General features: G+C 37.7%; 6 protein-coding genes and 2 long non-coding RNA genes across 10 annotated transcripts; 3 read left to right on the top strand and 5 right to left on the bottom strand.

The window, feature by feature from the left end:
* Positions 1-16,537: 16,537 nt before the first annotated feature.
* On the bottom strand, positions 16,538-21,545 carry LOC117408350 (uncharacterized). The gene is made up of 2 exons (XM_059001546.1): positions 20,575-21,545; positions 16,538-19,145 (listed from the first exon to the last, which is right to left on the bottom strand). The coding sequence occupies exons 1-2, from the start codon at positions 20,656-20,658 to the stop codon at positions 16,830-16,832; spliced, it is 2,400 nt and encodes a 799-aa protein (XP_058857529.1). The 5' UTR covers positions 20,659-21,545; the 3' UTR covers positions 16,538-16,829.
* A 21,891-nt stretch (positions 21,546-43,436) lies between these two features.
* LOC117409583 (cyclin-dependent kinase inhibitor 2A-like) lies at positions 43,437-46,451 on the top strand. The gene is made up of 2 exons (XM_034015854.2): positions 43,437-43,902; positions 46,062-46,451. The coding sequence occupies exons 1-2, from the start codon at positions 43,783-43,785 to the stop codon at positions 46,317-46,319; spliced, it is 378 nt and encodes a 125-aa protein (XP_033871745.1). The 5' UTR covers positions 43,437-43,782; the 3' UTR covers positions 46,320-46,451.
* A 1,732-nt stretch (positions 46,452-48,183) lies between these two features.
* mtap (methylthioadenosine phosphorylase) lies at positions 48,184-84,917 on the bottom strand. Its single transcript, XM_034015027.3, has 8 exons — positions 84,727-84,917; positions 75,688-75,774; positions 74,367-74,425; positions 72,327-72,494; positions 59,743-59,845; positions 58,424-58,663; positions 49,882-50,004; positions 48,184-49,406 (listed from the first exon to the last, which is right to left on the bottom strand). Exons 1-8 carry the CDS (start codon positions 84,748-84,750, stop codon positions 49,368-49,370), a joined length of 843 nt encoding a protein of 280 aa, XP_033870918.1. The 5' UTR covers positions 84,751-84,917; the 3' UTR covers positions 48,184-49,367.
* Positions 84,918-85,010: 93 nt separating this feature from the next.
* On the top strand, positions 85,011-87,189 carry LOC117970485 (uncharacterized). Its single transcript, XR_004662871.2, has 2 exons — positions 85,011-85,891; positions 86,155-87,189. It is a non-coding gene; the product is annotated as an uncharacterized LOC117970485 (long non-coding RNA).
* A 1,416-nt stretch (positions 87,190-88,605) lies between these two features.
* Positions 88,606-109,621, bottom strand: rigi (RNA sensor RIG-I). Its single transcript, XM_034015560.3, has 18 exons — positions 109,207-109,621; positions 105,040-105,171; positions 103,665-103,846; positions 103,095-103,236; positions 102,504-102,620; positions 101,944-102,060; positions 101,332-101,491; positions 100,817-101,069; positions 100,392-100,554; positions 99,613-99,714; positions 99,185-99,342; positions 96,934-97,069; positions 96,499-96,647; positions 96,054-96,144; positions 94,476-94,646; positions 93,652-93,800; positions 93,120-93,266; positions 88,606-92,796 (listed from the first exon to the last, which is right to left on the bottom strand). Exons 1-18 carry the CDS (start codon positions 109,310-109,312, stop codon positions 92,482-92,484), a joined length of 2,790 nt encoding a protein of 929 aa, XP_033871451.1. The 5' UTR covers positions 109,313-109,621; the 3' UTR covers positions 88,606-92,481.
* A 3,404-nt stretch (positions 109,622-113,025) lies between these two features.
* LOC117970482 (E3 ubiquitin-protein ligase Topors-like) lies at positions 113,026-120,410 on the bottom strand. Of its 2 annotated transcripts, none has more exons than XM_034918266.2 (2): positions 120,322-120,410; positions 113,026-118,837 (listed from the first exon to the last, which is right to left on the bottom strand). In XM_034918266.2, exon 2 carries the CDS (start codon positions 118,832-118,834, stop codon positions 115,925-115,927), a length of 2,910 nt encoding a protein of 969 aa, XP_034774157.1. In that variant the 5' UTR covers positions 118,835-118,837; positions 120,322-120,410; the 3' UTR covers positions 113,026-115,924. The 2 variants fall into 2 exon arrangements, with proteins under 2 accessions (XP_034774157.1, XP_034774158.1); XM_034918267.2 differs by lacking the exon at positions 120,322-120,410 and adding an exon at positions 120,156-120,278.
* Positions 120,394-121,920, top strand: LOC117408404 (uncharacterized). 2 transcript variants are annotated; one of them, XR_004545375.3, is made up of 3 exons: positions 120,394-120,482; positions 120,761-120,899; positions 121,599-121,920. It is a non-coding gene; the product is annotated as an uncharacterized LOC117408404 (long non-coding RNA). The 2 variants fall into 2 exon arrangements; XR_004545376.3 differs by having other exon boundaries at positions 120,401-120,482; positions 120,733-120,899.
* Positions 121,921-122,954: 1,034 nt separating this feature from the next.
* On the bottom strand, positions 122,955-124,835 carry ndufb6 (NADH:ubiquinone oxidoreductase subunit B). The gene is made up of 4 exons (XM_034918270.2): positions 124,534-124,835; positions 124,061-124,153; positions 123,475-123,519; positions 122,955-123,132 (listed from the first exon to the last, which is right to left on the bottom strand). Exons 1-4 carry the CDS (start codon positions 124,711-124,713, stop codon positions 123,061-123,063), a joined length of 390 nt encoding a protein of 129 aa, XP_034774161.1. The 5' UTR covers positions 124,714-124,835; the 3' UTR covers positions 122,955-123,060.
* Between the last annotated feature and the right edge of the window lie 19,344 nt (positions 124,836-144,179).

The following is a 144,179-nucleotide window of genomic DNA, read 5'->3' as shown; positions in this document are numbered from 1 at the left end:
ATTTAATTTTATCAACTTGAATTCAGTTGACTGATGCAGCTGAGATGTATGTTATGCTCAACTCATGCCTCTATTCCTGTTTTGTTTTTGTTCCCATGTAAGCTCAAAGGGAAGAATTAACATTCACTTTTATTCACTGTATGAGAGCTTTTTAAATTTAAGCTCGCTTTGGGAAGTCGAAACACGTGTGAGAGCTTTTGTCAGACGCTAACGTTATGGATTTTGTGCTCCTATGCCTGTTGGTAGTAAATCGGATTTCCGACTGTCAAAGTGTTTTGGTAGAGTGTGCACTCTTGCAGAATATGGTGCTATTTCTGACAGTATGGAGTCAAAGATCTTCTAGTTACTATAAAGATCTTTGATAAGAGTGTCCTCAGTACGCATATTAGTAATTACGTTATTACGTTTACGTCATTAAGTCATAAACGGCCCGTCCGTGAAAATTTGGGGCCCAGCCAGGAATTAAATCCTGCAGCCACTACTGTGGTCAGTCATGAGTTTGTCTTGTGAATGGCAGTCATTGTGTACAACTTGATAGTTGTTTGCAATCTGAGTGAAGTATCCATTAAGAAAATAAATATTTATACCTATCAACACTAGTAAATTGCTGTTTCCCGCGTTCTAAATATCTCTATGTTCTTACGAGAATAATGTGATTGTGGGTGGGGGTTAGCTCGGACCATCACACCGTTACACACCATAACATTAAGTCCAAATAATCAATATATATATATATGTTTTTAAAATATATACTATAAAATTGCTCTGTGCTGCATAGAACAAAAAATATATATATAGTAACAAACATCTGTTACAAAAGGATTACTGTATATCCCGGTAGCTCTTCCATTCTGAGTGCAGGCTATCGTTCCATAAAAGTAAAAAAAAAAGCAGTTCGCCACATTTTAGGCCTGCTTTTCAGTAACATATGTGAATGCGCAAGTGCCTTAAAAACACAAATTGTGAACGGGGTTGCAGACCTAAGTATGTGGCTGCCTTGGGCCAGCCCAGGGCCGACCCCTTGTGTGAACAGGGTCTAAGAGACTGTGCTGTCTAATTTTTGCTTTATTATCCTGACTATATATTTTGGTTTTGCTTTCCAGAAACGAAAGCACAGCCTACAATTCATATTCATACCTCCTGTCACTGAGTGTAGTAGCCTGAGGATCGCTGTTTAGTTCAGAATACAGGGTGTCAAACTAATGTCTTATATAAACATATTCAAGTTATATTAGACACGTAAGAGGCATGTATAATAGTGGTGTTTTATGTGAAGCTATTTGATATGTTTGGAAACAAATGTAACCAAATACAAATAAAAAATAGTAACTACTGCTTTACTGCAACGTCTGACTTTGCCCGTCCATATAGACTATAGAAAGGTAATTGCTGAAGTGTTACAAAGTGACTCATTAGTCAGAAAGATGCACTTATACAATAAAGACAACCTGCTCTCCAGGTTTTTCCCCCATTCATTAAAATAAACTTTCCCATGACAGTTGCAGTAAAGCACAAGTATTGCTAGACTAGAAGCTCATTATCTTCTTTGTCCATCATTTCTGCATATGTGATGCAATATTAAATACTGGAATACATCCTCAAAAAATCTTTATTTTTTATTTTTTTAATGAAATCTCCTAACTAAGCTTACATTATGCATTTTCCATTGGCATACTTACCATGTGTTTTACCGTTGTTTTGTTGGACAAGGGACCAACAAAATGTGACTAACAGAGGAGTGTCTTTACTTACTTAAGGAACGTAATATTTATTGTAACAAATTCATATCAAGGATTTTGATTATTTAAAAAGTTGTTTGTTTATCCAGTTTGATAACTGGTTATCACATAATTGAACAGTTTGACCATTCCAGAGTTTATTTTAGTTTCCTTACACTGTTTAAAAAAAAAACAATCTAAATCAAATGGACACCTGAGTTGCATTATATTGCATTCAAGTTTCAAGTTGTTAGTTTATAGTGTGTTTGTCTTATTAGAGAGGTATTTGAGCAAAGCAAGATCTAATTTGGACAGCAGATGGTGGCTACAGGGGTGGGCTTGTCATTAGGCATCAATGGGGTCTGTAAGCAAGGTTATACTGTACTTGTACAACAGGTATATTATAAAGTAGGTCTCATACCAATACAATATAATAATAATAATAATAATAATAATAATAATAATAATAATAATAATAATAATAATAATAATAATAGTAATAATACAATTATTAGTAAATATTTGTTTATAAATAGAAAATAAATATAAACATCAACACAGGAATCATATAGGAGTGTAAAATGTAACATGGTTGTGGGATACTGAATATTAAAAATTAAATGTTTGCATAAGTTTGTGAAGTCTGAACATAAATACAGTAATTTGGGATTTTTTATTTGAACATAATAATAATAAAAAGATAATTATACAAGGATTTAATATAAGTAGGAATTTATTCCCTCACAAGGTTAGCAAAACAAGTTGTGTCCTGCTATAAATCTTTGAGTTATGGGAGGATGTGTATTTATTTTAATTGCTAAAAATAACAAATATTGAAGGACATAAGGAGGCTATTGTGAGTAAAGGATTTTTCTTATCTCCATTTATTTTTAACTTCCTTTATCAAGGGACTTGTTTTTCTGCTAAACCATTATGACAGCTAACAGTAATAAAGGCCCCAGTTCTCTTGTCAGGATACTGCTAAACCACAGAATTCGATGACTCACCCTCTATGAGCTGTAATATATATTACCAGCGGAAGGGGCAAAATGATTTCAACACAAAGCTTCCTGCCACATCCCAATGCATGTAAATATTATTGACACAGTTTATAGGTAGAGGGAAAGATTAACCTTACTTGAACCCAAGCAGAGAGTCACTTTTCAAAGAAAGATAAAGTATTGAAGCATGAAACCAATTGAAACTGTGTACCGGAAGGATGAAACCTGCCAGGTAAATCATCTTGGCACAGCACTTGTTTACAAATAAGTCTGAAGTAATTCCTAAACCTGTAAAGTTGTTTTTGGCAAATTGTATGTATCCCCAATCAACATGTCCTGTTTTACTCCTGCTTCCTGACAAAATGATAGCTTCGGAAATTCCTTTCTAGTCGGATTTTTGGGGGATTTCGGTACATCTGGCCAATATATAAATCCAGGAGCTTCTTACATACCATTATACAGGCAATCGTTACTTAAAAAATGCCTTTTCCTCATGTTGATTTTTTTTTTTTTTTGTAAGTTATTGTGTGTGTCTTGGGGTTTTGTAAATGATCACATTGGAATTCTGACAATGGCTGCATAATTATGCTGATAGGCACTTCACTGGATGCATCTGATCTGTTAAAATTGAATTTAATTATTTTTGTTGTACAATTAAAAAAATGTTATTTTATATTTATATTCTGTCTAGATATTGACCCTTAAAAATAATTCAAAATTCTGCTATTTAAAGTCTGAGGTTAATAAAAAATCTGTCCTTGTATGCAATTGGAGAGTGACCCGCTAGTGCTCATTTTATGAGCTCCCCTGAATGTACATTGTGAAATGGACAAACTCATAAGGGGGTTTCTTGTAATGGCTAGAAAATGCATCCTGACAAATTGGATTTCAGAGAGTTCACCTACAATTCTGCAGTGGTATAAAGCCATCTACAGTATGCTGCCAGTTGAAAGGTTATGCTTTGTCGAGGCTAACAAGATAGAACAATTCCATAGTATTTGGGATCCTTTTTTGAAATATATTGGACCTGCTCTCACAGACTTAATATTGAAGGGATGTCTGTGATATTGAATGCAAAGTACTGCATAAGGCTACCATGATCACAATTGCTGTTTTATTTTTAAAAAATATATATTATTATTTATTGTTTCTCCTGCCTTATTTTTATATATGTATATATCTCGTATCATTGTATGACAAAGAATGTATACTGTTTGCCACATTGTAAATATGTAAAAGCAAAAAAAAATATTAAAATTAAAAAAAAAAAAAAATCTGCCCTTAAAAGCAATGGCAGTCCTGACTTATTTTATACTTCATAACACCTTGAGCCTGATATACATTTGTTGGACTGCAACAACTTAAGCAAAACTACAAATAATAATCAATGTATTAAACAAAACAATCAAATGTAAAATACAGGAAGCGTTTCATGAAATCTTTCTTGGAGCTGGGAATAGTAACCTAGAAGCGTTAGTTACTGAGCAATATATAATCAGTGGGAAGTTCAATTGTGGGGAAATTGGATTACTGTCACTCATTATGTGAAGGGTCTGAAACAATAAAATGGAAGAGGGATATCACTTTTCTAACACAGGTGTAGTTTAATAGGTTAAGTTTGTATTTTTTGCTTTTTAATATTAGTATTTTAATCTGGTTTTAGCTCTTTGAGGGTTACACTTTCAGTGTAATTATTCATCACAGCTATCATTCAATTTCCCTAGCTTCCTGCGGTGTATAAGAGGCTGTTTCTTGCCCAAAAGCCTGCATATAATTCTTTGGAAAGGAAACCAACCCACGCCCAATGATGTGGCCAAATTGGCAATTCTGTAAGAAGCTGAATGAGATAATTGTATACATCAATAAACCACATTATCCTTGTTGTTTGTCTGTTAAAAAAAAAAAAAAAAAAAAAAGGAACAAGAAATGCCTGCTCTACGTGGGTATAACTTTGTACTGAAAGTATTTACAATCTTAGCAAACTTTGTATTCTCATTTAGAGGTGTTAACCATGTCTCCCACTGCTCTCTATTCACACATTTCATACTTCAGTACTGAGGGGAAAGGAAATCGACCCACGCTCACTGATGTGGCCAACTGGAAATGAATTACACCATTGCTGTATATCCTTCTTGTTTTACTGCAAAATAGTACATCATCTAAATGGTGTAAGTAATTTATTTATGGAGAGCAACATTCCCATTAAAAACCTGCCAATGTCTTGGTTTAGGGTGGTGTCAGCAAATGGAATTTAAATTTGTGAGTGTAATGTTTAAAGTAGTGGGTTTGAAGTGTTAGGTCTCAGCATGGTGGTGATGCAGAAACTGGGTCGAAAATGAAAATATGGATCTATCTATTGTAAACAATTGTGTTACATTATCTCAAAGCATATATAAGTATATGGAAAATATTACATTTATTTGTCTCCTGGGATGCATTTCATAAAATGTGTCAATTATGACTTTTAAACTTTTATATACATATTTGCTTTTACTTATTTTGCAGCCAACAAGCCAACAACTAACTGGTCTAAGGGATCAATTTAATCTATGGGAATCAACCTTAACCTACCACCTCTATTTCAGGGTAATCTCTTGATAACTAAAGTGGTTGAAGAAATCCAGGGGGATTCTCCAGTGCTGTAAAATGCTCCAATAAAATCAAACTGTGGCATTTCTTGGCAGTTATAAGTTGATCAAAGAATAAAAGCCTGTGTGGCAGGGTACACCCAGCCCCTGTGTGTATTTTGTTTATTTTGTATCATTGAAGCTGTCAGAGTTGAAAAGTCGCATTGTCACATAATTTGAATGAAATGAGGAAGACTGTTCAGTGATGACGCTTCGCTCCAGTTCAAGGCCAGTTCAAAGCCAAATAAGGCAGATTAAGAGAAAAGTTAAGATTACCCAATATTGGAGCAACACAACCTAGCACCACAGAGAATGACTGCAAGCACTATAACAGTAAGATGAATGTAAAACAATCAATTTAATGACATCCTTACTCTTCAACTTAGAAAGATATTATGTGAGGCTCAATATGACATACAGACACCCTTACCCATAAAGTGTGTTATATACACCTGCCTATCACCTGCATTATTACAAAACAAAATTAAGCTGTCCAGACCCTTCTAGAGCACACAACCAACTTCAGTGGCCAGGTTAAATTGGTTCTTAATTAACCAATTCAAGCTGACCTACATGGAGTTCGAGAAGAGGTTTTGATCCCTGGCAAATTAACAAAACCAATTTACATTTTCATGTGCAGGGAGTCTGCCCTGTCACATCATGCTTCAAGACTTCATAAATCACCTTTAACTGTTTTATTTAATCTGTAACATACAGTCCCCAAAGTTTAAAAGTTAATAAATAAACATCTGTATATAATAATTCGAATCTTTCAGCATATTGTTTATTTCTTAGCAGACACCCTTATCCAGGGCAACTTACAATTGTTACAAGATATCACATTATTTTTACATACAATTAAATTTGTTTTAATTTTTTTTTTTTAACACATTATTTTTACGTGCAATTACTCATTTTTACAGTTGGGTCTTTTATTGGAACAATCTAGGTAAAGTACCTTGCTCAAGGGTACAGCAGCAGTGTCCCCCACCTGGGATTGAACCCACGACCCTCCGATCAAGAGTCCAGAGCCCTAACCACTACTCCACACTGCTGCCCTTTGCAAGGGAAATTGTGGTGGCTGTCAGTTATATAAATTGTATCATGTTTTGTTTTGCTTTTCAAAATAAACTTGGTTTTATTATATGGCATCAACAAAGTTGTGCTGGCAGAGCCCAAAGGCAACATTATAGTTTACAAAGAGAAGGACAGGAAGGGGGAAAACCAGAGATCTTTTTAGTCATTTTCTTTGCCAGTCAGTTGAAGCTTGCTTTTTTCTTGTTTAAAAAAGTATGTTGCACCCCTGATTCTGAAGGGATGACTTTTTAGATTAAACCAGATATATGTAAAGGTGATAACGTGACATACATAAAAATTACATCCTCCACTATGTCCCTGTGGGGGATAATAACAGACTCATTTGCATGTTTTTGTTCATTATTAAAGACTTTTGTAATCTCAACTCCTAACTGGACTGCACCATAAATAACAAGTTTGTTTTGTTTTTAGTTTTTTTTTATGGGGGGGGGGGGGGGGGGGGGAATGTTACTTTTTATCTTTCCACTTTTGTAATAGTAACACATTAACTGGTGCCTATTCCATTTACCATTGTACAGTTGAAGCTAACTAAGAGTAGGAAAACTATAATCTGTTAAAGAATTACACTGTTGTGAAGAGCACTAGTTTTCTGATGTTGTTTTTGTGGGTTTGTAATACAACATAGCATTACAGTACACTTTTATCATTTTGTCATTCAATTCATGGAACAGGGAAGTGTTTTTTTTATTGTACAAAAGGCATCTGGGATCTGGGGTGATCTGGCACAAATGAAACCCTGGTTATAACAGTTAGGTCTGTGTGTTGACTGTCCAAATCTATTGTAGCGGCGGGTGCAGGCGGACCTACTTTTCTGTGGCTGTATTGCATTCCAGAACTGTTAACTTGTAGGACTTGATTGTTTGCACCATGCTGCATTGTGATGGAACTTGACGCTTGATCAGGCAGCTTACACAGGGGTCACCAGGTGCTGTTCACATGAAATTCAAGCGGCTGTACAGGACTCCGACTGGGTGAGGAACGTGACAATTTATTACATTGTTATTAGTCAAAGGTCAATAGGCGCTGATTGGCTAAACCAAATAACTTGTAACTTTGTGTTTCTGTGTCTGAGGGGGGAATTAAAGAGGGTGTGTGAGTGTGTGTGGATTCAGAGAGTGGAGAATCCTGTGCTGTGAGCTGTGTTACTTGCTGCCGGCTATTGAACCATGCTCTGAACCATGCTCTGCTCTGGAGAATACATGGCTCTCGCGTGCCGCTGCAGGAGACTGGTCAATCCAGAGGGGATCAAGTTGAGGCTGCGATGCCATCAGCGGTGGCTAAAAGTGAGCCTGGCAAATCTTGCGTCGTAGGTGGAGAGCGAGAGCCGGCAGGCAAACGCAGAGTGCAACGCCCTCAGACCCTGCAGGCTGCACTCTAATTGGCACAGGAATGGGAGGAAGTGACGGAAGAGGAGAAATCACCAAGGTGCCAACCAGCAGTGCAGCAAACCCAGCTCAGCAAAGGGGAACCCAACAGCGGCATGCCTACACCCCCTGGCTCCACCAAGTTGGCGCCCTTGTGCAGGCGCTTACCACCAGTGGCCCCCAGCGATCCAACTCTCAGGTACAGCTGTGCTGGAACTGCGGCCAGCATGGTCACCTGCAAGCGCGGTGCCCGGCAGCAGCCTCCTAGCCTCGGGTCCCCAAGCCCCGCCAGCCATCAAGAAACAACTCCAGGTCTGCATAGATGGGGGACTGCAGACCCAGGTACAGCACACCGCGTCCAGACACCGCAACCAGGAGGGGACAGCAGTAGCTGACAGTGCGCCCACAGCCGACACCAACCAGCCGTAGTCGTGGGGAGGACGACTGTGGGGGACTGTGGACAAGATGACTTGATGGTAAACGTCAGACCAGGAAGTAAACAGACACAAGTACCACGGGATGAAGTGTTGAGTGTGTATTTATTAATTATAAATAAATCAAAAGGACACTCACAAAACGCAGCTCACAGAGCCAAAATAAAAAGTTCAAAGAAAAACAAATCTCAACACAAAATAATATCCCAAAACAAATACGGTGCTGGAGTGCACGACAATGGGCTCCCAGTGCTGAGTGCTGGGCAGGGGTAGTGGTGCTTCCGGGTGTGTGTGATGGCTCAGTGGCAGCAGCTCCCAAGTCTCCACTATTCTGCATCCAGCTGGACAGCAGTTGTTTTGCTTTCTTAATCTTTCTCCTTCACTCTCTCTCTCTCTCACATTCCTCCTCTGAACACTCACCCCAGTCAGTAAAAGCTGCTCGTTTTTATATCGTGGTTGAGGGATTAACTGGCTATCAATTACCTAGTTTATCCCTGTACCACATTCTGCACGTGCTTTCTCATACGCGTGGTCGACAGCCAATTTGTCAATAAATCATTAGCTGCTGACCACGCATTCTCACAAGTTTATTTTTTGGCCGAGACAAAACACAAACCTCATCCCTGCCAACCTACATTAAAATAAACACAATGAATGACAACAGTAAATAATAATAATACAAGATAAACACAGAGACGGGGATACCCCGTCACAGGGACCTTTGCCACATCCCCGTGTCGATCGAAGGGGTCCCCTGCACCGTGCTGCTGGACACCGGGTTGAGCGTGACACTGGTGAGGCTCGATGTTTAACAGAAAACCACCGGAAGTCAGCAGCACTGCTTGGAGCCTACTGTGCAGTTGTGCACAGTGACCGGGGGGCTGTCATCGATGAGAGGGAAGCGGGCCATGAAGAGCCAGTGTGAGTCACAAGGTCTGGGTTGTGGCAGTCCAGGACCTTTGTATCCTGGGGTTAGACTTTCTCCGTCAGACCAGCAGCCATCTGGACCTACAAAAAGGGGTTATTCGGTTCCAGGGAGGCCCGAGCCTTGCGGGCTATCCTGGGGAGTGGTGCAGTTAGGTATGTGTAACTGTTTGTAACTGTGTGTTTGGATTGTAAACTTTATAGTGAAGGTGAATGCCCAGCCTGTATTGTTTTGTTTTGTGTGAACCTTTTATTTTGGCCCTCGTGCCAGTTGATTGGTTCCTGTGTTTGTTTTGTTTATTTTGTTAATAAATGTGCACGTGTGTGCTTTCTCATTCATGCCGGTAACAGCTTGGGCTGTGACTCACTTTCTGTGTAATTATAGATTATGAATTATGGATTATTGTTACTTCTTAGGGGAATGGGTGATGTTACTGTTTATTAGGGGTGTAACAATACACTGATGTCATGATACGCTATGCATCACGACATGCAGGTTGGGTACATATGCATGGCGAGACTTCAGGCTTTAGAAATACTAAAAGAAACTAAATAATTCAATGACAAACAAAATCTTTTTCAGTGTCTTTTGGAAAGAAAAAAATGTTTGTCATTGAATTATTTTCGTATCTTTTAGTATTTCTAAATTCAGGGCTATTGGAGTGTTAGGGATGGCTTTAATGTTTACAGACCTTAATTACTAAGACCACCCCACTGGGTTTAACAGAGTGGTTTCACTGTGTAACATTATTTCAATAGACTTAACTATAGACATTGAAACTACTGGGGAACAGTTTGAATTCTGTTTGACTCACACAAGTGACAGTCGCTTTGGGTCGGAAGATTTAAGTTTAATATAAAGCACACAACAGGCACTTTGTTGCAATTTTTTTGTTTTATTTCAAAAGAATCGTATAGTCACCCCGATCTGCAACAATGACCTGCATTTCCATTGATACACGAATGTGTGTGCTCAGCAAGGAAAGAATGCTCAACATTTTAGGTGGCGAAAGAACACACGTCAGGGAATATTAACCAGGTAGGAAAGTAAATATTAGCAAAGTGTAAATGATATATAAAGTGGCCCTTTTGAATACAATCTTTAAAATATTAAATATTTATATTAGAAAAACCACACAATTCATAGAAACTATATATATATATATATATAAAAATAAACTGTACATAATAAAAATCTATATTTATTGAAGAAGCGATATCCTTCTTCCATTTGATGTATCTCCCACCCCACTGGGCTTAAAGAGTAAGCAGCGGGGTTCTAAAAAAATATAACGTAACACATCCCCATGTGTTGCTACAACTGTTTAAATAACGTACCTGTATTTTTTCTTTTCCTTGTTAATATCTTGACAACTTTTTACACTTATAAAAAGTCTTTCAAAGCTCTTTTCAAAATGTCCACTCTAGTGCACGAGGTTTGAGATCTGTCCTCTGAGTCACTGCAGGAAGAGCTATTAAAAAAAATAAATGACTATAAGTGCTTTGACTTTTCTGTTCGGTACCACATCATGGTTCGTCATTGCTGTGTGGGCAACAATCCTTACACTATCAGTGCAATAGAGCAGACATTTTGAAAATAGCTTTAAAACAGTTTAAAGTTGTAACTGTAAAATGTTGTCAGATGTTAACAAGGAAAATAAAAATTGCAGGTATGTTATTTAAACAGTTGTAGCAACAGGTGGGGATGTACAAAGCTATATTTTTCTCTTTAATTAAAGACTGTAAAACATAGGGCACAAATACAAAATGCAAGTACAGTATTTCCAATAACTCACCGTCATAGCCTCTGTTAAAACGGCAAAAGACCGTGTAAACGGCCATGAATAGACAAACAGTGGCTACTGAAGAACGGAATAAGGTAAGATTATTAGGCTTTCAAGCTGGCTTGGGAAGCCTATTGTCATTGTTAGGATTTTTCTTATTAAAAAAAAAAAAACTGTTAAAAAAATGGTGTTGACCTGAACCAAAATGGCTGTCTGACGCATTTTTTTTAAAAACCTTTTGAAATCTTCTTGGGAAGTGGTGAAGTGATTGACCTGACACTTGGCAGATATCATCAGCAACCAAACCTGCTTCAAGTTTGCGAAGCAGAAGTTGTTGCGATAAAGTTTACTATCAAAATGGCTACCACAAATTTTACTGAAATGCGCCCCTAACAGCAAACTGCTTTTATTTGAAAGCCGTTTGACCAACAAACTTTTTATTCAAAAGGGAATAAACTGGTGTGCCATTTAGTTCAGGGTACTCTGTTCCCTTTACACAGCGGCCTCATAGGTCGGGAGGAAGATCTAACACCAAGAATCATTCAATCTCTGTCACACCACCCAAGACATTTTTTGAAAAAACTTTCAAAATCCTCTTCTGGAGAACTGGTGAAGTTACTGATTTCAAACTTGTCAAATATCAAGAACTAAACCCCCTTCTTCCAGTAATTGCTTAAGTGTTTGGTACTGGTACTGGGGCTTGGGATACGTAAAACTGCCTAGCAGTTCTAGTTATTATTATTATTATTATTATTCCATCAAATTCAAACTACTCCTGTTCACACGCGGTGTAACCAATCAACATGAAACTTGGTAGGTATCATCCCATATAAATTACAGTTAAGATGCAAAACTAATTGCACTCCTGTATCAACCAAGATGGTGGCCTGACACATTTTTTGGAAAAACCTTTCAAAATCTTCTTCTTGGGAACTGGTGAACCAATTGATCTCAAACTTTGCATATGTCATCAGCAACCAAACCCGCTTCAAGTTTGCGAAGCAGGAGTTGGTGTGATAAAGTTTATTATTAAAATGGCTGCCACAAATTTTACTGGTTTTCAAACTTGTCAAATATCAAGAACTGAACCCGCTTCTTCCAGTAATTGTTTATGTGTTTGATACCGGTACTGGGGCTTGGGAGCTGTAAAACTGCCTGGCTAGTTGTTATTATTATTATTATTATTATTATTATTATTATTATTATTATTATTATTATTATTTTACAAAAGGATTTCATAGTTTACTCTCAAGTTCAAAGTGAAGCGTTGCTCTGTTACTCCTATGTGAAAGGTCAGAGAAAAACAATTAGGACCTTGCTTGTCCTGAAAGATGTCAGTCTTATTATATATGGAAATACACATGTTTTTGTACATGGTGTAGTAACATGAATGCTCAAAAAGGAAGGCGGCGAACTATATTTTTTTTTATTATTTTTTAAATCGTTACTTTCCTGTTTGTTTTGTGGTATGTGATGGTAGCACTTTCATTCACATTGTGTTCTTGGTCAAAGAAACAAAAATGTTTATCAGCATTTCAGTATTAATTTATACTCATTAACACTGTTTTTCATTAAAAAGTCATTGCCACAGAATTTGCAGAAAACATTCTTTTCTTGTTACAGATTTTAGGAAATTTTACAATGGATTTATGTGGGGACTATTTAGGTAAGGACCTTTTTTTAATTTGCACAGCAGTTTTTCAAATAATAGCTATTTACACTTCATCGGTGGTCTAAATAGACATCAGTTCTTATTGTGCTTCTACCTGTCAGTTAAGCACTACACAAAAGTGTTTATACATAAACACACTCTTGTCTGGTACAGAACTGGGAGATAAGCCGTTTATCTTTTGAATACAGATATTTCAATTCAAGTCTTACAACCTCCTTTCACATAGGGTTCTTGTCTGGCTCCATAAGCTCTGTACACTTTAAGACAGCCCAGTTTTTTCAATTCACCTCTAAGTCAAATTAATTGATTTTATTCAACATGTATAGTGAGTGTGAATTGTGTGAAATGTTGCAAAATTAATGTAATTGTTTTACTTATTAGTTACCAAAAGCACACACCTGCACGGGGGCAAGATTTATTTAATGCAAGGATCGTTTCCATCAATCAGACCGATACAGCATGCTGATTTGCTTTTTTTGTCTGATTGGGCAGGACTGTGTGAAGCAGGAGAAATATGAAATAAATAGAAACTTAGCTGCAAGTTTAAACAAAAAAGAGTGTGGATGAGTGCAAAGTTCTCTAAAATGGTGGAACTGTACTATTTTGATATCGTTTATCATATAAACATGATTTTAATCCATGTTGTTATGATGTTGTCTGCATAGAATCACCACCACAATTAAACAATTGAGCAGACAGTCAACACTGCATGCATTCCTGTGGGTGTCTTAATTTTTTTTTTCATTTATTTTAGAGAGCTATGGCAAGTATGCACTAAATTTCTTTTTGTTCGGTAATCTGGAAGTTTTTCATTGTTAAAATGTTTCCTTATCTAATACTTCCTGTTACTATGCAATCAGGGTCATTTAAAGTTAATTGAATTTTTGTGCGAGTATGATTAGTATGGAATTATCTGCACATAAAACAAAAACACAAAACACAATTTTTGCTGTGCCACGTAGCAGTATGGCTGAGGTCATTTTACAGCCGTACCTCTCCACTCTGTCGGCCTTTAAATGATTACCTTCTAAAAGAGATCCAGGAAAGTATGAAGGGAAAACAGTTCAAATGATTTTTCCGAACATTGTATTTCTTACTTGTCATATTATGTATGTTCTTTATCAATTATCTGTCGTAGTTTCTGCTCAGATATGTATGTATCATGCTGTGGCAGTGTGGCAGGGTGAAAGACCTGCCGGTATACATGTGTATGTGTTGATGTGGGGAATATTGGGTTGGCAGGAAAGGGGTTAAATTTCTCCCTGTCAAAATACGTGGGAATGTGGCTGGAACCACAGGTGTATAAATAGGTTGATCATGGGTGTCAGTGAGGATTGGTAGGATTAATGTTGATGTTAGAAGTGAAGGTGTGTTCCATTCTGTGCTGTGTTGTGCTGTGTGCTGTGCTGTGCTGTACTGTACTGTGTTTACGTCCATGTCCCTATCCTGTTTATGTCTGTGAGTGCTTTGTCTAGACCTTTTGTTTTGGCCTTTGTCCCGTTTTAATTTGTTAATGTGTTTTGTTGAGTGTATTTGTTATTATTAAACGTGCGCGTTAGCGCTTTGAACTGCAGATTCTGTGTCTGAGTCTCACTTCCTGGTCGAAGCAGCTTGCCAGTGACACTACCCTGTCACACATGCCTAGTAACTATTCCTGTAAAAATGTTTTTATCAACCACGTCTAAAAGCTGAATTTCCGATTTTGCTTTTAGAAATGATCTCTAGGGATATGCAACTGTTTTTCCTGCCCCCCTGCAACTGTGTCAATGTCAAATTGCTATACAAAATCCAAAAGTGGACAGAAACCCTTTTTATTTTTATTTGTTTGTTTTATTCATTTTTGTTACAAGGAACAAACTATCTTAAAATCTTAGAAAATTAACCGTTTGGCGCCCTCTACTGTTTTACTCGTGCTGTTAACAGTCATAAGATATGGGCTTGGTCAATCTAATATTCAAATGTATTTATTTAATTTTTTTTATCAGTTTAACTATTTAAAATATGATATTGCACATATTCTTTGCAGATACACTCTCCATAAAATTAAAAACAATATTAAGTTTATCGATTAGTGTTTTTTTTTTTTTGTTTCGGACTCAGATTTGAGCCAAATAGGGACACTTTATCTGAGCATGGTTTATAAACTTTAAGCAGCCTTTCTGAACACTTTTTGTGTCCCATTATTTATCCTCATTGGGGTGGCTGAACCCATATACAGTAGTACTAAAAGTAATCTTAATAAAATCAGGTAAACATTTCGATGAAAAGTGTTGTCGAACACAAAAAGGAAATGTTCTTGTTGAAACATTTTTCATATGCATTTAAGTTTTTTTTTTTTTTTTAATGACACAGATGTACAGATGTATACAGCACTCTTTCACACTGCTTGACAATCAGCATTTCTAGGTACCAATACTCACAGTGATCATTATTTCTTCAAAGGGTATGGTCTGGTATTTTCACTTCACTGGGCAGCCTTAGTCTTCTTTCAAAGTAACATATCAATGAACTGCAGTCCTAAAATACAGTTAATAGTATTAGACAGAAGCTTAACTTGCTGATATTCTGGTATATAATTAATTTAGTAGGATATTGAAGATGGAGGAGATGTACAATTTCTGATTTTAATATTGGAAGCTTGCATTTTTTTTTTGCACACTTATACCTTAGTTTTTTTGACAACTTCATTAAAGTCTCGTTTAAAGATCGTTGTGGGTACATGACATCCTGAAGAAAAGAAAACAGTACGGCGAATACCATCGGCTGCTCCAGGTGAAGTGGCAGCAGAGCACTGTTTAAATAAATAAATACAGCGGGTCTTTTTAAGTTTACTATCCAATTTTTTTACATTTTTACTTATGGGTCATTCCGTGTCAATACATCATTGTCACCCATACGTCTCAGATTTGGATGAAAATCTGTACAAAGTTAGTAAAAACATTTTTACAAAATCTGAAATCTGAACACTCAACTAATAGTTTATTTGATATGACTGTTTATGACTGGCTGAATTGACACGGAATGACAGATAAGTAAAAAAAAAATACTGGAAAGTAAACTTAAAACGCCCTGCTGTATACTGTACTGAATGTTTTGTTTGCCTGCTGTATTTGCATTTGTTTGGTATGTTTGAAAATGTAAATCATTGGGTAGGTTTCATTAGATTTTTCCAGAGCTGTTTAGCTTCCTGTTCTGAAGTGAGTTTGCCAGCAGTGTACTCCATATTCCCTTGCAATTGCTTCCCAATCCACCAATATGGCCTTGCATACTGTACTTGATTAAAACTGTGCCAGCTACTGTCGAAATCTCTTGTCGCCAAAAACTTTGTATGAGGCCAAATCAAATGAATTTCTTCCAAATTAATTAATTTAGAATTATAATAATCCCATGGTTTCCCCAAATTAAAAATACAATGTACATTTTTATTAATTTTGTTAAAATATAACACATGTACACCAAATAAAACGTTTTGCTTTATCTTTTAAAAGTTTGTCTGCAGTTAATTTATCAAAAAAAATGATTACGTTATAGTAGCAGACCTGTGCATAATTATTTTCAATGTGGAGTTTAGCACAAAAAATATATATTACCTCATTTACGTAATTACGTATATTTAATATTCACTCGGTAATCCCATTTGTACACCCACAGACCTCAATGCTGCAGCTTTTTTTGTATTAATATCGCGGTAACTATTAATTGTTGTATTATACAACGCCGGGATATCTGCAATTAACTCTAACAGCTTTTCTTCCATTTTATTTTTTTATTTCTTCCTCGCAAAGGAACCTCCTGCTTTTCTCTGATTGGCTATTGGTAGGTTACGTCACGACGCGGCGCGGCAAAAGTTGAAAATATTTTATCTCTTATTCAAAATCACTTTTATTTTTATAAACCTGCATGTAAATGGTTAACAGTAAGTGCTAGTATCAAAAGGCAAGTCATCTACCTTTAAAAATACATTTCAAAACCAACACATTGACAAAAACAATTTTAATTTCTCCAGAAATAATCCCAATGTAGTATAGCAAACAGTGCAAAGAGTGTGAATGGCTCTTTTTAGTGCCCCTGAACATTGCAAAATACAAACTTACATAAACCTCATAAAAAAAGGAGTATTTTTGCCCCACCTCACATTCGCTTATGCAACACAAAGATCCTTAGATGTGCTTGCTAGTAGGGTTTTCATTTCAACATGAAATGACAGTCAAATGATATCCATTCTATGGCAGTCACCATCCACAATGTTCTGAAACTCACTTCTAAATTCAGTATATGTATTGTAAGTACATGGCACCTCTAGAAGTGGTCCACAAGTGTGTGCAACAGGTCTTCGCTGCAGACCCCTGAGATCTGTAAATTGAATGTCAATTTTCTCAACACAAAGCATATCGGCTCCTGTGACAAAACGCAAAAATTTCTGCAGTCTTCCATCATCTAAAGATCGAATAAACTGCTTCAAGAAATTCATTGTTTTGTTTTGTGCTGCATTTTGAACTTCAGCATTAATCATGTTTAGTACATGTTTTACAGTTGGCTTCTTCGCTTCATATAGCGCTTCTAAGTTGGACACTTCTGGTAGTAACTTTTGTAGAGTGCTGCGTGTTACGTCGGCCATAACCTCTAAGGCATACTTTGGCTCCTGTATGAGTTGTTTATGAGCTACTTGGAGAATTGTGCCCTTCATGCTGTCATGTGATGGCACAGTGTGACAGCCCATTCTGGAAAGGATATCAAGCAACTCATCCTGATCATCTGCTCCAATACTTCCATCCAATGCAGAAGTGATGATGTCTTTCTCAAATGGTGCAATGTACCTTAAAAAAGAAGCCATCAGTATTCCGGGTGTAATTTCAGACTCTCCATATACCAACCCAACTGCAAAAGCCAGTGAAAGCTGAATTGGAAAGTATGACTGGTCCAGGTAACCCTTCAGTAGTATTCTTCCCACTGCCTCCCACTCTTCCTTCCCATATTCAGGATACAGTGCTGGCACACGCTCATACTCCCCTTCGGCACAGTTTTGAAAGAAAGCTTCCCAGAATGCAGAATAAGCATCTCGAGAGATACCTGATACATCAGAACCTGCTTCATCTACAAACTCTATGGTCAAGGAAGCATTCAAAATGTTAGAATCCTTAAACTCTCCCAACATATCTTGCAGTATGATGACTCTGCGTAAAGTCAAAATGCGTACATCTGCATTTTGCTGTGTTGGAGAGAGTTGCGCTGACTGAGGAGAGTTTGCTAACTGCTGTAGTGGAGACGAAGAGGGAGAAAGACTGTGGTCTGGGGACAGCTGTAATGTTAGAGAGCCTGGCATTGGCGGAGGCAACTGTAGTACCTGCTGTAGTGGAGACGAAGAGGGAGCAAGATTGTGTTGTGGCGGCAGCTGCACTGTTGAACAGTCTGGTGCAGGGAGTGGGAAGAGCAATGATGGTAAGATAGTTATGTCTCCTTTTGGTGTTTGTGTTGAACATGATGGTAGCATTGCCGCGCTTTTTTCAGATATTGAAGAAACAAACGTAATTGCACCCTGAGGCATTGGCTTATTGGAAGACACTACCTGTTCGTTTAAATTAGAAATAAAATGTACTTCCCAAGGAAGTGTGTCATCACAGGTTTCAATTTCATAATTTAGTGGACCAAATTCTATTTCCGAGTCAGAAGAGTGCATGGCACTTAAAAAAGCAGATGACTGTAGAATGTTTCTAGATGCCCCATGGCAAAGCTCACCTTCTGTCAATGTACAGCAGTCAAATTCAGAAGTTTCTTTCAATGGAGAGCTAGGAAAGTTCTTTAATAAATGAGCTGCAGTATCTGGTCCTGATTCAGAGTGGAGGCTGACCTTTGGCGGAACACAGAATTGTGCCAATCCAGATTTTTCACAACAGACAGTTACTTCTGGGACTTTGTCTTCCACCTGCACAACAGTTTCAACTGCTCCATGATCCAAAGATGCCAAATAGAAACGCACTATTCCCATTTTTACTTTTTCATAGGCAGCCCCAACGGTCATATCAAGTGGCAGCACGTTTTCTTTAAAATCCCATATTTCAAATGTGAATTGATTTTCATTACCTTTCTTTGACTGACCATCTGGGAAGAATAGATCCTTACCAATCTTTAAAAGGTCATCACAGTCAATATTTTTTGACACAGAAATTCTTCTAGTGCCACCCCCACCACGAGCACGGACTTGTTTACCATTATGTATCCACCCAATCTCGATTTTTCTGGTGCTTTTTGCAGCATGCTTGTTTCCCAATTTCCTGTCATTGCACTGACTATGCTTGTCATCATCACTTGAATCCTCAGTAGCAGTCAATGAAGGCTTTAATTTCATTTTCTTTCTCAGTTTTTCAAGGAGAACGTTTTTCCTGGAAGGTATGATCTTGCTATCACTTGATGTTTTCTCAGCATGGTTATCACAATAACTTCGCAAAGCTACTCTATCACCAAGAGCCGGCAAGTACTTCTCTAAAGATGTATCTTCTATGAGCAAAACAGTTGAAGAGTCAATCTGTAAAGACAAAAAAATGCTGTAGTACAACTAAACTAATCTATATTCATTCCTTAAAGAATTTTTTTTTATTCTGAAATCCCTTTACTGAAGAACATGTCAAACTGTGTACGCAATTTATTCAAGTTCCTGTAATGCACATCATTTTTGCACCTGTTGAATGTTACTGTATAACACCAAAAGCATGCAAATGGAGAATTCAACAACAGAAATAAAAAAAAAAAATGTATACAGCAAAACGTTTGTGACGCTCCAACATTATACATAAAAATACCTGACAAAGACATACTGATAAAGGGAATGGCATAGTTATGCTATACTGTGGTTGTTGGAAAAATCCACAAATTACATTTTCAATTAAAAGGAATTAAGCCCCCCACAAAAAATATTATTAGTAAGTGCATGCAAAATTCATGTGTAAATTCAAACAACCTGACTGCCTGGTTTCTGATCCCAAACATCAAGCTGTCAATAAAGTCACTCTAATGAAGCAGATCTTACAGAACAATTAAGTACTCAACACATCAACTACTGGCTAATTGTAAAATATCCCCCAAAATAACAAAGGATATTTTTTTTCCATTCTACAATTGATGTGTTTAAAGGTAAAAAAAAAAGACTGAAAAGGTGTAGCAGTGTCTCTCATTAGTACATAATTGAACAAACTGAGGGTAAAGAAAAAAAAAACTGGAATACAGTTACCTTCAATTTGATATTCATGTGCAAATGTCTCAGTGAAATAAATACATATATAAAAATGTTGATGAACTTTACAGCTGTATCAGATCCAGGAGTCACTTACAGTGCATTTCAACCGGTCAGTTGATACACACAGAACATGACAACAACCCTCAAAGAATGTTATTTATGTATTCCATGATGTCAGACACAAAACCAATGACATTATTAAAATACACCTCAAATTAATTTAAACATTTAACAGTGTTCTGCTCAAGTGATTTGTGGAGAAATTCCCCCCATTTACTACATATTTTTTAGGAGGAATTCACATAGCTTCATACAGTCATTTTTTTTCAATTAGTTATTTGCACAGACAAATGCCTCTGTCAATTCGCAAATCAGACTACTGTACTATGAGCTTCTTGGTTTATCTCCATCCATTTTTTTTTATCTGAGTAGATGTCAAATAACCTTCAGTTTTCATATAGATTTCATATAGAAAATATATATCTGTTGTAGTTAAGATAAATGTATCAATTACAGAATGGTTAGAATTGTCCCTCATTATTTAGCTAGTAGCTGATATGTTAATGACTTAATTGTTCATTAGATCCCTTTCATTGGAGTGGCATAATTGACAATGTGAGGTTACGGACTGACAACCTAGTAGCCAGGCTGTTCAAATTCACCCTTGAATTTCGCAGTGCCTTAATTATACATTCCATATAATTTACATTCCAAAATTTACCTTCTGGGTTTTCATCTCCTGGATTACCTCATCAACAATCCCACGGTCACGAAGAAATGCATACATATCCTTTTGAAGTGCCATTGCTGAAGTTAATCTGGGGCAAAATAAACAGAGCTACATTTGTATTGTATAAATACATGGATGGAGGTTATAGTTGCATCCTGAGCCATACTAAAAAATAACGGCACAGTTCTGACATCAAAATGGCAATCGTTTTGAACTCACCACGAAAAAGCACATATTTTATACGATTGTCAACTCTCGCGTTTATTTAGAAAGCGCAGATATTCAATTAAAAATAATAACAATAATAATTTCCATTGCTGCCTTGTCAATTTAATATAACAGCTTTTCAACTTCCATGCTTTTCAACTTACTCTTTCAATGTTACGTTGTGTATTTTTGGTGCATTATTAAACATGTTAGTTGCGAACAATGTTATATGCGAACAATGTGCAGAGGGCACTGAATTATATGAGGAACAGAATTCGATACTATACTAGCACAGGCCACAATATTTTAAGCGATAGTAACATCCATGTATTATAAAAAATGTAATAAAATATATGTTAGGCTTTACTGGGTTACAAGAAAATAATCCCATTTCGGTGTTCTGTGACATTTTACAAACCACTGGAGCTGACACTCTCTTACAATTTAGCCATGCGTTTAAAATAACTTTGCTTTCTGATTACGGCTACTCCGTTCATAGTTTTTTTTTTTTTATTGCCTTACTTACAACAAATCATATCTCTATTTATTAACTATCATTTGTACTGTTACTTAGGTTTTCCTAGTGCAAGGCCTACTCCACAATTCGGATATTTTCATATAAATTTGCCTCTGCACCAAAAATACATTTAGCTAATAACTGCTTTTTTTAACAATTTGTTTTGAACAAAAAATGCTGTAACGCTGCTGGGGAATTACAGTCTAGGCCGGGGATCGGCAGGCAAGGCGGTAATCGACTGCTAAGTGCATCCCATAGAGCTGACACGCCACGATTATAAATAAATAATTAAATAAATAATTAAATAAATAAATAAATAAATAAATAAATAAATAAAATACACAAATGTGCAGTAAACTTAATTCACATGAAGCCTTCACATACATTTTAATCATAAATATCTAACGGAATGTTGCAAACACACAATTAGGTTAAAAAAGTTTACTTTTGATTTCAATGCCTCAGCTAGTATAAGAGGTTTCAGAAACGTTGCTAGCAAATAGGGATAATTACTTAGCTAAATGAAATGATGCAACATAATAATAATAATAATAATAATAATAATAATAATAATAATAATAATAATAATAATAATAAGTAGAGAGCATAATATGCAATTAGAAAAACGTTTAAACACATGATCCAAGGTTGTCGTTTTTTAGGTTTTTTAGCAACGACATCTAATGGAAAAATATGTGAATTCTAGCCAAAATTAAGCTGGGCCTATCTGGGCTAGCTACACAATGCACAATTTACCCACATAATGTAATCGAGTAACGTTATTACTTAACTAAATTACATGCTGCTACATTAATAAATAGACATACGTATTTAAATACATAATTAACAACTTTGTTATGCTTTAATAACTAAACCAATTTTAATTTAGATTAGTACTCACCTGAAAGCTTTAGGATGTGTGCAGAGTAGCTTCACACTATCCTCCTCAGCTGCTCTAAAATGCGCGGTTGAGTTGAGGGAGGGAGGTGCCAGTCACGGTAGTGGTGACACAAAAGGGATGCCTCTTCCACTGTGATATTATCTCGTACGTACGAGATAGTTTTCTCGTACGTACGAGATAGTTTCTCGTACGTACGAGATAGTTTTCTCGTACGTACGAGATAGTTTCTCGTATGTACGAGATAGTATTTTGTACGTACGAGATAATCCCATTCATTTTTTTTTCTTCACCTTGCGGTTCAGGGCTTCCGTACTGCTGTGCCGCGTCTCTCTGCCGCTGCGCGTAACCGCCTTGAGATACAGATGCAATCAACAAAACTTGTTCAACAACAACCAGAAAAGGCTTCAAAGTATTTAGCGTTAAGTGTTCTGATAAAAGATGGTCCGGAACAGTTGCCGTGACTGTGTTATGCAAAAATCTCTTTTGAAGTAAGAAACTAAACAAAAATGAATGTTTACACAGTAAAATGAGTTACAATTCCTACAGCAGCAGTGGCGTTTTAGTGCAGACATCTACGACTACTACTACACAACAAGCTTCCAAACCTCTGGGATATGAAATTAAAGAAATACCTGCTTCTTCCAATTTGTAATGTGTGTTTGGTGGGTAACAAGTATGTAAGAATCCCTATTAAAACAGAAAGAATACAATTATTTGGTGAATATGTAATGTTTAAAGTTAAATGTTAAAAACAAACTACACTTAGGTATGTTACACTTACCTTTTTATAAAGAGAGGGAGGGAGAGGCGGTCATAATAATTGTGATATGATATGGGCATTCATTACGTTTTGAGGGTGTAAGATTTGTGCATCTGCAGACTTGGGAACCAGTTGACTCAGATAGGCTGATCCTCTTGAAGAAGGAATTAAGCTGGGAGCAACCAATGACAAGCCTCACTTGCAAACATCAGACAAAACGTGGGGAGGAGAGGTGGTGTGCAGCAGGAGTACATTTTTCACTATGTGTTAGTTGGATTTAATTGTAGAATATTAAAATTCCACAGGGAGGAGGCACATCTATATGGATTTATTGGCATGGAGCACAATAGTAATATAAAGAGGCCACGACAACAAAGTACTTCCATACCAATAAGTATAGTAAATGAAATATAAGCTACAACTGGTCAGGAGGACACAGCAATAAGTGATAGTTGCCACACTTCACCCAGTTCAAATCATGAGTGGTCCTAATCGTATTTACTGTGCCATGGCAAAAAACATACAAACAGCACAAAGCAAAATATACAGACAACATTGTTGGTACTACAGACTTTTTAAAGGAGGTGGGGGTTGTCATGAAAAGTTTATTTATATCAATTTTGTTTCATGTTAACGGCACAAAAATTATTTGTACAACAAATATGGTCTTCTGTCCAAAGATTGCATTACAGGCACTTATGGAGATGCGGTATTTCTCTGATGCAACTAAATATCTTTGCCTTGTTTCTCTCACAGGCCAGTCTCTGCTTATTTATTTTGACATAGAGTATGACAAATAACTAAAAAGTAGAAATTCAATCTGTTATAAATGTGATATGGAAAAAGCTCACTCAGATTGCATTACCACATTTCTATTCAATTTACAAACCCTCTCTGTTAGAAACTGCAAAGTCTGTTGTCAAGATATGACATCATGTTTTGAAGAGCCAGTGACTTTACACAGGCAGCAAGCCAAACCACTATTTGAGCAGTAAGGGAGTTTCCAAATAAAACCAACCAGAAAAGACTTCAAAGTATATAGCGTTAAATGTTCTGATAAAAGACAGTATGACTGTGTTGTGAAGCAACCCGTATGGTCCAGAACAGTTGCTGTGAAAATCTCTTTTGAAGTAAGAAACTAAATAAAAATGAATGTTTACACAGTAAAATGAGTTACAATTCCTTTTTGGGATCTACATCTACAGCAGCAGTGGCGTTCTAGTGCAGACAGACCTCATCTACTACAACACAACAAGCTTCTAAACCTCTGGGATATGAAATTAAAGAAATACCTGCTTCTTCCAATTTGTAATGTGTGTTTGGTGGGTAACATTGATGCAAGGAAGGCCGTGTTTACCACCATGTAGAATATATTACAAAAAAGATATGGTTTGGTCTGCATGTCACTGTTCAAAGCAGAAAAAAAAATATGTCCCTTCAGAGTCCCTTCATTTTATGACTACAGTGAGATCTTATGATTTAAATGTATAATAACCAATGAATCTATTATTCCTGTTGCACAAATTTAAATGTCTTTTAAACGTGAATTATCTTTAATGTTATGTACTTGTATCTTTTTTAGGATATTCCAGTTCAGGACCTTGTTCCAAATGGGGCAGATTAAATATAGTGTAACAACCCTGGTGATGGCAGCATCCTGGACGTTGTGTTTGTTATTATTATTATTATTTATTTTTTAGCTGACGCCCTTATCCAGGGCAACTTACAATTGTTACAAGATATTACATTATTTTTACATACAATTACCCATTTATACAGTTGGGTTTTTACTGGAACAATCTAGGTAAAGTACCTTGCTCAAGGGTACAGTAGCAGTGTCCCCCCACCTGGGATTGAACCCACAACCCTTCGGTCAAGAGTCCAGAGCCCTAACCACTACTCCACACTGCTGCCCTAACAGGACGTCTTGTTTGTTACGTCCTGTTAAGGTTTCCTTGTATTGTGAGGGTACGGGGCACGCCGTTAGTGTGTGTCTGCGTGAGTGAGTGTGTGTGTGTGTGTGTGTGTAGTGGGCGGTTCCCACGGAGGCTATAAGTAAGGGGGGGGGGGAGCCCCGAGCGGGAGAACGCGTGTGAATGTCTGACTGGAGAGAGACTGCGAGGGACAGAGTACCAGCTGAGAGAGTGCTTGTCGGTGAAGCAGTGTGTGAATCCCCCAGTGAGTCTGCGGTATAAAAGAGAGAGACAGATATTTATTATTTTGGCGTGAACTCCAGCCCAAACAGGGTTTCGTTGTGTTATTAAAAAATTAAACATAAAAGTACTTGGAACCTCATCTGGTCTCCCCCAAGTCTGTCTCACCCCCATAGCACAGAACGCTACATTGGTGTTTCAGGAGTGGGATTTGTACAGCGCCTGCCACGAGGGGTGAAACAGAAGCAAGAGGGAGGAGATGGCGGACGCGAGATAGATGAGAGGAGATGAGCTGCGAGCCAGACTGGAGGAGCTGGTCGCTGCGCTGAGGGTCAGGAGTGACCCGAGAATGGGCGCTGCATGGGGAGGAGAGAACATGGAGCGAGGGAGGAGCAAGAACCCTTGGGCGAAAGAGGAAAGAGGGATCAAGATGGCGGAGCTGGGAGACAGACAGACTGCCCCACAGGCTGAGGGGCACTGCGCCATCGTCATCGAGGGAGAAGGAGATTCTTCGGCCGCCACAAGGACGTCATCGGCCACAGAGATAGGAGGAGCACGAGTGTGCATCAAGGAGGAGGCAGCGTCACCATCGGACACGCCCGCCCTGCAGCAGAATGTCAACAAGGGGGTTTATTACAGCCGCCTGCAGTACAACGGTAAGGCCGATTGGCGAGACTTTGTAAAGCAGTTTGAAATGATGCCAATGGTAAACAATTGGACAGACAGAGAGAAAGCCAGTAATTTAATTGCTTGTTTAGAAGAAGAGGCTTTACCTTGTTTAACCACCGTCGTTCTAAATGGCTGGAGACGTACCACGTCAAATTCAGGATAGCAGCGCTCACTAATGACTGGGGGCCGACGGAGAAAGCAGGACAGTTGGCGGCTGCATTAGAGGGAGAAGCGCTGCAGGTTCTGCTGGACTTGGGCCCAGACGAGGTGGCCCAATACAAGGTGCTAACCGCAGTTCTCGAACGCCGTTTTGGGGGAGTGGAGCCCGCAGTCGGGTTGCGCCTGCAGCTGGCCAACCGCACTAGAGCTCCCGGAGAGAAACTGGGCGTACTGGCTGCTCATGTCCTGTACCTGGCCCGGAGGGGGTACCCAACGTTCCCGCCAGCCACCCAGGAGGACCTGGCTGTCGAGGCCTTTGTTCGCGGACTGACCCCGACCGCTCTACATCAGCAGGTCCGGTTTGCTGCCCCAACCTCCCTAGAGGCAGTGCTCGAGGAGGGGGAGTGGGACCATGCCCCTGGGAGCGAGAATGGTCAGCAGAAGAGGCGGTCTGACCACACACCACCTAGAGCTCGCATGGCCCAAGCAGAAGAAGAGGAGGCCCCGTACCACACCATTGACCCCACCTGGCCCCCGGAGCTTACCACCCTCATCAGGGCGGCGATCACCCAGCCAGCTCGGACTCCTGAGACCCCCCCACAGCTGTGCTGGGGCTGTGGACAGCCTGGCCACCTACTGCGCCACTGCCCAGCAGCAGCTGCTGCACCACCACACCTGACACAGCAACCGCAGGGAAACGCCAAGGGGCCCGCATAGACGGGACGACGCGTGCCCCCAGTCCAGTCCCCTTAATCGCGGACCACCCAGCTGCAGCGGCCGCCACCAGTACTAACCCATGTAGCCGACAGAGAAGGGCGTCAACCCCCCACGGAAACAGCCGACCACAGACAGTGCCAGCCAGCTATAGTGGTAGGAAGGACCACTGCCGGGGACTTCTGCCATGTCCCCGTCCGCATTGAGGGGGTCCCGTGCACTGCTCTCGTGGACACTGGCTCCACGGTGACTCTCATCCGCCCCGATGTGCTCCCTGCAGGGGTCCGGCTGGAGCCCACCACCGTGTAGTTGCGCACTGTGACTGGAGAGCTAGCCCCCATGCAAGGAAAATGCAACCTTGCTATTGAAGTGGCTGGACGGACAGTACACCACCCTGTCTGGGTAGCAGCTGTACAGCACCCCTGCATACTGGGCCTGGACTTCCTGCGCTACACAGGTGGACAGCTAAACCTCCGGACCAGGACACTGCACATACAGGGGAGCCCGGCTTTACCTTTAGCCTCACCCCTTGGACCGCTGGGTCGGAGTTGGGACCCCTTCGCACGACAGTTTTGGGATCTGCCGAGGACACAACGGACCACTGCCGTGAGACGGGAGACCTCAGCACACCCCCGGGCTCCAAAATGCGCCAGTCTCATCAGGGACAATACAGCGTCTCGACAGCCCCCACTCCGGAAGGAGCTACTGCTTGCACAGCCGCCTTCAGGTGCCAACGCTCGCCAGCCAACATGGCCACCGTCAGGCCGCAACGCTCACCAGCCAACACAGCCACTCTCAGGCCGCAACGCTCGCCAGCCAACACGCCCACCCTCAGGCCGCAATGCTCGCCAGCGTGTACAGCCGCCCTCCTGCAGTTCTAGCGTGGCCCAGGGGAATGCAGCTCTCCCCCAGGCAGCCCCGCCACCCTGCCCGGCGCCGCCAACCGCTACCCAAGGGCTGCGGGAGGATACCGCCATGCCACGCCCTACTGTCAGGAGTAATTCAGCATCCCCAGCAATCTCCCCTCCGCCACCAGTCTCCACTGAAGACCCGGCTCTCAGCACAGTGCACGCAGTCTGGCTCAGGAGCTGCGAAGGGCTTTGCACAGAAGAGCGTCGCCAGCTGTGGGAACTAGTGTCTGAGTATCGCCACAGTTTCGCTACCGCCTCGGATGACGTGGGGCGGACACACCTGGTGCAGCACCAGATCGAGACGGGAGCCGCCCGCCCCATTAAGCAGCGCCCTCGCCGCCAACCACTCGCCCTCCAGGAAGCCACAGAGCAGGTGCTGGAGGAGATGAAGGTGGCGGGGATCATTGAGCCGTCCGACAGCCCCTGGACCTCGCCGGTAGTCATGGTGCGGAAGAAGGATGGCAAGTGGCGCTTCTGCGTCGATTACCGGTGAGTGAACGATGTGACGGAGAAGGACTCCTAGCCCCTTCCCCGCATCGAGTCCCTGGACTTGGTGGCCGGCTCTAGATGGTTCTCTTCGCTGGACCTCCGCAGCGGCTACTGGCAGGTTGCGCTGGATCCCTCTGCACGACCGAAGACTGCCTTCTCCATTGGACGGGGTCTGTGGCAGTTTACTGTGATGCCGTTCGGACTTTGCAACATTCGAGCGGCTCATGGAAAAGGTGCTGGCAGGAATACCCCCCTCGGAGTGCCTGGTCTACCTGGACGACCTGCTGGTCCACGGAGGGACCTTCCAGGACGCCCTGGCCTCCCTGAATGAGGTGCTCCGGCAAGTGAGGAAAGCGGGGCTAAAACTGCACTCTGAAAAGTGCCAGCTAATGCGCCAGGAGGTCTCATTCCTCGGGCACCGAGTGGGAGCAGAGGGGATCCAGACAGAGGTGGACAAGGTCACCGCAGTGAGGGACTGGCCTATTCCCGTCAACCCCCGGCAGGTTAGAAGCTTCCTAGGGCTTGCGTCCTACTACCTCAGGTTTGTGCAGGGCTTTGCCACCATCGCTGCCCCCCTGCACTGCCTCCTGAGGAAAGACGAGCCCTCTGAGTGGACACCCAGCACCGTCCGACCCAGCAGCTCCTGACAATCCTCCCCTGCCCCCTCCTGATCCACCCCGCCCTAACAGTCCTCCCACCCCCAGGGCTGGGGGTTCTTCCCCTGACGGTTCAGTTTCCCTGTCCTCTGTGGCTGACAGGAGCCCTTCCTCCACACAGGGCTCCCGCCCGCAAAGACATCATCGCCTCCCGGGTCGTTTCCGAGACTTTGTTCTTCCCTCGGGGACGACCCTGGTGATGGCAGCATCCTGGACATTGTGTTTGTCTTGTTTGTTACGTCCTGTTAAGGTTCTGTGTATTGTGAGGGTATGGGGCACGCCGTTAGTGTGTGTCTGCGTGAGTAAGTGTGTGTGTGTGTGTGCAGTGGGCGGTTCCCCCAGAGGCTATAAGTAGGAGGGGTGGGGGGGGGGGAGCCGCGAGCGGGAGAACGCGTGTGAATGTCTGACTGGAGAGAGACTGCGAGGGACAGAGTACCGGCTGAGAGAGTGCTTGTCGGTGAGGCAGTGTGTGAACCCCCAGTGAGTCTGCGGTGTAAAAGAGAGACAGCTATTTGTTATTTTGGCGTGAACCACGGCCCAAACAGGGTTTTGTTGTGTTATTAAAAAATTAAACATAAAAGTATGTGGAACCTCATCTGGTCTCCCCCGAGTCTGTCTCACCCCCATAGCACAGAACGCTACAATAGATAAGGGGGCTGTGTGAGAATTCCAGTTTGCAGTTTGTCTTATGCAGCATCAAACCAAACAAATTCCTGAAGGAGAGATACACAGCTGGGATGTTTTACCTTTTGGGAGGGAACTGAAGTTACAATTTCCACAAATCACACACTTTTACTGCCTGTATGTTTTTTGCTTATAAAAGAAGGCGCTGGACTGCACAATGACCTGCATATGAAGCAGGGAAACAACAGAAGTGAAGAAAACATGCAATTTATAATATGTTAGTTGAAGCATCTTGCCCAGATATTTATGTAGTAAAAGCATATAGAAGTATACAAGCCCTTTGTTATTGTTGTGGGTAAGCTATAGTTTTGTTTGCTTTTACATTTTATAATAATAATAATAATAATAATAATAATAATAATAATAATAATAATAATAAATAATAATAATAATAATAATAATAATAATAATAATAAATGTGTAGCAGTGTGGAGTAGTGGTTAGGGCTCTGGACTCTTGACTGGAAGGTCATGGGTTCAATCCCAGGTGGGGGACACTGCTGCTGTACCCTTGAGCAAGGTACTTTACCTACATTGCTCCAGTAAAAACCCAACTCTACAAATGGGTAATTGTATGTAAAAATAATGTGATATCTTGTAATAATTGTAAGTCGCCCTGGATAAGGCCATCTGCTAAGAAATAAATAATAATAATAGGTTGTGTTAAGAGCATAAAAAAGATGAATAACAATTGCTAGAAATTTTTTTTATTTTTTGGCAGGGTGGGAGCAAAAATGTGATGCGTGATTCTTAATTCATTCTGTCATAAGATAGGCTACATTATGTTTGCCTTGTTGACCCTGGAATATTGACTATTGCTTAGGACCAGAAAATTGTGCTGGATAATAGTTTGCTGGTTTACAGAGGTACTTAAATCTAATACAGTGCCTGTTTCTCATTTATAAAAGGCATTTCAACACTGAAACACTTTGCGTGTTTGATAAACTCAATTACAGTACATACAGTAGGTCAGGTATACCCTGTAATTCAAGGATTGTATTAATTTTAGTTTTGCTTTCTCCATTATGTATACACATATTTTTACAGCATATGTACTATACTCACAGGACATGTATATATTTACACATTATACTCAATTATAAACTTAGAAAATGCAGGACTTGGTGCCAGACTGTATAGTCATATTTACATTGATTTTATGCAGACAAGACTTACAAATCATGTTGGAATCCAGAATAGACAGGCTTCAGGTGGTAGAGGGTATTACACCATTCATTTCAATAGAGATTTGGACAGGAACCCAAAATGATGTCGATACACAATGCTGGTATGCAGAGGGCCTGGATCAGACAGGTTTCACTGTATTTTATTAAAAGTTATCTGCAGTTTAAACGTGGATAGTCTACAGTTGTGTTTGGTGTATCTTTAAGCACGCTTTTTTTAAAAAAGGACCTGTGTTACCTAATGTCTAAATGTAAATATTACCTCTAAAGCTGCCTCATTGGAATTACACTTGTTTTCAACAGTGACTCAAAAGTTAGAGTGACTCAATTACTGTAAACTCTGAGTGTTATAAACCACATAATAAATCTGATTATCAAAAGTCTAGAACATTTTATGGAGACTGAAGATATGAAACCTTTCAGGTGGGCTGTGGAGGCTTAGATGCTGGTGAGGGGCATGGCGATAGTGGTGAATCACAGCATTAAAATGTCAATGTCAAAACAAACAACAAAGACAGCCACAGTAACTTCAGTTTTCAGACTCAATGCATTACATGAAAAATGCAAGAGGAGAAATATAAGGGTGACATGTTAAATCGATGATACCTAAGTCTTTAAACATGGTACTGTAACCCCCCGTGAAATATAATCCCTTTAAATGGCTTTATCCCCTGTACTTGTCTCATATTATAGGCCCATTATTATTAGTGTTTACACCCACATGTATAATTATTTTATGTTATTGTCAGCAGTTCTTTAATGGGTTGCTACTGAAGAAAATCTTCGACTATGTGAAAGCATAGTGCTTGGAGTGTTCCTTGAAACGTAGAAAAAACATGAATTAGAAAAGTTTTCTAAAAGCCTTTCTCAAACCTTTACACAGAGACGATGCGAAAACTGCCAGATCTATACAACTGTTAAAAATTGCCATTGACAAAAATATGATCAAGACTGGTACATATTTGACAACATGATGTGTCTTCTCTGACGGTATTTCAACATATATGGCAATAAATCATACACACCAGGCTTATCCAGTTCCTTCGAAATGGACGCCCATATATTGTCTTTCAAATCTGTGTCTTTATAGTTGTGATGACCTTTGTCATAAAGCTGAGGGTATTTTGCCACGGCAAGTATTATTGCTTCCGCCGTCATTTTGGATTCTGCTTCACCCTGCTGGGCCACGTGCATTAAAGCGGTTCTCTGATTGGTCAGGATTCAATCCTATTTATTTTGCATCACTTTAGTGCCGCTCCCACATCGCCTGTCGTGTCAGTGGTGTGAAAGATACTCAAAAGTATAGGTTCTATTCATTTTGTCGCAGCACTGCTGTTGGGTAGCAGCCTTAAGGGTTAAGATCATACTTTTTTTTTTCTTTTTTTTAACGTCAGGGAGAAAACCGTTTTAAGTAATGAGTGGCAACAATAAAATTCATGTTTTCTGAAAAGCTTCAGGCCACCACAGTACCCAGACATAACCCCCGTGCCTAGGCATGTTCAAACACTAAAGTTGCACTTGCACTAATAGAAGTGTCTTTTAAGCCATTTAAGCTGGGAACTTCATATTTTATCTGCCAGATATCTTATGACACCCTTTACTTTAACCCATGACCTAAAATCATACTGAGGTCATGTGACTTTTTATTTTAGGTATGATAAAGACCTCACAATTTAATATATTGACTTTATACTTGTTACACAACTGTATTCTGTGATCGTGGGTATCGTACAAGAAAAATGTATCCTTTTGTGCCAGTTATTGTACAAAGCTGACACTGCTACAGCGTCAAAGGCTCATTTCTCATGTATACCCTTAAATTAGATACTTCACCTTGAAGAAAGCCAATCTTATACCAAGGCAGGTGGCTCCTGTGTGTATAAACATTACATCTGTACCATTCTCTATACTACACCTATCAGAGATGTTGACTCAAACTTTGAATGAGTCATTCTCGTGGGAATCAGAACAGTTATTTACCCTAGCAATGAAAACTAAAACTCAACTCACTTTTGACAAAAAGTGTGTGTGCCTTAGTAAATGGATGTGTGACGGTTCCAAGAAATTAAAAAGATGGTATTTTACAATATGTTGTACTATGGATCCACTTTTTAAGCCCTGCCACTGGGCAGCTCAATAATTAGTTTAATCAAAAAATGTAGGTTTGTTTCCATAGGTTAGTTTACTGACATATAAAATCATGTTATTCAGTTGTATCAGCATCTCTGAATGGGCTTTTAGTAAATTGGAAGAATTCAGTTGATTTAATGTGAGTGAGGCTTGTTTTATATAATTGGATAAAGTGGCAAATAAAGGCCTTATAAGTGGGATCACAGGCTTAAGCTGTACTCTGGTTTTCCAGCTGGATTTTTGTTTAAACAGAAATAGTAGTTCAGTAACTATTTTGTTTATAGCAATTTGGCATCAAATAAAAAGAGCAAGCAACATTGTGTTGAACATCAAGGAACATTTTTGTGACTTTTTTTCTGTGATCTAATTTTGGTACATAAATTAAATGCCTATATGTTTACAAATCATAGGGTTGGAGGCTGCCCGAGACTTTGAGTGCTGCTGGAAACCTTATTTCATTTAAACTGAGATATTCTGATACCTATTATTTAACTCTTCACACAAGAAAATGAATAATAAGTGCATGGCAAACATGTACTTGGTTGCAATCTTTTCCTCACAGTACCTCTTGCATGAGAGGAACCATGATGTATTCTGGGTCCATAAAGGTTTTTGTCATCCTCACCTTGGTTAGTGTTCTCTGTTAAAAACATTCCACCATGCCCAGTTTCAACTTGAAACAAATCTGAAGTGTCAGAAAAAAGATACTGAGTGGTAACCATTCCACCAATTTTGAATTAATCCACAAAGTGTGTTCTCTAGATAAAGAAAAGGCCATGGTCTCCCCTATATACATAGTGGGTTTGGACCTCATAGGCCTCAAGTACAGTAGTTGCATAGTACATAAATTCAGGTATAGTAAAACCTGTCTAGTGCTTGAGGCTGAAAAATTGTACTGGATTTACAGTGTGCTGGTACGGTAAAATCTAATACTGTACCTAAAACAAAAAAGGTATAAATGGCAAACAGTATATACAGTAGAAGGGCTATCCAGGTATTCTCTGTAATTCAAGGATTGTATTAATTTAAATGGTACCTACTCCATTATGTAAACAAGGATTTTACTATACGTAGATGTACTATGTCTGTCTGATTTACAACTCCAAAACCATCTAAAAGGTACTTTGTGTGTTTATGTTTTATTTAGTGATGCAAATAAAGTAGCTATAGCTCACTCCAGGGGAAAACACAGTGAGTTCTTTTTGCCAAACTACAACCATTGTAAAAAAAAAAAAAAAAAGCATAATAATTGTGCAGTTTTAGCATGCTTGCACTTCACTTTGATGTTTTACAATTGTATACTTTTAAAGGGTACTGAATGAAAAAGGTATAATTTTAACTATGATTTAACTAGAGCAAAAAAAGCGGTCTTTGGCTTGGCATTTCTTTAGACCCATCTCTTTGGGAAAGTAAAGAGAAATGCTTTGATGTCTGGGTGCATGAATGTTCTTGGCACAATGGCAGGGTTGGGCTGTTTCTTGGGGTTTTTGCAAGTATGTGATGCATTTTGCTGTCGTCTTGCAGTATAATTAAGAAATTTAAATACACCAAAGAGAGGAGGCTGTGTGGTCCAGTGGATAAAAAAAAGGGCTTGTAACCAGGAGGTCCCCAGTTCAAATCCCACCTCAGCAACTGACTCATTGTGTGACCCTGAGCAAGTCACTTAACCTCCTTGTGCTCCGTCTTTCGGGTGAGATGTAATTGTAAGTGACTCTGCAGCTGATGCATAGTTCACACACCCTAGTCTCTGTAAGTCGCCTTGGATAAAGGCATCTGCTAAATAAACAAATAAAAATAATAAAAAGAACAGCAAGGATGGTATTTTCACACAATGCACGGATTGTCACAATACAAACAGTCTATACATTACAGTTTAGTACAGATGGGTGTACACCTTGAAAACACTATATGATGAGCTTAATTGCAGGAGAACACGGGGCTTTCCACATTCTTGACTAACCAATACACCCACGCTAGCCTGCTGCATTCTCCAACCCCTGTAGTCAGCAGCTTCTGGTTTACTACAGTAATTTCTGGGGTAAAGGGACTTTGCAGAGCTCCTGTGCCTGTTGTTATCAAAAATAGATGTTAGGCACTATAAGAATTGGTTGAAATCTGACAGTCAGAAGGGTCTAAAAATGAAAAGAGCAACTTCTTTTCTTTGTTGTTTTCCTGTTTCAACAAATGTGCTAGAGGTGAGGAAATATATGGTAAGTAGGCTGTGCTTTCACTTCATGAAAAACTGTTTTTGAAACCTGGTGGGCATTACAAGTATATCAAGTACAGTACATAAGTAAATTGGAAGAACTTAAGCCAATGTTACTGGTGGCAAAAGAAATGTACAGAGAGAGAATACAACTAATTTGTATCAGTAATAGTTGGCCAGCTCATCCACATCTTAAATCTTCATTTCTCAAGTGAGGTGGTTTTATATTTTTGACCCCTCTTCAGCTGTGGCGAACGTTAGTGAATTTAATAGCTCTGTACATTGTGCTCATTTTTTAAACCAACCCACTTCAGAAATTCAGCTACCAATGGTTAGCTTGACTTACTGCGCCAACCCTCACTCAGATGAAGACCTCCGGCCTACACTCTGTCCTCCATGGATCTCTAGCACGGCAACATCCGCCACTTAGGTTCTCTGGGTGAAAAGAGGCGATTGACTAGACAGCAGGACAGTCTGTAAATCTTGTCCAGAAATGACATGTTAACATGTCAATAAACAAAAACTAAACAATATGTTCTAAGTTAGCTCTAATATTTGTGTTAGAAGACATTAATTAAAAAAGGATAATATTTTAATTGCACAGCTTTACCATGCTATAGATGTACACTGATGAGAAAATATTTCTCCAGACCAAAGATGCACATTTCTACTGTCGGGGTAATGCTTCTCGACAGGTGAGAATGTACAGTTTGCTGACAGAAGGGGAAAAATCCCCCTTGTGGTAAGGATGTACAGTGTTCCTTGGGTTGAGATAGCAGTGGCTGAGGAAACCAGGTTTCAGTCAATATTTTAAAAATATGCAAGCAGTTTTCCTATTTATATTAAAATTGAGGGGAAAAAAAGTTGCCTACCTCTTGCTATCTTGCTGCAGTATACCACCACCTGACGTCAGAATATTGTTTAGTTCGAGGTTTATGTGAGACAAATGGTGGTGGGGCCCTGGTGTTTACCTTTTCACTGCTCTCTTGTAAGAACCAGAGCAAAGGGCCACTGACAATGATTAGTTTCCCCCCAAATGAGCTTTTTTTCACAGTATAGAAATTACACAATAGTGAAAAGTGGGATATCCCACACCACTTCGTTGTTTGGTTATGACTCACTGAAAACAAAGCTTTGAAAACAACTAGAAATGTCAACAAGAATAACAGGAATAACAAGTACATATGTTTTGTATGAAAGTAAGTCTTTAAAATCTAAGGGGTTGACGTGATCAATTTATACTCTGCTGGGATAAGCCACAGCTGGATTTCATTGGAGCATTTTAAAGCACTAGGGAATCACCATATCCCGGGATTAAAAATAAGTGAAATCCAGGTCTGTTACTGTAAAATGAATTAAAAAGGTCAAATCAGCCCCTTAGTAGGCTACCTAACTTGCTTTACAAAACATTGTAGTATACCAAAAATAATTATTTGTACACACTTTGAATTTTGAATTTTAAATATGGGGTACAAGATGTGAATGTGTTGTGTGGTCAAAGGAAAAACTGATTTTACCGGAGTCAATGTGAAAATAAAGAAAGAAAAAAAATGATCAAACATTAATAAAGTGAGTTTAAACAAATTGCATTCACAACATCATGACAGGCATGAATGCTATTTCCCTATCTCTCTACTTATATGTACAAACATAGGATGTGCATATAGGACTGGCTTATACTACACAAGGATGTGGCTGCAAACTGCATATAGTGAGAAACAATTCAAACATTTTGGGTGCAGCAACAAGACATGTGGCAGCTCACATGAACAGTATTTAACAAATGTTAATTATTATGAACTGTGGAAGAGCAACTCATACTGTTTTGCATTTACATTCTAGCAACAAAAAATGTATAGGATGTATTTAGAGTTTCCAATCTAACCAATGTACCTGTGTTTGAATGCATGTATTTACAAGCCTTGTTGCTGTTCATTTGGCTTATGTTTGATATCAGCTAAACAAAACTAGTTCCTGTTTTATTTGGACTGGTCACGAGTTACCAACCATCATTTTGAATGTTTTATTTGAATTAAGGCTTTCACTGCAGTGAAAGCATGTCCTGTAGCCAACACAGAGAATTGACCACTGACAATACTCTAAGGTAAAACATACCATTTATTATTTCAACTACACACTTTATATTTGTTTAACTGCAATGTAATTTAATAATTTACTCAAGCTTACATGTGTTAGCAGAGTGCTAGCTTCAAAGTGTATGTTGCTATTCCCCAATATAAGTATGGGTGTAGATTTCACAGCAGTAACCACATATTTATCTGTCATGCTTTTTGCTACATGAAACAAGTTCTATGAAGTGCTAGGTTGAAATGATAGAAATGTAGTGATGTCAGGGAACATGGGACAAATAATTCTGACAGTCATTTGAATAATGAATTGCCTAAACTGACTAATCTGCCTTTAATATTATAAAAAAATAAACACCAAGCAAAACAAAGTATTTATTATGTATCCTAATTTTGTGAGGGCATTGAAAATTATTTCTCATAAATTGTGTTGCTAATTTTGTGACGTGGATACCTATAGGCTGAGCTGTGACCACAAAAAACTAATTACACATATATCCCTTCAAATAAGGTCACTACTGACTTCAGTTGGGATCAAATGTGTCACCTTAGCCTCTCCACTTAAAATGATTAGCTTGGAAATCCCCTTGAAAACATGGCTGTTACCCATTTACAATTTTAGGAGCTCTGTTAAGAAAAATGCATTGGAACACTGTCAGTGGAATATTATGGAATCTATACCTCCTTATGATTACCTTTACAGAATGAAAAAAAAAAGTTCCAAATACAACATGAAGCTTGAGATACCATGCCAAAAAGAATGTTGCTCTCTGAAAAATGATGAGTATTTATTCCACAAGCAGACGCAGACTACTCCGCCCAGCCTAATCGCTGTTGGTAAGCATTGATATATGCCCTCCCCTGTTTGGTTAAAGTTTTTAAGCAAGTTTGCTCTTGCCTATTCTCAAACGTTCTGAAGTTACACAGTTCAATTTCTGTTACACAGCCGTTATCCCGTGACGCGTTTTAATGGCTTGTGCTATGTTTAAGTTTCAGCATTTATATTTTTGAACGCTGTATTTGTGTGGGCTCGTTTCTATATTGCAAGCTCTTAAGTTCAAATACGATAGTATTTAAAATAATTCATAATGAAGGAATATTGAACAACTGTAATAAGAATAATATAACTACCGGAAAAACGGTTTTCCATATTTATTTATCTGTTTGTTTACGTATGTATTTATTTGCAGATGCATGTAATTGATAAATATAATAAACGTATTGCCTGCTAAATAGTAAGCTTTTGTTTTCACTTGCACCGTTTCCCTTTGTTTTCTCCTAATTGCAATTATTATTGTGTAAAGAAAATGTAGTAATTTATGTAATCCATATTACTTTGTGTAATATCATGTGTATAAATATGTGAAGCATTTCTAATCCATATATCAGTCTGTTTAACTACCAACTGTATGGTACAAAAGTGTCTATACTACATGTATATCAGAATATTATTATTTATTGCTTAGGATACGCCCTTATCCAGGGAGACTTACAGATGTTACAAGATATCACATTATTTTTTACATACAATTACCCATTCATAAAGTTGGGTTTTTACTGGAGCAACCTAGGTAAAGTACCTTGCTCAAGGGTACAGCAGCAGTGTCCCCCACCTGGGATTGATCCTACGACCCTCCGGTCAAGAGTCCAGAGTCCTAACCACTACTCCACACTGCTGCCCACATAAAATAGTACGTGTTCTATCTAAATATAAATTAACTACGCATTTTTACGTAGCAAGCGAAATGTAAATAAGATGAGCAAAATAATCCTTTTGCTTCTCAATTTATATTAAAATAGTTTAATATCCGCCTATCCTTTACGATGAACAACAACATAGCATTACAAAAACGAATGTAGAGTCATGGATCGTGAGCATCTTTATACTAAAAATAAATGTGCCCACCCACTTTTAACAGCGAGGGCGAGAAGATATAATACCTTGAATATCATTGTTCTTCCAAAAAACAGTGACACAAATAAGACAAATAAATCCACAAAGACGACACCGGAACTGTGTTGATAGACAATACTGCGAGCGTTTCGCTAGCTGTGCCGCCAGCACAGAGGTACATTGAAGCTTTTAACAAATCATAAAGGAAAAAATGAGCGCAGAGAAGTTTGTGTGGTAGCGAATGTTGCTACATTCGTCATCTTGTAACACTAGAACTGCTGAAACATGTTGAAACATTTATTACCATTTCATGTAAGTTGTGTCCGAAGTAGTAAATAACTTGTAGAACTTAAAATAAGAAGCGGCACTGAACTGTCTGTGTGAGGCGTGAAACATGATCTGTGTGAGCACTGCGTACATTGGGAAGTTTAAGTATTGATTTTAAACAGTATGCTTTTAACTTTACATCATGGTTTCATTTTGATAACAATTTGTACACTGGCAAAGCATGACTGGTTTTCTAACCTAGAAACACAAATATTGTTGTTTGTAAAATAAAAAAAAAATAAAAAAAACGATAGCTCACTAAAAAAAAAAAGTGCTGCAGAAAAGTGTAACTTTTGACTGTAAACATTTTTTACAGTCGTAAATTGAATACGGCACACGTGTAATATAGCCTAAACAACTGTTTGCTTCTGTTGCTTCTCTATTTTTAAACTACAGTAAAGCCATTAGTAGGCTACTCTAAGTTACGGCAGCCTATGCACCGCATGGGTAAATATAAGCAGGTGCTATATATACTGTATATATGCGTGTGTGCGTGCGTGTGTGCGTGTGCGTGCGTGTGTGCGTGGCGTTGCTATTGTAAAAAAGGGTAGTTGCATAACTAGAAGAAAGTTACCATAACTTTTAATGGAAGGATAGGCTGTTTATTTTATTAAACTGCCTGCATAGAAGCAGCGATATGTTGTTCCTATCAGTATGTTCAGTATGTTCCTAATAGTATGTTTAAAAAAAAAAAAAAAGAAAGAAAACGAGTTTGTTTCTCTTGGCAGACTCGCCACACAAGTAAACAAATGCTTCCAGGTTGTGTTAGCAATTTTGTTTCGTTATATTAATACATTTGGTGGCACTTTCTTTTATGAAAGTAAACGTTCTCGAAAATGTTTAAAGAAGAAAAACATATGTATTATTTTAAAGGAAAAATACATAATTTATTAATATACAAATTACAATAGCTGTATATGTATACTCACATTTGTTCTGGGCACCCACCAGAAATTTAAAAACTCGGAGCATATACTGTCTATTTTTATTTTATTTTTCTTCTAAACTGAGTGACTTAGACTTGTGGTTGTCATGCTGCTCAAGTATACATTTGATCAATTACAATAATTTTTAATATTTAATTTATTCAGCCGATAATCGCGATTATCATTTACAGATATCGTCCAACCCTAGCTACTCACTACCCAACATTCAGATAACAAGCTCAGTATTAGTAGTAGTCGTCCACACACCACAGTAATACTGCATTGATAAGCTGCTGTTTCCAAAATATAGCAATAATAACTTTTTTGAGAATACATTTACTCCTTTATTTTGAATATATAGCATACAGGAAAAAATAAAACCATTTTAAAAAGCTCAGTCAATGTTGCTGAATAAACGAGACAGAGATGCCATTTAAAACGTTAATGTTTTATTGTTCAAAGACAGGTTTCAACGGTGTCAGTAGTGCTCAACAGAAAAGAATGCAATACAGAAAAATATTGTATACTGGCCATGGGCTTTAGTTTTGCCCAGAGCCGTAACTAAGCATTTAGCTACCGTGGCATGCAAATATATATATATATATATATATATATATATATATATATATATATATATATATATATATATATATATATATATATATATATATAAATTGCATGATCCTCCGGTTGAAGCAAACGGAGGTGGATGGAAAGACTCCATATCGCAGCTACAGGGGCATGCAAGACTCCATATCGCAGCTACAGGGGCATAAAATGTATTTTTTTTTTTCTTTTTGTGAAAATTGATTTTATTAAATAAAACATTCAGTTCTTGAGTTAAATTAAACGTGTTGCTATTTATTTAATTATTCTTCACAGAATGTTACATTGATTATTTTACTCCTGATGTAGTATTCTCATCAGTTATATGTAGTAAAAATACTACATTTGTCACTAACGGAATTTTAATATTTTATCGAAATTTTGAACTGAATGCATTTAATGAAGAGTATTAGCATAACCAAATGCGTCTAATGAAGACTTTATTAGCATAATTATCCAAGTACTCTGAGAAATTCGATGTGATAATTATGGTTAAATAACACGAGGAAAGGCATCTTCTATTAACGATTCCCTGTAAGGTCTGTAAGAAGCTGCAGTATCTTTGACATGGTTATTTTTTATGATGATGTATTATTGTGTGTGTGTGTGTGTGTGTGTGTGTGTGTGTGTGTGTGTGTGTGTGTGTGTGTGTATAATCAACCAATAAAAGACCGACGGGGTACTGCCACTCACAAATTATCCACGTTATTTCAATTTTTTTTATCCGTGTATCCATGAATTGTAATAGATTTGAAATTATTTATTTAAACCGTAAGGTAGATGTACAGAAATGTTACCTCAAGTCACGGTGCCTTCCATGTTCAGGTTCATTTACACCTGATTGAGTATTCTATAGGAAGCAATTTATCACTAACGAGTTTTGTATTTTCCCCCAGAAATGCATACTTTTTTTTTTTTCAATATCCTAACGAACCGTGCAAATGCATGGAATTAATAAGTAATAAATAAATAAATACATAAATAAATAACGAATGGGTTTCAGGTTTGCTCGACTATATTTAGATTAGCAAGACAACCTGTTTTATGATACCTTTTTCTGTTTAATATTTTAAACTCAATCGCCTTTCCTTTCATATCAGACAAAGACAGACAGACAGACACACACACACACACACAAACGGTATTCCATTGGTTTGTATATAATGTCCGATATTTATATTCCTGTATTTGTGGGGACTTCTCATTGACTCTCACTATATTTATATTTACTATTTCTAACTCCAGTCAGACAAAACATGGTGAAAGTCGACAACAAACAATATTTTGGCACTTTTTAAAAGGCATACTGTGATTATCTATGTATTCCTATTCTCTACAAAAAACAATTCTTGTCCTAAGCAAAAATCATCATGGCATTTTCAAAATTCAAGAATGTATACGATACTTACAAATAATAGTAATGAAGGTCCTGCCGTCAAAAATGGAAACAAATGACACGTTTTCTCTTTTCCTGAAATCCACCAGCCTGAAATAATCCGATAAAATGTCCAAGATATTCCACAAACTCATCTAGCTCAATATTATTTCCTTGATACATGTATGTGTATTAACGTTGGTGTTTTATCTAAGCAAATTTCACAATCATAATCATGTATTTTTATGAAAGAGTTCCTCTTTTTGTCATTTCTATAACCGCTGTGTTACTATTATATTAAGCAAGAAATAACCCTTCGATTCATCTATTGTAATGTTTATTTTTGCGTTTGTATCGATTTTAAATTACAGCCCACATTTAATAATACTAATATCTACTGTGACAGGCTATAGCCTATGTTCTTCACTTTAGTTCCAAATGTCCTCATGTAATAATCTCTCACTGTTCTATTGTTTACGATATTCTTCATTCCTTAATATGTGGAGTTTAGGATAGGGAATAGTGGTGACCTCATTTTCTTTTTTAGATTATTAGATCAGGTATTTTGCACATCGTTGTGCACAATACTCTAGCCTGACGGTAAACAATCTGTTTCATTAGCATTTATGAGAGTTATATTTGGAAACGCAATCAGCTTGGTTTCTGTGAACAGGTCCGTTATCAGTGTTTTACGATATGCTTGAAAATGGTGAGAGAAATGAAACCACCGATGATGATGCCGCAGGTTCTTGGCTGAACAAAATGAGATATCATTTGGAAAACAGAGATAATATGTCTTTCGATTTTGTTCCTAAATGACAACAGGGAAAGGCACAATAAAACTATAGCCAACATAATGTTGGCGCATTGGCGCAGATTATAACGAGAAAAACAATTATTGGAACGTCGGCCCTACTTCAGTAACGGTTGTCTAACAGGTGGCATTGACTATAATTAGCCTACAAGTGGCAAGCAGATTGTTGATCGAATAATGTGGGGGGAAACTTTAAAATACCAGTAGGCTAATCTGAAGGCAAAGCATTGTGATACGAGGAGAAATCGGCAGATGGCATTGTGCCTCTCATGAAATGTGAAAGATACAAATGGAAAAGCAATTACATGGTTGAAGGGTAAACAGAAGGGTAATATATGTAATTTACAAGAGAACCAAAAAAAAAAAAAACCCGCATTAGGCCAATAATTTGTATAATTCCTAGCTAATGTGTACCGATATAAATGCATCTATTGTTATTGTTCAACAACACCTCCGCTTGAGATACTTTCCTCTCCCTTCTCCCCTTCCTGGTTTCAGTGTTCGTGTGTGTGGTGCGCGTGCGCAGATCGCGTTGTGGCGTCATAATTTCTACTCGCCAGACAAGTCAGAACACATTGAGCGGCTGCTCGGATACACAGCTATCAACAAGGACTGAAACTTGAGAAAAACGGTCGCCAGTCCGAGTCTAGATGATGTCCAGTTAACACTTCAAGATATCCGACTCATAAAAGAAGACTGGAAGCGATGGGCAATGTTCTGACTTTATAGGTTACTCACGAGGTAGCCTATACTGTCGAAGTACCTGCTGGAAATAACACTAGGGACCAGCTGTGGACTATACAACAAGAACAAGCAACATCTTTGTTCACCATGAACGCCGATAAACTTACAGAAGCCGCTGCTAAGGGAAACACTGAAAGAGTACAATTTTTACTAGAAAATGGTATCGCTCCGAATGCTGTCAACTGTTTTGGCAGGACAGCTATCCAGGTACAGTGAATATTTTACTATTCGGGTTCAAGGAAAGTGTTATTTGTTACACAGGATGAAAAGCAAAATATTATTTAGCATAACTACAGTTTTTTTTTTGTATACATATAAGTGAAATATGTAGGCTACATTACATATCTTTCTGACAGTATTCTAATTCTGTATTATGATGGTAAAGTGAAAGCATTCTTCAATCATGAATAAAATGAGGAAGGAGAGTGCGAACATATTTTCTGAATGACTAAAAGTTTTAAAAAATAAAATGTCCAGCTTCAAAACATAACTGTTTTGCTAGCAATAAATATCTTTAATATGCTAGAATAGTATAACATGTATTATTTAAACAAATACAAACTCATATTCTCTATTTTCTTAGCCAAAGTCCACTATTGTGTTTTCTAACAGCAAAATATAGTACAGCAGTCTAATAATCTTACTGCTAAGTAAGAACCAACTTGCGGTATATGTTGGGGTCTTAATTTTAATAATGTAATTATTTTTTGTAGACGGTTTGGTGCATCGGTTGCTTTGGAGCGAGAATTTGTAAAAATGATCCAAGGTGTGATATCTATATTGTATAACAATTGTACATGTAAAAATGCAATTTTACATATAACAATAGGCCTATTTAAAATATTCATATTGTACTGAAATTGTAGAATTCATATAATGTTTTATAATTTCTGATAGATTATCCACTCCCACAGCCTATTTCTAATGTAGCGTTTTTCCTTATGTAAGTGGTACTAAAAATATCAGAACCACATAACGGGGACAACAACCCTATCATATAACACTTAAAATGTGGTCAATTTATTAACAGGCATCACATGTTTACTAAAAAAAAAAAAAAAGGATATATAGGACAAAATATAAATATATAATTTCGCTGTATATTTTCATTTTTTATTGTATATTATATTTCAACTATCAATATAGTTTAAAAGGTGCGTAGATAGATATTTTTATTAAAGCGCATACATAACATCTTTAACTTGCAGGTTGAATTTAAAACAGTGAGATAACTGATGACAGTGATCATTTGAAACGGAAAAAAAAAACATTGTATTGAGCGTAGTGAAAAATATGGATTTACACGATCTTCTTTTTGAAGTCGATTTCTGCAGCAATATCAAAAAACGTTGTAATTGCTATATACTGTTCACACAGAGATCTTGAGTTTGCTTTTTTTTTCAGAAAATTGTTATTATTCACAAGGTATATAACAGGATAACAGGGCCCACGCTTTATTTTGCACACACACTTTATTGTTCATTTCTTTTAGGCACCATTTGATGAAGCAAACTGTTGAGCTATGTTAATAATTGTGTTTTTTCTCAAGTCAATTTAAACCGCTTGTATATAGGCGGAGACTGTTGTTTACTTAAATTTATCACAACTAATAGCTGACGTAGGGAAGCAATTACAATAACAACAACGTGTTAGCCTATATAAGTAATCTTTACGGTTACCGTATATATTGCTGATCAAGGGGTAAGTCTTGGATATCTCGATTAAGAACAGTTATTGGTTTATATATATATATATATCGTTTTTCCTCAGTCGAAATTCTTAAAAGCATTTTATTTTTTATTTATTTATTTTTTAATATGTGAGAGAAACTCAGTTTTAACAAAATAATCATCTTATTCAAGAGGGGAACCCCAGGCAAACTGGAGATGACGAGCAAAGAGAAAAAAAAAAAAGTTCGCTCAGTAACATAAATCGTGCTGTTGTTAAAATCATAATTAGCCTATATTTAACATCAACAATGATCATAATTATATGACGAAACATTTATTGAAAGTTCAATATTAGACAGAGGCACGTGATATACAAGTACAATGAATAATCTCAAGAGCGGTATTTTGGACCCAATTACGAATACTTCTACACACTGTAACGGTTAACACAGCGTTTGCCAGCTTCTCTTAGATCTCCAGTGAAGGACAGCACATTTCTGGATTAAATGTTCTGCCATTCATGCACACAAACTGTATTATCAAACACATAGTTTAAACACGCCTTATACAAATAATGTATTTTTGCCCATGTAGCTAATACATCGTTAATAATAATAACTGTATGCATCATCAACTACAGTTTTGTCGGGTACCAACGTTTATTTATCGATTTTTTTTTCCTGTTTTGTTTCACAGGTAATGATGATGGGAAATACAAGAATAGCTCAGCTTTTGCTGTTGTATGGTGCAAATCCGAACATTAGTGACTCCAGCACCGGCCTGACGCCAGTGCACGACGCAGCCAGAGAGGGGTTTCTAGACACTGTCAAGATGCTGGTTCAAAATTATGCAAATACCAATGTGCGGGATGGAAGGGACCTACTTCCCATTGACCTGGCCAGAGAAAATGGACACAAGGACGTAATTGCGTACCTAGAATCTAATAACGTCTAGACTTCATTTGATTTTTTTAGTGATAATAATAACAATAGCGTATTCATTGTGGTATGTGCTTGCACTATGTACAATAATCTTAAATAACAGATAATATATGAAATGATGTGAATTAAAAAGAAACCCTCGTTATATATTTATTTTAATATTTTATTAATTTCCAAGTTGTTTAAAAATAACTGGCAACTGCTACTAACATTTACTGATTAAAACACACACACACATATATATAAAAAATTATTTATTTCTTAGCAGACACCCTTATCCAGGGTGACTGTATATATATTATATATATATATATATATATATATATATATATATATATATATATATATATACACACACACACACTTTTGTTTATTAGTAATAGGCTAATGTGCATTATATATATATATATATATATATATATATATATAAAGAAAAAAGAGAAAAGGATATTTCAGGTACTTAAAAAGGTAGAATAATTGATTAGAATAATTGATTATGTAATTGTATGTAAAAAGTATGTGATATCTTGTAACAAGATAAGAAATAGATAATAATATGCTTCCCCACAATCAACCTTGGGGAGTCTTTTGTTGGAATAGTTAGCAATGCAAACAGTGATTTGATACAAAAATATACATTTTTAAACAAAACACACACAATATGTTAGACAGGTAAGAAATTAAATATAAAAAATATGCAGATCCCTTTAAATTGATAGGAAAGATACGTTTGGACTCAAATCTGGGAAACATTATTTCTATACAGAGACCCACATCTGTGTTGCTTATAGATGTCAAAATCTTTTACAAGCTTATTTTTAGCTAGTTATATTAATGTATCTATTGCTTAATTAACCAATGGACCGCTGGCATGTGTCATTTACACGTCTATACCAAGTGAACAGTACTGATGGAAACTGATCAGTGCATATTTTAATGTGGGTACAAAACAGTAAATTGAGCTCTTAGCAAGACAGAAGGAATTCTGTTGCAGATTTAAAAAAAAGGTGCATTTAGGAATCCAGTTTCACTTTTTAAATGCTGTCACTTCACCTAACTGCCCAGTTTAACCATGTTAAAAAAAAGAAAATAAAAGCAAGGAACTAATATAATTACCATTAAAAATCTGAAATAATAAATTTTTTGCCAACCTCCAAAGCCAGTTTGTGTGCACGCTTTTTTTGTTTATATATTGGGTTATAAACCAAGGTGCTAAAAAGCCCCCCCCCCCCCCCAAAAAAAAAAAACACTTAGGAAGTTTAATTGGATTTAGCAGACTGCTACCTAGAATTGCTTTGTGAAACAATTAAACTAGTACCTGGGTTTTAGATTACAAAGTTACTGACCCTTCATATGTTGTGTTAGAAGCTACCATGCTGCCAATGTCTGATGTCTGAACAAGTTAAAGAACATTTTCTACATGTACCTGCCCCAGCTGATAAACAATGCTATTGTTCGTCTATTTAAACCCCCCATGGCTCTCGAAGGCATTTCAAAAGCATGCAGCTGCACTTGATAATACCCATGCAAAAAAATTAATATCTTTTTCTCTCCACAGCAAAGGCATTCAGAATGTGTTAACTGTTGTATACTGTGTAATGTTCTATTACATTGGGAGAACATTTTGTTCATTTTGTAAATGTTGTTATTGATATGATTTTGTTACTCAGTCACTATAAAAGGGGTGCTACTCAGGCTGGTTTGCAAAATCAATAGCTGTGATTGCAACAGTCGGTGGAAAAACGTCTTGTAACAAATGCATAGGGCAATACAATGGGAAGTCACCATGACTTACATTATATTACCTTAAAAGAACTTGACCAAAAGCCCAAATAAAGTTATACAACACGTTAATGAGTGGTTGACAAGACACATAGTTAAGTGTGTGGCAAATATATCCCAGAGGGCATTTATTAATCAACAGGACAATAGTTTCTCGTTATTCCCGTGTGACCTTGGTAAGCAAGGTAGGTGGTTGTTCAAGCCTATTTGTGCAAGAGTAAAAATGTGATAATGAACATATAAAATAAAATAATAAATGCAGTATTCCACAAGTTTATTTTAAAATCCTCAGTTCGTGGAAAGGGAGTGCTGGTTTTTGTCATGGCAAGGTCAAGTTGTCTTTCTTGGACAGGGATCCCACAAGGAGAGGGGGCCACAGGCTTGTTTACTGGTTGTTAAATTTGCCCTAAAGTGGCCCCTACTGGCCAGGCATCCATTGCGCTTGCGCAGACATCTTCCTTTGTCCTGCAGGGGTTGGTATTTTGTGGCATTCTAAAGTTTGTGGCTGAAAGAGTCGACTGATTTGGAGATGGGATTGGAGAGCTCCAACTGATCTTCAATTCTCCTAAGCTGTTGTGGGGAGTTGTCGTGGCGATAACTGGGAGAAACACGGGAGTAAAGTAATTGGAAATACCAGTTTGATAATGTTTACTAGGTTAACTGACATATACAAACACTTACAAACTTAAAGTGTTTTTCAGTTGATGTGCAAACTTAAAAAGAAACAGATGTTATTGTTTACATTTGCATATCAGAAGAATTTTAAGATGTTTGGAACAATACAATTCTAGTAGTATAAAGAAAACTGAAAATGGTAACTGAAAATAATGAAAAAGCAGCAGGACATGGAGTAACTGGAGTATTAACAGCAATATAAAAAGAAAATCCCAGTAATACTAGTTGCAATACACTTGTAAGGTAGGAACATTTGGCCTCTTTAGTCCATGGTTAATGGAATCAAACCAGTCGATTACTTTTAAGTTCCCAGGTTTTTCTGTCCTTGATACATTTGAAAATCTCCTTGAGGGCTATATCAGTGTAATACTCGAAAAACGTGATCTAATTGATACTTTATATATCTGTCTCAATTAGATCAATATAAAAAATAAGAACATGCAATATCCTTGCGATTTATTGTAACACAAATAAAGCAAAAACAAAGCAATGCATGTTTTTGCAGTTATATTCTTTAAGGTTATACAAGTTTGATGGTCCAGCAGCCTTTGGTTTTTGTGGCAATTATGGATTTGAATGTTTCCCTTCAGCTGGTTCCTTCATTTCAGTGTTTTGGTAACATGACTGAACACTGCACTACAGTCTGAAAAATACAAATAAAACACCATACAAATGACTGATTCCATGTTCTAAACAGAATAACATGGAGTTAGTTCCATTACAGGCTGCTTGATACATTTAAAATATAACCTTTAAAAACATACAACTTAAATACACCTACATAAAAATTAGGTCATTCAAAGTTTGAGAGATTTATTTTAAAAAAAAAAATACTTAAATTGTCAATTATACTAAAAACAGAAACCTGGCCCTTACAATTGGAAAACCTCAAAAAACGAAAACAAAAATAACCCAAACTGGAAGTGTCCCAAATAGTGAACAGATCCTGCAAATATGAAATGTATGCTTAAATATTTAATATACTGTAATAGAATGTTTGCACAGCAGAAAGTACAGCTGATTATCCGATGTCATAGCTCTTAACTTGAAGACTCATGAAGCCACAATGCTACAGTGCTGGAGGGAGTGCTAACTATTGAAACACTTCTTATACTTACTTTCATGTTCTTTACAGTTTCTGTCCAATCCATTTTGCTAATATATGGTATAGCAGTGAGAAGAATACTGGCAGCTTTGTTTGCATTTTCCTTCATTGTTTTTAACACATTGTCCACACAAACCTAGGTTGGGGAACATAAAACAAATTAAAAAATCAACAAAATGTTTAAATCAATACATTCTATCTATACACATCTGAATCAAATATACAATTATTGTTCAAGTTCCAGTACATACTGTATATTTGTGCTTTACTACCATACAAGGAATGCACTGGAGGGAAGACTGTTGGTCAGTAGAGACTGACTAGTACTTGGCAGCACTTCGTGAAGGGGTGGCAGAGATTAACATCAGGAACCTAGTGACTTGGTGCAAGCTTTCTCTTGACCTTGACACTGATTGTGGATCTTTATAGTACTTTACAAGCTTCCCAAATGCCTGCAGTCATCAAGGACATCTTCATAGATCATACTCTTTCAGCGCTTGTAACTTTACAGAAAAAATATATATATCCTAGGATAATTGAATTGTTTTTTGTACGACCTTATACTGAACTTTCCCATTTTATCTTTGAAAAAGATTGAATCTACAGTTACAATAAAATTAAAATTACAACTGCAGGACCTGCAAATGTTAACAGTGAACCATATAAAAAGCATAGAAAAGTGTAGTAAATCCAAGTAAAAACCATAGTAAAGCATGGTAAAGAATTTTAAAACAATGGTTATTCCCTATAGCACTCATGCATAGTGTAAAGCTTATTGAAGTTCAAAATTTCACTTTGCACTAGTCTCTGCTTTTCAAGGAGAACATATGTTATGTATTAGGTTGGTTTCCAATGCAAGCTGGAGCTATTAGAAATGGATGACTTTAGGAGGTAAGGAGTAAAACACAAAAACACTAAAGCAGTTTACAATTGAATCCATCAATGCAAGTACTTAAGTTCCACTTTTCTGAAACCAAGAAAACACACACTAGAAGTTTGACTGATTGAAATAGGAGTTAAAAGGTTCTCCTCAGACTAGGTATCATAAATACTTCTTGAAGGAGTTTGATCTCAAGATAACAAGTTCGTGCACTGGTGGCTTCATTTATTCTATATTTAGATGTGTTTACTGTGTAATACAAAGTACACATGCCATATAAAAAAATTGTTAATTAACTTATTCATAGTGAAAGTAGAAATGATTATCTGAAATCGATTGTCCTGCTTGAAGTCCAATATATTTATTTCCAATCAGGGTCTTTAAGTACGTTTTCATCTACTCAGTGAAATCATTTGTAAAGCACAGCTTCCACTTGTGTCAGGGTGCAGCAGTACCCTATCAAACTATCAGGTAAAAGATTAAAATGAAAATGCACCATTTTTGAGTGCTGCCCCACAACAGTGTTGGCAATTGCTTTATTGATTAGTAACTATATATGAATAAAATGTAATCAAAATAACATTATTGTTTCAGAATTATGCCATGCGGATATTGTTTAATTACATTTACTAGTGAATAAATGCCACCACCAGGACTGTATTAGCCACCTGAACACTATAGGTAAGAAAAAACAAAATATATATATCTTTTCCAGTCACCCTTCTGAGCCTGAGAACATGTTTGTCCATGTTGGCATTTGTATCCAAGTCCAGTCAAATAAAATGAAACAAATTCTGCCCGTAGACAGACGGCTCACCGGGTCACATTTAAAAAAGCTCTGTGCTCTGCGAGATGCCTTCTCGGATCAGCTGATTTCCGCATACCTGACAGGTGCTTGCAAGGCTCGGGGGGGGGGGGGGGGGGGGACGGGACGGGACGGGACGGGACTCAGTCTCAGTTGGCAGGCAGGCAGTTCACAGGCAGTTGGTAAGGGGGTAAAGTACAGAAGGTAAAGGAAGGATGTGGTATTTTTTTGAGTGGAACTCAGGGATCGGCAACTGGGTCAGCTGCAGGAACTAGGAAAGGGATCCGATAGCAACCTAGGAAGACAGATTCTAAGCACTAAAACCCCTTTCCTTCTTTATAAGGCTATGCTATTGCACGTGTCACGAATGCCTCACAATTTTGTATATTCAATTTCAGATACCTTTATTTTAAAATGTTGTTCTATTAGAATTAGTTTCTTGTTTATTGTAACAATTTTGTTTTATAATACAACTGTGGCTATGTACAGGTTTTATACTGAATAATATATCCATTTGTTTAAAAAGACAAATCTTCCTTTCTCAAGATATATCCTTCTCCATTACGGATTACAATCTTTTGCATCTTGATGCAGCAGGGATGGAAATACCTGTTGCATAGCAGTTAGATCCATTCCTGTGGCTAATTAGGCCCATTTTAAAACATGGAAAGGGTAGAAACTGCTATGCAACAGGAGTCTTATTTCCATCCCTGTGCAGTACTAAGGAGTAGCACCGAACAGTTGACGATTTGAATCCAATACAAACCTGAGAGTCGATTTTAGAAACTGGTAGTAAACTAATTGCACATCGGGCAATCATGAAGTTATTGTAAAGTATAGCATTTTGTTTATACGGATCCATTCCAACATAAAAGATTTTAGAAGATTAATAAATAGTTTTAAAACTACAGTGTACAGACAGCAAAGTGTTACAAAAGCAGTACGTTCACAAATAGAGCACCAGACAATACATACAGTTCGTGATTTATTCATGTTTTTATTGGCTATTGCTGGTATACCCGACACTTTCCTTCTACACAGTGTGGCAGTGTAGGGGGAAGAGCAAGGAAAGGTGTAGTCCTGGAGGATAATGGGACTACCATGGGGGTGAGCCAGGATGAACTACACCTGGCACTAATTTAATTAGAAACACCTGCCTGTAATTAAGCAGGCAGGTGTATATATATAGCAGGTCAGAACAGCTTGATTGCTGTCTGTATGAAGGCTAAGGCCTGGGTGAAAGGCCTACAGAAAAAAACAAAAAAAGGTATTATGTTTTGTCACTGATAAATGGCGTAGCTGTCTGGTTTCATAGTTAAAACTGATAAAAGTTTAATTAAGCACTCCTTGGTGGAGTTAGGCTTTCATTTGGTTTGTAAATTAATAAAAATACACAGGTGCCACCCTATCTGTTGTTGGAGTACTTCTTTTAAACCAGAAGACAGTGCAAAAAGGTTTACTAATTTTTTTCAATTCACACAAAATTAGTTTCAAATTAGCACGGTGCACACTCAAACACTGGTTTAGGTATTCCATCTAGCCATCTGATTTTGATTTTAATTATATTATGTACATTTATTTTAATTTATTTTATTTAGGCAGTTACAGTAGAACCTCAGAGTTACAATCACCAAAATTATGAACTGACCCATCTACCGAACACCCCACTTTCAGCCGGAAGTATGCAATCACTCAACCATGTGTACAATGCAACCAGATAAGCACTCAGATAAGCAGGGTGCTGATCACAGAAAAAGGAAAGTTGATGGACCAACAAATTTATATACGTGAGGCAGATTCAAAAGAAAGTAGGGGCAATTTTACTTGGAACATTTTAGTTTTAAAACAAAGCAGGTTTTTTTTCCCACGCTAAAGGGAGGCTGAATGACCGAGCAAGCTGCACGAATGCATTTTGTTTAAAATAAAAAAAAAAAAAACAAGCACTACGTTAACTCATGTTTTCCTGGACATTTAAATCTGTTTGCTACAGATTTCAATGGTATCTTAATGTAGCCTTTTTCCATTTATAGTACCGTTTTAAAGACTTTAGAACCATAACAATGAGTATTGCATTACTGTGCTGTATCCTTTTAGTATTCGCCAGCAGGTGCTCATTTATTAAAATCACTGAAAATGAATGTAACCCTGGTTCCCTGAAAGAGAAGACGACCACCAGCAATACTTTTGGGATATGCCTGCCACAAATCAGGTATTTACAGAGCATTGTCAAAGTTGCTGATAGGCCCCTCCGGGGAGTGACGTCCTCGGTCCCGCCTACCGAGGGATTAAGTAGTCACTCCGCGGACGCCGCATTGTCTTTTGCATCGAAGCCGTGAATGCGAGTGATGCGACCTCGCAAGGCTTGTTGGTCGTTACATCCGTAACCTATCGTTCCCTTTCAATTTGAATACGACCAACAACAATACTTTTCGGAAAGTATATCAAAGGGATATACAAAGGGAGCATAAGTGGACAGCAGATGAGGGATGTCTCGCTATCACTGAACTAATTTCCGTGGTGTGAGCGTGCAACCTCAAGGACCCTTGTGCCTACTAATGAAGGCATGTATTGATCTACCACATTGAGTCGGTTGAACCTGGTTAATGTATAGAGTAGCCCAGCTAGCCGCAGTACAGATGTCAGTCAATGAGGCACCTCTAAAGCCGGCCCATGACGTAGCCACTCCTCTAGTCGAATGCGCGGCCACTCTCCCAGGAGGGGATAGGTTGGCAGCAGTATATGCAGACAAAACTGAGTCCACAATCCAGTGGGACAGTTGCTGGTTCGAGAGGGCTTGACCCTGGGTCCTTTCACCATGACAGACGAAGAACTGGTCGGACTGATGCAGCGCTCTCGTCCTGTCCACATAGCTTCTCAATGCCCGAACCGGCAGAGGAAATTCAATCTCCGATCCTCCCTCGAAGCAAAAGGAGGGGGGTGGAAAGCCTTTAGTTTCACCAATTAGTTCAAGTGGAAAGCCGTAACCACCACAGGGAGGAAAGCGGGGTCATGCACAATGATACCCTGTAGCTCACTAACCCGCTTAGTGGAGGTGATGGCTAACAAAAGGCTGTCTTCATAGAGAGATATTTCAACTCTACGGAATGTATAGGCTCAAACAGGGCCTTAGCGAGAGCCTCCAATACCACATCCAGACTCCACTCGGGGAGGGCGTCCTTTCTAGGAGGACGTAGCAGCTGAGCACCCTTTAGAAAACGGGTCGCCAGAATATGAGTGCCTGGGGAAACTGAGTCAATGGGGACATGGCATGCAGATATAGCTGCCAGGTACACTTTCAGCTTAGAGGGGGACCTGCCCTCCTCTAACAGATCTTGCAGAAACTGTAGGATAGTTTCTATAGGGCAATAAATGGGGTCATGACCTCTGGTCATACACCAATTCTGAAAATATCTCCACTTAGGCATACAGTGCCCTCGTGGAGGATGCCCTAGGATTCAGCAGTGTACTGACTACCACGTCTGAGAGCCCTAAGGCAGACAGACGGTCCTGTTCAGGCGCCAGAACCATAGTTGGGGTTTGGCTGGTTCTGGGTGCCAGAGTGCCTCTCACCTGACTGAGGACATCCATACACAGTGGGATCTCCCAGGGCTGGCCTTGCAGTAGCTGGCAAAGGTTAGCGAACCAGATTCTCCTGAGGCCACTAAGAGAACTGTTGCCTCTTCTCTCCGAACTTTCTCTAGGAAACCGGGAGCAGCGGTATTGGTGGGAATGTGTATAACAGCGTTCTGGGCCACTCATGCACTAGGGCGTTGACACCTAGTGGACCGCCACAGTGGTGGAGGGAGAACCATAGAAGGCAGCGAGTTGTCTCCGCTGTGGCAAAGAGACTCCAGCCCTCCAGGACTGTTCCCAAATGCGCTCTACCACCCGAGTCACCATTCTGACAGAGGAGGACCCTCCCTGGAGAGAAGGTCTGCCGCCCAATTCACCACTCCTGGGAGATAAACAGCCCGGAGGGACAGCAAGTGCCTCTTTGCCCAGGTCAACAGCTGAAACGCTATGCGGTGCAACCCCAGGGACCATAGCCCTCCCTGGTGGTTGACATATGCTACCACAGACATGTTGTCCATGTGGACAAGGACATGTCTCCTCTGGAGCACTGGGAGGAAGTGCTGGAGAGCAAGATGGACCGCTCATTTATGTGCAGGGATGTCCAGTGGCCCGACCAGGATCCGTGGACTCCTCTGCCTGCCCAGACTGCACCCCAACCCGCGTCTGTTGTCACCACCTGATGGTTGTGGATTAATCCCATCCTTACGTCTTCTCGCAGGTGAAGGGCTTGCCTCCACCAGCGTAGGGCTTCCCAGCATATGCGAGACATGATCAGTCGACAGTGTCTGTTGCGTTTGGGATGTAGCTGGAAGGCATTGAGTCACATTTGGGCTGGGCACATGTGGAGAAACCCCAGTGGGATGGCTGATGAAGCTGCGGCCATCAGACCCAATAGTTTCTGACACAACACCAACTGTACTGTGGATCCCTGTTGAAACAGGGCTACAGTTCTGAATGGCGGCCACTCTGTCGTCCGACAGGTAGGCTCGCATTGTAAGGGAATCTAGCCGGAGACCCAAGTAAACCGTACTTTGCACCAGTGTTAATTGGCTTTTGGCATCGTTCATGCTCTGTCATGATTGACATGTGGATCACTGCTCTCTCCTGCGACAGAGAGCAAATCAACCAGTCATCCAGGTAGTTCAGCACCCTGATCCCCTGCAGCCGCAGGGGAGCTAGGATGGCATCCACACACTTTGAAAACGTGCAAGGGGCTAAGGAGAGGCCGAATAGCAGGCTGTGTGGTCCAGTGGTTAAAGAAAAGGGCTTGTAACCAGGAGGTCCCCGGTTCAACTGAAGGCACCAAGCACCAGGGGCGTAAACACAGAGGTTGCTGCCTACAAATAGTATAAGCCTGGCCTGTGAGTCACACAGCCAAGGCAGCGCAAAGCTTATAGCGGCGTGGAGCACAGCTACAGGCCTATAAACAAGAGAGACAGAAGCAAGGTAATTTATTTTTTTTTGTTTACAAAAAACGACAGACACACACAGCAGAGCTGAAGGTAGGGTAAACAAAAACATTTGTATTGTTTTTTGGCAGCACACACCGAGTGGGAGGGCAAGGTATGCCCAGCAGCGTCAACTTGACAAGGGTATGGCAGCGCTGGGCCCCGGTGGAGGAAGCGACACTCTCTTTTTTTTTGGTTTGTTTGTTTTTTGCTGCAAGAGCAGGAAAAAACAAACAGCAGCGTTTCTGCTGAAATAAAGAGTGTTTTTTATATATTTATTTTAAAACGGAGCGCAGTTGCGCATCGTTTGCTCAGTCCTCAGAAACCGAGTTACTGATTCCGGGAAGTGGCAAGCCGACTTCCAACAATATTTTCCGTGGAATTATCAGAAAACTCGAAGTGAGAGCTCTTTTACAAAGATACAACTATGAAACTGGAGAGGTTAGTTATACCTACCTTACCTACCTGATGGTAAGAATCAAAAAAGAGAATGCGGAGGGGCCTATCGGCAGCTTTGACATAAAAATGCTCAGTAAATACCTGACCTGGGGCAGGTATATCCCAAAAGTATTGTTGTTGGTCATCTTCGAATTGAAAGGTAACTGATTTTCAGGGTCCCATGCAAGTACTAAATAATAATAAATAATTTATTTCTTAGCAGACGCCCTTATCCAGGGCGACTTACAAGATATCACATTATTTTTACATACAATTACCCATTTATACAGTTGGGTTTTTACTGGAGCAATCTTGGTAAAGTACCTTGCTCAAGGGTACAGCAGCAGTGTCCCCACTGGGGATTGAACCCATGACCCTCCGGTCAAGAGTCCAGAGCCCTAACCACTACTCCACACTGCTGCCCAAGTACTGGTCTGAGGTCACCCAAAAATGTTATGTTACCATAATAATCGCTCACATTGTCCAAATTAATACAATTTCAGAATGTGTAAAAGCACTGGAGCAGGATCTTAGATTAATTATAACATTGCATCTTAAGAATGTTTCTCCACCCCCAAGTTCCCTATCTTCCCTCCCACCCCACAGGAACTGCCACAGAAGGTCCTTCCAATTTCTATAATCACCTTCATAGATTGACAGGAGACTGGGTTGGGTCTATTACTAGTCTTTTTGAGGGGTTTATCTGGTCTGCTGCTTACATTTTTAAGCTGCACAGGATTTTACATTTAAATTCCATCGCCTGTATGCAGAATGAAAGCCCAGCCCCCCACCCCCCTCATTAGTACATTTTGTTTTGGCAGAAACACTATATGCCGTCAGCAGATCTAAATAAAACTCAACACATCAATGTTGCATCACACTGAAGTGGGGCCAAACGAGAATTATGTGCTCTAGTAACTTTTTTTTTTTTTTTTTTTGCATGTTATATTATTTATTATTGTCTCAATTGCAAACAAAAACAAAGTATAACAAGGTTCAGACAAATACATACAGTGTCAACAGTACACTTCAGTAATTAAACAAAAAAAAAACATAGCATGTAATGACTTAACCTTTACAGGTCCCATGCCCACCCAAATAAAAAAATAAAATAAAAAAAAACCCTCCCCCACTGCCACTATAAAATGATTGCCATTTTGAGAGTGTTTATCTAATAAGCCCCCACCCCCTGTTCTTAGCCCAGACATATGTGAAGACCAAACCCTGTAAAGAGTTCTGGTTTGTGTTTGAGATTGTAGTAAATATGATCCAGTGGGACTTAACTAGACAACTCACTAAACCATTGCATTCTCATGATTTGTCTGCTTCATTTCCTAATATTTCCTAATTAAGTGGCAAAGCCATGTATACTTGGTAATGTATATATATTAAAAAAATCGATATAACTAACCGTTTCTTCATGTTCCTTCCAGCAATCATAGTCTGTTGCCATAGCAATACTTGCATAGCAGAGGCCAGCTTCTCTGGCTAGAACTACTTCTGGAACAGTGGTCATATTGAGGACGTCAGCACCCCACTGGCGGAACATCAGACTCTCTGCCCTAGAAGAGAAACGCGGCCCCTCGATCGTCAGCATGGTCCCTTTGGGGTGGCACTTCATTCCGAGATTCCTTGCCACCTCTATCAGAACCTGAGCATGACAGCAATTGATTTAAAATGAAGGCAAGCTGTAAGTAGATAAAATGGTTCCTACATCAACACCACAGGCCAAAAGCCATACATTGTTTTTTAATGATGGAATGTGTAATAGAATAACTTGATTATTAACAGTGATTTCTGTTAGGTGATAAGGGTTAATGTTGCACTGCATAAAGCAATGTTACGCAACATTCATTTTTTATATATTGTATTATAAGTGGAATATCTCTGCTATTCACTTGAATTGGGATTCCAAATCCTGTTATCCTGAGTTAAAATGACACTTGACACTTAAATGACTATTAAAACAAGCAAATAACAAAGCACTTCTCACCAGTCTACTGTACATGAAAGATAGAGGTGGCCAGATACTATAACTCAAGTCTCATCCCACAATCCACAATTTGCCTGCATACATATATTATTGCTTAAATATACCACTAGCAGCAATTGCGTGTTTCATGAATGTTGCTCCACGTATAAGAAACCTAAACAAAACAATTTAAATAAATGGCAGAAATACTAGTATTTACAGTATAGAAATACATCCTGAGTTTACATCAGACGCTTTTCAGCACTGTGTAAAGTATAGACATTTTTAGAAATGTATTTTAGTATTACTACTGTGTATATACTAACATTTTATATTTTTTTAGTTATGGGTGTACAGTATCAAACCCTAGTTACTAACATCCTCTACCCCAGAGAGCCAAACTGAATAGAAATTTAAAGTATGTGGTTTGCAAAGAGCCAGTGGTTGTAGCAAAATCAAACCCTATACATGGTAAAACAGACTCCAGGAACAGAAACCCCAATAAGATCAGAGGATAGGTGGACCTAAAAGAACAGCGAGGCAGTATGTGATGATGACTACCAATCAAGCAGCAGTACACTTGTGTGGATGCTACTAGTACAGTCTTAAAATAAAATATTCTTGTTTTTGTGTGTGAATGACTAAGAGAGCCATATTTGATCATTTGAAGAGCCAGGTATGGCTCAGGACACATAGGTTAGCGATCCCTATTCTGCCAAGGTTTCGTTCAGGTGCAAAATTCTGTCATGATTACTGACCTCTCTTGTTTTGTTACAGAAGGGTTCAGCCATTGGAATGTGACAGACCCCAGCAGGGCTGGTAGAGCTCCCATCATAAAAGGTCTGATGTCTTTTTGTTGTCCTGTTATAAAGAAAAGAAAAGCAACGCTGATGTACAAACCTCCAAAATATCCCCTTATAAAACACATACCAGTGAGATAAATACACACACGGACTATCTATTTGGATACAACGCTCATCAATATATTTCACGCATGTTTGCAGATTATTTAAAGTTTTACTAGCGCTTTGCTTGTATCAAATACACCATCAATTGTGGCATAGCCTCAAACCAACATTCTTTCTGAATAATATTAAAACACAATTAATGGTATGTAACAGGGGATGTCTGTGCTGACTGTCTGGCGCACGCATGGCTCTGCAGGAAGGGGGCAGCAGTCTCGTAAGATCCGTCTGTCAATCATGGCAATGACATAGAGCGTAGGACGGAGACCCGAGCTGACCGGCATATCGGCAGTGGGGGCACTGCGTAAGCAGCACTTTTGTTTTGTAGTTTTATTACTGTGTTTTATTTTCCCTTTTTCATTTCACCTCTGGTTTTCATTATTATTTTTGAGCACCTGTGAGTGCGCCGGCAATTACCTGTGTTGGTAACCTGTGGTCCTGATTACCGTTGCCGGTATACAGGCCACAGACAACAACACGATCTGTGGGCTAAAATAAATTTAAAAAAATTAATAAATAAAACTGGGCACCTGTGCGGTGTTTGCAAATACAATCTTCTGACTCCTGTGTCAGTGAATACCCCCACCCTTCCACATGGTAATAAAAAAGTATGCCTACTACCTAACAGCTCAATAAATGTGGTTAACAATTGCTTCATGCTTTTCTTACCAATGGATTTGATATAACCAAGTAGCAATCCATTGTGAGCTGTTGCTATTTTGAATTTATCTGTAATGGTTGCAAATGTTTCAATGGGGAAAATAGGAATGGAAACATCGCTGACTGTTGGGGGAACAACAGCTTGCAAATTAGGTGTTTTATATACCAAATGTTCTGTCATAGCGGGTAACCATTTTAGAAAAGAAATATCTGGTGCTGTAATGCCTATTAAAATAGATCATGTATACTTAGAACAACCCATCAACCATGTTGTCAGACCAGTATTTCTGTTTTTAAAGTAAATTACATGCAACGAAAGGAAGATAGATTCAATGGATTTACAACCAGTAAGTTATTACAGAGTGAACCGCAGCATTCTTGTGTGGGGATGAGCCCTTTTACTATGACAAACTTTTCCATCTATACAATTGTGTGTTTACAGTTAAATTATTAATTACCGAAAGCCACAGTTCGGCCTACATGCCAATTGTAAATATACATACATAAATAAATTACCACATTGGACACAAAAAAAGAAAAAAAAAACTGCATTACAACTAATTTATCTGACTCAAAAGGCAATGAGGTTTATTTATTTGTGCAAAAAGATCTAAATAATAATTTAAAAAAAGATAACTTTTTTGCGGGTGAGGGGGGGGGGGGGGGGAGGAGGACATGTGTGTTAGTGTCCTAAGTTTAATTTTTATCTTTAAAAGCAAGTACAAGTGCAGTTTTGGTCCTTATCCAATATTAAAACATTGACAGTAGTTAGATCTGTCACTGTTTCGATCAATTGAATAAACCCCACTGTCTGCATCCAGGGTGTATGGAAAGCCTTATGTATGGCATTGCTTACTATGTAATACAATTACCAAACACGGAGTAGTCCTTTTGTTTGCCTTATAATCACCTGATCAAAACAAATTCACTCTTTTCCTTTACAAAAAAAACATGTGTTCGGAGTGTTGCTGACTGTGTGAGAAAATGCTATAACCAAAATGCATGACAAATAGTCAACATGACTTACGAAAAACAAAGCTCAAAACTAAATAAAATATTATAGTGTCACATGCGCTGCCCTTTGATACACGTTAGATAGTTTTTTCTTTTTTACAGTACAGTATATCTTAGTGTGTTAAGAGTACCTTGCACCCTGTACTAGACTGATAACAGACCTGTGGGAATCACAATAACTCAATACTATGACTTATATATTGCAGGTGATTACTGATAACTTAAAAGTGAAACTTGCTAAGCAATACCTGTGCTGTTTTATTGCCCCTTTCCCCTTTAGTGCAGATATGCAGGTGCCATTTTGTAGGTACTGTAATTCCAAAGATAAGACCTATAGTATTATTTTAAACTAGCTTCTTCAATGTTACCTTCCCATACATTTTGTGCTGAAACATGTGTCAATGAGACAAGTCTTCCCCTGCTTGTGTATTGGTAGACTAACGTACTTTATATACATTTGCCTCTCCTCACAATCCAACCATGCTCATGCTTACCAACAAGGCCCAAGAGCCAGACAGAATTTGCTCAAACAACCGAATAATCTTTCCAGTAACAAAGTAATCAATACTGTGTCCTAGGATCAGGCTAGGACACAGTATACCAGAATGAATATATATTAAGAGATATGGGAAACCTTTTCTAGTAGCCGGGGAATGTATTTCAGCAAAAATGACTGTATTTTAGTGAATGTATGTACCATGTTTTTATAGGTTACTTTTTTTTAATTCATGTTTTTCACTAGGCCATCTGAAATTAAAATGTGTTAGAACAGAAGAAAAAAAAAAGATCAGGCATAGCTAATATAATCATTCAACACAATTGTACAGTATAACTAGCAGGATGACATGGCAGTGTCTACAAGTTTTATGAGGCTAGTATGTAGCAACTCCCAGACCCAGTTATTTCACCGGAGTAATTGATGTATACTTGTTAAGACAAACAGCCAAAGACAGCTTCTATAGTTTATTCCACTGTCAGGCTCAAGAGTGCCCGTCATGGAAGAAAAGCTGGCATGCCTCAGGTAAAACTGTTTATAATTGAAATTGCACCAAGGTTAACTATGATGCAGAGTCTTGAGAAAGGAAAGATTATAATTCATTGATATCCGATTAGCTATGCATATGGCAAAATGCTAAATAAATCCACACTTCCTTGTAGAAGTGTCTGGTCTAAATTTCTGTTGTGAGAATTGAGAATTTGTAATGCCAAGAAAAAAAAAAGTGTAAAGTTTTACATAGAAGAGCAGAATTGGTGTTTCCCAATTACTATACGGATACCAAAATTGTCATTTTCTGATACAAATGTTCCTCTTATATGGCACTTGTCTAAAAACACCTCTGGCTGAGAGCAGTTAGGCTGACAATAGAGTACAGAACAACACCCACTAGATATTTAAAAATAGGCACATGCAAAAAACAAAAAAAACAAAAAGAAAAAGCTGAACAAGTCCTGACATGTAGCTCCGTATTCTGCCTGGGCAAAGTGGGTCAGTGCTTCATGCACCAGCTGAGCTTATGAGATTAACACAACTAGCAGAAACCTAATAAGGAACACATAAAACAAACATGCAGCACTTTCCCAACAGGGTTACAAAATATTTAAGTTCTAGCTTTAACCCGCTACAGAATATTAACGGTTGTTCATGGTCACTTTATTACTCTTACGATCAGTCAATAGTGGTCTGCCATGTATAGCAGCTGTAACTACCGGTATGTTGTCTTTCAAAGCAGTCTGTCCTTGGTTTGAGGATAGGGAATTGAATTAACAGGTAGTATTAAACAATACTGATGATTCTTCTTTCACTAAATGATTGATAGACTGATCGCTTCCTAATCCTGTGCTTCTAGTCCTAATAAAGTGGTGTCTGTTAACAGACACCTTTCTTATTTGCAAGTACAATTTGCAGCACATTGAATGACTGATCACATCAGACAGATAGAGTTCAAAGCCAAGATGAGGTGAGGTGGTGTGTATGGTGACGAGATGCAAATGTAAACGTTAGTCTATACCAATACACAGGCAGGGGAAGACTTGTCTCACTGACATTTTCAGTGCAGAAGGTAGGGAAGGTAACATTGAAGAAGCTAGTTTAAAATAATACTATAGGTCGTATCTTTGGAATTACAGTACATTAGGTCGTATCTTTGGAATTACAGGGCAGCAGTGTGGAGTAGTGGTTAGGGCTCTCGACTCTTGACCGGAGGGTTGTGGATTCAGTCCCAGGTGGGGGACACTGCTGCTGTACCCTTGAGCAAGGTACTTTACCTAGATTGCTCCAGTAAAAACCCAACTGTATAAATGGGTAATTGTATGTAAAAATTATGTGTAAAAAAAATAATGTAATTGTATATAAAAATAATGTGGTATCTTCTAACAATTGTAAGTCACCCTGGATAAGGGCATCTGCTAAGAAATAAATAATAATAAAAATGTCATATGCATATCTGCATTTAAAGGGAAAAGGGGTAATAAAACAGCACAGGTATTGCTTAGCAAATTTCACTTTTAATTTATCAGTAATCACCTGCAATATAGCCCACATGAAGGTCACAGTATTGTTGAGTTATTATGATTCCCACAGGGCTGTTAACAGACATCTATCTTATTTGCAAGTACAATTTACAGCACATTGAATGACTGATCACTCAAAAGTTCAAAGTTCAAAGTTCAAGGCCAAGATGAGGGTATAAATCTAATTTATACAAAAATGTGCTCATACTGTTTGTGAGCTGAACTACAAAAAAATGGAAATGTGCCTAAAAACAACTCAACCCTATTCTGTGGAGAGAGGCTGTCATGTAATTGCCTTTTTTTTTTTTTAAAGAAAATAAACAAAATGTGAAACTAGCTAGAATAGAGCATTTAAAAAATATAAGTAAATATGAGATTTATAAGGGAGCAGAATAAAAAAGGAATGCATCCCTGGCTTCCCTTACTCATGTTCATTTATCAATCCTTAACCTGTTCTGGACTGGGTTTTACAGGGCCCCAGTCCAATGACAATTAAGACACAATAAAGGAAAGTAAAATAATGGCTACGGGTTTGGTTTATTATAATTCAATACAACTGTTTTTAAGCAGATTTTAAATTGTGCCAATGTACGTTTGTGTATTTAGAAAAACAGGTAAAACAGGTCCATAGTAACACTGCAAAATCACCCTTTAAAAGAGCCACCAACTTTAAGAAACAGGTCCACTTAAGAATTTTTTAATATATATATTTTTTTTAATTACTATTTTTTTCTTGTAAATATGTAATAATTTGCTAGTTTAAACATTGACAACAATAATAGAAACTGTTCAAACAAGTGTTTATCAGATCATTAACTAAATATATAGTATCTGCTTACAGTTTGGTCTTTCTTTATAACAATTACAATTATTTTTATATTTGTATTCATCCACATGTCCTGGGTGACAGCTGGGGAGATCATTTTTTGTTTCTGTTTTACTACTGTCCTCAAAGCAGTTAGGTCAGTTGAGTGTCTACTGTATATAAACAAAGCTGTGATTGTGTTACTGTAAGGTTTTAAGGTAAAACAAAAACAATCTAGTGATGCGGAAGTCCATAGTCAAATACACCTGCACTGGCATTAAACCAGAACCCACAAACACTGACATTCAGCAGACACTTCCTGTCTATTCATATATCTGCATTCAGCCATATACTTAGTAACTCCACAAATTAAACATTTGAAAAACATGTATGAAACTAAATATACTCTGGTGAATCCAGTGCGTCTCAAACCAAAAGATTTGGTGGTCAGCATATTGTCCTGACAAAGACACTGGCCTAGAAACCTTGACCTTGTTATCTCTTGCTATTTGTGCAATAGAAGTCTAAATGAGAAGCAGTATGAGGAATCTGAATGCAATCACAAACTATGACAAGAATAATGCAATAGGATAAATACCAGTTACAACTACGATAATGATTGAAAGTTAGACCGAGACCAGGCAGCTGCTGCGGGTCACCCAGGAGGCTGTGTGGTCCGGTGGTTAAGGAAAAGGGCTTGTAACCAGGAAGTCCCCGGTTCAAATCCCAGCTCACTCACTGCATGACCCTCAGCAAGTCACTTAACCTCCTTGTGCTGTGTCTTTTGGGCAAGACGTTGTTGGAAGTGACTCTGCAGCTGATGCACACACACACCCTAGTCTCTGTTAGTCACCTTGGATAAAGGCGTCTGCTAAATAAGCAAATAGTAATAACAATGGTTGAGGGCTGAGGGCCTAAAATCCACCTGGTGGCTTTACGAGTTCCTACACATATTCCTGCATTTAAACCCGTGAAGTGCCCTGCAACACAATAGAACCAAATTCACGACTAGACTGTTTTAAATAAAACACAATTTTAATTGTAGTTAAGGTGAGCTAAAAAAAAAAAAAACACACAACAACAACTTTACAAAATATATTCACACAAACTGAAAATTGCATTTTCTAGAGCAGGGGTAAAACATCCCTAAAATCTTAACACGTAAAATTTAAATTTAACAAGCCCAACACAAAATTTTACACGCCCAAGTGGACTGTAAAACACTTTTCTGCTGCTGGTGATTCCACACCGATGGAGGACTTCTGGACTGCATGTCCTGCTGTGTGTCAACAGTATGTCTAGTGCCAACAGTCTTAAACAGACAATGTTCCACTGCTGCATCCTCTTAGTTGCCTTTTTTTTTTTCTTTAAATCAAATAAGCATACATCCAGTGCTTAATTTGTGCAGGGGCACAGCCCCAGAACCTCTGGGCGTGCACAGTTATTTATATTTCTGGTACCTTTTTATGAGATTTAAAATCTCATAAAATGCTTTTTTAAATTCTCAGTTGTATCAAGTCTGCATGTTCTTGCGTGAGCGCTTAAGAGACAGTCTGCTGCCATTTTTGTAGCCTACTTTAAATTACTTTACTGCTTGAGTGCCTGTAAGTAAGATGACACTGGCTGATAAGCTTACTTGATTTGAAAAACGTCATGAACGATACAAGCAACTTCTTACACTACTTGGTTTGATTAAATGAGTAGTACACAACAAAATATGAAAGCTGAACATTAAATTTCAACAAACGACAATTTATTTTAATGAAAAACATATATTATAGCCTACTTTAATAGGATCATTAGTCTGCTATATTATATTAAACCAAAACAATAAAAAAAGGTTCTCTCTCGCCTTTTTCAATTAATATAATTTAATTAATAGAGAATAAAAACATACTAAGATAACAACTACCTAGCCTAAGTTTAATTAATCGTTTTTATAATCTACCAGCGGCTTCTGTTGCATACACATTTCTGATAATAGTGCAGACCACGGGTCAAACCAATGTTCATGCTGGGGTGCGTATTTTTATTTATTTATTTTTAATCAATTTCGGCCTTCTGGAGTCCTCTGAATGTCTTTTAATTTGTTTGTTTTTTAAACCATTTAAATGCAAAACCATAACAAAACATGTATACAGTTTTTTTTTATTATTATTATTTATTATTTATCCTGCGGTTGCCTTTAATTCATTTTTCTGCACATACTACTACTTTGTATATGATGTAGAAAACATGAAATGTAAACATCTAACACTAGTACGTACAATACGCTTTCAATATTCATAACACGTACAATACGTGTTATGATTTTGAATGTGTGGTTCTTAAGGACGGTATTATTGTCATTGCTTGCGCCCCGGCACCTCTTTCTTTACAGATTAAGCACTGCATACATCCAGTATACTATCACGTAAACTAAGTGTTGGGCAGGGCGGAAACCGGCCAAAATAGTTTAACAATGGTGTACTCAATGGCACAAAATAACATTATTTTAAAATAAACTTTAAAAGAATGCTCAAAATTTGCTGAATCTCTGATGAAACACTTTTTGTTATTTCCCCCGTTTCGGTAATCCATTGCAAATACAATCCGTTATCACTCAGACAGCAGAATAGCTTAACCAATAACAGCTCAAAACACTCGGGCATCACATTTTCTGCTGTTCGCACAGGTGCGTAGGGATGCAATACTAGAACACATGCGATGCTGGCTGGAAGGGATGAAGGTAAAAAAAGAAAAAGTGATGTGGGAGCAAATACAGAAGTTTAAATCTGTAATAAAGTAAAATCGCTTGCTTTTGTTTTAGGGCATTGAAAAACTTTTACATGCCCCACCAAAATCTGTATATGCCCCAGGCACTGTAGAGGTACAGATTCAGTATCATGATCAAGCCACAGACTGTTATCATCACCATTAAGTGTGTTAAGTGTAATGACACCAAAGAAAATGGCCAGGAAACAGGAAATAAGACCGACATTTGAAGATAAGAGCTCAGTGCTATGATGTGAAGTTGAGGTTACTGATTTTTACAACAAACATTGCTTGTGCTTAGGGTTAATATGTCTGCTGTGCATGCTTATGTTTTAAATACAATTTAAACCCAAAACCTAAAGACCTGCTGTCATGGCCCTTGTTTTCTACTGTGGCAAAGCTTATTGTATTACCCCACTTCACCAAGCAAGCTGAACACGTATAAACTTCATATTTAAAATTCTTACATGCAGTCCATGGAAGTTTCATCAAATTCAAATGAGGTGTTCCCAAGATATATTTTTGTTTGAAAATAAACATCATTGATATTTCATAAGGCAGCAGTGTGGAGTAGTGGTTAGGGCTCTGGGCTCTGGACTCTTGACCGTAGGGTTGTGGGTTCAAACCCCCAGTGGGGGACACTGCTGTTGTACCCTTGAGCAAGGTACTTTACCTAGATTGCTCCAGTAAAAAAAAAACAACTGAATAAATGGGTAATTGTATGTAAAAATAATGTGATATCTGTATAATGTGAAATAATGTATAATGTGATATGTTGTAACAATTGTAAGTCGCCCTGGATAAGGGCGTCTGCTAAGAAATAAATAATAATAATAATAATAATAATAATAGCCAAAACCACAAAGCAACTGCTCTACCTGGCTACCAAACCAAAAAAAGGTCACATGGCTGAAATAGCTAAATGAAGTCCAGGGCAGAATCAGATTTTAAGCGTGTTCTATTAGCATGCAATGTAAGTGGGGAAAAAGATTATAATTGAAAGCTCTGTTTATTTTTGGTGGATGGGTTTTCTGCTTGGTCAAAATAAAATGTCTCACGCGTTTAATCCTTTCATTCTCTATAACCTGGAGACAGAAAAAGGTCAAGTACAGATACACCCTAGCTTCTGTTCATTTCAAAATCACTGTCTAGCAACATTCATTATGTGTACTAAGTTATAGACGGATGCATTAGTGTCCTGTGTATGCCAACTTTGATTATGAGAAAACAATGAAGGGTAGATCCTGCATAGTTTTGTTTATAATTAAAAAACCTGATGATCACCTTAAAAAAAAAAAACACCACAATCATGTGGGAACACAAACTATGGTTGAAGGAGTGCTATTTACACTTCCTTCTTAGCATGTCATTCTAATACACTGTCAGTAATGCACCTTGGTGAATCATACCAGACATATCTAGCTGATCCTGATCTTCCCCTTTATCCAGTCTATCTGCATCCTGATCTAACTCGTCAGTTACTTCCCTGAGTACTGCTGTTCTGATGGTCCAGCATCACATCCCTGCTGTTTCCCTTCTCAACTACACAGCTATCAGATTTTACACATGTGGGTCATGCTACAAATACACGACTAATGTATAATATATTGTTTGTGTTATAATTCCACTGCAGCCTTGTGGGTCATCTTGGAAATAAGAAGAATTTCTGGAGATGTAACACCCTTGTTATTATTATTATTATTTATTTCTTAGCAGACACCCTTATCCAGGGCGACTTACAATTGTTACAAGATATCACATTATTTTTACATACAATTACATTCTTTACACATTATTTTGACATACTATAAATTGTACTTGCAAAGAAGATAGGTGTCTGTTAAAGGCCCTGTGGGAATCATAATAACTCAACAATACTATGACCTTCATGTGGGCTATATTGCAGGTGATTCCTGATAAATTAAAAGTGAAACTTGCTAAGCAATACCTGTGCTGTTTTATTGCCCCTTGTCCCTTTAAATGCAGATATGCATGTGACATTTTTATTATTATTGTTATTATTATTTATTTCTTAGCAGACGCCCTTAGCCAGGGCGACTTACAATTGTTACAAGATATCACATTATTTTTACATACAATTACCCATTTATAAAGTTGGGTTTTTACTGGAGCAATCTCGGTAAAGTACCTGGGATTGAACCCACGACCCTCTGATCAAGAGTCCAGAGCCCTAACCACTACTCCACACTGCTGTCCATAAATCTAAATGTATTATCTGCACTAGAAAAACAAATTACTACAATTTGCAGAGGCTCTTCCTTGCTGCTATATTTTGCACACCTGTGTGCTTCATAACACTACAATGCCTTCTTTCAATTGCCTTGCAGTACTGCATCCCATATGTTCCTAACAAAGCCCTATTTACATTTCATTTGCATAGGATAGCATCAAAGCCCTATTTACATTTCATTTGCATAGGATAGGAATAGGGTATTAAAGCAATACAAAATTGCAATAGTAACTAGAAATGGGAGTTTTTGTGAACTAAAACAATTCATTCCCTTTAGCATACTCTATACATAAGGCGTATCAGATCAAATGGTTTGTAAACACGAGATTAAATGGAAAACTGAAAAAAAAAAAATCTGTTAGTGAAAAGGTTAATTACTGCTGTACATCACCTGTATTAGAACCTTATTGAGAGAATACAGCTTAAAAGATACTGGTCTTAATTAAATTAAACTAAAAGTCAGCGGATCATTGAATGCCACCTTTAATACAGTGGTGCAATAATATACTGTTTATATTCTGTTAATGCCGGTTGCAACCAAACACAGGGACAGTTAAGATGTACTGTGTACAGAGGCTCTAACCATCACAGTCAATTAGAAGAATAGGCTTCTTAAAACAGTACTTCTTTATGATTGTGATTGAGCTATCTTATTATTGCTTGTTTAAAATATGGAGGATGAGCCATCACGATTGCTTACTGGAACAGAAATTATTAAAATGCAGCCACATACATTACAGTTAGGCATGTGGACAAAAAGTGAAGCCCTGTATTAATTACATCATTTTCATTTTAGCCCATTTTCTAAATTAATAGCATAAAGGTGTAATGTTTCCATAGAATCTCCGAGAAAACATTTTATATAAGTATTAGTATTTACTTCTGTTTCTTTTTTTAATAATCTGGAACTTGCATGTCAAAGCATGTGGTCTGCATTATTAATATAGCCAAAGGTTAAAGCAACCAAAAGCGGCATTGCAATGGTTCATTTTTACTGGTCAACACCGGTACACAGAAATGTTCTTACTTAGGTTCCATTAATGTAATGGCACTTAAGTACAAAAATGTCTGTGTATCAAACGTGTACATTTTCTAAGCAGCTTTAACTTCAAAAGTCACATCACCTACTCATGCAGTGTTCAATGTCATGGTCAGCTACACATTTAGTATTCAAGGTTTACAACCGCATACATATGAAGTCACTACTTCAAATGGTTTCTGATATAAAAGGCTTTGACTCTGTGGCAGTTTTGCAAAAAAAAAAAAAAAAAAATGGGTACGCTTTTCTTGTACAACTCCAAACTTACCCTAGAAAATCACAGAATACAGTTGCATACCAAGCATGAAGACAATATCTCAAAGCGTTAGCTCTTTATCATTGGGATAAGCCACAGCTGTGTTTTATCTGAACATTTTATAGCAGTGGACATTCACTCTGTATTGCATTATCCACTTCTCTGTAGTTATCCTAGGATTACCCTTTAGAATAAGTGGTTAATGCTATCCTTAGTGCTGTACAATTCTCTAAAAGAAAGGAAAAAAAAAATACAGATGTGTCTTATACAAGCAGCGTATGTGTTGATCAAATGAAACCCCAAGTCAAGCCGACCTGTCTTCTTATTTAGTTTCTAATACATTTTATAATCCTGATGGAGTGAGTAACGAAAAGCAATGATCTACGAGTTGTGACAAACACTGGTTGTGTTTATTCCAGTGAACAGGATCAGTGACCAAATGTTCTTAATGATGTTTACAGTTATGTGTTAGTGATGTCACAAAGTCTCCTTCCATTAAAAGTTCTGCAATTCCAGTTCAATCTCTCTGTTGATAACAAAATGACATAAATCAATAGTGTATTAAATGCACAGCTTTTCATTCCTGGTTAAATATCTGTTTCCAAACAGATTTTCATTTTTGTTGAAATGGTTGCAGAACCGTTTACTGTTTATTTGTAATTCCTGTTCTGTGAATAAAATGTGTTTCCTAGTGTAATGTATGGCCCCAACACAGAGGGTCAGTGGAAACAATTGGGTTTCCCCCCAAAACAAACAGTGAAAAGACAGACAAGTGCCTCCAGTGGCTCATCCACTAAAGGCACTACCACACTGAGTTTAGCGAGTATGGAACATGCTTGTTAGAATTCTGGTTGTGCTAATGTGCTGATCTTGGCTGCATTGGCCTTGGCGCTCCTTATCACAATTAAGCAACCTTCACTGGTCATGCACCCACCCAAGCTGGGCTGTTGCTCCAAGGGTTCAGTAGCTTGATAACATACGTCGGTTCAGCAAGTCAAGAGACAATTGTCGACAGCCTGTTGGCCTTCTGTCCTTCTGATTGGCAAGTGAGTTACAGCATTATAAAACAGAGGGCAACTGCAAATACCTGTCAATGAACTGGTCAATAATGACAAAGTCTCCAGGCTGAATGTCCTCCCTTAGTGAGCCACATGCTGTCGTCACAACCAAGTGTGTGCAGCCTTCTTCTTTGAGTGCCCAAATATTGGCTCGATGGTTGACATTTGTTGGCATAATTGTGTGTTGCCTACCATGTCTGAGAAGAAAAGCATATAATAAAAAAAAAAATTCATATCCCCATTATAATACATTAGTAGCAACTGCTAGACAATTTCCCAGCATGCCGATTGCACTCACACTCAATGATAAAACATTATAAATGTTTAAACAACAACACATTCTATATAAAAAGATTATACATGATGTACAGTGACTACTTATATTAATGTTGGGAGTATATTTTAGTTAAGAGGTAGCCACTGAACTCTTAGAAATATATAATAAATGTATTAAAGCTTAGTAAAAAAAACAAACAAAAAAAAAGGATGAAAAGCTATTCACATATTAGAGGTAGCCACCAAACATTTATAAACATACATTTTAGACACTGAAAGAGACTCACGTCAAAGCACATGTCATTGAATTTCTAACAAACAGTAACTACATGTGTTATATATTTTCAAATTATGATTCACACATCACTGTTTTATATCCATCTATATTATCCTACAGCTGCATGAACAACTAATTTCAATGAAAAAAATGTAGTTCTGTTATAAAAGTAAAAATAAAACTAGACTTTAACAGTGCAGCTTCTCAATCATGGTCCACAGCTGCCATCCAAAATTACTCCCCAAATAATTAATTAATTAATTTTAAAACACACAGATTTTTAAAGGCAATTTACGTTAATGCCTTCAATCTATGCAGTTTGATGTAGACCATGTCAGAACTGAAGTGTAAAGGGGGTTCCCGAGTGGCGCATCCAGTAAAAGCACTCGCTAGAGTGCAGGATGCGCTCTATAGCCTGGATGTCGCGAGTTCGAATCCAGGCTATTCCACAGCCGACCGTGGACGAGAGCTCCCAGGGGGCGGCGCTCAGTGGGCCGAGCGTCGCCCGGGGGAAGGGAGGGTTAGGTCGGCCAGGGTGTCCTCTGCTCACCGCGCACCAGCGACCCCTGTAGTCTGGCTGGGCGCCTGCGGGCTTGCCTGTAAGCTGCCCAGAGCTGCGTTGTCCTCCGACGCTGTAGCTCTGAGGCGGCTGCACGGTGAGTCTGCAGAATGTAAAGAAGCGGGCGGCTGACGGCACACGGTTCGGAGGACAGTGTGTGTTCATCTTCACCCCTCCCGAGTCAGCGTAGGGGTGGTAGCGGTGAGCTGAGCCTAAAAATAATTGGGCATTTCAAATTGGGGAGAAAATAATAAAAAATAATTGGCAACGACTAAATTTATATAAAAAAAAAAAAAAAAAAAAAAAAAAAAAAGAACTGAAGTGTAGTAGAGTGGCCGGTGTCTATGGCGGTCAGGAGGCAGAAAGGAGACTCAGGACTGATGAACTGCAAGTTTATTTTTCTTAAATCAAATTATAAACAAAAAGGTTACACAAAAACAAGTTTTGAACACAAAATGAAACAGAAAATCCCTCACCCAAGTCTTGCACTATCAGTGGATTTTAAAAATAAATACAGGAACAGTTTGTTTCTCTTCCTATAGCAGCAAACCTCTCTTGTTCCCTGCTCCCTGGTTGACTCTCTAATGGATCTGGGCTCTCCTTTTATAGGATGTGGCTGCTCCCAATTAGCACCAATTATTCAATTAAGGAGCAGTCGCATTCTCACATGTTTTTGGCAGACAGGAATTCACCTCATCCCTGCCAACCACCACCAAAACAGAAAACAAAACACACTATTTACAGGCAGAGCTCTTGCTCTACCACGTGAAAAATATAAAATCTGTTGTCTTTTTTTCTTTTCTACCATGTGAAGAGGATGCCATAATGACCATATAAACAGATATTACTGTTCAGAATGCACTAGAGGGCACTGTTCCAAGTATTTAAGAAGATATAAAAGCTGCCAGAATTATTTTAAAATAATTATTATTATTTTAATTAATAACAACAACTTACCTTGCCAGGAGCACACAGTCAACATTTTTAATCTTTCCCACTATCAGAGCATCTGAAGGCTGCAGTAAAAGCAAAAATACAACACCAAATCATTGTTGGTAAAATATTTATTTGGTGCATTACATCTAAAAGTAAAACCATACTACCACATTTGACAATTTGTGTAACTCTATATACTATCCACATTTATTTTATAATGCATGTGAACTGCTTTTGCAATGATATCTTCAAGTCCAAGTCCAATATATTTCAATGTCTGTTTCTGCCTGGCCAATCATACATTGCCAGGTGATTTCCCAAACAAACAGAGGGTGCAGACCCCTAAGACCCAAAAGCTAATCACATTGCAAAACAGCTAAAACACTAATTTGTTCTCATTTTCTTGCATTGGTATTAAAACTAAAAACATTTAAGGGCTGCTAAGTCTAGTGTTACTATCTACACTTTAGATAGACGTTTTCTGTCACACCTTTCTTACAAATTGCTGCACCTTAATTGAGCATCATGCTGTATTACTGGAATGACAGCATATTGTGTTATTTTAACAGACCTTTGTATTCTTAATAAAGGAAACAGGAAAGTCAGGATTTACAATTAAATATTTTAAAAGACAGCTCCCTGCTGTGACGACACAACTCAAAAAGTAAGCTATAGTACTAAGGTTTTTCAATTTGTACTACCCCTTTCAGTACCTTATATAGTACCCGTTTTTAATAATTTAGTTCAACTTTTCATTTAAAATTCCCTTTTTCAACTTTGAAATATATCTGATAATAATGCAATTCAACAGAGCAAACTGTGCGCCATATTACTCTGCAGATATCAGAGTCCTATTCTTACATATGTCCCTTTCTTATGAAATGTTAACCTCTGTGCCAGGCAGGATGGCACAGCACTCTGTTAAAGAGTAAAAATGTAGCTTCAAATAACATTTTGTAAACCCCTTTACATTTTTACGAGCTTAGCAATTGTATTGCTTCTTATTGCAATTACTCGTACAGTATATTGGGTTTTTTTTTTTTTGTTTTTTTTTGAGAAGTCTGTGTTCAGGTACTTTGACTACGAGTACAGAAGCTGCTCTTCAGTTCTGCTTTCTGTAGGTTACAGCAGATCAGTGCAGGTGTCTTTTTATTAGGACAGTAAGCACCAGCACCATTTAGTAAACATCTGGACAGTTTAAAGTTCAACAGTACAAGGTAAGCTGAGCCCTGAAGCTAAGATCAGGTTTGCTGGTGGAGATGTGCTCAAATATTGCATCTTATTACAAAGAAGCCCAGCCATCAGTGGATATTACTATTATGACATTGATTACGTGACAGACCTTTCCATAGGGGGTTTCAACATATCTCTCGCTTCTTCCTTCCAAGATATCAGGATCATTCAGACCCGAACCACCAATGATTCCAATCTGTAGGAATAAAATGACAACACATCTTGAGTTAGACAGACACTGCTGCAGAATCAGCTGTTTCACTTTAAAACATCAGCCACAGACCATAAGACTTAAGACCTTTTTTTTTTTATTAAAATGTAAAACTGTATTGTAGAGTTGAAAGTATTTTTGTTGAAATGTCTGTGAGCTGGTCACCAAGACCTACTGTACAGTATATCTCATTCTCTCATTATATATATATATTATATATATATTATATATATATATATATATATATATATATATATATATATAGAGAGAGAGAGAGAGAGAGAGAGAGAGAGAGAGAGAGAGAGAGAGAGAGAGAGAGAGAGAGAGAGAGAGAGAGAGAGAGAGAGAGAGAGAGAGAGAGAGAGAGAGAGAGAGAGAGAGAGAGAGAGAGAGGAGAGAGAGAGGAGAGAGAGAGAGAGAGATCTATATATACAGTATATATATATATATATATATACATATATATATATACATATATATACATATATATATATTAGTAATCCTGGTTTGTTGTGGAACTCAATACTATACTAGGTGTCGCATCGATTACAGAAGTGTTGAAAAAAAACACTACACGTACAACATACTGTATAGGAATAATTAAAACAGATCCATTACAATGTCTACTTATATGCTATATTGTGTGGCAGTACCTTGCATATATCCATTAGGCCTACTTTATATTCAAAAACATTTCAGTACTCTATAGCTTACAAGTATTCTAATCTTATTATTTTACGTCTCTTTGAAAAAGCCATTCTTTCTAAGCCATGCTTATAATTTTCCCCCAGGCTCTACTAAGAAAGCAAATAGGGTGACCAATAGATTAAGAAATAATCACAGATTTTCCCAGTTTGGTTTTCCTTTCTTTGGAAACTGCCCGATAGACAAAATTGCAAATTCATGACTATAAATGAGAAGAATTGTTGTATCTGATCTCTTTATCGCTTCTTATGAAGGTTATGCAGGTATAAAATACCACAGAACATTCGAAAGATATGTTTAAAAACAGATGCTAAAAATAACTACCATACTTTTAAAAGGAAAGATTGTCTCTATTATTTGTTTAGCAGAAGACTTGCAGAAATTAAACAAAATCAAAAGTATACAAGTTACAGGCAATACAAACACATATATACAAAATATACAAAAAATAATATACAAAATATACAAAAAATATATATAAAATAGGAATTTACAAATAAAGATTGAAGAAGTGGGTTTTGAGAAGGCGGCAGAAAGCAGTAAACAACTGAACAGGATGAGGATAACCGGTAGCTGGTTCCACCGCAGAGGGACAAGGGAAGAGAAGGAGCGAGCATGGGAGGAAGGAGAGTGAAGAGAAGGCATAACAAGTTGGCCAGTAGAGGATGAGCGGAGAGGGCGAGAGGGAATATAAGGAAACATGAGGGATTGGAGATAGGAAGGGCAGTATGATGAATAGAGCGATGGGCAAGAGCAAGGGTCTAAAATTGGATGCAAGCAGAGATAGGTAGCCAGTGGCGAGTGCGAAGCAGAGGGGTAGCGTGAGAGTAGGGGGGTTGGGAGAATAGCAGATGAGCAGCAGAATGCTGAATAAAGTTGAAGGTGAATAGCTGAAGCAGGGACAGCAGCGAGGAGAGAGTACAATAATGCAATCAAGAAACAAGAGCTTGAGTTGAGTGTAATAAGTAGATAGAAAGGGCAGATTCTATAGATGTTACTAAGAAAGAAACGGACAAGTACATGTTAGTGAAGAGATGTGTTGAGAATAGGAGAGAGAAGGGTCCAACACCTAGGTTTCTTGCAGAAGGAGAAAGATTGATAACATCAAGGGAGACTGAGATAGAGAGGTCAATGGAGACAGAAGTAGAAGGAAAGTAAAGGAGGTCAGATTTAGAAAGGTTGAGTTTTAGGTGATGTGAATGTGTCAAGATGAGATTGCTGAGACAATCTTAAATGCGGAAGGAGATATGGGATTCAAAGGAAGGAAAAAGAGACAGATTTGAGTATTGTCAGCATAGGTGATATGAGAAGCCAAAAGAGGAAATAAGAGTACCTGGTGAGCGGGTATAGCGTGAGAATAGAAGGATAGAAGGTATACAAGGACAGATCCTTGAGGTACACCTGTAGAAAGAGGATTAGGAGAAAAGAGAGAGCCACACTAAGAAACCTGAAAAGAACGGTTAGAAAGATTGAGGAAAACCAAGCAAAAGCAGTGCCCGAGAATCCTAGATCAGAAAGGAATGGAGAAAAGTATGATTGACACTATCAAAAGGCACAGGAGAGGTCAAGGGGTTAGAATGGAGGAGAGGGAAGCAGCATCAACAGAAAGGAGAGAGTTAGTTACCTAGAGGAGGGCGGTTTCTGTGGAATGCGCAGGATAGAACCCGGATTGAAGCTGATCAAGCAGAGAACGTTTGGTGAGGAAGGAAGCCAGCTGACGGTGCACAGCTCTCTCAAGGGCTTTAGAGAGGGAGGAGAGAGAGAGACAGGGCAATAGTCTCTCTCATCAGGTGTCTAAAGAAGGAGGATTGGGGTTTAAGGAGAAAAAGGTGGAGAACAGTCTGTGGGGTGTGGGGGTTATTAGTAGAAGACAGCATGAGAGGTTCATAATATGAATGTTTGGCAGAGGTGAGGGTTGACAAAAAGGAGGAGAGGAGGGAACAGTAATGAGCTAGATCAGAGGGGAATTTGGATCTCTTCCATCTCCGCTCAGCAAACATGTAAAACAGTACGGGGTGAGAGGAGTGTAGAGGACCAGCCAGGGCTGGGGAGGAGCAAAGTGTATAGGACGGGAGACGACAGGACCAAAGAAATCAAGAGTTGTGCTGAGAGAGGAAGAAAGAATCCTGGTAGCCGAGTCAGCTGAAAGCAAGGATGATTCAAAAGGAGGAAGAAGGGAGAGAGCAGAGGAAGTAAAGGTTGTTGAGGAAAGGGAGTTGAGATTGTGGCAAAAAGAAAGAGAAGGGGTAGAAATAGAGGGTAGGGAGGATAGAAAAGTGAAAAGGAGGTGAAAAAACAGATCAGAGAAGAGGGGGTAATAGTAGGGGATGGGAGAAAGCAGTCTAGAGAAAATCAGGATGAAGAAGCAGAGGGGAGCAGAGGTTGCGAGATCAGATTGGAAGGGTTAGAGCAGTGCTGGTGAGAGTTTGCATTTAAGAAGAGCGAAGAACAGGAATATCGGAAAAAGTCATAAATACAATCCATAAACAAAAGTAAAAAACAATCTGAATATAATATTTAAAATATAAAAGTCATATAATATGTAATAAATTAATAAAGATCCTAAATTAGTTTTTAAAATGTTTCTGATAAGAAGGAAAATAAATAAATAAAAACAAGGATACAGAGAGAAATGGCAGATGAAAAGACATAGCAGACATATAAAAGCAAATGAAGAATTATAAGCATTTAAAATACACAACTAACTAACTAATAAAATAACACAACTCAGAAGCACTCCAGGACAGCCAGTGTCCTTTCCCGATGGCCTTAAACATTTGCCGCACATGCTGCTGCTCACACCGGCAGGATAGATGAATCAGTAGCAACCCTTAATTGGAGGCAGCAGAAACAGAGGTGTGATGGACGTAGGTGAGAACAACAAAGTCCAGTGATGCGCTAAGACGTGCAGAGAACACTTGCAATGATGTTATTGTTTGTTTGAGAATTGAAAAGAAAACTAAATAAAATACAAAATTTTTAATACATAAAAAATAATACAAAATTACTTAATACATCACCTGACAAACCAATGTATTAAGTAACTCACATTCACACGTGATTTTATCTTGCATATGGGCTGTTGTACACATACCTCTGTAGATGAATTAATGAATCCCAAAGCCTAATCTTCACAAACTGAAACAACCAGAAGACAGAGCTCAAGCTAAAGTATGCGTCTGTGACCTAGTATGTTGATACAGTAGGTTTCTTTCTGAATATATTACTAAAAGAAGCTGACAAACAGTACAGTATATCATGGTTCCACACTGGGGTGGAGGCAATCCCAGAGCACTGGTACAAAAGAATACCATCTGCCTATACTATAATGTACGAGAATAATATTTTTCCTGCCTTTTTGTAATAATTACAAGCTTTAGCTTCTTGCTCTGAAGGGTTATATATGGATTTTATTTGGTTCAATTTAATAAAATGCAGAGTTAGTTGGAACACAGACCTGAACTATAAGCGTAAAGGTTAGAGAAATTCAGTGGGAATTATCATGCAAATGCCTATGGAACATGCACATGTACAGTAAAAAAAAGGAAAACACATTGCAATCTATCAGCAGCAAGTTTGCCGCCACCTTGTGGTTTCCTGTAGAATGCTTCCCCCCCCCCCCCCCCCCCCCCCCCCCCCCCCCCCCCCCCCACCCCCCCCCCACCCCCCCCCCCCCCCCCCCCCCCCCCCCCCCCCCCCCCCCAGTTTCCTTTCATACCCAGAACCATTACATAGCCTGATAACCTCATTTTATGTTGTGTAAGATTCCACAGATTAATGCACCTGGGCAAGTTTTGTTGCTCCTTAAGAAACTCAGAATCACCAAATATGAGATCCTAGCACCTGTTAGTTTGTAATCGGAGCATTCTGTTGATCAGAAATGCGAGTACCACAGTTACGATGCAAGTCATGATTGTTGCAAAAGGGTTTCTGTGAGCATGTCTTGGCAGATCGTTGCTGCTCTGCAAAATACCACATTTTCAGTTTCTAACAGAGCACTAACATTTTTCTTCAGCTAAGGGATTCCAAGTTTTTGCTTCTTTGAAGGTAACTATGGCAGGGTGTTGTATACTGTCTCATGTGACTTTGGCACAGGGGTGGCAGTGCCAAGCCTGTGGTGTAGGAAGCACCTGTGTGTGTACGAGGCAGGGTGATGGTTCCTGGACATATTGTAGCCACGTTGGCAGGACTGCACTATATAATATATATATATATATATATATATATATATATATATATATATATATATAGTCTTCTCATTTTGTCTTGTTCGTCGGGAATTGTTTTTTTCTGTTTAGGAGAAACTGATTGTCTGTTTCCAGTTTAAGTTTGCAAAAAAATATTATGTATAATTAATGGTAAATGTACCTCTGTTTAATAGTAAATTGCACCTGTACCAAAATCTCACAGCGTACCACTTTCTAACATTACATGGGTCAAGTTTCGGTATGTGTACCACATTGTGACGATGTACCACTTTATAACACTACACCGGTACAGTTAACCTGTTGAGTAAGAATTATAGGGGGGGGGGGGGGGGTGCTGTGTAATGAATTCTTAAAAAACTGGCTTGACTAAATGGCGCGACTGGGCTGAACAAGATTACATGGTGGTGAATCACCTCTGACAATCAAAGCGCATCTGGGTCAACAGCTTAAATAAAAAATGATCACCGGCATACTGGCAGATAAGGACTTCAGGCCCACAGTCGTCAAAATGCATGTACAATATAAGAATCAACCGCATATAGTGATCAAAACCACTGGGACCAAATCATTCCTGTACTAACCATGCTAAAATACTCTGCTTGTAAGAATCAAGCAATCGCTTAAAACAATCAATTTGGGGCAAACTGACTACATGTAATACGGTACTTGATCAAGTGCAATGACGTGTACAGCCAATAAACGCTGTTTTTTAATTTGAATTTGATCACATCTCACGTGATTAGGCACGTATGCAGTGTGGATAATGCAATGATGCAGGCAACACTGCGTTGTTTGTAATGAAACCTGACTGCCACTGCATCGTGCAGGTATGTTTTTTTTTGTGTGTTCTCTGTTAGTGAAGATTTGTTTCAATAAAGTGAATACACATTCACTGAATACATGCTGGAGTACAGCAGTGTTATTGTGGTGATATGCATGTAGAGGGAGTGGGTTTGCCGCGTGGTGAGGTGGGGGGGGGGGGATTGCAGAGCTTTGCATCTCCGCTTAATGAAAAACCTGAGATTTGCATCTCAACAGAAAACAAGTAAGCCACAGATGCTTAAATGCAGTGGTAGTCCTGACAGTAAAATACTGCACTGTAATGTCATTTTAATTCAAAAGCCATTACACGCAACACCGCACGGCAGTTAAACTAGGCTTCTCAAGTATACTGTAGTAAAATAGGATTCTGCAGCCTTGAGTAAACAATCATGATCATATAACAAGCTGCTTACCCACAAGGACTTGTTTTGTATTGTCATCAATGACTGAGCACCATTGACATCTGTATACTGTATTTAAACTGTTGATGGCTTTTTTTTGCTAATTGTAATGCAAGAGTGGCCGAGGAGAGTGTAAATGATCAGGCTGGAGTCTTGATTTACAGTTTTAAACCACTGTCTTACGCTGCCGTGGCGAAACAACCGCTAATAAAACAAAATAAACCTAGCTCTCAGCTGGAGCTGACTAACAGTACTTCGTGTGAAACACTAGATCTCTTACTCGAGTTTTGGTTTATTTTTGTTACTTCTGTTTCCTTACGCCTCTATACCCCCCCATCACAAAGCTATCGGCTAAGCCATTTCTATCAAGGTGTCATTAACTTTAACAAGCACTTAACCAACTGACTATTATCCATAATTCATTAAGGAAAGCAGCTGTGAATTTTTTGTGGGCGTGCACACATGCAGGAACTCATGACATCTAGTGAACCCCTTACACTGCATCCAGGGAACAAGCTTGTATCATTCTCATGCTAAGTTTGATTCTGCACCACAGTAATCATATCGGTCCGCTTTTAAGAATCACCCGCTTATAAAAGAATCAAAACTGCCGGCACGGATGTGATTCTTATAAGTGGACTGCACTATAATTATATACTATATTATATATATATAATACTATATATATATATTAGAGGTCGCCATGTATATCTGTTGGGTTTTTAAATTACCTTTTTACTAGCCGGGTATCGATTTATTAATTTGCCAATTTAAAGAAAATGTAAAAATATGAAAATACAGTTGTAAGTGTGGGTCCCTAGCTGGCATAATAAAGACAACGTTAAAACAAGCTTTTGCATGATTAAGCCTTTGCCAGGATATGTCCCACTAACTCTTCTGCGTCTGCGTCAAACCCAGCTGGCTCAGTTTATGGTACCTAATGCGACAGTCCATAACGTAATAGTGGTGCTGTACTACTGCAACAACAGCAGAATATGGCCAATATATGTTGCAAAGAATCCCACAGCATGATGTGCATTTAGCATTAATAACTATTTAAATGGAGGTGTTTATTATTATTATTTCGATTTTTTCAGTTTTTTTTTGTTTAATCATTACGGTATTTTTCACGCCAGGTACCCAGTTCTGGCTTTTCTACCCATGTTGATGACCTCTAATTTATATACATATATATATATATATATATATTATATATATATATATATATATATATGCATGCCGGTGGTATCTTGTTAATCCATAGATATCCAGTTTTAATGACAAATACAAAATATCATATGATAATTTCAGAAATTGCTATAGAGGCAATTTGTTTCCTACATATTTGTAAGCCAAAGTAAATGCGATAAAAAAAAAGTAAAATCAAGATCACGATCTGCTTCCACAAGCATACAGTTACACCTAAACAGGACATCGGTCCTGGCTACAAGTTGGTGATTGTGTTTCTGTGTCAGGCAGCCACCTGTTTATGTTGACGGCAAAGATACAGACAATGCTTGGAGTAAAATACAATTAGCTGATAAATGGACTACTGCACATGTGCCACTACTGTGCTCTGTTGTTTGAAAAGCCAAAAAAGGTAAATTGTTCTGTATTTTTGCTCATGGTAATTTTTTTTTTTGTTTAACATTTTTAGTTTTATTTATTGTTGGTAAATGTTACAATGACCAATGTGCGCCAGCCACTTTGCAGTGTTTATTGTTAAAAGGAATTGAAAAATGACCGGTAGGCAACAAGGCATCCTGCGAGAAGGACCTGCAAATGGTAATGATATTTATTTTGAAACCAGGTGGTGCTTCCTGCAGTACAGAGCACTGGATGTTCTCTCATTAAAAAATGTCATTAAACTGACATTTTGTGGAAAGTGCTTTATTTGCACACAAGACTTTATAGAAAGAGTCGAAGCAGCAACACAACCAAAGCAGGTAAAATAACATTTGTGTGTTGCTTTTATATGGGAGTGTCTTGGCAGTGGCAATGAAAGAGAGTAAGAAACAGTTGTTCACATACTGTACCTAGGCCGCAGTGTCAGGAGCAGATCTTAACTCATCATCACCTGTAAGTAAGGTATCTTTGGAACTGGAAAACCTGTCACCTTTGCTTTTTATAAAACATGTAGGCCCTCCTTGTTCATTTTTTACAATTGGCACCCTACCACATCCACATTGTGTCGCACGTGCTTCTCCGTGGTTTAACCAAAATAAAGGCAAAAAACCTCAGGAATGCTCTGAAACAGGTGGAGTTCAAAAGGTATTCAGCATTAAACTATCATTTGCACCTGCAGAGGTACACTTATATCATTGACACACTGCCAAACCACAATTTAAACGCACCTGACTCCATGCAAACATGTACAGGCCTACCGTCTGGCATTCCTTGGCATGAGGTAGTACAGATTGTACAGCTCTGTAGTTTTAGAGTAACACATTCTTGGTATTTAATTGGAGATTTAGCAACGCTAAATGCACAGTTATTTTACCCTTCTCAAAAGCACGAATCATCTATACTGTTAGTGAACTAACTTAAAGTAATAAACTAATTGGCCAATGAAATCAGCACAAATTCTTGTAATAGCAAACCACATTACGTCTTGTGCGGGCCATTAAAACAAAAGCTTGGAATAGAAAACCTAGTACAAACTGCAAAAATACCCCAGAAGAGCGCGGTATTTCTTTGGATTTCAAAAATGATTTTATCACACAATTATTGAAGAAGGTGTTCACATCATATGATTTTATTATTTATTCAAACGCTGATTAAAGCACGTGTAAAAAGCATACCTTAACTTGCGTGATTGCGGCCATTTCTTCAGAGGAAAAAACGAATCGGCTCTTGCACTTCCTTCCTGTCTGGTAATCCGGGTGTAGTACTGCAGGGGGGAAGAAGGGGGTTCACGGTCACAGCTGCAGTTTATAATCAGGGGGATTGCGCTTGTTTATTTGAGAGTTTGGAATTTTTCATAAACGTCCATACTCTAACATGGGTTGCGCTTGTTTTGTGCTTGTTTGGAAGAACGAGGTCGCTATTTTTCTGTCAGAAATCTGGCAACCCTGGTCGCGGGGTAGCGCCGCTCCCCCACTTCTATAGTGAGAACACCTCTTTAGTACTTCACGTGCAGAATATTGAACTGTTTTACTCAGTTATATTAATATATGGAGTATATACATGTATGTATACATATACATATACTATATACATGTGTATAACCCATACAAATAAGCAAAAAAATACAATAACCGTAAGAAACCCTTGAGAGATAAATAATGATAAAAGTTTGAATATAGCGTGCCTGGTCTGGAATAATAGGTGTGAATAATGTAGAGGGGTAAAGGGAACCTGTATTAACGCTGTGCTAAGGTGTGATGTAATCTTTTTTATTTATTTATTTATTGCAAACAGACGCACTGCTGTTTCAAAACCTCAGTCTCATTAGCTCTTAAGCGGCTGCAATATACATGACAGTGAGACGAGCTGATTCTGGACCAAACCATTCAATACACGAGAAGGGGGAGTGGAGGAGTGTTACACATAGTTTTAATAATAATAATGACGGCGTTTTAATCATATGTGTATTAGTGTATGAAACTGGTTGTGAAAATATGTACAGTATTTGTTTATTTATTTATCTTTAATATAGCTATAAGTATAGTTGCTTTACAATAATACCTCAATATCTGAGTGTCTGAATTTGTAATCAATTGGTACACTTGTTTGACCTTTCAAATACCGTACCTACTGGTGATAAGCTGCGTTTTTGTTGAGTGTATGGGGAAACTGGGACTGCAGGCGGCGTGGTAGGGTTGAGAGAGTCGGAGTGGGGCTGCTCAGAAGTTGAGATCTGGCAACTGGTCCATTGCATCTACGATGGTGCGTTCGTGTTAATTGTTTGCCCAGTGTGAACCAGCCTTAAAGCCAACGTTGGGCCAACGCTATGATGTTTACTGGGTAGTTATGCCGTTTCATTTTATTTGGGGATTTGATATGTGTTTGCACATTTATTTGGGGCATCTGTTTATTTTGCACTAGGTGTTTTTGTGGTTTTATATTTATTAGTTTCTTTTTCTCTTAACGTTTTATATTTTATATTTATCTGTGTATTTATCACATTTCCTGTGTCTGTCATGCTGTCTTTGATGTGGTTGTCTTTGTATCGTTTTTAACTTCTCTACAGACCCTAAATACTTGGTGTTTCTTTTTGTTTTCCACAGCGTTTGGCGCTTATATTTTCTTATTCGCATAAGTTTTAAGGAGCTTAAAAGTTGAGGTGGAAAAAAGCTTTGCTATACCGGCTATTTTGTGAAGTACTTGATACATTACTCTAAATCAAGCCTCGAATTGATGGGGAACAGAAGGGAACTGCATTCCCAGCGATTTCAACAGCAACTATAGAAAATCTAAGAATCAGCTTCAGCAACCATGGACTACCAGAGATGGTAGTGTCTGACAATGGAACTCCTTTCGTCAGTGCAGAATTTAAAGAGTTCATGAGTCGGAATGGAATCAGTCACGTGACTTCTGCCCCATATCATCTATCTTCCAATGGATTAGCTGAACATGCCGTACAGAGATTTAAAGAGTGCATGAAGAAGGCATCGGGAGGCACCCTGGAAACAAAAGTATCTCATGCCTTGTTTAGCTACAGAGTAACACCTCAATCTACTACAGGTCGGAAACTGAGAGCCACACTTGACCTGCTATATCCTGATCTCAAAAGACAAATACAACAGAGACAGTTAAAGAAAGGAAAACCACGATAAGCATGTAAAAAAAACAAAGTTTTTTGACAGTATATTTCAGTCATGGTCCACAGTGGATACCTGCAACTGTTCAAGAAGTGACGGTCCCAGTTTCCTGTACACTGTTGTTAGGAGATGGCAGATTGGTGCGCCGTCACGTTGAACAAATCTACAGGAGACAGGACGAGCCAGATAGATCTGCAGTGGAAGAGTTGGAGAATCCAGCTGAAAGAGACACTCATACATGTACATTCCAGTCCGGTGGGGTTACAAAAAAACTCTTAAGTGGTGCTGCTGGCACTGAAGAAACATCTTCCAGTCCTGATAGGGCTACCGCTGAGGTGGTACCATCCGCGCCAGAAACTAAGGAAGGGGCATCGCCAACCGTGCCTGGTACTTCATCACCTGTAAATCGTTCTTTAAAAAAACAGGACATATGATGGTTCCAGCAAAGAAGATGGCTGCTTTGTTTGGAGTTGCAAATAAAAGTTAATCTTTAATTGGTAATACACGTGTTGGTAGTGACTGAAGATATAACACTGATAAAGAACCTTGTAGAACACATGCGTAGGTTGTACAATAGTTCAAAGTATCATTGCAGTTAAAATGGAAGACCCGTTTTTTTTTTTTTTAAACAGTAGTGCCGCACAAAAAAAAAAATAATTAAACTGAAGAGCAGCACTAATAATTACAGTAGTATTAGACTTAAGAGTTGAAAACTCATGTAAAAAAATATATAAATAAAAAAAAAAATCGGTTTATCGGTCTAAGAAATAGCCATTAAATGGCACACTGCATAATGACCATAGTTAATAATAGTACTATCAGTATTAAACTGTTTTAGGTTGTTCGAAAACTAAAGAGAAAATTTACGCTTTGAAGCACTCCGAAGAGATTTCTCAAACACTCTTTCAGTGTCAGATTGAGTTTACGAACACACCCAATGCTGTAATTTGAAGAAATGATAGGCCTCTGAAAGATTGTGGAGAACAAGCCGTTTTTGTTGGTGCTCCCTCTTTCCCGACTCCATATTGTAAACAGAAACAAAATCTTTATTACCGGCCATGCGTCGACTAACATCTTCTCTCTTGTAGAACAATTTTACCATTTGAGCAATCTCCCAAGTAATATGATCAGAAAAATACATTAAAGCACCACAGGACAAAAAAAAAATGATTTATATAAATATGTCAGTAATTTCAGAGACTGTTACACCAACGTGAAACTTAAGATTTAAATAGAAACTGAAATTTAAGATTTAAAAAATGGTACGACCCTGAAATTTGCGAAAATGTATTGTGAATTTGGTAGGGCCCTAATTATGTGTAGAAAAAGAAGAGCTGTTGTGCCTGATATATTTTCAAAGAAATTATCTTTATGTTACCCGGGTCACAGTCCTGCCTACGTACCTGGGTCGCAGCAAACCACCTCAGGATTTGGGTCGACACGCTTTGATCTGGGTTGAGCAAGACAAAATGCATTGGTTCAATCCAGATAAGCTTGGAAGCGTCCGTAAAAAGCTGCTTCCGGGGCATGTGTACTTGCATCTGTCACCCTGGTCAACCCTGCTTTATCAAAAGCAGTGTGAAATCACGTAGCCAACCTGCATGACACCAGGTCCTGACCCGGGTAGAGCATGCCAGTGTGAATGGGGCTTATGATAATTTCAGAAACTGCTACTGTCTTGAGAAGCAATTTGTTACCTACATACCTGCTTAAGCCAGAGTGAAGCTATTAATTATATATATATATATATATACATACACACACAGGGTCTGGGGTGCTTCCACAAGCAGACATTTATAGCCACCTGTTTATTTTGATGGCAAATACAGACAATGATTGGAGTAAAACACAATTAGCTGACAAATTGCAAATATGCCTGTGGCAGGATGACAGAGGTTTGAGGCTCAGAGACAGTGGAAGGGGCAAAATAATGATCTTTATTAAACAAAAATAATCAAATAAACAGGCACAAGGGCCAACAAAAAGGTTCAAACAAAATACAGAAATGTAGGCTGGGCATTCGCCTTCACTACAGTTTCTTTTTCCAAAATTAAACAGCACAGCACACCAACAAACAAAACTCACCCAAAAACTCCTCTCTCTAGCAAAGGGTTTCAGCTGCCCTTTTATAGTCTGTGGCTGGAGCCCAATTAACTAATAATTAACAATTAAACACTTGAGGCTCCAGCCACATTCTCACATGTATTTTGCAGGGAGGAATTTAACCCCCTCCCTGCCAATCCAAAACAAACCAAGAATCACAAAAACATAATGAAAACAGTAAAACTAACAATAACAACAAACACATATTTATAGGGGCGAGCTGGCACCCCATCACAATGCCATTATTAGGCCTGTATTTTTTAATGGCTTATTTCAAGATATTTCACGATTAAACGTAGTATGTATTAAAGCAGAAAGAAATAGTGTTGTCACTTTTATTTTTCTCTAGAGTTATTATATAACAACTTTTTCTAAATACGGAAATGCTTATCTAAAAAATAGTTAATGCTGGTGTCTTTTTCATTTTAGACATTTTAAAGAAATGATGCAGCTCTATGCAGTTCCTAAATGCAGTGTACCAGGCAATGCGTCAGTAACGTTTGCTGTATTTATATTTAAGTTATAAAATCTAATGTATATTTACACTATTCTTTCAGAAATGGAGAACTACATATTACACGGGAATGGGTACATTTAACAGAAATCCGTGATAACCGTGAAAAAAATACATTATTGTGCTCTGTTTTTGGAAAGCCAAAAAGGGTAAAATTGTTCTGTATTTTTGCACGTGGTAAAATCTTACAATTTAACATTTCAGTTTAGTTTTTGTTGGTAAAATGTTACAATGACCAATGGTTACCAGTGTGCATTATGGAAACACCAAAGATAGTCAGCAGCTGTCTTTGAGGAAAATAATATTTAAACAGAAGAATTATATGTCACATAAGGAAGCTGAGAGAATTATGCGACAGGCCAAAGAAAAGCAAATTGAAAATTGCACTGCTGAAATGAAAAAAGATCAGTTTGAAATATCAGATAAAGTGTTTCAGACTGTTTACACGATAGCAAAATCAGGTTGGCAATTTACTGATCTGCCTACTGACATTGATTTGCAAGTTCTAAATGGTCTTGACATGGGATGTACCTTGCATTCTAAGAGGGACACTGGGAAATGAAGTCTTTCATTGCTTGTATTTCTCATCATATTGCCAGTGAAATAAGGAAAAAGCTTGTGGCAACTGTTATAGACAGTGAATCCAAATTGGCAGTTCTGATTGATGAATCTACTACAGTCAGTAAAAAGTCTGTTTTAATCATCTTCATTTAGGACATGTCTTTGTGATTCAGAAGAACCTGTAACATTCTTCCTAGATTTAGTTGAACTTGCTGCTACTAATGCAGAAACAACATATAAAGCATTACTTTCAACTGTTTCCCGTCATGGTTTCTCAGAAAAAAAAATCTCCAAAAGTTTTACTTTGGAATTGTATGAACCATCATTTGAAATTAAGTGTTGGAGACACTGTTGATGACGTGACAGGAATTAATCACTTTCAGATATTTTTTGACAAGGTATTAAACGTGAGTTAGCATTATGTTGTGAAGCTTCATCAATCCAGTGCTTGAATGTTGGCAGTCCTGAGTACCTGGTGGGCTGCTTCCAGTTTTAGGACAGTAAAGGCTGTTTGGATGCAATATGATGCATTGTACAAACATTTCACAGAAGCATCAAAAGCTGCAAGTCACTGTAGTTCTGAGAGAAACATGTACTTAGTAGGCCTAGCAATCAGGATCTCCAGTAAGTTTTATTCAAAATGTAGGACGTATGTATGATGCCCTTGAAGAATTGTCAAACTTTTCCTTAAAGTTGCAACAGAGAGGAATGACAATGCCAAGACCTCACTCTCTTCTCTGCTGTCAGATATGTGTCTTCACAGCCATGGTTGATCACCCAGGTCTACACACAAAGGAAGCCTATAATGCTGCCCAGTCTTTGCTGTTCAAAGGTCTTTCCCTGCCTAAATAATGCAAGAAATTGTGTGCCAATTAATGCCTCTATGTTTTTGAAAAGTTTGGCCAACAACCTTGAATAAGTGCATCCTTCATTAGATTTGTGGAGTTCCCTTTGTTAATTTGTTAGAATTCAAGCCCTGCTCTAAATCACTTCAGAATTACAACAATATTTTTCAGAATGGTCTGTATGTCTATTTGAGACTCTTGTCTCCATTGAAGCATCAGAAAAATGATCAGAATCAGAAACAGCTGCACCTTTTACAAAAGCTTTGTAGATGTTTTGGAACACAGCCACTGCTGAAAAACGTCACTCAGGTTCGCACACTAACAAGCATCTAAAATTTGTCTGTCAAAGCTGGTATATTGGCAATTATGACAGATATTAACTTGCAACAGTGAGATTCAGATATTATAAATTGCAGAATGCAGTCATGGATGGGACACAATATTTACTTAAGCATTATTACTACTTATGGCAGTTTAATTTTGTTTTTGTGTTTTTTTTTAAATTTATTTTGGACTGTGTTTTCTAAAGAATTATACATGTTTGATTCAATATTTTAAAAAGTCCTGTGTCAGCTTAAATGTACAAAAGCATACACTAGCACATATGAAACTTTTTAAAGCAGCCTTTTTAACTGAAATATTGTCCTCTCCCTGATGGGGTAGGGCATTTTCTGGTTTGCAATCATGACACCACTGACAGTAGATCTTCACACACCAGAGAATGTAAGTGTGTTCTGTCTGCACGTCCCAGATCTACACTGACTAAAACTGCCTTTACTGAACATTTACGCAAGCAGGTGTAAATAATTTATTACATAAGACTAGCTATATTTTCTAGATAAGTGAACTAACATGGTTTAATTTATGGCTAATGTTTTAAATGTTTATTTTAAATATGTCCCTTACTATAGTTCATGCTGTATTAACTTGACTTAACATATTTTACAACCATGTGTTTATTTTTTTTTTAACTAAAAGCCTTAATGAATGTTTGTTTTTGTCATGTTACAAAAATAAAATGAATACATGTCAGCATTTGCGGGCATTGAATTAATTCACATTTCTTTCCTTCAAAAACCAGCCTGGTACACAGTTATGCCCATACTCTGGGCATATCACAACATGTGGCATTGTGGAAAGGGGTAAAAAATGATTTAGCTTCAGTACAAAATATCTCACCCGGTGTGTTGTTCAGTGTTAACTCCTGTAGAATACTCTAGCAAAGGAGAGTATTAGCAAGTTGTGTGTGGCACAAGTTCTTCAGTCCTCCAGTCCAGTAACATTAGATTTGTATAGCATTTAATTTTTGCATTTTACAGTATTACATAATACACAAGAAAAATGTGCAATATGAAATAACAAAAGAAAATGTTTGATTTTAAAGTAAAATGTACATTTAACTTTATGCAATACAATGAACACAAGTCCTCACACTGTAGGAAACATTCACAAAATCACTCTAACATCAAGCACCAAAATCACCTTTCTAAACCACCTCATAAAAAATATTGCATTTTAATGTTAGTTAATTCTGGAAGTTAATATATCTTAATAGTATTTCACAAGACCCTAAGTCAATACTAAGCCACACTTTATAAGCAGCTAGTTTTTTTTTTTTTTTTTAGCAGTTGAATACGAGTTTAAATATGCATCTAAAAAGACTAAGACCATAAAATACGGCAAAAAGAAAACAGCATTATGATTATTTCATTACTTGTATTAAAAGCCATGATTCTTGATTTCTGGATTAAAATTACCTTGGAAGGTTGTTTATTCCTGCAGTGCATGAAGTCTAGCATGCATTTCTGCTATATCAAACTGTTTCATGGTAAAGATCACATCTCTCCATTTTCTGAAGTAATGCTGTTCCTTGGTCACACAGTTCTCAGCCACAAAGCTGTCTATTTTGATGACTGGCAGGTGTTCGATGGTCATGTAGGAGGCTATTATTCCCCAGTCGTGCTCACATGTTTTGCAAAACATCTTGAGCTTTTTCTGAAACCCACCATAACTTCTGGGTTTTCCATGGGGCTTTGTAATGTAGCACTCCGAAAATGCATTATCCAAGACAACATGGTGTGACTCCTAGGGAGAATACCATCAATGTAATATCGCTTTAAATGTGAGGCCCTAAAAGATTTCCTGGTGTATCTACAGCGCTTTACCATGGTATACAAAGGTGTTTGGTATGCTTAAACATATACTATACCATGCTTGTCTGTTTCTTAACCATGCCTTCATCACCCTTTTGCTTTGTTTTTACCACAGTATACGTTAGTCAAATTTAAGGGATATTATAGTACATAATAAAATAAGAATAGGAATAATAAAAATAATAAGAAAAAAATATTAAATTAACACAACATTTAAATCTCCATTAAACCCCTTTCTTACACCCCAGGCCTTACCTGTAAAACTCTTATGCTGTCCGTGAAACAAGCAGGGCTCTTGCATTTTGAGCAAAGAAGCCGAAAGCAGTCATCTGTTCTGACCCTTTGCAGAGTTAATCTATTATAGTCCCTCACATTCTTGTCTTCCCTTTGTAAAACTTCAATCTAAAATGTAAAAAAATAAAATGTATATTATTCCAGTTGCATTTGCCTTCCTGTGCAATTGTATCACTACAGCGAGTACCATTCTTTTTGCCTGCTCCACAATCCATACAATGATTTTTATTAATAAACCATCAATCCACACTGGCTGAAACTAGTAGCATTGTTTTTGTATCTCACTTTGACCTTATTTCAGTTTCATATTTTTCTAATCATTCCAAATTTTGTATTTGTTAAATTAAAAAAAAAAAAATACAAAGAAATGATAGTTCAGTCATTCACGCTATGTTTCATTTGTCAGTTCCATGGTAGTCTGTCCTTTGGCTAATTAGGCATCCTCTGAAAAATATGTTGTATGTGACAACTAGATAAATAGTGGAATAGATACCTTGGTAAGCATAGTGTTTCCGGGCAGCTGTAAATTAATGATAGCTTGATCAACAATTTTTTCACGAAGCATATTTAACTTTTCTTTCTCAATTTGCTCTTTCTTGCTGGAAACAAGGATGCACTTGCTGCCCTGAGCTCTTCCACGACCTAGAACACGTTTACAAGACCATTAGTAAAAACTGGAGAGGGATAAAAGGTGCATTACACGTTTTAAAAGTGGTTTGTGACCCAACAGTACAGAATATCTTGCATAGAGCAGGCAGTAAGGTAGCGGCTGGTTATTTGCTGTACTTTTCTTCTTTTTTCGTACCATTTTTACTTTTGTTACTTCACTTTAAATTTTAAACTCCCACCCACTCAATGCAGCACACAATACACATTTCAATTTTGTGTTTGTAACTGAGCGGTGTTCTGATAAAACGGGATAACCCATAGTTAAACATATCCTTGCTTCCAGTTAGCAATTTTCTGTGAACTGAAATGTTCATGGGTTATCAACTTTTTCCACCAAATCTTTTTTTTAAGTTTCCAGAAAATTGTTTTTCATGGTAATATTAAGCAAAATGAATTGAACCTGAAATTGTGGATATTAAAGTTTTTCATGTATTTGAAAAACAGACATTTATCTCAGGGATTCCATAATATTTAATAAGCAAGTGGTCAGAATGGGGAAAAACTGACAACAAATGCCCCACTCCCAGGCACATTACATTGTGTTAAGCCAAAGAAAGATACAGTACTACAACCTTGTGCCATAAATCTTGAAATGTCTGCAACAGTGAAAATGTTGGCATACAACGCTTACGTAAATGTAAAACATACCTCTTACTTGGATCATCTTAACCACATTGCCAACATACTCATACAGCAGCACAAGGTTACATTGAGGAATGTCAATCCCTTCATCAGCAACTGATGTTGCGATTAATATTTTACTTTGATCATTTTTTTTAAATGACTCCAACAGCCCTTTCTTAGATGGCAGTGTCATTCCTAAAAAGAAACAAAAAAAAACAACCCATAGATATTATTACTTACGCAACATCGACTCGTATAATCATTTGTGGGACAATCACTTCATAACAATTTTATTAAAAGAGAAGGTCAATGATATAGAACCTGACAAGAACATCTGTGTTCGCACATACACACATTTTTAGAGAATTATAAACAACATCTATATCGGGGGTAGTCAAAGCAGACCACAGTCCGAATCCGGACTCTCAGTGTATTTGGGAGGAGCTATAAGCCTTCATGAAAAGTGAAGCTCCCTTTTCTAACCTGTTTGCAACAGAATCACCCTCTTCTCTATTCTTCTTCACCTACCTCACGTGTACAATTTCAACAGATTACGGTCTCCACTTTGCTATCTGTCTACATTAACACAGGAAAAACCACCTTCGAAAACTCCAGTGTGTCATCTGACTAACATCAAACACAGCGCTGCCTGTGAGGATAAACAGCTGCCTTTCTCCTGCTGGACATCACGACACGCTTCTAAGACAACGCCGCAAGTAAAACCTGAAGATATGTCCTCAATCGACTGCAGCTCTGAAACCAAGCTGAGGAAAAGACCATTGCATAAAACCCAGGCTTCTAAAACTAACCCATTCTTTGCAACCTTTGGAAATCTTCACCACGTGGAGTTCACATCTTGCTTTGTTTTCGTTACGAGAGTCTTTATTCCAAGACTGTTTCAACTCTCTACTCAAGCGAAAGTTTGGTAGATATATGCAAGTTTATTGAATGATATTGATGAATTTGTTTAAATTGTGTATGATGAAATGTGAAGTTAATCCATTGTTTGAACATAGCTTAAATTCTTAATCTGATAGAATATATTAATGCTTTGAATATATTTAAATTCTGATAAAATATATGGTTAACAATTTTCTGAACACACTTAACTAATTACAAAATGAGCAATTTAGAAATCCTATGCTAATACCTACTTAATTGTGCACAACATTGAAAGAAGCAAAAGTAATTTTACTTTTAAACTGATTTGTCTGATTGTATTTTTTAATGTTAATTAAGAACTGTTTTAAATAACATCTATTAAGCCAATGGGGAATATTGTTCACAATATTAAACTAGCTACATACATCAACATTATTTAGTTAATCTTGGTATTTTAATTGAATTTATTTAGTTTAACTGGTAAAAGTTAGATAATATTTTCTTTTGAGATACTATAATTAATTTAGATAATAACATCAACCACAACAGTTAAACATTTCTGTAGTTTTGTTTGGTAAGGAACTCACGTAGTAACAAGACAGAAAGGAAAGCAGACTTAAAACAGAGACAGTAGTATACTACAAATTGATTCCTAAACAAACATGTGTAATAACTATAAAAATGACACATCTAATCACAAAGATTAAGATAGACCGAGACCTGTTTGCTGAGACCTCTTCCCACGACCAATCAACACGCCTGGCTTTAAGTGTGCAAGAGAAGGGTTTTCTTCAACCCAGTTTTTCAAGGCCTGTAAAATAAAAGATATTGGTCAAACAATTATTAAACAGGCAAATATTCCAAGGCACTGTTGATAATATATACACACAACCCTACAAAAAGTATTAGGACAGCATTTGTGTTAATTTAAAATGGAAGAGAGGGCTTGGTAACTTATGTTACGTGAATCTCTGTTCTAGACTAAAAAAGCTTTACTTTGAAAAACTTAAATAAGCCAAACAAAACATTCAGCAATTATTTATATTTCTTTAATCTATAAAGTGATTTTTAAATGAGCAAAGCTTACTCATATTTGTTCTCAAAGGAATAAAGAATCTTAACGTTATAAAGACATGGTGTAATAATGCTAAAAGAGCTTTCTTACCTCAGCCAGGGCTCTGGTCCGGACAAAGAGCACGGTCCTGGTCTGCTCATTGTTCCTGTATTCCTCATCCAAGATGTACTTCAGCTCCTTGAGCTTGGGATTCTCACGGGACTCCTCTGTTGACAACTGATGCAACTGCTGGTAATTATCTGTAGGACAGAAAACTGTGGTGTAAATCCAGTGTAGACAACAGCTTTATGAGGTATGCACAATAACAAGAGCTATTCTTTCAAGAACATCAGTGTACCCATGTTACAAATAAAACAAAGCTATATATTTTAAAATGTGTGTAATGTGTTGCAATTCTCAGCTGCAATTTAATTGTTTTATTATAGCATTACTATTTCTCAAATTCCCAAGGGGATATAAAGAGAAACACTGTTTTTGAAAAGAATATTGTATCAACTGACCAAGATATTTCATCACACACCATACCTTCAAAAATCTGTGTGAGCAGCTGCTCTGTTTTGTCAAATCCTGCATTTCTAACGTCTGCAGAAAATGTATCCAAATAATCCAGCGCATCTTTGGTGCGTGCATCTTCATTGATAATGAGCGCATCATTGTATTTCTGTTAATGAAAGAGAAAGTTCATGAAAATGTAAATATTTACTTGTAAGTAAATGTAAAGTTGTCCAGGGATGGAAACACAACTCCCATTGCATAGAAGTTCTATCCATTCCTGGTTTTATTGCGAGTTCAATGAGACACCTCAGAGCTTGTTACCTACACACTGTGACTAATTAAGCTTGTATTAAAACCTGTCAAAACAAGGAATAGACATGTCGGTCTATTGATCTATTATTCTTATTATTCTTCTTATTATTATTATTATTATTATTATTATTATTATTATTATTATTATTATTATTATTATTAATTTCTTAGCAGACGTCCTTATCCAGGGCGACTTACAATTGTTACAAGATATCACATTATTTTTACATACAATTACCCATTTAAACAGTTGGGTTTTTACTGGAGCAATCTAAGTAAAGTACCTTGCTCAAGGGTACAGCAGCAGTGTCCCCCACCTGGGATTGAACCCACAACCCCCCGGTCAAGAGTCGAGAGCCCTAACCACTACTTCACACTGCTGCCTTCAGTGTGCAGCAGACCTACCTACCATATCTAGTTACATTATTAAAATGGGTTCTTTCCAGGCATTTAACCCCTTTCCAGCCTCCATCGTCTTTGTTTGATTCCGAGTGGTCTTTGGATAGCCGCCATCAGCCATGATCAATTCCAGGTTATGCGTCCCTTCTTAGATGTGTAACTACTGTAACTGTAATTAAACTACTGTAACCATCATTAAACTACACTAACTTCATATAGAGACAGTGAAGCCTTTTGTGAAACTTGATTGACAGTCGGTTTGCTTTGAGGATGTTGGCTTTGATCAGTGTTGCAGCTGTCACTCTCTCACAGACCCACATTCCCAGATCACCTGCACAGGTGTATTTTACAGCCCAACAAAAAGTTTCTATTTCTATTTTCTATTTCAAAGGACAACGAAAATATCTAATGCATGTAAGTCATATTTGAAACTCTAGAAATATATTTAATGGTTGTATTTTAAGGTACTCTAGACATTCATTCTTTACATTTTTTATAATTTATATATTCTGTGAAAATAACTACGGTATGTGTTTTATACCGTGTTTTTTTTTTTTTTCATTATGTTAGTGTGATAGTGAAATGGACAAAGGTTATTATACAGACATATACCGGGTACATGTTTTTATATATGTATATTTCATGACTTTATCCATCTAGATCTATATTATAATAACTATGTAAATACGGTTGCTACATGACTAGGAAGTAGGAGGTGACGCTATTCATTTTTATATGCATGTATTTGTACTTTTAGATCTGTAATATAATAAATGGCATGGTGTTTGCAGTGATGAGGCAGTGCTACAGGAGTTACTGAATTCAGATTCCTGGGCAGGTGTATGACCATCCGACCTCAGATACTGTATTCTATAGAAGCAGCAATGGAGGAATCTGGAGACAAGAGTTGAGGAGGGTCTGCCACTGTTCCACATAAGACTAGGCAGCATTAAAAAAAAAAGAACTGGGAAATATAAAGACAGAGCCTTTACATTGTTGTATGAACATATACAGAAACCATGTTTTTAATTTGCTGCACAAACTTTTGGCAGTATTATACAATGTTTATTTTATTATGCAACCTGATGACATTTTCATTGCATGTGTTTACTATTTACCATGTGTGAAGTCAGTTTAAAAACAAAATCCCTTAGTTTTACCCCAGGATACATAACGTAACACAATGTATTTAAAAAAAAAAAATAATAATACTATATATATATATATATATATATATATATATTAGTGATATTACAAATCCACATTTTTTTTTTGTTAAGTGCTAACAGTAGTAGTGTGTTCTGGCAAGGGCCTGGAAATAAAGTTGTTGTTTTTTCACTCACATAAGTTTTTTATAGACAGTGTGGTAAAGGGGATAAAATACATTTACATATACAGTACAAAGAAATACACAAAAAACACGGTAATCATGCACTGGTAATCACAAGGGCTGCCATTTAGATCACAAATGATGGGTTGGCAAAAGACAGTAAGGAATGTGTCTTAGTGTAAAACTGAACACTACATAATTATAGATTAAATAAGCACAATGTGACTGCACAATACTTACCCGTAAATGTTCAGTGTAGTTGAAAAGCTCTCTGCATAACTGACTTTCCTTCTGCTTATCCTCCAGTTGCAGTGTTCTGCATTTTTTTTGCACATCTACTATCCACTGTTCATATTTCTGTGATCCGTAATCCCTATTTTTAATGTTTGATAGAGAATCTGAAGAGACATGAAGATGCTTATACATATTTGAAATTGCTATGGATGTTCTTTTTCAAGGACTGTGATGTCATCATATCATCATTGTACATATTTTTCTAGATTTTGGGAATGTGTGTTAAACAGGGTACACCTGAATGAGCCATTTTGACTTGATTTAACATTATACCATAATAAAAAAATGACATCTCCAGAGACAAATCATATTATTGAGAGAAAAATGCATTTATGAAGGATTTTTAAAGAAATTCCAGAATGCAGATTAGTTACCTATATTGTAGACTTCTTTTGCCAGCTCTTCAATCTTACTCATTATTCCATAAATGGTCATAGTAAATGGATCTCCTGAGCGCTTTTCAACAAAGAAGAATTCTTAAAGACAGAACAAAATTAAATAAATGGATGGCACAAAATGGGTCATTAAATTAGCAAGATAAAAACAAAGTTGTCAAGGGTACTATCAGTCTTTAGACATATTTTAAAATAAAAATTACATCACTTTTATTTTGAAAAAAGTTTCGGAAAAAAAAAAAAACATTTCAAGGGGGTAATATAGTCATTAACACAGGGGTAGGAAACATCGTCATTTCCAGTCTATTGTACCACTCCAACAAAATCTGTTAGTCTTTGAAAAGTATCTTTTTTAATGAAACTTTGTTTTTGTGAACTAAAAAAAAATGATCTTGAAAAGAAATAAAAGTGTGCTAAGGATAGCGCTGAACAATATAAACTTTGTGTCAGTCTCCTTTTCCCTCAACCCATCTTACCTGACCTGTTACTGTACAAGGACTGTTTTTTAAGCCCCTTTGGATTAAAAAGAAATCAAGTTAACAAGTTGTTTTTCAGGGACCTCCCATTTTTCAACGCACTGTTTAATCATGTTTACAAACACTCTAAAAATATTCCAGAAAAAAAAACATTTTTGAAAACAGTCCTTAAAGTTTTGTGAATAAGTGTCCAAAGTTTCACATCCAGGATTATGAAAAAGGAACTTTCACAAAAATGAAAGCGAGCAATGAATGAACAGCAGTTAAGGAAAATAAGATTACGTTTTTCAGGAACGTGGATGTGAGATTTCAGTTCCTCCTTGTTTTCAATAACAGTTGAAATGACCCTCACGTCCATGAAAGCACAAAGCTGGCAAATGTTATTCTCTGCATCTCTTTCATTCTTGAAACTGCCAACTCCAACTGAAGCAGTTAACCCAACAATCTAATAATACAAAAACAATAAATAAATACATAAATAAATAAATTAAAAAGTGGATACAAATAACTGTAGACGGGGTTAAGTACCATATACAGTTTTTTTAATGCAAAAACGAAAATAACTTTTTCAAGTGCAATAAAAAAAAAATCATGCACATTCATTTTCTAATTAGAAAACATCTGGCTGTATTGATTTTGCAGCAATAAAAAGGGAACCCTGCAACAGACAGGAAATTCACTGCATATAAGAATAAAGACCAACTTGCCTGAGGCAGAAGCTCATTGTTGTTACCGAGTTTGCTGTCCAGGTACATTGTCATTAGAACATTGTAGGGATGTTTTCCAGTCGTGTTATGGCATTCATCGAATATCAGCAAACTAAAGATGGAAAGTGAAGCTATAGTTCCGCACTTGAGGGCATTCACAAGAATCTGAGGTGTCAGCACAATTATGTCGTTTGTTTCTATATACATTCCCACAGGAACTCCTTCTGCTGATTCTCCACAGAGACCTGTAACACTGTATGGGAAACAAGTTATTTGTTTACATTTTAATTGATTTAAGGTGCAGACATAGACTTATTTATAAGTGTCCAGTACAGGTAGTGAATAGAAAGTGGCAGTGTGAACTTCCCAACGCTTGTGTTTTGAGCTATGCTTGTGCCTCCCTGTATAGAAGTATACCATGTTAAAACCAGAGCATGGTCTAATTAAGCATAGACAAAACATGGTAAAGCATAGGTAAGTACTGTAAAGAAGTATGATAAAGCTGAGTACCTTACCTTACATCTTCATCTGCAAAATGTTGTTGGAACAGGGAATACTGCTGTTCATAAACCTCCACCCGCGTGGCCATGAAGGCAATCTTGCGTTTCTGCCCTTCTTTTTTATTCTTGAGATGATGGTCACAGATAGCAAGGGCTACAATTGTTTTCCCACAGCCTAAGAAACAAAACAATTGACGTTTTATTTATTATCTAGGATTTTAGATAAGGAGTGAGACAGCTATTTCAGTAAATGTTTTCATCATTTTCAAATTATTTTATCAGAACATTTATCAAACCCCCTAAAATCCTCTCTTTTTATGCATTTACCAAACATTAGCATGACTCACCATGCTTCTCAGTGCTTTACCAGTGCTGTTCCTTAATTATAATTAAGTTGTACTACTTTGCTGTAATTTTAACATGATATACCACTTTTAGAAGGGATCTGCTGCTCAAAGCAGCTCAACACAGATTACCAATTACAGTATTTAGGTAAAGAAAAAAATAAAACGGTGGAAGAGAATTAGGAATTTGGTCCCACAAATGATACAGACACATAGAAACTCAGCACTGAGGATGCTTATTAATGTTACTAACAAGACTTCCAGTAGTCACTAAATAATATACCTGTTGGAGCACAGATGATAGTGTTCTCGCCTCTGAAAGCTGGACCAGCCAGTTCTTCTTGATATTTTCTCAGTTTTTTGCCAGCACATTCAGCAGTGTGTTCTACATCATGTGCTCCTGTAGCACAACGTTAAAAGTGTGTTATAAACATAATCCACATCCCACACCACAAAACATAAATAAATAATAATTATGTTGTACAATAACTGCTTTGATCCACGAAGCGGTTCTAACTAGTAATGCTGCTTGAGGCACACAGTTAATGGAATGATTATTATCATAACAGAAAGAGGATTAAATGAAGAACCCTAATTAAAATGGCAAAAGGTACAATGTTCTGTTCTTTTTAGTTACCATGAGATTTTTGAATGTTTTTCAAGATTATCGCTTAATTTAGTATATCATTTAAAGTACCCGTAATACCTCTAGACAGTTCCTCAACAAGCTGGCACCATATAATACTATACACATAAGAACTTTCACTGTAAGAAGGTAACAATAAGTATACAAGTAAGTATAACAGCAATTACACTACTTAAAGCAGGGCCGTTCAAAAATACCTGAAGCTTTACAATGGTTTTCACTTAAATTGTTCTCTTCTGCCTCTTCTCTGATTTCAATCCGGAATGAAGATTCAGTGCCATTCCCCTCCTGGTCTTTCACTTTTTTTTTGTCCCCTACAAGAAAACAAAGAATAACATCACATTTTAATGATGCTATTTAAACTTGAATTTATCATATTGCCAAAATATGAACGCTCCCATAATATACTGGCTATACATTAAAGCACTAATGGGGCTAAGAAACACGTAGCACAGAACATTTATTTGTCAGTGGTATTGCATTACAAAGCAGCAATAAAAGTATTCTAATGGAAAATACTAACAGGTGTTCCCAAATATTACCTACAGTAGTTGGGATCCATTACAGTTACTTTACAGCCTGTTGCAACCCCCAAAGTAATTTACTGATAAATTAAATATCTAAATGTAGTTATCTGTTGTATAACCACAAACCATATAAATAATAAAGCAAAAAGGCCTATTTGTATTTTAATCTGATGAGAGATTAAAAATACCATGTCTGCTTTCTATAAAAGACCTGCTGCAATATACCAACACTTCAAATCAACACAGGAATAAACACTATACCTGTGTCTTCTGGGTACAATAAATCCAGTACAATATCACAATTGCATTCCTCCAATGCCAATTTCAATAGCTTGAAACTGTTTATTTTGTCTGTCCTCTTTAAACATTCAACCAGTTTTTGGGCTCCAGCAATATTAGAAAGCTGTAAAGAGAGGTACAGCTTAATACTGCATTGGCACATGAAATGAAATATATACTGCATCAATAAGCACTAAAACTGAAGGTGTGACATAATAATAATCTTTATTTTTATATAGTGCCTTTCATAGTGGACCACCATCACAAAGCGCTTTACATGATACGAGGGTGTGTGAACTATGCATCAGCTGCAGAGTCACTTACAACAACGTCTCACCTGAAAGACGGAGCACAAGGAGGTTAAGTGACTTGCTCAGGGTCACACAGTGAATCAGTAGCTAAGCTGGGATTTGAACCAGGGACCTCCCAGTTACATGTCTGTTTCTTTAACCACTGGACCACAAAGCCTCCTAGATAAGATGTACATACAAAGAAGAATCTCTTCTGTGACCCTTCATGCAACAACTCAGGGATAATGAAATAAATAAATACCCTTTGAATCTCTTCACAGTCCTGGTCAAACAGACACTCTCTCATATATATTATAATTTCGACTGCCTTTACATTCTTAATGAAAGATGGCTCAATTAACTCCAAAATCTTCTTGAAAGGTTCCAGTTTTTCAATTTGTTCGAAGTCCCATTTCTTGATTGCTTCATTAAGTCCAATGTAACCTTTGCATAGAAAATACAGATGTAACACTATGGAAACACTGCATCACTTTACTGTATAAACAGAAATTTTAGCTAACAATATAATTTAGACGATTTATTTGCTAACTTAATTGATCGCTGTGCGCGCCCCTATATTTATTTGTATTTTTTTATGTATTATTATTTAAATGTACTGTTTTGTGTTGTTAGAAACAGTGTTTTAGCAGTGTTGTTTTGAGTGTGGATGGGGTTAAATTCCCCATCCATCTAAACTTGTGAGTAATGTGGCCATCTCCCAGTTGATTAAGTGATACTAATTTGGAGAAGGCCATGTATATAAAAACACATCAGCCGTTCACATAGTGGGAGGAGAGGGTTAAGAGGAGTGCGAGAGGGATCTATAACTAAGGTAAACAATTGCTACTCGTGGTGGGGATAAACCAGCACGATACTTGTTTTGTTTCTGTAGGTACATTTGTTTTGGCCATCGTGGCTTTTTGTTTGAAGAAAGTGTTTTGTTTCTGTTTGTTTGATTTATTGAATAAATACGTGCCCAGCGCTTCATTCTGCAGTACTTCTCCTGGCCTGGGTACGTTGAGGCGCTGTTATCCCACCTACGACACCAAATGTCACGGATGGCTGAGTGGTGACTTCAAAGACCAGGAAGTATACAGAGGCACAGTACTGTGGGATGAAGTGCTGAGCATGTACTTAAATAATGTGACTAGACATATTTGTAGCGTCACTCAGTACATCAACATTATTAAAAAAAAGAGGTCTATTGAATGGGTATACAATTAGCAGATCTAAATACTGTCACTCTGAAAATCAAACATGTAACAGTGCAAGATCATCAGCTTAATGTATTCCTGTCTGTGAGACATGTCAGGAAGGGTCATGTTAAAATGATTGGCTGTATTTAGGCTACTGCTGTTTAGATCAGTTGAATAGACCACAGTAACTTATTTTTTACAGGGCAAACAAGCAAAACAGTATTTTTATTATTATATATATTTTTTAAGGTATTGGGTGTAATTTGTATCAATGTAACTTTCAATTATCAGTATATGATGTCAACAGACTAATATTTAAACAGGTGCTATTAAATGTGTGTCACTGTCAAGGTGAGCAAAAAAAAAAAACAGTTTCTTATTATTGTACTTCACCAGATTATAATTTTAAAACAGCTTTTAAGAAAGTATTGTTAAACAAACCTTGTGATTCCAGTACATCCAAAAATTCCTGAAACCATCCATTCTCATCTAGAGTCAGAATATGTTGTAGGAGCAATTCAGCAGCAAGGGTTACTGATCTTAATTCTTGAGAAAGAATTTCCTGCACAGTCACTGTTGAATATAAAACAATGTTAGTCACCTTTTGCAAAATTATTGTGAGCTATATAAATATACTATAAACCTTGAAGTTGAACTATTACAAAGTCAGTAGCCAAAGGATCAGTACATTACATTTATTTTACTGTCCCCTTACCTTTTTATGATAACAATGAGCCAAAAATCCAAAAGCTTTAGAGAGGAAATCTAAATTGGCACCGTATAAATTAAGGACGTAAATCATACACTGATTTAAAAAAAAAAGTTGACTTGATTTAGTGTTAATAGTAATTTATTTTGGTTTACAGTTTAAATGTTTAAACCTGGCGCTGGAGTTTGTCAGGAGTGTTAGCTCGTGTTTTAATATAAATGGTAGAAAAACATTGCAATTTTTACTGACAAAAAACAGGTGTTTTACAATTCGACTTTCTTAAAAAAAAAAAAAACATGTAGTAAAACTATAGCACATAAATTATGAAGAGTTTTAAATTCATCCCAAGTGTTAAATTAAATGTATTTGAACTGTAATCACCAGTTGCTGTAGCAGTGTCAGTCAGGTCAAACGTTTTGACAGCAATTCAAAACGGTGCGGACTAGTGGTTAGGGCTCTGGACCGGAGGGTCATGGGTTCAGTCCCAGGTGGGGGACACTGCCGCTGTACCCTTGTGCAAGGTACTTTACCTAGATTGCTCCAGTAAAAACCCAACTCTATAAATGAGTAATTGTATGTAAAAAATAATATGATATAATTGTAACAATTGTAAGTTGCCCTGGATAAGGGTGTCTGCTAAGAAATGAATAATAATACTTGAAACCAACTTAGAAAGTGATGTCAGGAGTACATATGGAACTCTGGAATGTCAAAAAGTATAAAAGTACCGTCTGTAACCATGACATCATTTGCTGGGTTCTCACATCCAAGCCTTTAAAAGGCAACCTAACTAGGTAATGATAACGTTGAAATCCCCAAAACAGGACTAAGTAATAGTAATACAGGTTTACCCAGGAGCATGGATTGTGTGTGAGGTAATGTTCTCTGATGGATACACCATTTTATACTCTCTTTATTTTTTACCATACATTACAAGGTTTAAAAAGCATTGATAGCTAGTAAGCCCCAAAATATCTCTATGAAGCGCCACCTACAACGAACTTGTCACACAAAATAAATTAGCACCGGTGTACTGTTATTTTCAGGTACGCGCATACCTAAACAACTTATGCTAAGAAAGCAGGAAAGCGCCCATTCAGATCTGGTATGTTATGCTGTTTAGGTCTTTTTTTTAATCATATTTTCCAGTCTTTTACATCATTGTTAATGTAATTTATCATATTTTTCCACCAGTAAGAAAATAGTATGCAAATAGTTATCATATGCAATACATTGGGTCTTGTACATTTTTTTAATTGTGAAAATTTGCGGTGGACTTCTCATTTTGTCTTGTTCATCGTGAAATGTTTTTTTTTTTTTTTTTTTTAAAGAAACTGATTGTCTGTTTCCAGTTTAAGTTTGCAAAAAAATGTGGTATAATTAATGGTAAATGTACCTTTGTTTACCAACATATTGCTTTCTGACTTACAAGGGTCAAGTGTTGATAGACGTATCACTTTCTTTTTTTTTTTTTATTTAGTCATTGCACATTTTTTTTATTATTATTTCCCCCCAATTTGGAAAGGCCAATTATTTTTAGGCTCAGCTCACCACTACCACCCCTGCGCTGACAGTACTGTCACACAAAAAGTCACAAACCCCTCTGCAATAAACAGTGGCTGTCCAGCAAAGCACAGAGCTTTGACAAACTTATTCATTCTGCGCTCCCTTTTATTAGCGTGCGTATAAAAGCCACAGAAATGGATTGCTTGTCTCTCAGTTCACTTTCTGTTTTAGTTTACTGTGTCACTTACTTTCAGTATGTTCTTTTATTCTGTCAGCGCGAACAGCCGCACAAAGGAATATCCACTAGAAACGGTCTTCAGGGTTTCTTAAGGGTTGGGTTAGGGTTAGGTTTTAGGGCTGTGGTTGCTTAAAGGTTAGGGTTGGGTTAGGGTCAGGGTGGGTTGATGTTGGAGAGGTGCCGTGCTCGGGAAGTGAAAGATGGGAGTCCTTGGCAAATGCCCTGGAATCATCTTATGCCGAGGACAGTTTCCAGTGGATATTCCTTTATGCTGCACGCGAACATGTACCTCAATGCAACAGTATTTCCAACATCCTCTGCCTCATCTGGCCCACTTCAGCTATTTGGCTTTTTATATACCATTCCTCATCCACTCAAAATATTATATTTTCATGTCAAGTATTTCAATTTAGTTTTTGATCAAGTTAGTTACTACGTCCAGCACTTGCCACAATAATCAGATTTGATTGGCCACTGGCCAAAAGAATCAGGTGATAATGGGTGTGTTAAGTAAGTGAACCACTCAGTGCGGCTCAGTAAAAGAATCACTTTAACGGCTGAGTTCCGCTCCTGCTGAGCCTCTCAAAGCGCACCTGAGCGTTTTTTATCAGTGATCAGAGTGAGCGCACGGAGATCGCCACCTGCAGGAAAGAAGTGGAGGTGACAGACGGAATTGAAAATTGACTTTGTATGTCACCGACAATGAATTGGTTCAACTTAATGAAGGTATGTATTAATGCATAAGATGGTAAAAATTACTGTTTTCGAATTTTTGTCAATCCTATGCAATGTCGGTATTAAACACAGCCATATGAGGCTCAGTGAGGCAAAAAACACACCCTTCAGCCACAGTAGCACCTCCTGAACCGCAGGCACGACCTCCAGTACCATCTATATCTACAGCAGTATCACCCAAAACCCCTCAAAATCTAAAAGGAGATCACAGAGTAGCCCACCATCAATGATGCTTTAAGAAAAACACAAATGAAAGAGGACAGTGCCCAATAATGTAATAAAGTAATATAAATAGGTAATAAACAATTGGATATATTAAATGAAATGAATAATTTGCTGAGGGAATTTACCCAAATGTTCTAGTGGCTATTCCTTTGTGCTGCACTATCTTGTTTATATAGATGATATTTGCTTAACGCGCCCAATGTGTTTGTGAAGTAACAGAGAACCAATCACGTGCGACGTTTGAACGTTCTTTGATCCTCTGACGTCTAAACGTACGTGCTGTGTCCTGGTAGGACAGTGGTCGGCAAAGTGCGGACCGCGACTGTGACTAAAGAGGCATTCTTTTTTAATAAATATACAAATGACAGCTATTTATAGTCCACGTTACTACCGTTCAAATGAGCCGTTGACGAGGACTTGTAGAACCGTGAATATTTGAAGTGGCGAATGTCAGTGAAACTGCAGTGTACAGAGCCGAAATGGCGGCTCCATGTATTTATATTTTAACAGTGTTTTTCCCAGATTTAATGTAAATCGTGTATTTTATATATATATATATATATACACACTAAGTAAGGGAGCGGCATACAAAAGATGTGTGCACCACTGTCCTAGGATACAGTGTAGGCCTGCTTATTACAATGTCCGAGTCAAAATAAAACAGCATTTGAATCAAAATATTGTGTATTTTCTAAAAAGCAGTACCCGGAAAATACAACAGGAGACTACAAGTTAAAAAAAAAAAATACAAATTTTTCGGTAAAATTCTCAATAAATCGGAAATGCGGAACACTAAATAATAATAATAATAATAATAATAATAATAATAATAATAATAATAATAATAATAATACAGCTGTTAGCCTGGTGTGAGTTCCGATATTATTTGTCATGTTGTTGATATTAGTTTGAAAATAAGTTCTGTTAATTATATCACATTATTTTAGTTATAGCTACAGATTAAGATTTGGTACAGGCATCAGATTTTGACCAGGTAGCAACATTTGACACTTATACATGCCATATTTTGCTAATGGTAGTAGCAAAAATTTACGTTACGTCGGCCCCATGTTTTTTAGGACACAAACAAAAGTGTTTTATGTATGTATGTATATTTTTAAATTAATGAAATAAATACAATATAGAATTTTCCTGTCCTTAAAGTTAAAATAGAAAAGCAAAAGGAAAATAATACCTGGAGGCAGGTAGGTTGTCATGAATCCTTTGATGTAAGAAGGGCGCAAGATATTGACAATATAAGCGCCACATCGTTTTAAATTCGCCTTTTCTAACTCGTACATTTTTTTTCTTTAAAAATTTGAGTTTCAGCTTCTTTTGAAAAGATAACTCGCTTGCCTCTGTCCCGTCTGCTGTGTTCCTTCCAGAGCTGTTTGCAGGTCGTTCTTTTAAGATTTAAAGGCTGCAAAAACCAGAGGCTCTGCCTTCTTTTGCAATATTATATTTGGTTTCACTTCTCACAAATCACGTGATATGAATGAGTATCTGAAAAGCTGAAACAGAAACTTAATTTAGAGAAACGTCGGTAACCGATGAAGAAGTCTGTGTAGGTGTATTCCATAATTTAAGAAACAAAAACAAATACTAGCCCAGCAGCTAGGAAACAGAAAGTTACCACCCGCTTTAACACAACGTCAGGGAACTCCCTAAATTGTTTTCCTCTCCTCACTATGTAAACTAAATAAATTATATATATATATATATATATATATATATATATATATATATATATATATATATATATAGCACGTTGTTTCATAAAACGGTTTAAATTAGGTAGATTTGTATTGTAATTACAAAGATTACAATTATGCCCTATGTGAAAATGGTGTGGTGTGTTGATGACACTGATGACACCATTAATAATACCAAGCTATACTGAAGATGTGGGAAATGGGTACATTTGCACTTCTTTTGTAATTGCACCTGTCTTTGGAGTGAAAGCATGTCTGGCTCCAAATCATGCCTTTCATTAGGGAAAGCAGCAAGAAACTGGGCATGCCATGGTGGGGACAATTTCACTGGGTAAAAGGACCTAGGAATTGCAAGACTACCTGAAAGCAAGCAATGCAAACAGAGCATTCTTGCAGTGAGACCTACATAGTTAAAAGAAGAGTTTGAAAGGTAAGATTTATTTATAACTCAAAATCTATCTCACATAAACATTTTTCCTAATTAATAAACTTATTTACATCTAAATTCATTTAAATGTTTTATTTAGTTTCAGGGTACCTTTCCATATTTAGTGGCACTCTTTGTACACAGCAGTGCTGTTCTACCTCACAAGTGGTGCAATACTGTAATCAATAAACAATATAAAATGGCACCATGTGGCAAGTGGTGTAACGGAACCTGTCATGATTCAAATATGTAAGGCAAGTTAATAGTCCATAAAGGTTATGGCCATAAAATATACCCGGTTTCTATTCTGAATTGTGGCTTTCATTATTTTAAGAAAAAAATCATTTATTGTTGTGATTTAAAAACATCATTGAATCATTCTTTGAAAATGTTGTCAATTTGGGCATATATTGTGTATTTATTCAGTTTAAGACTAATAAAACCACTGAAAAATATCCACCAAGGACTTTTAGTTTAGAATTCTATCCATTGTTGGTTATCCATTCTCATACGTACGCTACGAAATTTTGATTGTGATACCTTTAGTAAGAGAGGTTGTTTGTTTGTACAAACAACTACTTCTTTCATTATGTTCAGTGTCATTTCTTGGACATTTCAGAAACCCCTCCATAATAACTGTACTCAGTTGTTGTACACTCGTTTGACTGCTAATGCAACATAAACCTGCTTGTAAAGGTAAGCAGGAGTGGTAGGGTTTACTTTATTAATGTAGTGGGGAGAAAAAATATACATAGAGAGAACTTCAACCATAAAACTACACATTGACATTTATTTATTGAATTATTTTAATTTAAGAACATAATTTTATAATTATAAAATGCATTAATCTAATTGCCAATTTTGTTCTCCTTTCAATCACCCCCTCTTGTTGTATAATGGTAGATAATGTTAGCGCGGGCATGAGCTGACGCTAATGTTACATTAAAAATAAACCCAAGCACCCAACAGCAGCGTTCATGTAAATTAATCTTTGTATGGGTTACGTTCTGGCCTCCAAGCTAAGCAATTCAGTACTGATATATCATTTTCAGTTACTTGAAAACCTCTCTCTAATTTAAAGTATTTGGAGTATTTCAGGCAATGTATTCTAATATGACTATCACTTGCCTGAAATATTAAAAAGCCCTTTTTTATCAATTTAAAGTAGAATAGTAGACTACAGTATTGCTGATATCATTCACTATTTCAGAAACTGTGAACTTAAGCTATCAATTTAATTTATTAAAAGTACCATTATTTCCTGCTTTGTTATGATATGCGACAGATTCATTTACTGCAGTAATACCCTAAAAGTGAAACTCTTAAATGGTATCTTTTGTTAGATTTCCATGTTTGTTTAAAGCTTTCACTTTTGTGCATTCTTCTAAAGAATATAGATTACAAAGCATATCTGTGATATTCATCCCCTGCCATGACTAAATCACCATGACCTACATCCACTGTATGCACATATAAAAATGTATGTTTAACATAACTTGACATACCTTCATTAAAAAAAAAAAAAAAAAAAAATTTGACTACTAATACAAAAATATGTCCAGACCGAGTTTCATCGTAACTGAATAAGCACAATAAGACAGTGAAACGTGGTGCCTTCAGATATCATTAGCAAGTTTAATCAAAACTGGACAACAGGTACTCAATTTATGTTAAACTGTAAGTGACATATAACTGTACATATATCCCAAGAATATGATACACTAAATAACGTCCTTAACAAGTTGAATCTACTAAAGTTTCATTTAAAAACTGAAATTTAATAGGATCCTAACTTCGTATTTTACATAATTATGTTTGAATCCTCCCCCAAACCATGTCTGTGTGTGGAGGCTGTGTGGTCCAGTGGTTAAAAAAAAGGGCTTGTAACCAGGAGGTACCTGGTTCAAATCCTACCTCAGCCAAGGACTCATTGTGTGACCCTAAGCAAGTCACTTAACCTCCTTGTGTTCAGTCTTTCGGGTGAGACGTAGTTGTAAGTGACTCTGCAGCTGATGCATAGTTCACACACCCTAGTCTCTGTAAGTCGTCTTGGATAAAGGTGTCTGCTAAATAAACAGACAAATAATATTGTCTCCCTTTTGCAAGTAGGTCACTTGTTTGCCATTATTTTATAACTTCCTCAAACATCATAAATTGTGCAGTGCAGTGCAAGCTTTAGATGCTGAAAAATGCTAATTCAGCAAATCAGGACTAAAGCCCCTTTCACACTGGCATGCTCTACCCAGGTCAGGACCCAATGTCATGCAGGTCAGCTACGCGATTTCACACTGCTTTTGATAAAGCAGGGTTGACCAGGGTGACAAATGCAAGTTAACAATGCATGTATCGATGCCCCGGAAGCAGCCTGTTACAGACGCTTCCATCCAACCTTCTCTGGATTGAACTGTTGGCCCAAATGTTGATTAGAGCAAATGTTTCTACATCCCTGCTGCAAACTGGCTCATGGTGCGTCTCATGCAACAAAAATATGGCTAAACAGAATAAACAAAAATGTTCCTTGCGGAAGTGAAACCTTCAAGCAGGCGTGGCCGTTTGTTATTTTTTTGTCTGCTTAAGCAGGCCATCATGCATTGTGTCTCTCTCAACCCGGGTCAAACCGTGTTGACCCACATCCTGAGGTGGGTCGCTGGGACCCGGGTCAACCCGGGTACAACACCGGTACGTGGTTTCACACTACGCAGGATTGTGTTCCAGGTAGCCAAAACCCAGGTAGGAGTGCCAGTGTGAAATGGGCTTTACTTGATTTAGACAAGCTTACAGTAAATAGTTTAGCAGTCATCATTTCCTCCCAGCAGGCATGACAATCTGTATTTGAATAGGTGTAAAATGTTACAAAGAAAAATCTTGCAATTAGTTTTCAAACATACAGGTTTTTAATCCATTCAGTAGACAAAGATCTGGGCATGAACACTTTTAGTTGAGTAAATATGACAAGACAAATTTATTTATTTTCTGTTTGCATTTCATAATATAGAAATTAAATGTGCCATTTGTGCTAACAGGGAAAAAAAATATATATATATATAAAAGCGCTTATTTATTCCATGGAAATTTAACACGTTTACATTAGTAGTCATTCTTTTCTGACTGGATTGTTGTAGTAATGGTGCATCTTAATGCACATAATTTTGCACATCAAGCAATGAATTTGGCATTGTCATGACACTGAACAGTTTAATGAAATTTGGTTAACAAAGTTACATTTCAGCAAATCAATGATGGCATTCAAATGCTGCAGTTTGCAATAAAAACTTAAATATCTACTGAAATTAAATGTCCAAATATCAGTTACAATAAAATGTATTAATACAAAGATGTTCAAGGTTGATTTTATACAAATCTAAAGTGGCCACTCACAAAATTGAACCCCGGTGTGTTGATTTGTCACCATTTAATATTTACAAGAAATCCATTCCTTTATATTTGCTGTATCCTGTGTTGTACATATTGCAGCCATATATTACGTACTGTGACTCTCACAGGCCAACTCTTCCCAGTGAAAGTTGAAATGCCTCTGGTTTTATTCCTCAGAATAATTTAGGACCCAAGTGTGTGAATAAAAATATCAACACAATCACAATCAGTGCATTTTGTAAACACAACAGGGTATTATGTAGGCTAACCCTTTAAACAGCATAAAATAGCAGCTACTTAAAGAGTTCACCCTGAGAATTCAGTATAGTATGTGTAGCCCATCTTGGTGGTTTTAGTAATGGCGAGTACCCTTACTATAAAAGAAATTAAATGCATTTGTACATATGTGTGTGTGTGTGTGTGTGTGTGTCTGTGTACAGTGCCTTGCAAAAGTATTCAGACCCCTGACCAATTCTCTCATATTACTGAATTACAAATGGTACATTGAAATTTCGTTCTGTTTGATATTTTATTTTAAAACACTGAAACTCAAAATCAATTATTGTAAGGTGACATTGGTTTTATGTTGGGAAATATTTTTAAGAAAAATAAAAAAACTGAAATATCTTGCTTGCATAAGTATTCAACCCCCACACATTAATATTTGGTAGAGCCACCTTTCGCTGCAATAACAGCTTTAAGTCTTTTGGGATAAGTATGTACCAGCTTTGCACACAGTGTCGGAGTGATTTTGGCCCATTCTTCTTGGCAGATTTGCTCCAGGTTGTTCAGGTTGGTTGGACGACGCTTGTGGACCGCAATTTTCAAATAGTGCCACAGATTCCCAAATGTCCTGCTGAAAGATGAATTTCCTCCCAAGCTTCAGTTTTTTAGCGGACTGAAGCAGGTTCTCTTGCAGTATTTCCCTGTATTTTGCTCCATCGTTTCTTCCTTCAATTTTAACAAGATGCCCAGTCCCTGCTGATGAGAAGCAACCTCACAGCATGATGCTGCCACCACCATACTTCATTGTAGGGATGGTGTGTCTTGAGGCATGGGCAGCGTTAGGTTTGCGCCACACATAGCGCTTTGAGTTTTGGCCAAAAAGCTCCATCTTGGTCTCATCTGACCACAAAACCTTTTCCCACATCGCAGCTGGGTCTCTCTCATGCTTTCTGGCAAACTCCAGACGTGCTTTCAGATGGTACTTTTTGAGTAACGGCTTCTTTCTTGCCACCCTCCCATACAGGCCAGTGTTATTCAGAGCTCTTGATATGGTTGACTGGTGCACCATTACTCCACTCCCAGCCACTGCTCTGTAGGTCCTTCAAATTGATTGTTGGCCTCTGTGGCTTCTCTCACAAGTCTCCTTCTTGTTTGAGCGCTGAGTTTTGAGGTACAGCCTTTTCTTGGCAGTGCCTGGGTGGTGTGATGCAGCTTCCACTTCCTGATTATTGATCCAACTGTGCTCACTGGGATATCCAAACACTTGGATATTATTTTGTACCCTTTCCCTAATCTATGCATTTGTATTACTGTATCTCTAACTTCTGTAGAATGCTCTTTGGTCTTTATTTTCCTTCACATTCACAGCCTGACCAATGATCATTCAACAGTGGGGTTTTTATCCAGAAAATGTGATAGCAACTTTAATGGTTCACAGATGGAGGCCAATGGTAAGGTAATTGTGTCCTCGTTAGGGCAATTTCTTTCATCGGTGTAAACTGGGAGCTTCCACAGCACAGGGGTTGAATACTTATGCAAGGAAGATATTTCAGTTTTTTTTATTTTTCTTAAAAATATTTCCCAACATAAAACCAATGTCACCTTACAATAATTGATTTTGAGTTTCAATGTTTTAAAATAAAATATCAAACAGAACGAAATTTCAATGTACCATTTGTAATTCAGCAATATGAGAGAATTGGTCAGGGGTCTGAATACCTTTTCAAGGTACTGTATATATATATATATATATATATATATATATATATACACACACACACACACACACACACACACACACACGCATATACATACACACATATACATACATACATACATACACACACACACACACACACACATACCACTACATTATTAAGTTAAGATACAGTGCACAGTGAAGCCTAAAATACAAAGGCTCATGTTTTTATTGTCTAGGGAATAACAGAGCATATAAATCCCTTCATTAAAGAAGTCTCAAACATAAGAATAAAAATGTTTTTGGCAGTTTTATTATAAGAAAGTTTGTATGTACATTTATAAGGAAAGGTCTCCCGCAGTAAGTAATATGTTACATATTTTATTTATTTTGACAGCTCTGCAGTTGTTGCACCCTATCATCATCATAATACCACAAATGTTCAATATGGAAATGTTAAGTGAGGTTTATTTATTTATTTACAAATCCCAGCATGAGGTCCTGTGTTGAAGGGCTTAGAGATACAGTTGTTTTTTTGAGGGGAGTTTTCTACACTACTCTGTTCCTCTAATCTAGTCTCTTGGGAGTTTGAGGGGCTGCCAGTCCCAGTACTGCTCTCATCACTTAAGACAAGAGAAGTCTGCCAGCTTACGCTTTTAATTGTGTCACCTGTATCAGTAGCTTCCCTGGCTTTAGTCAAAACATCATCCTCTGAAATAGCAGATGCACTGTGCTCAGCTAGGACATGACTTTCATGTATATTGGTATCAGCCAAGCTGCCGGTGGTGCTGGAGATCTCATTTTCATTGCTGCTGTCGCTCTGATCACTTGTGTTGCCTGTCTGATCACTTGCTTCTGCTGCTTGATCACTTACGTTTCCAGTATAATCTCTTGTTTCCCTGGCATGGTCACTTCCATTCTCTGCGTGATCACTTCCATTCTCTGCGTGATCACTTTCATCCCTAGCATGAACATTTTCCTTCTCTGCTTGATCACTTGTTTCCCTGACATGATCACTTGCTTCCATTGCATGATCACTGTCACTGTCAATAGTGATGACAGTTGGGGCTCGATGTCCTGCCTTTTCCCTGCTTCTGTGGCGCTTGCATTTTTTTTTGTGTTTTTTATGCTTCTTGTGACGGCGGCTACTCTCTCCTGTTGCCTTCCCCTCATAGACTATTTCCACACTCAGACTTCTGCTCTTCTTACGAGACTTTTTGTGATATCGCTCACTGCTCCCCCTCTTTTCCGGAAGGCTATATGAAGACGATGAGTAGGACTTTGAGGTCACTTCTTTTGATGTGCCCTCCAGATGACGGGTTTTGTATTTTCTTTTCCCGCTGGGTTTATCATGCCTGGATCTCCGATGGGCAGAATGGGAAGCCCTGGAACTGCTGCTAGAGAGGCTTCTCGACCTTCGCCTTTCCCTGTGGTGGTAATCCCGGTGGCTGCTGCTGCTTCTGTTGCTTCTACTTCTTGAATGAGATCTGGCCCTACGTTCTGGACTCACATAGTAACTTGCGCTATAGGACCTATTTTGCATGTACAATGAATCGTTGCTTCCCCTGTCCCTGCTGTAATGGCTGTAAGAGTCCCAGTAGTATGAATAGGATTTTTCATGACTGTGCCTTGAGTAACTCTTGTCGTTATCTCTGCTCCGTTGCCACCCCATGTCTCTTGAAGGGGGATAGTCCCTGCTGCGTGATCTTGATTGCCTTCTTCCTCTTGAAAGCGTACTGTCACTGTTCAATGACGTTGTCGTGCTTCTTATTGACCAACTCTTCTCTGTGCTTTTTGATCTCCTTTTTTTGTTCTGTCTAGATCTTTCTTTGCTCCTCGATCGGTCTCGTCTGTGGTGCCTTCTGTCATCATGCGCATGCATTCCTTTGCTGCAAGTCTTGCTGGTATCGGTCCCTCTTGAAATGGATTGGTCTCTGCCCTTACTTTCTTTCTTATTGGACTTTTCATGTCCATGAGGGGACTTGTCTTTGGACACAACAGAACACACAGAGGAAGGAGGGCTGCTGATGCTTGGAAATCGCAAGTGCTGGGGTTGAGCAGGGACATCTGTGCTTTCATTGTGGACAGACTCCTCAGAGTCAGAAGACAGTTGGACAAGCTCAGGAGTCCTTTCGGCCAAGGGCTTGACAAAGCCCACAATAACACAGTCCTCATCAGTGGAGGAGGCATCGGCCCCTTCATTGGCTGATGGATCAGTCTTAACTTCAGCACTTTCCTGCACTGAAGGCATTACCTGTCCTTCCTCATCACCACTGGTCTCAGATTCAGATTCGCTGACCGAAAACGTTGCTGGCTGCACCTGCTCCGTCGCTGAGTAAGAAGGGCCAGGAGTTTCATCATCCCAGGGAGCCTGGCTGAGGCCACTACCAGCCATGGAAACCATCCCTTGATCCTCTTCAGTATCAGCTTCATCAGCCGATATAGTGATGACCGACAATTCCGAACTGCTCCCTTCCTCATAGGACGGTGCTGGACAGTCATAAACAGCATGCTGATCATAAGCATCCATATTGTAAGGAGCCCGAGCAAAGCTGATGAACTCGTGCAAGAAATGTTCAGTACGGGTAAGTAAAAAAGGCTTCAGTTCATTTTGGATAGCCTGGTCTTCCATGTCACACCTGGTGATCCGTGTCATGATGATGTGCTGGACAATGTTCACCAGAGATCCGTGGGCACCGTACAACACAGTGAGCTCACGTTTTAGCCAGGGCACCAGTCGGTGAAGACAGGCTGGGTTTCTCCTGAAAAATTCGGCAGAGATGTCCCTGTAGCGCCCGCCATCGTGCACATTTCGGACTCTGACCCCAGTTCTGTAGAGAGCCCGTCTGAAACTGATCATCTCTTGCTCCTGCATTAGCCTGACAGACCTGCCCTCAGTCTGGGCTCGCCTCCTTGCTGCAAGTCGCAGCATCATGCGTTGAACTCCCCGATTGCGTTGGGGAGGAGCATTTCCTGTTGGCCCTTCAAACAAAATTCCATTGTCTGGGGGCGGGGAAGTCCTCCTTGTCACTGTTGTGCGGTACCTGAACCTGTGCCCATCTAGACTACCAAAGGAGCCATTCTCAGTCGGTCGCAAAATGAATTCTTTAAAGTCGTTCTCTGCTTTTATGGTGTGGAAGATCGAATTAAAGGGCTGCTTGCAGAGCGGGCACTCTGCTTTGTTTTTTGACCATTCATGGATGCACCGAAAACAAAACTTGTGCAGACAGCGGTCCAGGTAGGCCATGTTATTGAACCTGTCCAGGCAAATGGGGCACTTGGAATCGGGAGAGGCTTCTGCAGACATTGTCTGTGAAATTTTACTTGATCCATCTTTGGGTACATTTTTTTTGCGCAGTCTCAGCTTCTTCTTTGTAGATGCCATGATCTGTACATATACATGAAATAAAAATAAACAAATAAAAATTATGAAAACATATGCTTTAAGGGTTTTTCATAAATACTGATTGCATACTAAAAACCTTAAAATTATGTGATTTGCCCAAAATCAGCCAGTAGTAAATGATTGTATTAAAAAGTAGCCATCTGGTTATGGTGGCTTGACATTAATAAAATGCAAGTTCTAGAATTTTAGTTTCAAAGTTACTGTATAACACTGTCTCAGAAACCCGCTAAGCTGATAAACTGCAGAAATCTTTATAAATAAAGAAACAAAGTTAAGTTCTTAAAACAAAGTTAATAAATAATCGCTTAATAAAAAAATAAAAATAAAAAAAACACTTAAATAAAATAAGTGTTCGCAAACATAAATTACTTTTAATAAACCTACAATTTCATGGTATGGACCTGTGACCTTTAAGGACAATAAATAACAAAAGGAAGTAGGCAACAGCATTTTGCATTTCAAATTAAATAACACAAAGGATCGTTTTCTTTCGTTAACTTTATTCTGGCAAACAATCCAATATGTTAATTGTACTATTACAGCTAAAGGGACAAGGTCAGATGGAACAGGGATACAATGAAACCTCCACTACTAACATTTTTTTTCTTTAATTAGTTAAATATATACAAAAAAAGAATCACAACAGGGTAAAGTCCTGTCTATAGCTGCAACATAGCAACTGTCAAACGAGCCCACTTCGACTCCAAGAACATTGATTTACAACCTTAAGTTAACTGCACAAGCATTCTTCAACTGCAGAATACACAGACAGCAAGCAACGTGTGTCACCAAAGGCTTCGTTGAATCATCGTCACAGGAATGAGTGACAGTCAAACAAAAAAACGATATTGCAAAATACGTATTACTTTTACAGCAGTATGTCGCATTTTCGTGTCAGTTCTAATGATAAATCTGAGGGAGGACATTTTGAATGTTTAAAATGACATAAGGCCTGGTTGAGACGGCAATACAAACTACACAGCATTGTGTTCAAATACAATTTAAAAAAAAAAAAAAAGCTGAATACATCAAGTTTCTGCTATTTCAACTAATGTCAATATCGTTTTATATGTCTATGAAATGGTATTGTCCATATTACAATTGAATCGAACCCATTCTCGGCCCACAATTCCTGTTTCATTGTTTACTCACAGAACGGGAGTTATATGCGAACTGTGCCAGAATCCCAAGGTATCAAAAAGCAAACAAGACTTTTTTTTGTTTTTACAAGTTTATAAAATATATACATATGTTTCAGTTTAAAAAAACGAACCAGCCAGTAGAGCACCGCATTTCTTACCTGCAATGAGCATGGACAGGAAAAGCAGTACTCCAGACGTTAATCTATAAACTGCTTTTTAGTAATTGTAACCACAGCTATGACGCCGGTAATGATGACATGTCATATGTCACAAATGTTTCTCAACCATGACACAAAACAGTTTTGTGATTGTTTACTTCCTTACTTGTTGTCGAAGATCTCACAGCACGGTTATCAAGTCTTCATAAACCGGAAAAGACGGCATTGACGATGACCCGGATGTGTTACGGTAGCGGGTCATTCTGAACTCCACACAGTTTAAACCTGAGGAATTGATGATATCTCCCTGTCGATTTGGAGGGGCAAGTAAGTATAAATATCCAGGGTTGTGTTCAAAATAAAAACGTAATATTCCAAAAATCGGACATTATACAAAAAAAAAAAAAAAAACAACACCACACAACACATGTTAATATTAAAAAAATAAACTCCCAAATCTCTTGTAACTCTTATCGACAATAATAATAATAATTTGTAATCAATGTATTCATGTTGGTGGCGCTGTGAGACATGTTAAAGTACTGTTACTGGCACCGTGTTGGTAACTCTTCTTTAGGTTTGCTTGCCTGGTTGTTTGTTTCCAGTTTACTCGCTGTTGCTTCGGGAAGACTCGAGGATTAATAAGACTGAGGCTGTTTCTGGTGTTTCAGACAGGATAGACCTGAAGCAACGTTTACAATGATTTATGTCAGCGAACGTGCACTCGACAGGATGTTATCTTTGGTAAGTACTACTGTACCACATACATTAGACAGAAGTGATATAGCGCGTAGAGAAAGAATGTATAGATTTTGTGTAGATCATGGTATATCGAATAAATAAAGCAAGCGGTGGGTGAGGCGCCTTACATAATTTAACGGCCATAGTGGGATAATTGCATCGTACAAGTGGTTTAGTCGATTTCACTGTGACTAACTTCTGGACGAGAACATACCAGTGAATTCACAAACAAAATGTGTTTTAAAATACACCATAGCATGCTAATCAGAAGAAAATGTAAACCAGGAAGGATTTAGACGATTTGAAAAATAGTTGTTTTTTGTTAGTTTTAGTGCAAATATAATTCGACCACATTATTTGCCTACTTACACAAATCTACATTGTGCTATATATTTGGCCTGGCATACGGGACACAAATAATAATACCGTTTTCATGTCTAACTAAGCACATGTTGAGGGAAAAGGAGAGTACTAAGGAGAGGCTAACTTAATCCATTTGTGTATCTTTTTGTGACTACAAGGGTATGGTTTAGTACGCTGCAGTCAGCACTAAACTTGATCTAGTTTACCTGACGACTCCAAGGAGCTGATCAACTTTTGGTACAATGCTATTGTGATCATCATTGAGACTAATGTTAGGCCATGCAAGTTGAGAAATGTAACACCATTTGTATACATCTACACTTTTGATTTTCACTTCAGATACTTCTAGTAATAGTGGTTCTGTCCTGGGGATATGTCATCTATGCAACAAGAATCGCAGCAAAGTGGCAACTGGAAAAGCAATTCAAGACCACAAACTGAACTCTCAATTTGGAACTGAATGTAAACATGAATGAAACCAGATGCATCAGAAAGCTTGTGTCAGAAACTCGGATGTTTAAAACAACAACAACAATAAAAAAGTGATTTTACAATTTATGCTCAACTGATCCTTTTTCATTAAATATGGTTTAATCAAAATATATATGGAAAATGATATTGTAAATAGTGTGCATGTAAAATAAAACTATTTAAAAAATAACATTGTGTACATTTAGTATTTTGTTGTCATGCCTCTGAATCCAATCAAGTTTAAGTATTAAGCAGTTGAAATGGACTGAAACGGAGTGGCAAAATAAGTACCCCAGATGTGCAAAAATCATGAACATGTTATAACAATGTATCTACAAGACGAATACAAAGGAAATCCTACCAAGTTGTATGGTCAAGATTTTTCTTAATACATTTTATATTGTTAAACCATAATAACCTCAGATTTTGTGATTGCAAGTTAACTAGTTATAGTAAACCCAGTCCTCTAACTTACTGATCAAGTATTTTAAACCTAGACTTGTGGAAAACTGCATATTGAGCTGTGATGTAACTTGGCTATGGTATGATTTACTACAGGTTATTCAGTTGTCAACATTTTGGAACATATGATGATGAAACCCATATGTTTGTCATTTTAATAGTCTTCATTCAAAATGTGGACCCCTTTTTGCAGTGACTGTCACAGTACACTGTAGAGTTATACAAATGTTATACAATCCGCAAACGCAATCATAACTTTACGTGGAATTCTCTGCAAAATGTCAGGAGGCAGTGATTGTAGTGTGGTGGCTAGTTGAGGCAATGCAGAACCTGGAAAACTACATTTCCTATTTCTATAATTTTCTCCCATGTTTTTATTTGTCATTCATCACTAGATGGCAATGTAACAATATTGTACAAGCAGACCCACAAACGAAAAACACCACAACAGCTTCACATAAGATAAACGTAGCCTCTTACTTTCCATAGCTACATTACTTTGCGGTTTGTGAGATGTGGTCCAAAACTACAAGTGGGCAAAAAAACAGCTCACATCTTACATAGCACCCTCTATTTTTTTCAATATAGTTAAACAAGAATAACTCCGCGCTACAACTAATGTGTGATGTCATTTTTTTGATAAAGAAATTTGAGATGGCTTTATCACATCAATATCAGGGTATAAAATGTTACCATGTTGAACCACCCAGTATCTGCTACATATACTGTACATACAGCCATGCATTAAAAGGAGACAGTGAATATCTTTGTTAAATCAGTTTTAATGATAAATAGAATAGTTTTTTTTTTTTGTTTTTTTTTTACAACATAATACACGGTGTCTAGTTGTTCAGATGTGCTTCCGTGTTTAATGATGTCCATGGCTCTCTTCCTCTGGTAAGCCTGGAATTATCTCCCCAGTTTCCAAAACTGTATCGCCCTAAAGGAAACAAAATAATATTTTGAGAATTAGTTAAGATTATTACCCAAAAAAACTAATCTAGTTCTTACCAAAATTAAGTATTAAAGCATATGCTTAAATACAAAAAAAAAAAACGTTTTTTAAGCACACTGCCCAATAACATGCAATAAATATTGAAAATTACAAATCAAGAGCACTGTAAACTGCTTTTATTTACATGATCTTTCATTTTAAATTTCCTGAAGCAAATAGCTAAACATTATAGCAGATACAACATTTTAAAAAAGTGATGGGTGAGGTGCCATACATAACGTTAATGGCTTTTAAAACACACAATTAAAAATAAATCCATTAACTTACAGGGAACAGCTTGGGTTTCACTTCTACAATACCATATGGCATTTTCTGCAAAAAAGAAATGTAATGCAAGCTTGTCATTGCATGACTGCTCAAGTACATAGTATACCGTATCTAGTATACTTAAGTATACAGTGAACTTTGATTTAACACATTTGGCAATTTGGAAATTGTTATTTTTGGATATGTTAAGGTGGTAAGTTTGACCAACCAGATGGTGTGAAATGACTGTTTATGCAAGTTAGGTACATTTCAAAATTCTGCCTCAGTGTATGTCCATTAAGATGCCTTTACCTATTATTGTTTAATTATGACCTGCTTGCTTATGACAATTCACAACCCTTTATCATTTAAAGGTGCCTTTCACAGAATGCACTTGCATGGATTTAGAAAACTCCATATCCCTGAAAATATCACAATGTTGTTCCAACCTATTCACAAATGTTTCCAAAACAAACGATATGTTTTTTTTTTTTTTTTTTAATAGTTGCATGATCCAAAATAAAGTATATCATACAAACAAAGAACTAAACGAAAAAATCTTCAACAGGAAAAAGTACCATATTTCTATTGCCAATAGGTTACTTACTGCAAGATGATATTTTACATAGTAATGCACCGCCCAAGCGGGTATTAATAGCCGAGTAAAAGTCCACCACCCAGCATTGCAGGCTTTGAAAGTCTGAAAAGAAAATTAAACAATTGAAATTTCACACTTACTACAATTGTTATGTTAACTCTATAATTCAAAGATTAAAAAGAAGAGACAACGTGAAGTTCATGAGACAACACTGAGTATATATAAATATACACGAATTATTAAACACGGTGCTAATAATAATAATAATAATAATAATAATAATAATAATAATAATAATAAGTGCACATTGGGTGCACTTAATTAATACCAGACAGCACTCTTCCCATTGTTTCATTCTGCTGTATACATTTATTCTGACACTGACAGAAGTATGAGACACAGGAAATCCACGTGCGAGCTACGCAGCATTTGTAAACGCTTTTGAACAATCTGCAAATACTGTACTATTTTTATAAACTTACATAAATCCTCCACAAGGTCTTGGGCTGCAGAAATCCAGACCAGAATTTAGCCACAGGTCCCTGTTTTTGAGGAGGCAGGACGGGCTCACGGGGGCTCAGCTCCTGATCCTTCAACCACTTCCTTCTCAGCTGTGTCAGCTGCTCCAAGCGGAGCTTCTCGTCGGGGGTGTAACCAGACATTTTGAAGATCGACAAACTAAGAAAACCCTAGAAGTTACAGAAATGTCGACCTTACAATAACACCATAGAGGACACAAAACCTATGGGCCGTCGCTCCCTGATGAGATCATAGCGTTGTCCTGGCTGTATTTGTGAGAGTTGGGAGAGACACCTACTGGACTGGAGGGTTACCTAACATTTCTTCCCCTTTTACAATGTACTGTACTGTTGTTAGAATAAAGCTAGATTGCAGACATGAAACCCCATTTTAATAGATTTAGATGCAGAAATATATACCAGTACACTAACGTTAATCTATTAAAACATGTATGCGTTAAACAATTTCATGTATGCCCCTTGCTGATATTTTTTACTTTTGTTATCTGTGATGTATTAATATCCAGTAGATGGTGCTATACTCCTTTATACATGTATAAGGTTATGTGTAAGACACAACATTATCCATAATATATATTTCTTGTAATGGTTTTGTTGTTATATAACACTTTGTATTAATATACTTAATATTAATATAATATATATATTAGGTAAATAATTCAATTAAATTAATCTCATTATCTATGATTTTATGCATACATTTTGCAACAGGCTGGGCATTCCATTCAGATGTTTAAAATGGAATTGCACATCAGGTAACCTTTACTGGTTTGGGTACGTTACATATCTGTTTGTATTGTAGACACGTAATACAAATACAGATGTAAAAAATGAAAAATACAGAGGCAGAAATCTCAGAATGGAGTATGTAATGCATGTGGTTTATTTGTAAAGAACTCTAATTTCACAGTTAAGCCATAGTGCATTCAAAATTATTGATTTAAGATGTCTCTTTTCAATCTCTACCACTTTGAGGCAATTTTCAGCCACCATCTGTAATCTTCAGCTTGAGAAAATCACAGAAGGTGGCAGAACATGTCAATTTGAAACTGTAACTCAGGCTTGTTCTGATAGCAAAAACACTTTTCTTACAAAGGTAACAAAGCATGTACTTTTATACTTGTCCTTGAATATAAATTGATTTTCAGTTTGCTTTTAGAAAAATCAATTATCTTATTTTTTTCTGAAGTGCTGTTAATGTCCGTTACCATTATTTTTTATAGACACCCAGATCTTACCATCCGAAGAGTTTATCAGGTCAAGAAAGTTGCTTCAACATAAAATAGGATTGAGAGCTAACCCAAGCTCAGTTGACATATCTTGACAAATCTTCTGTTATTTAAACTGATTGCAGAACAAAACATTTTCATAAATCACGCATGTTTTACAGTTCCTTACGTTACATAGGTCTCATATTTGTTGTTTAAAAGAAACACATGTTGTGGCAAACATGTATTTTCAGCTGCTACTAAATTAAGTTAAGGAAAGTTCTCAGTTTCTGAAAATCTCTTACACATGCACTTCCTAGGTCATTTCACCTCAGGAGTGACTTCTGGGTCAATGCATGTTACTGACTGAAAGCATGTCAGTCAATAGAGGTAAAACCTAGTTCATTAATGCCAGGAAAGGCATTGAAGGGGAGAGGACAATGTCATTCTCAAGGTGACCAAGGAAGTGCAACACTACCTGAAAGCATGGCTTGCAAACAACCTAGTGTAGTACAAGCTCAAACTGCACATCTAAGACCTGTATAATGAATGCAAGGGCACAAGACATGAGATGTGTAGAATTATTTTGCTAGCTACAATCACGTTAACCTGTACTGTCTATACGCATGTGTTCCGGCAGACAGTCTGGAGCCTTTCCTGTGGTCCATGTGGCACAGCTAATGGTTTTCATGGTCTGACCGAACCGTCTCCTGACTGGAATTGTGTTTGGAGGAGGTTCGTGGCTGTTTATTTATCCACCTTAGAAACAAAGCCTTTGGATTTTCAACTTTGCCAACATGCTTATGTAATTGAAGCTGCCGCCAAACTGGCTGCATCATCTGTGCAAAATATGACAGATGTGTGTCATATTTTGTGCATCACTTCTTTTTTAGTATGGTTTTGTGGTTAGCCGTTTTACTTTTAATACAATTACACATTTTTACCACTAGATGTCAGTCTATGAATATTAATAACATCCTTCATTTAAAATGTGGGTAGTTTGCTCTTTGATGTATTTATATATAAATGTAGGTAGCTTGACAAATTACTGACTCACAAACCGCTAAAGTCATGCAACCAGCTTACTTGACCATACCAATTTTGCACTGTGGCTGGTCTAGACTGTTCCATTGGTAAAGTTTCCTGTTGCCTTACCATTTTAGCCAACACATTACTGCAATTGACCATATAATGGCCACATTGTCAGAAAGGAAGCACGAATCACTCAACATAATCTTTTTTTTTTTTTTTTTTTTTTTTTAACCAGGATTAGGAGACTGGCCTTGAACCTCCATCCAGGTCCCAAAGAAGTAAATTCAAGTCAATATACCTGTTAAACATGGTGCAGAATGGCCCTTCAGGACTGGAGTTGCCCATTCCTGACCTATACCAGTTCTGCAGGAGAATAAAATGTGTGTTTACCAGACATGAGTGCCTGTAAACTGAAAAGTAAGAGGTTTGTCAGGCACAAAATGAGCCCTGCTTAATCAGACATGAATAACATGACAATATGACTTGATTTATAAAACACAATTGGGATAACACAATTGGGATGATTCATGCATTCTGATTGTCTGAGAGGGTATACATAATGGTCAACTAATATGGAGCTGTATATAAACAACTATCTTCCCACAATCCTTGTTAGTTTTATATTGTTATGTTAACACACCCATGTTCAAAGAAGTATTACTACTACTTGCCAAAACTTTGTTCCCATCAATTTTTTTATTAGTTTATTGATCCTTAGCCTGTTCAATTAACTAATTTAGGATCTGGCTGGAATGGAATGGATTGTGAGGGTCAGATCTATAGAATATTTAGTCATGAAGGAGAATCTAAAACACTAAAACAATCTCCAGGCCAAGAACTGTTTACTAGTACTGTTAGTACAACAGTGAGTCACAGAAATTACTGATAGCTTTGACTCAGGCGTACAAAGAAAACTTGCAAGTGTAGCAGAAAGAATGAATACTGAAAGAGGCTTCTACTGTTAAATTTAAAATTAAACAACCTTTGCCCTCAGATAAATCATGTTGTTTTATAATACTATGATTTTTTGTGCTTAAATTTAAAGGGCAGATTTAAATTTCTTCACAGTGCATGTGGCATAGCTAACAATATGATGGTTTGGTAGAGAGTACCAGTACTACTAAGAACACATTCACCTAACTCAAAATCGCATTGTCTCAGAACTATGGTAGGAGGTTTCATAAGTGTTTACTACTGTTCCATTAGAGAACATAAGTAAACACTTATGGAACCTTGTTAGGGTGCTGCTCTACAATTTTGATTAAATATATTGTGTCTTAGCATCTTGTTACTTTCGTCCAAATAGTATCTCTCTGTAGCATGCCTTTAACACATGGGTTACAATATAGAGGGTGTACAGTGTTTCCAGCCATACAGTATGCATTTCACACAGGGTGCCCTAACAGTGCTTTTTATTGAAACTTCAGGCTCTTCCTCACGGGAGTTATTATCACTATCCAGATCTGACCGCTTGCTGCTTGCTGGGTTCAAACTCTGTCTTTAATTTAGCCCTTTATTAACACCACAGAGCTGTCCTCTGGCAGTCTGGATGGATGGCATTGAGAGGTGACAGTCATGTTGTTTATTGATTGTCAGGTCACGTGCCCCCAAATAAAACAGGGTTGCTTTATGATTATAACTAAGGGCCGTGAGGAGCCCTGTACGAATTGCAGAAATTGTTTAATTTGAGCATGTCTTATATGCTAGGTTTTATAACCATAAAAAATTATAACATAGAAATCCACTTTGTTTACAGTTCTGAAGCGTGCAATATAATGCTGTCCATTTTACTGTGTGCTTACTAAATATCTAACATAATATCTAACTGAAAGGTTTGTCAAAGAACGTTATTAGCTTCTCTTGTAGTATTTCTATATATCTTACAGTTCTTTTATATTGTAATAGGGACTTTGTATCAGAAATGTTAATTGTCTCTACAGAATATATGAACATGATTTCAATGTGCAAGCAATCTAACAAGAGCACGGTTGCCAGTACTTCTACAACATTCAAAGTGATACGTGTTTTGGCATTTACCATTATAGAAACCCATTTGGAGAGGGTGGGGGGTCAAATAAAAAACAAACATCCAGTCATTTTGCAAAATGGCCAGGCAGATTTCCCCATTGAATAGTGAGTGTAACACCTGCAAAAACTCCAGAACAACCCTGAAATCAAAATATTTAGTGGATATAGCCTTGCAGTTGAGTCACTGATCCTGTTCCTAAGACACCTTGTGTTGAAAACCTGCATATCACAGGCGCTTCATGACAGGAGTTATTATCACTATCTGGGCAATCTTGGTTCCCCACTTACAACAGTCTTCTGCTTTCCTCTCACTTTCAATCATTCCTTGATTAGCACCACTGGGACAGCATTGAATCAAAGTGAATGGTTCTCATATGTTGGTGACAGTCAGGTTCGTTATTGGTATTTGAGCCACTGGGAAAAAAAAAAGTCAAGGGAGTCTGTGTACAGTAGATACACGTACCATCAAATGTGGCAGCATGGAAAGAATGCAATTTAAATTCTTTTTTGCTGCTAATGTATATGTATGGTACTGATCATCCAAGAATTACCGGAGCTCATGTCCTTTCTGTGCATGAATGAATATCAACATCTGATGTGGTCGTGGAGTAAAACAAATACAACATGAAAAAAGAAACAGATGTGTGCATCACCATCAACAAAAATGAGGATCTCAGGAAAAATAACGTTATGCAAGTGATCTCTTTCACATTGTTTCTGTACCCTTTCAGCTGCTTCTGTGCGGTACGCTTTCGCTTCTTTGATCTGTTTTTGTTGCTTGCATGCACACTATTAAAATGGTAATGATATGGGTGATGGAGTCTGAGAGAGGTGCATTTGCACTCTGTTCTGTACTTGTGCATTTCATCTGCATAATCACACCAAGGGGATTTAAAATTGTTTATTGAAATTTAGATGTGCCCATTTTGGCCTTCGTGGTTCTATTATGTATGGTTAATTACAGACCTACATGGAAAATATCTTCCATAATGTTTATCTCGCAACTGACATGAGGCAGATTCGTAGAACGATTCAAAGAAGTAGATGTACTATCAAGGGCAGCAGTGTGGAGTAGTGGTTAGGGCTCTGGACTCTTGACCGGAGGGTCGTGGGTTCAATCCCCAGTGAGGGACACTGCTGTTGTACCCTTGAGCAAGGTACTTTACCTAGATTGCTCCAGTAAAAACCCAACTGTATAAATGGGTAATTGTATGTAAAAAATAATGTGATATGTGAAATAATGTATAATGTGATATCTTGTAACAGTTGTAAGTCGCCCTGGATAAGGGTGTCTGATAAGAAATAAATAATAATAATAATAATAATAAAAATGTGATATCCTTGTGTTGTTTTAATTGCTATTTAAGGTGAATTTTCATCACTTGTCAATACACATGGGTCTGTTATTTTAATTATTATTATTATTATTATTATTATTATTATTTTAAAAATGGTCCATGATTAAATATACATGTAGAGGTGAGCCAACAACACCACATTTTCAATCTGAAAGTGTTTGTGTGTGTGTATGTGTCAAACATTGACATATACTGTATACCAGTGGACTTCAACCTGTGGTACATGTACCAGTACTGGTACGTGACAGGCTTGCAACTGGTATGCACTGGCAGGTGTTCTTTATGACAATAAGAAACCTTTATATTGTTCTTTATGACTTTATGAAACCACAAACTGTTCAGCATTTATTGATTGCAAACTTTGACTAGCAGCATAGGGCACCAACAGTTCCTGCAAATATTGAGGACCAAGGCTGCGTCGTGCCTCATAAATAGCGAGCAGAATTTTAAAATCAATTGTAAATTTAACAGGAAGCCAGTGCAGTGATCTAAGAATCAGAGTGATATGTTGTGAACGGCTAGTGCGTGTAAGCATTCCAGCTGCAGCATTTTGTACTAGTTGGAGCCGATGTAGCTTAGAATGATGGCCAGCAAACAGAGCATTACAATAATCCAAAAGAGAAAGAACAAGAGCATGAACCAACATCTCTGCATCTTTATCAGGTAAAATGGGTCTCAGTTTAGCAATGTTCCTCAAATGATAAAACAAAACCTTCATAACTGAGCTAATGTGGGTATCCAAACACAGTTCTGAATCCATAGTGATTCCCAAGTTTCTGACAGTATTAGATAAAGATTAATATCAAACGCTTTTTGGAGCCCTCTAATAATACCTGTGTTTTACTGGGATTTATTTTCAAGAAGTTTTCAGCCATCCATAATTGAACTTCGTTCAGGCACCGAGACAGCAAAAAAAAAACAAAAAAAAAAAAAAACGCCATCTCTGGTTTTGTAGGAAGGGAAAAATACACCAGTGTCAGCCGCATAACAGCGAAATCCCAAATTGTATTTATTAATAATTGATCCAAGAGGGAGCATATAGACACTGAAAAGCAAGGGACCAAGGATTGAGCCTTGTGGAACTCCATACTTCACGTCGCCTGTCTGAGGAGTATTGACCCATAGAGACAAAATGGCGTCAATGTAATAGATAGGAGCAAAACCATTCCAATGTAATTTTGTAATCTGTCCAGTAAGATCCCATGATCCAAAAAAGGGCAGTCTCAGTACCATGGCCTGAGCAAAAACCAGACAAACGTTTCCAGTGGCCCATATTTACAAAAATGACCCTGAAGCTAGAAAGGGAATGTTGGAAATAGGCCTATAATTTGCAAGATCGTGTGGGGGAAGGTTATGCTTTTTTTAGGAGTGGTATAATTTCAGCCAGTTTTAGAGTAAAGGGAACCCTTCTAGATATCAAAGAGGATTTAACAATAGGAGTTAGAGTGGGACCCAGGATAGGAGAACACTCCATAATTAATCAGGGAGGCCAAGGATCCAAACCACAGGTCGTAGGATTTAGTTTAGTTATGACAGCCTTTAAGTCAGCTGCTGTAAATTCCTTAAAAATAGCAGTTGTATTTGAATAACAATCAAGACTAGAGGGGGCTGCAGTACTAATGGTAGAGGACAGCTGAGTCCTAATCACTTCAATTTTATCTGTACATTTTTTAGGTTTTTACAGGTGTCAGTTTGATCTCCATGCACTGGATTCGTTTAACAGTATTAAAACGGCGCTTTTGGCTGATTTTTACCAGTGGAAATAATATTAAGAGAAATAAGATTATTTTGCAGTGGTCCAGGCCAATTGATATTTTTTCGTATGCATCTTCCAGATCTCAAGGTCAACACAGAGCCCAGATACTCTCCATTTTTGTTCCAAACTGCGACCTTCAGTTTTTAATCCTTAAGATTCTCGGTGTACCAGGGAGGAAAGCGTTTTAGACTAATAGTGCGGGTACAAAGTGGTGCTACCTTATCAATAATACTGGCTAGAGTAGAATTATGCAGGGGAACTGCCTCATCAGTTGGTAATAACAGCGCAGTATTTAGCGTCAAATCAGCAACCAAGCTCATTAACTTAATTGGATCTGAAAGGTCTAAATACAATAGCTTGTGGCAATACAGCAGGATATCAAAAGAAACTAGAACATGGTCAGAGAAAGAAAGCAAAGTAAGAGAAAGGTTACTAGGAGATAGACCTAATGTAATAACCACATCTAGGAGTATGTCATTAATGTGGGTAGGTGCTGAGATATGTGGATTCAAATTTAAAGAATCTAAAAGAGCAGTGATATTTATAGAAAGGTTATCCAAACAGTTCTCTATATTGATGTTAATCACCCACAATCAAAAGTCTAGAGCAGGGGTGTCCAACCCTGGTCCTGGAGAGCCCCTATCCAGCAGATTTTATAGGTGTCTTTACATCATCAGTGGCTAAAGATCTGGAACACCTGTTAATCTTGACTAACTAAGCCACTAATTGGTTCAATTAAATAACTGAGAGATTGGTTGAAACGAAAGCCAGCAGCCACAGTAGCTTTCCAGGACCAGGGTGGGAGACCCCTGCTCTAGAATGAGTGACAGGAGAAAAGTGAGGACAGTAGCTCAGAGACTTCTTCAAAAAATAAAAAATAATAATGTTTAGGGGGCTGATAAACCAATAACACAGTAATTGGGAAAGAACAATCAAAAGGAAATATCAATAGCTCAAATAAACTATAGCATATACCATCTAGCTTATGTAAAACCAATCTGGTGTGAGAACAGATTGCAACACACCCACCACGTTTACCCTGACGGGGTTTATGTAGTAAAGAAAACACGGGTGGGCAGACCTCATTTAGGGGCAGGATATAATTTCTCCCCAGCCAGGTTTGTGTTATACAAAGGGCATCTAGTCCTGATACCTGAATTATCAGAGATGTATTGTATATGGAGGCTGTGTGGTCCAGTGGTTAAAGAAAAGGGCTTGTAACCAGGCGGTCCCAGGTTCAAATCCCACCTCAGCTCACTGACTCTGTGTGACCCTGAGCAAGTCGCTTAACCTCCTTGTGCTCTGTCTTTCAGGGGAGACGTAATTGTAAATGACTCTGCAGCTGATGCATAGTTCACACACCCTAGTCTCTTTAAGTTGCCTTGGATAAACGTGTCTGCTACATAAACTAATAAGTATATAGAGTGTGCATTTAAAAAGGCCTATGCGGATAGAAGGTTTCCAATTTTCTAATTCTTTTTTCCCTGGTCTATTTAAGGTGTGTGGTATTGACTGCGAATTTAAATAATTTACATTTCCGGCTTCTCCTAAAAACATAATACTCCCGGAACAGACCCCGGTGGACACAGAACCCCCAGATCCACGGTGGCCGACAAGCATGTACAGCATCCATGGGATAGAGGGTACACATTGCCTGCTGCTCTCAAAGAGTAAACTATAAAGGAGTATCTAATTTTGGGGGGGCATTTGCACAATATATCAAGTAACAGCTTGGATTCAAAGAATTCAGTGTCCAATTTCTGTACAGTTCAGATAGTGTTAAAACAGCTAAAGCAATATCCAGTTTGAGCAATATCCAGTAAAAACAATGTCCAGTGTAAACAGTGACCTATTTAGTAAGTTAGAGGCAGGCAACAGCACAGTGCCAAGAGTCGGCGTTGATGCAGCAGTAGGGACACACCTAGCAAACCCTTGCAAACCCCCAGCAAAAGTAACAAACAGATGGTATACAGACAGCAGCCTCAGACAGTAGCAGTACAGGCAGGAGCTCCTGGGCCAGGTCCTCAGCTCAGGCAGCAGGCAGATACGCGGACAGTGACCCCGTAGCAGAGAATGTCAGGTAAAAATTTGCAAATTGTGAAAAAAAAAAAAACATTAAAATTAGGTTAAAAAAGTAATAAATAGAAATTATCACAATTTATTACGCAGAAGATAAAGTAAAAAAAAAAAAAAAAAACTGAATTAATGAAACCACAGAGGCAGCCAACTCACTGCCATCTTAGCAACTACAACAGCCGTTGAAGATTGCCGTTACTGGTACACCTGGTGGTCCCTGCTGGAAATACTGGCACTTGAGATGAAAAGGTTGAAAACCACAGCTATATACAGTATTAAGAATAAGCCAGGTACAAAACGTTACTGAGGTGAGGTAGACTGGTGTGAGTATCCATGCCTGTATGTGAAACAGAAAGGATTAGATTCATATTGAACACATTTTAAAAAAATTATGAATTCTCAAATCAAATTTAAAGATTTTGAAAACAGTAATAACCAATGGAAAACAGTGTATTAAAATGTACACAGGGTTGCATAAAGAGGTATAATTCAAACTAAATATTGATGGTATCATTGAAATGAATTTGTTAAATCACTTAATTCCTGTAAATGTCAATAAGTTTAAAAGCGGACAGCAGAGCCCTCATTGAAGGGGGAAAGATATTTCAATTTTTTATTTCTTAAATATTTCAATATAAAACCAATGTCACCTTACAATAATTGATTTTGAGTTTCAGTGTTTTAAAATAAAATATCAAACAGAACGAAATTTCAATGTACCTGAGAATTGGTCAGGGGTCTGAATACTTTTGCAAGGCACTGTGTTATATATATATATATATATATATATATATATATATATATATATATATATAATTATGTTATGTCCTCAATGAGCAACCATATAGTTTACTGTATGCAAAAGGTTTTTTTTTTTTTTTAAAGTCACTGCAGTGGCTGATTGCTGTTGATATCCAATCTTGGTATATGTGAGTGGTTTCTGACAATAAGTTCTTTTTAATACCTGTTCTTAACCCAAATAGCACAAAGGGATCCAGCTAATCAAGCGCCTGCAAGTGAAGAAGGAGGAATCTGAGCAGGTCTAATGAAACCTGTCCTTGTCATACTGTGCTGCACAAAGGAAATCGGAGGACAAGGTAAGGGCCCTCTTTACTGACACAATATTTTTCAGGTTTGCTTCAGTAATTAATGGAAATTATTTTCCCCCTTCAATGAGGGCTCTGCTGCCCGCTTTTAAACTTATTGACATTTACAGGAATTAAGTGATTTAACAAATTCATTTCAATTATACCATCAATATTTAGTTTGAATTATACCTCTTTATGCAACCCTGTGTACATTTTAATACACTGTTTTCCATTGGTTATTACTGTTTTCAAAATCTTTAAATTTGATTTGAGAATTCATTATTTTTTAAAACATGTTCAATATACATACCTGTCCTTAAAAGGTCCCCTGAAAGCTACTTTGCATTGCAGAATTTGCAATTTCTTTGTTGTTCATGTAATACAACGGCAAGCCGTAATTTCAGTCTTTTCCAAGCAGAAAAATAAAGTTAATGGGATTGAAGCTATGCACATTCATTCAAAATAAATGTGTAGTTTAGAAAGAATCTGGTTGGTAAGAAATTTCTGTTTACAGGCCTTGCTTTCATATTATCTTGTACCTGGTGAGTAGTGAAATAGTCCCAGCCCTTCAGGTCCTTCTTTCTTGGCAGTAACCAACCAGCTACATCCTCTAATAACATACTTTGCAAACAACCAGTAATATGCTTTGACCTCAAGAGACACATTTTAGGTGAAATTACCTTAGAATTTATTTGACCTTATTTAATAATGTATCATGAATGGAAGTGCACGATGAGTGAGCTACGATTGCTTTAAACAGTCTTTTATGATCTTTTCTCAGAAGAGCATTGTTTACAGTTTGCTTTCAATTAAGTGCTTATTGAATATTAAACACAAGAAGAGTTTTGATAATGAAGGTATATGTTTTTAAAGTCAATGTGAACAAATCACTTTAACTCCTTGTCTGCATCTTCAGTCAACTATACGATACATTTAAAAAAAAAAAAAAAAAAAACACACTGCACACACAACACAGCATTTTGAAAAGTCTACCACAGTGGAAAATTTATTTCTGAAAAATGTTGTTCATTTGTTGCTTCCTTTACAGCTTCTCTTGTCTGAAACAGACACGTACTGTCTGTGTTGCTAGGCTCTAAATATTGTCAGCAAACATCCTCTGTAGAAATTCCACGTTGTCATTCTGCCTCCACCAAGCAGACATATTGAAATGTATTGCCAATAGAGTGTATTTTGGTGGAGTTGGTGGGCAGGTTGCTCAGTCAGAGGATTAGAAGGGAAGCACTACCCTTTCCAATTTAAAAAGCCCCTCATTTTTGATTGATGTCAATCACTGAGCAAAGCAAGTGCAGGGCCCTTTAGAAGACCCGCTTTCTAATCAAATAACTGGCTGGCTGCCCAGCATCAGATGGTTTAGTCAGATCCCATTGAATCAGTCAGAACAGTGGGGCATAATTCTGTGCTCTTTGAAAGTAATAAATCATCACAGCTAATTACCATGGTAGAGAACGAGACAGTGCCTGTTATGGGTTACACATCAGACCTGCTTACAGTTCCTTCTATAATTAGTCAGGATGAATATGAAGATCAGGCAGAACTCCCCTCTCTTACCCCGTAACTTGCATTCTGTTGAGCATGCAGGGGATCGCCATGACAATCATTGCCAAGCCTTGCGAGCTAGGATAACTCATTAAAAAATACAAAACACACTGAAAACCATATTTCTCTGTTGAATATTGAATATAAAAAGTGCCTCTAGCACATCTGTTTAAAAAATAAAATTTAAAAAAAAGTTATATACGTGATATCGCATATCTAAGGCTCTTAAATATCTTGCCTTTAAGGTTTCATTTAAAAGACATTGTTGATTTCATTGCAGCTTGAATTAGGAATGAAAAGGGCACTTCTAGACATGGTAGATTGGGCTCAGGTGTTGTGGATTTCTTCTTAATGCAATGGATGGGGAAGGGAGAAACCCTCTATTGTGCACAGCCACAATGCAGGTTCTAGAGTATCTCTGTCTTCACTTTTGCACCATTAGGGACAGCAAGTGTTGTTTGGAAAATAAACCAGTCTTATGATTTTAATTCGTATCAGTGCTTCAGGTTTCGATTTCCTTTTCTGGCTGATTGTGCTTAGATCACCGTCTGTCCTTCACTGAGCCCTATTAGTGGGACCAACCTACCTGTTTCTGGAATTTTCCATTAATATTTGTTATCCTATGTGTAGCCAGTATGTGTTGCCGGACTTTAAAACAATCAATCCTACAAAGTTTTGGATTCAAGGTTTTAACTGATAACAGATGAAACACCCTCTTGCAGAAAGAATACAGAAGACTACTACTTATTTTGTGTTCCCTTACCCTCATTCATGATGCAGTTTCTGTTGCAAAAGATGTTTCCCCATCGGGATTTTTTTTATTTGAGCAGTTCAGGATGCCTAAACAGGTCAAAACAGTGGTATAGTACTTTTAGGCAAGACCAGAAAGAGACATTCACTTTTGGTATACAAAAAAAAAAAAACCTGATAAACATGGATTGCCTAGAAAATATGATGTACATTTGTACAAATAATCACAGAAAAAACATTAGCCCAGATCTGTACAGAATTCACTAGTAGAAATAATTAACCGAGATATTGACACACCCTGTGTGATAAACCTCATCCTAGATGGTGTACAACAACAACAACAATAACAACAACAAATCCTGATGAAACCCATTGATAATCCCAGGGTAAAGAAATCAGGATATATGGCTTATCCCAATTAGGGGGTATATTAAAGCAAACATTGTGCAGCTTTCGAGTTTTCTTACACAGCATAAATATCAAACAATTCCTGAGATTTAAGGCAAAGCAAAATTAGGAGAGATGTTTTAGCTTTTGGGAGGGAATTGAAGTTACTATTACCACGAATCAGTCCAACTTTGACAGTTATTGTGTTAAAATGACATATCCCCCTGTGAGTTAGAGTCTCCTTTGCTCAGAGCCTTTAATTTTTGGTTTTAAAAGCAACATTTTTCCCCATCTTAGCCAAGGCAGCACACAATTGATTGCTATACTTTAATTATGACAGCACCATCATTTTGATTTAATGCAGGCCTGTGATTAATAGCTTAGATCTTTACTGAATGCAAATAGTAAATAATAACACAGCAGTTTATACATTCACTGGGTAACAAACCAATCATTTAATATTCTTTCATTCCCCATAATTTACAGATATCCATTATTGACTGCCTCAGTGCCTATTTAAAAATCAACAAATGACTGCATTGGTGTCTGTGCCTGAATTAATCATTACATTACAGTATCCATTATGCAAATCGTTGGAGCTCAGATGAGGATTTTAAACACAGCACAAATACTTCAAAACAGGACAACAAGCTCCCACTTGGTCTCCTAAGGGGTACTCTGAAGGGGAAAGTAATTTGTTACAGTACTCTATGCACAATTCATGTTATTTTAGTTACTGTACATACATTAAGGTCCCAAGAATTACCCCCCCCCCCCCACAAAAATAAATAAATAAATAAAAACACACCATCCCACACCCACCTTTGTTTTATATTGTTCTGTTAAAGAGCAAGGTCTGTCCACACTATGCATTTAAACCATGTTAGTGGCCTTTAAACTGTCTTAAAAGTGCTAAATATGGTTAGCGTCTACAGTACGCAGCATTTAATACTATACTCAAGACCACCTCAGGGGGTAGTCCTGAGTCCGGTTCTAAATTAGATCGCATCAGGTAGTGCGGTTTGTCACAAGTGTGGACGTTGTAATACCGAACTGCGTTATTTGTGTATCCTCCAATATCCCAGAATGCTTTCTGATGTGTTTTGGCACATGGACATTACAAAAATTAAACCCCACCAGTCATTTACCCTCCTGCGGGGGGATATTTTGCCACAACTTACTATATACAAATGTTAGCCTTTCTGCAAGATTTGGGGGTCGGGAGCTGGAGCTGCCTAATTAATATCTATCATTACTAATGGTCTATTTAAGCCACAATCTTACGCAGCTTGCCGGTCTAGTGTTTTCGCTTTGTAGCTAACGTGTAGACTCTTTAATAGTGCCTTATTTTCTTTTGAGAATAAATAAATAAAATAAAAATGCCTAAACCTCGTTGCTTTGTTCTCTTGTCTGACTCGGACGATTCTGAGGAAGACATTTTTCCTACCTGCTATCTCCATCCTGCAGCTTCTTTATTTTGCTGCAGCGGCTCCATTGCCTGTCGTCTCTCCAAACATTCAGTCTCCAGCTCAGCAACCACGCCGTTGAAATGGCAGTCTACTACTCAACCTCCATTATGGTCTCAATTTACATGGGCATTGTACGGTTTCCTGGCGTTCATCGGTATTGGAGCACGGCTTCTTTACATCACGGCTTATGGGCTAGGCCAGCATTCATGACATACAATCGATTCGGTGATCTGATTCAAGTATTCAAAATTCTAAAAGGTAATGACTGTTGACCTAGGGGACTTTTTCAACCTGAAAAAAAGAAACAAGGACCTGGGGTCACAAATGGAGATTAGATAAAGGGGCATTCAGAACAGAAAATAGGAGGCAGTTTTTTTTTTTTTTTTACACAGAGAATTGAGGGTTTGGAACCAACTCCCCCAGTAATGTTGTTGAAGCCGACACCCTAGGATCCTTCAAGAAGCTGCTTGATAAGATTCTGGGATCAATAAGCTACTAACAATCAAACGAGCAAGATGGGCCAAATGGCCTCCTCTCATTTGTAAACGTTCTTATGATTCAAGGCGATAACAGCTGCGCAACATATTGTCAATCCCGCCACTGAAAATAACACTGATTGTTTACGCAAACTGTGCTACATCCTCGATCACCTAAAAGCCACATGTTTTAAACTTTATCAGCCTAACCAAAATGTAACTGTCGATGAGCATATGGTTAGGTCTAAGTCACATTCTAGACAGTTTATGAAAGATAAACCACTAGGTGGGAGTTCAAATTGTGGATTTCTAGCAGCGTCAGACAATGGTTACACAAGACTTTGACATTTACACCAGCAGTTGCAACAGTAGGCTAATTGACTTAGCGAATAAGGTAGTCTTAGAACTGGTCCAACCACTTGTCCATCAAGGCTATAATGTATGGTTCGATAATTTTTACACGTGCAACACAAAATCGCATACAACTTTCCCGCTATTCTGAGGGATTATAAACAATGGGAACGTCGGAGCAAGCGTGAGGATATGAGATGGTGTCGGGAACATTTTAGCAATTCAATGGAAGGATACTCGAGCCGTTACTTGTTTGTCATCATTTCATAGTGCCAGCAAATCGAGCACTGTAGAAAGGCTGTTAAGAACCAAGGGGCACTGGACTCTAACAGTGGTGCGACAGCCTTATCATTCACAACTATAATCAGTACATGGGCGGCGTAGACACATCCTACCGGAGAATTGGTACCTACCACTTTCCCCTTAAATCCATGGAATGGTGGAAAACATTGTTTTTCCACTTCATTGACACAGCGGTCACCAACAGTTTCCTTCTCTTCCAAGACTTGTGCGAAAAAAAAAAATTAGGGAAGAGCCGGTTTTGAAAAATGCAGAAAATATTCTCATCTTCATTTTAGAGAAAATCTTTGCTGGTAGCTAGTGGGAATAGGTATAGGTGACGACGTATCGCTATACGAGCAAACAGCCAAAGTCAGCCTCCCTCATCGTTACATACATTACACATTCCTGACTACCTAAAGAAGCATAAGAAATGCTGGTTTTGTTACCGAACGGCTATAATAGAACATGACGTTTGTTGCATGCTTCGCTCCCGAATGTGAATCATACGTAATGGTTTCCCATTGCAAACAGCCTTGCTTCCAAACTTGGCACTCTCTGGATACTGATACACATTGCACCGCTAACGCATAATCAAAAAAAGACAGCAGCAGATGGATTGGGTTGAAAAGGAATGGGCAGCCAAGTTAGCTGGGCTGTCGATGAACCTGAGATGGTAAGTATACACCAGTGTTATAATTCATGTTTTTGATTCTTTGCTGGTATGGTACGATGCTATGTAAAATAGTTGCTATAAATGTTTAGTTATACTGTTAAATTTGTCCCACAGTTCATTTTCGACAGCTAATAAATTACCTAATGTAGGTTTTTAATGTTGTTCAGTTTTATTGTTATTTATTGCTATTTTTTTTTTTTAAATTTTATTACATGAAATACAAGTTCTCTAAAAATGTAACTGTTTTTGATGCACTGTATATATATACACACACACACACAGTGCTCCCTCGCATGACGCGGGTCTCGGGGGACACACAATATGAGCGTTATAACTGAAGAGCGTTATAAACGGGGGAGGGGGTGGGGGGCGCCGTGGGACACAATAAATAAATAAATAAATAAATAAATAAATAAATAAATAAACTCCCTCTCTATAATGCACATATACTGAAGAATTTTTTTTTTAACTTTTTGTGAATTAACCAGAAAGCTGCAGCTCCTCTCGCAGCAAAAAAGTAAATACATTAGAAAAGAACCACATAATAGGCCTAATATTTATTTAGTTATAAAACGAATGCTGAATAAAATGTCTGCGTTATAAAGTGCCAGCGCAGCTTTTCTTCAGTTCAGATACTGTATCAAAAGGGAGAGACAGAAATGGAAATTAGACTGATAAGTTGTTTACAGTTTCAACACAAGTACTGTATTTACTGCAGAAATATTGCATGAGTCACTGGTATAGGGAATTAGGGGGCATGCTGTAGGAGCATTATATCCGAGGCGCGTTATAACCGAGAGCCTTATAGCGAGAGAGCACTGTATATATAATGTGTTATTTTATTTCTTGATTGTATGTATGTATGTACACACACATATATAAATAAATAATTTTAAATAAAAACAACTTCATTTTCCCTTGTGTTCTTCATACATTACCATGATAAAAGGTTTTACATAAGATCTGGCAATGTACTATGTGATATTTTGCTTGGTCTGGACTACTTTCATAAAATAGCTGACAGTGGGAATTGACATACAGACCATGGCTCGGACAAAATCTTGTAGCTCCTCAATAGTAGAAGATATACTAATCTATAGAAAGAACTTATAACTGATACTAATCTTGATCGTCTCTGTCTAGCAGAAACCTGGCACTCATCGGACTGTTCCTTCACCCAGAGAGGTGCCTCTGCCGAGTCAGAGCCCTTTTATGCGTTTTCAGATCCTCGGGACTTCAGCCTTCGACCAAGCCCGGTCCTACATAAAGGCAGCTCATCGGTCAGGGATCTCTTCCTATCCTAAACTTCAAGTTAGAACCCCTCCAAGTCCGGGCCTTGCCTTCTATCCTAAGTCCTGGCTCTCTGTGTCCCACTAACAAGCTCGTTTCTGCTTCCTCTGCTTTATCCTTACAGCCTCAACAAATGCCCCATTAACTGTTTTAATGTGCATTTTGCAATCTTTTTTTGGTTAAAAAGAATATAATATATATATATATATATATATATATATATATATATATATATATATATATATATATATATATATATATATATATATACACTGCAAGCCATCTATGTATATTGGTTGGAATTTATTTTCTTATGTTGACATCTACTTTTGTCTATTTTAGTAGCCTATGTATTATTGTAGGCTATAAATAAATAAGTTTGAAGGAAGTGCCATTTGTGTTTGTAGTTAGCTATATTATACCATGTACTGTATGTAACACTTCATTATATATTTATTAATCTTTTAAAATTACAATACAACTCCCTACACAATGCACAATTTATTTTTAATTCATTATTTGGTGAATTCCTCTACTCATGCATTTTCTCTGATACTCTTTGCTCGCCGCCACGATAAATAAACTCAGCAGCAGCCACCGAACACTTACAGTATTATAAGAACATTTTATATGCATACAAACATATGACGGTGAAAGTGTATATTGTACATAAAGTGTGGGGGGAGTCTGACAACATTAAATACATTTAGGCAGATTCCATGTCAATGATCTCGATCACATTCCTAGTGGCTCTGTGTGCCCTTGTACGCCTGTTCTTCGTTCTTGTGTTGTTGCATTTAACAGATTGCAATGTTACTCCATTTAATGTTAGCTTGCGAGGTTCGGGGGGCGTGGAGCTGGGGGGGGGGGGGCGCTAATCTCTAATCTTTCAATTTTCTAATCTCCGGTTAATTAGTTCTATTTACTATTTAAGCCCTGATCACCTGCACCTTTTCTGTCTAGTGTTTCGTTTTTAGCAAACGCTCAGACGCCGTCGTTTCGTGTTTCACCTCTAATATCTAAACTTCGTTGCCTCGCTCACGCAGGTCGTTTCTCTGCACATCGCTGCCAAGATATTATCAATCATTTTCTTACCTGCTCAGGTGATCTTTCTTTTCAGTCAGCTTCTCTTTTCGGCTCCAAGAGCTCCAACGTTACTCTTTCCTGTTCCATCCGGTCTCCACCTCGGCATCATAGCCGTCCAAAGCGCAGCTTCAATACTCAACTTGTCTGCAGCTTTATCAGAAAGTCTGGTCCTCCGTTAAACTTCCAAGCTCCTTCAACATGACATCGACATTCCCGTTGTCTGCGATTGCCTTACCTTAGCTCTATTTAATTCTACCACAAAGTTTTGTCGGCTTAATCCTTCTTTACTCCTCGCTTGTAATCAGACGCCCCTCCCCTCGCTCCCACTGAGCCAGCACAATTCCCGTTCCATCAGAAGATCCTGCCCTGGACCTCCATCAGCTACGTTCAACCTTTTAAAGACGTATCCAGCCCATTCTAAACTCCATTTTTAACTAGTGGCGGCTCGTGACTCGACTGGTCACAACATTCTCCAACTACTACACTATTGTACTGTAACTTTTCCACCGGCGCCTCACAGACTATGGTTACCACGGCAACGCCCTTATTGAGTGACTGCGGGGAGTGGTAAGTTGTCATGGTGACCAGGCAGCTTCATCAGGCTCTGCGTGCTCTGCGCCTCAGCACCACAATCTTCCGGCTTCCTGTTGCTGCACTTTCACAACTGGCAGAGACGAATTCAACGCGCCGAACCATAACATCTAAATATTGCGTTAACTTAT

The sequence above is a fragment of the Acipenser ruthenus genome, chromosome 2 (assembly GCF_902713425.1).
Source record: "Acipenser ruthenus chromosome 2, fAciRut3.2 maternal haplotype, whole genome shotgun sequence".
In the NCBI taxonomy this organism is placed as follows: domain Eukaryota; kingdom Metazoa; phylum Chordata; class Actinopteri; order Acipenseriformes; family Acipenseridae; genus Acipenser; species Acipenser ruthenus.
The sequence above is the reverse complement of the archived record's forward strand: the minus strand, read 5'-3'. Positions and strand labels throughout refer to the sequence as shown.

Coding starts and splice junctions, on each gene's coding strand:
- mtap (XM_034015027.3), bottom strand. CDS start 84,750: ATGGCCGCAATCACGCAAGTTAAG. Junction 58,664..59,742: donor TCTGTAACAAAACAAGAGAG/GTCAGTAATCAT, acceptor TGTCATGCTCAG/GTTCTGATAGAGGTGGCAAG. Junction 49,407..49,881: donor AAACTGTAAAGAACATGAAA/GTAAGTATAAGA, acceptor TGTATTTTTCAG/ACTGTAGTGCAGTGTTCAGT.
- LOC117970482 (XM_034918266.2), bottom strand. CDS start 118,834: ATGGCATCTACAAAGAAGAAGCTGAGACTGCGCAAAAAAAATGTACCC.
- LOC117408350 (XM_059001546.1), bottom strand. CDS start 20,658: ATGGCACTTCAAAAGGATATGTATGCATTTCTTCGTGACCGTGGGATT. Junction 19,146..20,574: donor AGGAGATGAAAACCCAGAAG/GTAAATTTTGGA, acceptor TTGTCTTTACAG/ATTGACTCTTCAACTGTTTT.
- ndufb6 (XM_034918270.2), bottom strand. CDS start 124,713: ATGTCTGGTTACACCCCCGACGAGAAGCTCCGCTTGGAGCAGCTGACA. Junction 124,154..124,533: donor AGACCTTGTGGAGGATTTAT/GTAAGTTTATAA, acceptor TTTTCTTTTCAG/ACTTTCAAAGCCTGCAATGC. Junction 123,133..123,474: donor TGAAACCCAAGCTGTTCCCT/GTAAGTTAATGG, acceptor TGTTTCCTTTAG/GGCGATACAGTTTTGGAAAC.
- rigi (XM_034015560.3), bottom strand. CDS start 109,312: ATGTACGAGTTAGAAAAGGCGAATTTAAAACGATGTGGCGCTTATATT. Junction 101,070..101,331: donor TTTGCAGATGAAGATGTAAG/GTAAGGTACTCA, acceptor TTTCCCATACAG/TGTTACAGGTCTCTGTGGAG. Junction 99,715..100,391: donor CATCCACGTTCCTGAAAAAC/GTAATCTTATTT, acceptor TCTGTCTTTAAG/AATTCTTCTTTGTTGAAAAG.
- LOC117409583 (XM_034015854.2), top strand. CDS start 43,783: ATGAACGCCGATAAACTTACAGAAGCCGCTGCTAAGGGAAACACTGAA. Junction 43,903..46,061: donor TTGGCAGGACAGCTATCCAG/GTACAGTGAATA, acceptor TTTGTTTCACAG/GTAATGATGATGGGAAATAC.